At 33.3% G+C, this 106,656-nt stretch overlaps 11 protein-coding genes and 4 non-coding genes across 22 annotated transcripts; 6 read left to right on the forward strand and 9 right to left on the reverse strand.

The window, feature by feature from the left end:
* The first annotated feature begins 5,442 nt into the window (after positions 1–5,442).
* LOC103485231 (protein PXR1-like) lies at positions 5,443–7,186 on the forward strand. Of its 2 annotated transcripts, none has more exons than XM_051089014.1 (4): positions 5,443–5,632; positions 5,940–6,046; positions 6,126–6,207; positions 6,306–7,186. In XM_051089014.1, exons 2-4 carry the CDS (start codon positions 6,035–6,037, stop codon positions 6,944–6,946), a joined length of 735 nt encoding a protein of 244 aa, XP_050944971.1. In that variant the 5' UTR covers positions 5,443–5,632; positions 5,940–6,034; the 3' UTR covers positions 6,947–7,186. The 2 variants fall into 2 exon arrangements, with proteins under 2 accessions (XP_050944971.1, XP_050944970.1); XM_051089013.1 differs by having other exon boundaries at positions 5,619–5,818.
* Positions 7,187–9,671: 2,485 nt separating this feature from the next.
* On the reverse strand, positions 9,672–9,795 carry LOC127150771 (small nucleolar RNA SNORD14). Its single transcript, XR_007823349.1, has one exon. It is a non-coding gene; the product is annotated as a small nucleolar RNA SNORD14 (small nucleolar RNA).
* A 62-nt stretch (positions 9,796–9,857) lies between these two features.
* LOC127150795 (small nucleolar RNA snoR99) lies at positions 9,858–9,959 on the reverse strand. Its single transcript, XR_007823376.1, has one exon. It is a non-coding gene; the product is annotated as a small nucleolar RNA snoR99 (small nucleolar RNA).
* Positions 9,960–10,116: 157 nt separating this feature from the next.
* On the reverse strand, positions 10,117–10,241 carry LOC127150772 (small nucleolar RNA SNORD14). The gene has a single exon (XR_007823351.1). It is a non-coding gene; the product is annotated as a small nucleolar RNA SNORD14 (small nucleolar RNA).
* A 5,994-nt stretch (positions 10,242–16,235) lies between these two features.
* LOC103485232 (ethylene-responsive transcription factor ABR1) lies at positions 16,236–17,906 on the reverse strand. The gene is made up of 2 exons (XM_008442761.3): positions 17,485–17,906; positions 16,236–17,202 (listed from the first exon to the last, which is right to left on the reverse strand). The coding sequence occupies exons 1-2, from the start codon at positions 17,759–17,761 to the stop codon at positions 16,460–16,462; spliced, it is 1,020 nt and encodes a 339-aa protein (XP_008440983.2). The 5' UTR covers positions 17,762–17,906; the 3' UTR covers positions 16,236–16,459.
* Positions 17,907–24,445: 6,539 nt separating this feature from the next.
* Positions 24,446–29,139, reverse strand: LOC103485233 (pentatricopeptide repeat-containing protein At4g13650). Of its 2 annotated transcripts, XM_008442762.3 has the most exons (3): positions 28,865–29,139; positions 28,720–28,793; positions 24,446–28,603 (listed from the first exon to the last, which is right to left on the reverse strand). In XM_008442762.3, exons 1-3 carry the CDS (start codon positions 29,097–29,099, stop codon positions 25,499–25,501), a joined length of 3,414 nt encoding a protein of 1,137 aa, XP_008440984.3. In that variant the 5' UTR covers positions 29,100–29,139; the 3' UTR covers positions 24,446–25,498. The 2 variants fall into 2 exon arrangements, with proteins under 2 accessions (XP_008440984.3, XP_050944972.1); XM_051089015.1 differs by having other exon boundaries at positions 28,720–29,138.
* A 1,221-nt stretch (positions 29,140–30,360) lies between these two features.
* Positions 30,361–36,950, reverse strand: LOC103485236 (serine/threonine-protein kinase/endoribonuclease IRE1a-like). The gene is made up of 7 exons (XM_051089016.1): positions 36,554–36,950; positions 36,196–36,430; positions 34,467–36,010; positions 33,840–34,012; positions 32,967–33,213; positions 32,367–32,670; positions 30,361–30,732 (listed from the first exon to the last, which is right to left on the reverse strand). The coding sequence occupies exons 1-7, from the start codon at positions 36,730–36,732 to the stop codon at positions 30,586–30,588; spliced, it is 2,829 nt and encodes a 942-aa protein (XP_050944973.1). The 5' UTR covers positions 36,733–36,950; the 3' UTR covers positions 30,361–30,585.
* Positions 36,951–37,702: 752 nt separating this feature from the next.
* Positions 37,703–42,623, reverse strand: LOC103485237 (ribonucleoside-diphosphate reductase large subunit). The gene is made up of 17 exons (XM_008442765.3): positions 42,181–42,623; positions 41,826–41,887; positions 41,651–41,738; positions 41,083–41,346; positions 40,724–40,964; positions 40,571–40,647; positions 40,274–40,444; positions 40,070–40,162; positions 39,829–39,978; positions 39,643–39,729; positions 39,371–39,535; positions 39,170–39,289; positions 38,872–39,074; positions 38,620–38,769; positions 38,385–38,532; positions 38,172–38,255; positions 37,703–38,073 (listed from the first exon to the last, which is right to left on the reverse strand). Exons 1-17 carry the CDS (start codon positions 42,406–42,408, stop codon positions 37,981–37,983), a joined length of 2,424 nt encoding a protein of 807 aa, XP_008440987.2. The 5' UTR covers positions 42,409–42,623; the 3' UTR covers positions 37,703–37,980.
* A 4,096-nt stretch (positions 42,624–46,719) lies between these two features.
* Positions 46,720–52,496, forward strand: LOC103485238 (protein LIKE COV 2). Its single transcript, XM_008442767.3, has 8 exons — positions 46,720–46,889; positions 47,017–47,305; positions 48,682–48,734; positions 48,828–48,937; positions 50,233–50,400; positions 50,574–50,671; positions 51,747–51,873; positions 52,207–52,496. The coding sequence occupies exons 2-8, from the start codon at positions 47,189–47,191 to the stop codon at positions 52,305–52,307; spliced, it is 774 nt and encodes a 257-aa protein (XP_008440989.1). The 5' UTR covers positions 46,720–46,889; positions 47,017–47,188; the 3' UTR covers positions 52,308–52,496.
* Positions 52,497–54,020: 1,524 nt separating this feature from the next.
* On the forward strand, positions 54,021–62,972 carry LOC103485239 (uncharacterized). 4 transcript variants are annotated; one of them, XM_008442769.3, is made up of 13 exons: positions 54,021–54,872; positions 56,032–56,110; positions 56,194–56,250; positions 56,716–56,771; positions 57,680–57,902; positions 58,444–58,530; positions 58,630–58,704; positions 58,822–58,911; positions 60,238–60,302; positions 60,463–60,658; positions 60,729–60,817; positions 62,253–62,367; positions 62,543–62,972. In XM_008442769.3, the coding sequence occupies exons 1-13, from the start codon at positions 54,235–54,237 to the stop codon at positions 62,579–62,581; spliced, it is 1,809 nt and encodes a 602-aa protein (XP_008440991.2). In that variant the 5' UTR covers positions 54,021–54,234; the 3' UTR covers positions 62,582–62,972. The 4 variants fall into 4 exon arrangements, with proteins under 4 accessions (XP_008440991.2, XP_008440993.2, XP_008440990.2 ...); XM_008442771.3 differs by having other exon boundaries at positions 58,822–58,905; XM_008442768.3 differs by lacking the exon at positions 62,543–62,972 and having other exon boundaries at positions 61,147–62,257.
* An 812-nt stretch (positions 62,973–63,784) lies between these two features.
* LOC103485240 (uncharacterized) lies at positions 63,785–67,759 on the forward strand. Of its 2 annotated transcripts, none has more exons than XM_008442772.3 (9): positions 63,785–64,166; positions 64,278–64,403; positions 64,979–65,059; positions 65,143–65,231; positions 65,319–65,393; positions 65,805–65,866; positions 65,962–66,018; positions 66,663–66,845; positions 67,324–67,759. In XM_008442772.3, exons 2-9 carry the CDS (start codon positions 64,278–64,280, stop codon positions 67,413–67,415), a joined length of 765 nt encoding a protein of 254 aa, XP_008440994.1. In that variant the 5' UTR covers positions 63,785–64,166; the 3' UTR covers positions 67,416–67,759. The 2 variants fall into 2 exon arrangements, with proteins under 2 accessions (XP_008440994.1, XP_050944979.1); XM_051089022.1 differs by having other exon boundaries at positions 63,847–64,166; positions 67,333–67,759.
* A 7,919-nt stretch (positions 67,760–75,678) lies between these two features.
* On the reverse strand, positions 75,679–82,555 carry LOC103485241 (cellulose synthase A catalytic subunit 2 [UDP-forming]-like). Its single transcript, XM_008442773.3, has 14 exons — positions 81,453–82,555; positions 80,603–80,798; positions 80,292–80,527; positions 80,097–80,196; positions 79,837–80,011; positions 79,320–79,586; positions 78,871–79,216; positions 78,577–78,714; positions 78,279–78,404; positions 77,925–78,137; positions 77,565–77,835; positions 77,269–77,462; positions 76,816–77,166; positions 75,679–76,576 (listed from the first exon to the last, which is right to left on the reverse strand). Exons 1-14 carry the CDS (start codon positions 81,531–81,533, stop codon positions 75,995–75,997), a joined length of 3,276 nt encoding a protein of 1,091 aa, XP_008440995.2. The 5' UTR covers positions 81,534–82,555; the 3' UTR covers positions 75,679–75,994.
* A 9,428-nt stretch (positions 82,556–91,983) lies between these two features.
* Positions 91,984–98,826, reverse strand: LOC103485242 (uncharacterized). Its single transcript, XM_008442774.3, has 9 exons — positions 98,307–98,826; positions 98,095–98,197; positions 97,864–97,971; positions 97,662–97,771; positions 97,195–97,302; positions 97,057–97,102; positions 96,653–96,784; positions 93,042–93,182; positions 91,984–92,426 (listed from the first exon to the last, which is right to left on the reverse strand). Exons 1-8 carry the CDS (start codon positions 98,513–98,515, stop codon positions 93,099–93,101), a joined length of 900 nt encoding a protein of 299 aa, XP_008440996.2. The 5' UTR covers positions 98,516–98,826; the 3' UTR covers positions 91,984–92,426; positions 93,042–93,098.
* A 600-nt stretch (positions 98,827–99,426) lies between these two features.
* Positions 99,427–99,500, forward strand: TRNAI-AAU (transfer RNA isoleucine (anticodon AAU)). Its single transcript has one exon. It is a non-coding gene; the product is annotated as a tRNA-Ile (tRNA).
* A 2,329-nt stretch (positions 99,501–101,829) lies between these two features.
* LOC103485244 (probable mediator of RNA polymerase II transcription subunit 26c) lies at positions 101,830–105,123 on the forward strand. Of its 2 annotated transcripts, XM_051089021.1 has the most exons (10): positions 101,895–102,264; positions 102,793–103,259; positions 103,357–103,425; positions 103,524–103,606; positions 103,729–103,799; positions 103,907–103,956; positions 104,095–104,128; positions 104,228–104,352; positions 104,646–104,742; positions 104,840–105,123. In XM_051089021.1, the coding sequence occupies exons 2-10, from the start codon at positions 102,867–102,869 to the stop codon at positions 104,953–104,955; spliced, it is 1,038 nt and encodes a 345-aa protein (XP_050944978.1). In that variant the 5' UTR covers positions 101,895–102,264; positions 102,793–102,866; the 3' UTR covers positions 104,956–105,123. The 2 variants fall into 2 exon arrangements, with proteins under 2 accessions (XP_008440997.1, XP_050944978.1); XM_008442775.2 differs by having other exon boundaries at positions 101,830–103,259.
* The last annotated feature ends 1,533 nt before the right edge of the window (positions 105,124–106,656 follow it).

Consider the following 106,656-nt stretch of genomic DNA (forward strand, 5'->3'; position numbering starts at 1 on the left):
TCAACATATTTAAGAACGGCAATCTTCTGAGCTGCAACATATTTTAGGGGACGACCTTCTCGACGATAATATATTTGAGACGACGACATCCTCGGCTGCAACATATATGAGACGACGACCTTTTTGGCTGCAACATATTTGAGACGACGATCTTCTCGGTTGTAATATATTTGAGAAGATGATCTTCTCTGCTACAACATATTTAAGAACGATAATCTTCTCAGCTGCAACATATTTGAGACGATGATCTTCTTGGTTGTAACATATTTGAGACGACGATCTTCTCAGCTGCAACATATTTAAGAACGACAATCTTCTTAGCTGCAACATATTTGAGGGGACAACCTCCTCGGCGACAACATATTTGAGACAACGACATCCTCGGCTGCAATATATATGAGATGACGACTTTCTGGGTTGCACGAGACAACGAAATTCTCAGCTACAATATACTTGAGATAAAAATCTTTTTGGCTGCAACATATTTGAGATGATGAAGATGAAGATCCTCTCGGCTGCAACACATGGGAGAAGATGAAGATGAAGATCCTCTTGGGCACAACACATGGAAAGATCCTTGTCTGCAACATATCAAAGAGGAGTAGAGTTCGCTGGTCAACATTTTGGAGAAGAGGCGAAACCGCACCTTACGAAGGTAAACAATTAAACATCTCTGTTGTCACAAAAGAGGCCACAGAGGCGCTAGCTACGGTTCAAAAGAGCCTGAACGCTACACGCGAAGAATTTAAGAACTTCAAGTGGAGGCTTTAACTTTGCCCCCTTTGCCCCCATTCTTTTTTTTTTTCTTTAGTTGTATTCTTGTAAATACAAGAATTTGTTGAATGGTGATGAGAATGTTCTTATTCTGGTGTGACTGCTCCTAAATTTCATTTTATACTGTTTACGCATCATTTACTATGCGCTTACATCATCACAATGAAGAATAATATTTTTTTTTTTACGTGCGACTGAACTTAAAGTGAATTTTAAGCTGCCTACGTACCCTTTTTATAACATAGGGATCAAGTCATAACGTAGTTCAATTTTTTTTTTCTCCGCCATTCACCTTTTAAGCTATTGTGGGCTAGAAGCACCATGCAGTTTAAGCTCTTGCGATAAGGAGCTTTGCATATTTAACAGTTTTTATTTTCAACAAGAATTTGCTCATCTCCTTCGTTCGTAGGATTGGTGAAGATAATAAATCTTGGTTTCACAGTCAAGGAACATTCTTATTTATGTCAACAAACAACTTCCTCTTCATGCGTGACGGGGCACAACTGTGAATCTTATCGTCATCATTTTCTTCACGAAATGGTTTTGCCTTCGAAGATTTCATCTCTCTTTGTTGTTGATCATTTGTCATCTTTAGACGATCAAAAGCAGATGTTGAAGGTCGATCTTTCTTCGATGTGGAGATACTCAGCCTTTTGAAAGTTGAAGTTCGAGTGTAAATAAATGTTGGACATTGGTTTTCCTCTTCTTTCGTGGCCATACTTAATCTTTGAAAGACTGAAGATCGAGTAGTTGAAGGCTTGATACGATCAAAGACAGAGGTCCTTTGATTAATTTCATTTGAATTGTTGACTTCTTTAGAAGATCCATAATTGTTGTCGACTTCTACTATGCTGGCAGCATGACATGCAGTGACTTCAAGTATTTCTTCTGGATGATCCTCAAGGAAACTTCTTGGGAGGAATTCTGCCAAAGTTATCGATCGTCGAAGTTGGAGGAAGTCCTCATCTTTTCCTTTTATGGGCTTAGGATTCCACATCTTCTTGTTCCTTCTTCCTTCCTTTTTATAGGAGATGCTTCCTTTTGCATACTTTTGATGGAATCGCGACTGCTTTTGAATGGAATTTGGTTGTCTCCCTTTTTGACGAGTGACTGTTATCCATCCTTCGCCATCATCTTTACCATGCGCTTCTTTATTTTGGGAGTTTATCGCCACGATCCTTTGTTGGAATAGAACAAGTATAGGTGCAGAAGTCCCAAATTAAATCAAGCTTTTTCTTTGATCATCAAGTTGTGTTAATGGCGGAACATTTGAAGTCATCTCGATCGCAACATGATTCGTCTAAGCTACTTCATCAATATCTAGCTCGATCTTCTTTTCACGAGCCAACTTTAGAATTAGCTCTTTCAACACAAAACACTTTTCAACAGGGTGACTAATGATCCGATGATACTTGCAGTAGTTAGGATCATCTACTTTTCCTGCTTGTTCTGGTCGTTTGCATTCTGGCAGTTGAATAAGTTGGTTCTCTAGCAACTGCTCTAACATGTCTGCAACATCAGAGTCAGGAAATGGATAAACTTTTTCCTGTCTTTCTTTAAGAGTTGACTGTCGCTTTTCATCGCCATCATGCTTTCTTTCAATTTTTGTTTCTTTTCTTTTAGAGAAAGATTTCAAAGGAGTTGCATGAACAACCATTGACTCTTTTATGATACTATTTGCAATCTTTTTAGTGTCATCAAGTTCATTCTTGTCACTCCTCGATTTTGGAATCAAGAAATCTTTTGCTCCTCTATTGGCGATACTCAATTCCATATCATGGGCACGAGTCGCCAACTCTTCAAATGTGCGAGGTTTTATTCCCTGTAAAATATAAAGAAGTCCCCAATGCATGCCTTGGGTGCACATCTCCACTGCAGACAGTTCGGTGAGTCGATCCTTACAGTCAAGACTCAGAGCTCTCCATCGGTTGATGTAGTCGATGACTAGTTCTCCCTTTTGTTGTCTTGTGTTTGTCAACTCCATCATGCTGACGATACGTCGGGTGCTATAGAAACGGTTGAGAAAGTCCCTCTCAAGTTGCTCCCAATTATCGATGGATTCGGGCTCCAGATCGATGTACCAGTCGAAGGCATTTCCTTTGAGAGTTCGAACGAACTGTTTGACCAATAAATCTCCTCGCGTACCAGCAGTTTCACATGTTTCGATGAAGTGAGCAACATGTTGTTTTGGGTTGCCTTTTCCATCAAACTGTTGGAACTTGGGAGGTTGGTATCCATTCGGCATTCTGAGATTGTCGATCCTCTTCGTATATGGTTTGGAGTACAAGGAGAAAGTTTGAGCAGGTCCACCATATCGCGTTTTGATGGAGCTTGCAATCATCTCTTGCAGCTGTTGGACAGACAACGATGCGATTGAGGTCGAATTTTGTGGTTGACTTTCTTGCATAACTGCCTTCCCTTTGTCAGTATTCTTGACAGTATGTTTATGACTTGATTCAGCAGCATCACAACTTTCAATGTGATTCTTTAGAAATGCAATCTCATAATCCCTTTCTTCCACCACCTTCATGAGCATGTTCACCTTCTTTTCAAGCTCTGCCATTCTATTTTCACTTGTATCCACGTTAGTTACCATAACTGACATTATATTTGGCTGTGGAACCTCCTCGTTTGCGCACTCAGACAACGAGTTGTGTTCATCAACCGCAGGATTCTCTTTGATTACAATTCCACCTTTTGGTGGCTTAGAGATTTGCTCCCAAATATTCTTTGCAACTTCAAAAGGAGGCATATCTTCAGATGACTGAATCTCCCTTGAGCGGCTACGGGTGTTTGGCCGTTTGCCGATGTCACTGAGAGCTTTGGAAGTGTTGCCTTGAGATGTCATGATTTTCTTTGGATGTTCTTCGAAAAGAGAAAGAGATGAAAGGTAGAGATGGTCCCACTGGGCGTGCCAAATTGTTCACACGAGATTTTCAGGAGAAATTTAATTCGTGGAATCGAACTTTGTATTGATTTATGTATTGCGGATACAATCTCTAATATTTACTCCTTTGATTCTTTCTCTCGGATACAAAAAGTAAAATTTAAAACTTCGTGGTCTTCGATCTTCAAGAAGTTGTAACTACAAGTCAGTTCGAGCTTCAATCTTCTGGAATTCAAGGAAAGTTTGATCTTCCAAGTCTTCGATCTTTCAGAAGGTTGATTTTGAGGTTGATGATAACTTGCACGTCTTGAGAGTCTTCAGAAGTTTTTGTCTTCAATTCTTCAGAGCTTCGATTCTTCTCTTCCATCCAAGGTCCTCCCAAGATGAATGAGAAGGTCTCTATTTATAGAGAATCTCGATGGGCTTTAGGTGGGCTTGGGCCCATTTGCTTGTTGGGCGGGCTTAGGCCTGGGCCCATCTGCTTGTTGGGTTTGGGCTTGGACCCATCTGCTTGTTGGGCTTGAGCTTGGACCTGTTTTCTTGACAGGCTTAGGCTCGGACCCATTTGCTCGATCGGTTTGGGCTTGGATCCATTTGCTTGGTGGGCTCGAACTCGACCCACTTATTTGCGCAAGCTCGGGTCCATTATTTCTTTGGCCCAATTTTTTTTAAGGCCTTGAACTAGGTTGAGTATGAGAAAACTTGACTACCTAAATCCAATCAAATTATAATTATCTCAATTTTGCTGTGATGACGTGGCGTGATTTAATTGGTCAAAATTTCCTGTTCAACAGAGTGATTTAGTATCCAAATATTTGCGTAGATTTGATCATTTTTTGATGCACAAATTGTTTAGAATTGTACTTAAATTTGGTTATCCAAATGTAAGATTTTTTTTAAAAAAAAATGTTTGATATAATATCGTCTAGATTTGGTTATCCAATATACAATGATGTTTTACATGATTTTGAACCAAAAAAGAAAATAAAAAAAAAATTGTAGAAGAAGAGAAAAAGACAATGGAAAGAACTAGAAAAATTGTAGAAGAAAGAAGATGGAAAAGAAGGACAGATAAAAATAATTTTAAAAATTGCAATAGAAAAATTATCGAAGAAAGAGATGGAAATAAAGGACTAACGGAAATATTTAAAATAGTTGCCGAATAAGAGAAGAAGACAGTGAAAAGAAAAAAAAATTACAGAAAAGAAGAAAAAAGAAAATATACAAAGGGAGAGAAAACCTGAAATATTTAAGAGAATGACCGTTTGTTGTATCCGAATATTTATGAAAATCATACAAAATGTTCTCTAAATATATGAAACGAAGATATATATATATATATAATGGTGAAATGAGATGCATTAGATGCTACCACGACAATACATTTGTGGTTTTCATGTTCGAGATATATGAATTCACAATGTACATGATTGTTCGTTTTTAGTTCTGTTTTCTTACTTGTGAAAGCAAAAAGGCTATTAACTGTAGGTGTAGGCTGTAGCTTTACCCAATCTGTTTTTCTTTTTTAATCTTTTTATTGACAATTTAAACACAACCAAACTAAGGAAGACATTAAAACATGAACTAAAAAACTGAATTTAATTTATGTGGTAGAATAGTAAGTGTGTGTTCAGTAGATTATCACATCACCCAAACCAAAACTATTTACTTTTTTTGAATACTTGTAAAAAAAAAAAAAAAAAAAAAAAAGAAATTGCGATTAGTTTATTATTAAGATAATAAGATATTAATTAATTAATTAATTAAATGGTCGAGCTGAGGATTTAGTTTCAATAAATCAAACGCCAGCAGATCACATGGGAACAAGAATCAATATTAGAAAAAGGAGAGGAAAAATAAACACACACAATTTGTCAAACTAACGCTGGAGCGGACTTCAACACCCAACTCCTGCAATCTTATTCCCCACCTCGCTCTATCAATTTACAAAAACCCTAACTTAATATTAGGGTAAATTGCTAATTGTGTTAATCAAAATTAAAAATTTTAACTTTCAAATCCTTACATTTTTTATTATCTTTTGTTTGGAAAGAGGATAATTTCTTGCCATTTACTAATTTACCTAATACCAATATATATACACGAGCAATCTTTGCCTAGCATCGAAATATAAACATATGCATCTAACTAAGCATGGTAACTTTGAGATTTACCAAATACACAATCTATTCATTTTTTATTTATTTTTAAAGTAACTATTATTATTATTATTATTATTATTTAAGGAACCTTTTTTTGGGCTGTGTTCTGTTTCTAGGTCTCTTCCTTCATAATCATCACAATTGACCAAACTTCTTTGGGTCTCCATTTTAGCTGAGTTTCAGATCGGAGCAGCTTCTCTGAGCTTCAGCCATGGAGGAAAAGGTATGTTCTTCCTATTCCTTACGATCTCCTTTCCCATACCCATTGCCCAGTTTTTTTTATTCTCAATTCTTTCTTGCAGGTAGTGCTTATGGTGTTGAAAGTTGACCTCGAATGCCATCGCTGCTACAAGAAAGTTAAGAAAGTTCTTGCCAAATTCCCTCGTACGTCTTCTCATTTCTTTTCCAATCCCTTGTTTTTCTTTTTTTCTTTTCTTCTAACGTTTATTAATTTAAGAATTCTTCCATTTTTTTTTTTATAGAAATTCGGGACCAGGTTTATAATGAGAAACAGGGGTTCGTGATGATCAAAGTTGTGTGCTGTACTCCTGAAAAAATCATGAAGAAAATTTGTTCTAAAGGCGATGGATCCATTAAAAGCATCGAAATCAAAGAACCCGAGAAAAAGAAAGAAGAGAAAAAAGAAGAAAAGAAAGAGGAGAAGAAAGAAGAGAAGAAAGAAGAGAAGAAGAAAGAAGAGAAGAAGAAAGAAGAGAAGAAAGAAGAGAAGAAGAAAGAAGAGAAGAAAGAAGAAGAGAAAAAGGAAGAGAAGAAAAAGGAAGAGAAAAAGGAAGAAAAAAAGGAAGAGAAGAAGGAAGAGAAGAAGAAGGAAGAGAAGAAAGAACCGGAGAAACCAAAAGTGGCGGTGCAACCGGTTCAAGGCTATCCACCGCCGCCATACTCTGTTCACGGCGGTTCATTTTACGAGGGTCAGCCTTGTTACCAATACCACGGCTATGGAATACCGGCGGCGGCGCCACCACCCTACTACGTGGGTAGGCCGATTTACGACAGCTATGGTGGTGGTTACGGCGGTGGATACGGCGGCGGAAGGGGATATTATGCGGGGCCTTCATCTGATTATTACAACCCAGAAAATCCAAACACATGTTCTGTAATGTGAATCAAATCCGATATAAGATGAGACCCATGTTCGTAATTGTGATCCTCACGGTAAATTATGAACAATGTTGAAAATCTGTGTCATTTCTGTTTCTTTTTCTTCTTTTTTTTTTCTTTTGTGTTGAAAATTAGAAGCGTTTCTTTTAAGAAAAAATAAAAACAGGGGAGAAATGAAATAGAATGAAAGGGTTACTTTTGTTTGTTTGATTACGTGTATAAATTATAAAGTTTGTCTTTTTTATAGATTCTCTCAACCAACAAATTATCAATCCTTTTTTATAACATTTGTATACAAAAAATATGGTTCAACTAATTGAAATATGTTTGTATCAATCATCTTATTTAATTCAGAACTTAGAACATATAATGTATTAGTTAGACGAAAAAGGTAGCATTTTTAAGAATTTTAAAGACAAAAAGATAGGATTAGCAGTCGTCACTAAAGTCAAGTAAATGTAGGACCTAATGTGATTAGGATATTATAACATCTACGTCTAACAAAAGATGCTTTTTATTTATTTTTTCTTTAATTTTTAGTATAAAATGATAATATTCTACTTATTTGAGGCCTGTAATTTTTATGGGAATTACAACTACAAGTGTAGTCAATTTTAAATAACAAATTATTTAATACATATATGGACTTTTGATAACAAGAAAACAAAAAGGTCAATAACTTAGTTTAGAAAATTTTAGATACTTTTTGCATAAACAGAATGACAGGTTCCTAAAACCCTATATTTTATATCTAAAAAAAAATCCACCACCAAAAGAAACACAAGCATTACACATCACACATTCGCTATGAGGACATAGGAAGAGGTGCCACCCTCATTTTCCAACAATAAAACAGTGGAAATTTGGAATGAGATGTTTTGTTTGGGACTACAACCCAATCTTAGTGAAAATGCTAGAGCAATCAAGTATGGAATCTTGAACCTTAGGTGTGACAAACCTTCTCGTTCAATAATTTCTCATTTAGCCTTTGGGCTCATATACATGTTCTTATACTAAATGTCCACTACAAGACAAGAATGAACAAAAAGTCCACTGTTTAGAATTCTAATCAAGTGATGGTTTGCACGTTGAAGAAACTCAAAGCCAATGACACACTAAATAAAGTCGAAAGCCACAATCATTCACTCTGTTTCATTTTACAAGAGAAAATGGGAAATTGCATCAACACACACCATTTCCCACCTCTGCAAAAGATCAAAGGTTTCATATGCTGTGAAGTAGAAGGTTTAAACTTGGGATTGCCAATTGGAAACATAGCTGCTTATGGAGCTTGTAAAAGCCAAGCTTTTACAACTTCAAGTGCAGTGGCTGAAGTTGAGCATAGCCCTCCTCCACTTCCTGTTCGTATTGATCATTCAATTGTCAAGCCTGCAGATAAAAGCAAACTTCCCAAGGCCACCATTGTAGTAAGCAAACAACAACTAGAGTTGATTTTGAGAAAATCCAGAAACTTTGGCTCTAAAGGTATTGCTGTTCAGTTCTCTGATAGTTTCAAGGTCGACGATGGCTGCCCCAGATGGCACCCTGCCTTGCCCACCATTCCTGAGGTTCGCAATTACTAATTTTGCCTTTTATATTGGAGAAAATTTTATCCATGATGTATTAAATCTGCGTCTAAAGAAAAGGGACTTTTTAGAAACTTTTTTTCAACTAGACAAGGACTAAATAGACTTGTAATTCGTTTGGGAAATTTTGTATAGTTCTTTTTACTGATCGGCTGCTAGAGACGTTTGCTCGGTATCATCATCCCGAATTGATTTTCAACAAGGACTTTTTTTATGGAGAAAGAAGGCATTTTATACATATAAAATGAAATTGTTTGTTAACTAAGAAAAGCTAGAGCAGATGGCATTAATATGGGTACATAATAGAGAATATAGCTAAAACAAACTTATTACAGAGCAGCTGGTCATACTTTAGAGATTGTAACTGTGTAAGGAGAGAAACTGCACACTTTTCTGGTCTAAGAGCAGCTTCTCGCTCCTCAACTTCCCTGCCGCCAGCCACTTCCTCATCATTCCATACTCAATCTGATGAATGTCACAAGGCGAGCTTACTCTTTTCGTTCTGCTGACTAGGTCCCCTGCTTTTCCTTCCTTTTCCAGGCAGGCATACGGATCTCCTTCTCCTACATTATTTATCAAAGGGAATCGAGAAACTAGAAAGATAAATAGTTAGAGAAACCTATTATTAAAAAATTTGAACTATTTTTCAAAAGAAAATTTGTGAAGTAAAAAAGTGATTTATGATGTCCTATTCGATGATTGTACATAGAAAAAGTGATCCTCAAAAATAAATTTGGTGAATACATCGAGTTTTGACTGGTCCAGACCACCATTAATACCATCAGTAAGATGAATTTGATATCGATTCCATCTGCAGCTTCATTCTGGCAAGAATACCAATCCAATTAAGAGAAATTAAGATCCCAAAGGAACAGGCAACTTCAATGCTGTAAAAGCCCACATATTCAGTAAGGTTATATGAGAATTCAAGCATTTTAAATCCAAAGAATGAACTAAAGAAACAAGAAACAACCATAAATGTTTTTTGGTGGATGTTCTTTTGATGATAGGAACTTCCATCAACACATTAACAAAAAAAACAGCCTTAGAAATTTGGCATGACACTGAATTCCAAATAACATAAAAACAACATCGTGAATGTGAATGTATAAAGAAATCAAATGGGGTTTTATTTTACATAAGAAACTCAGACATCCAAGGAAGGAAAAAAAGCAGCAATAGCTCTCAAGCCTGGCGAAGGCGAAAGCTCTCAGGCGGCCACTGCGAATGTTCTGAGAAACAAGCCTTAAGGATATCATCATTGTTAAGAGTTCTCCAAAGGGTAAAAGTCATAAAAATCAAGCATGTAAAATTGATTATCAAAAGTGAAGATCTTCCATCCAACAATGATCAGCAAGACATAAAAGAAAGAGCTGACAAAGTGAAAAGGATGGATATGAATATGTGGGACTTTGTTCATCCCTAAAGCACTCAAAACACTACTAAAGAGACAGACGCAAAGTCCCAACTAGAGAATTTCAGGGGAAATTTCAAAACCCAAATCCAAAATTCATAGAAAACAGAAAATTTAAAATCCAGGCATTTAGATTAAATAGACAAAAAAAATAGAACGCATATTGTTCGTTAGAGTCTCAGACATCCAAGGAAGGATAAAAACAGCAGAAGCTCTCAAGCCCGGCGAAGGCGAAAGCTCTCAGGCGGCCACTGCGAATGTTTTGAGAAACAAGCCTCATAATTTTATCCTCACAGACCCATTACCACATTATCTACAGCACAAGTGACATGAATCAAGATTTCCTAAAATTTCAAAAAAAAAATGATACAAAATCAAGAACAATCGCGCAAAGGATAGTAAAATTTCTAAAAAGAAGAATCTGATCTAAAAGAAAGACGGCGAGGAGATTGCGAGTACTGAAGCAAGAGAGGAAGGGAGGGAGGGAGGGAGGGAGGATGGATTTATAGTGTAAATTAGGGTTTCGAGCGATAACTTATTGTGAATTTTATTTGCTCCCTAATCCCTCATTTTCTCATTATTCTAAGCTCACCCTAAAACTAAAACTTTTCAAAACAAAATTTTAATTGTTGTTTTCTTTTAGTTTAAACTTAGAAACTATGCAAATCACATCCAACAAACATTTCTATTTTTATTTTAATGTTTTCAATTTTAATTGAAACCTAACATGTTTTTTTTTTAATGTAATAGAAAATAATTTATTTTTTATTTATATTAAATCCTTGAAATCTTTTCGAAAATATAACAAAGTGGTTAACTATTTTCTAACAATTCCAAACAATGGAAAATCAACGTGGCCGTCAACAACTTTCAAATCTAAACTATTTGTTTTTTCAATTCTATCCTTTAAAAAGAGTCGGATAGATTTTGTTTTATTACGTAAATAGATTCAATATTTTGTTATTTTTGAAAATGTATCCGTTTATAAATTTTTGAAAACGAAATTTAAAATTTTTATGAAATTAAAAATATCATAAAAGGATGCCAAATTTAGTCATGAAATATTAATAATTTCAATTGAAAAAAATGGAGGGAGAAACCACCCAAAAATCAGTAAATCTACTTTTTTTTTTATAGAAAATAATCAGTGCATAATCATTCTTAGGTTTCACCACTATCTATTATTTCATTACCAATTATATAAATAGCTTCTAATTATTGATTTTCTTCTTTAAAGCCATACTTTATTACTTAAATAAGTTTGTTCTAAAATTTTACTAAAAAATTAACAGAGTGAAGTTCGTAAATTCCATTCATTTAGAGAAACACACCATGTCTAAAATTCTGAAAGAGAGATAAAAAAAAAAAATATTACATTCAGCCGTAGATCAGGATGGTACGGTTCACATCATAAAACACATTTAGCTATTAATATACAATTTTTCTTCATATTTCAACAAAATTGTAAGGCTCTACACGCTTTATCTACATGTCTTGAATCCTAAAATAAAAGGTTCCCCCAGATATATATAGACCTCTTAGTTTCCTCAATACTTGGATGATAGAGTTTTAAACTTTTGCAGCCAACTGGAGCTGTTAACTTTTTGTTCTTTTTAGAAGACAATCTGATGAAAAATTATGTGGCTATAACACAGATTGTTATGGTGCTATTTCAGCCATTGAAGTTGGATTACCTGGTTTGAATGCATATTTTTCTTCTGTTTCTTCATAAATATTATTGTCAACCAAGATGGTTTATACCCAACTCTTATATTGCAGGCTTGCATAACGACAGCTCCACAGTCGGTTCATGCCTAGCTGGTAAAGCTCAGCTCGTTGTTGTCATTGGTGCTGGTGGAGTTGGCAAAGCTCTTGCTTGTGGTGCAAAACAGAAGGGATCAGCCAGGATTGTAATTGCTAACCACTCGTTTGGTAAGAATTTGATGTTTTAAAAAATAAATAAATAAATCTCTATCTTGTGAAACTAGTTCGTGAATAAAAAACTTACAATGTCAGCTGTTCCTAAGTATAGTAAATAACTTGTGTTACTGTGCCGTGTCTTTAATCGTTACCTACTAGGAAATGGTAATGTCAACCATAAAAAACATAGAACTTTGCATGAACTCATGAGAGTACTCCCTTTTAGTTTCATCAGCGTAACTTTAACACACACCCTTCCATTTTCTTATAGTTGTTGCAAGAATATTCTCCATTGAGTTGAGTAATTCTTTTCTTACCCTTCAGATTTTCTTGCTCTGATTACTTTCTTATATACCAGCTTTTCAGCATTTTTCTGTTACCCATCCCTTATTAGGTAAATCAATAACTCTATTTTAAAGGAATTGGTTTTTTTTTTCTTTCTTTTTTTTTGTCAAACAAAAGAACAAAAGCAAAGCTAAAAAAAATACCATCATAAAAAAGCCCTCTTTCGTTGAAGAAGATAGCTGAATAACAAGTAAGACTGGTTAGAAATACTCAAACACAGTAGGCGTTGAATGGAATCCAGTCATAATCCAACCCAACTCAAGACATTATCTATGTGACTCTAATTCTATTTTATTAATGTAGTAATTAAGTTCCTCATTTTTTTAATAATGCAACACCTAAGCGGGAATATTTTTCTACAATAACCTTTTTCTTATCCAGAAACGATCTCTTTCCTATATGTGCTCGGTTTAAAATTCTTCCCTGCTTATGCATGATGTGTTATACCTTGCAAGCCTTCCCTACCTTCTCCTTTTTGTGAAAGAGAATAGATTAACCCCCAATTTCTTTCTCCTCCAACCCCTGACTGTTGATTATTAACTATATCTATTGATTGAGTAGGATTTGACAATTTTCTGCATGAAGATGGGGCTAGAGAACTTGCAGACCATGTTGGGGGACAATCTGAGTCTCCTGGTGACTTAGAAAATTTTCTCCCAGAGAATGGCATGATTCTTACCAATGCGACTCGGATTGGAATGCACCCCAAAGTCGATGAAACTCCCATTCCAAAGTTTTTTCATTTTATAATGCTCACACAACATGCAAGTGCAAGTGCAAACATTTGGTGGTGTATTTGAAAGAGTAGTCTCAACCAATGTGAAAAAATCATATGCATGGATATATCTTGTTGGTCACATGCAATTCGATCTGGCAAATTGAGATTAAGTTGAACTAAATTCCATATATAAGAGCCTTACATGCTTTTAACAATTTACACATTCTCATACTTCAATACCTGTGGTGTTTTGATCATTTTGTGGAGGAAGGGTTTGAGGCTCAGGAACCCGCCATGGAAGCAAGCTCGAGGAAACACAACTCTTCGATCTCAAGAAGGAGACAGAAATTTTAATCTGATACCCCTGTTAAGACTCTTTAGGCTATAACTTTTGTAACCCAAAGTGTTCATTTTGTGTGAATGGCAAGAAAATTAAACTTTTCTGATGCATTTATTTAGTAACTATTCACAAATATATGGTATAAATGAAAAATTATATATTGCACACAACTTTGATAATCCACACAAAATAACAAAAATGAACTTTGGGCATACCATTTGACAATTCACTCCAACTCTTTGACCACTTAATTACTAAAATGGTCGGTTTGAAGTCAACCCCTCTCCCCAAATAAAAGTCAGCACTCTTATTTTAGGTATTTTTTGTATTTGACAAATTATGGTTAATGTCAACTCCTTCCCCCTTCTATCTTTTTTTTTTTTCGGTAAATTGCATCTCGAATTTTGAAGTCAACGGCGTAAGTTCATGAAATTTTTTCAATAAAACTTTCGTTAAGAAAAAAAGTTGGAACAAATATTTAACAAATATTTTTTCTAAAGTACAACGAGTGGAGTATTTTCTTTTTCGTATCAATCAACATTTTGCCGTATTCGACCTAGTTTAGAATGAATGATGGTATTAATACGAGATTTTCATCAATACATGCTTACTTTTGATGTCGATATTTTCATCAATACGTACTCACTTTTTTGTTGATTTGAAATTAACGTAAGAAGCAACTTTACTTTACTATCATGTCGTAAAAAATTCTTGAAATGTATAAATACAAACCACTAAATGTTAGTGATTCGAATACAATTTATTTATAAAAAAAAAAAAGTAAAGAAAAAACACAAAGGCTGCATTTCTGAAATTTTCTCCCTTATTGGATGTTTTCTTTTTACCGTTCTTCCAAAATATCTCACCATCAATAAGTAACTTTGAAGGCTCATAAGTTTGGAATGAGAAGCTCGGCTTATAACATAAATAAGTAGTTTTGAGGGAGTTTCATCCGTTTTAGCGGAAGGATTGATTCAAACAAAGGGACTAAATCGAGACCAATCGACAACTCTATTGACATTTACTTCATCATACATATTGGTATCAACCTTAATCAAAACATTCATATGATACGTATTAGACTTAAATTATTCTTTTAATGTTTGCAGTTCGACCATTCACTACTGTAATTACGTATTAAAATATGATACTTTTCTATGCAGAAAATTTGTAGGGAATTCGTGAATATGGAAAACCAAGTAAAGTATAAATAATACAAACAAAAACCCACTTGACGGATCCAAACAAAAATTGTCTTTTCATTATGTTCTCCACTGTACTTTCTTACGAAACCCTATGTTTTGGTTTTTCTTTGATGTCAGTAATTGTCTTTGACCAATTTATTTGAAAGGTCGGTTTGATTTTCTAATTAAATTATATATTAGACATCAAACTGAATTTTTGTATTAAAAATAAAAAACTAGTCCCTATGTTCACTTGTTGAATTTTTCTTTCAGTATATTCTTAATCTCTTTAAATGAAAACAATCATCATCTATGACATTTTTACTATAGAGTTTAAAAATGGTTCATTGTTTAAAGGATGTTTTAGTCAAAATAATAAAATATATAGCACTATTATAAAATAACTGCATATACCATATAAGAACGGGTAAAAAAAAACCGACAAACTGGTAACTATTATCGATGAATGTTATTGTAAGTTGTTGTTAGTGTAATAACTTTCTATTTGAAAAATATGTTATCAATTACTACGACACTCGTTCATTGAAGAGTAAATTTGAAATTCTAAAAAATCTTACAAATTGAGTAGTCTATTTATTATAGATTTGTAAATATTTTAAAAATATGTTGCATTTTTCTTTTAGACAACATGTTCACATATTTTATTTTGACGTGGAAATCAATTAATTATAATATCAAATAATTTTCAAAGCATACATAACTTCACTATCTCTAAGTATTTGTGTAGACGACCAAGAGGTTTTATGAATCAAATCTCTTTGCCTCTATCGTACTATCGTAATAAAAGAAATAAGAGATAAGAGCAAATATGGTTTAAACCTAAAACGAAACTTTTAGGGTTAATGAAAATCGAAAACACAATAATTTACCTCTAATTGAGGCCTATTTTATAATTTGATACTAGAGATATTTTCTTTTAAAGGAAAAAAAAAAAAAAAGCAAGTCAATTTGGTATATTTTTTAACTTATGATTCAATACTCTTATTATAAAATTGGTCACAAATTTTGTATCTCAGCTTAGTTATTAACTAACTTAAGTGGATTGGTCATAAAGTATTACATATTATTTCATTTTAGGCTCACACACTTTTTAATTGTAGTTGCTAAATTTAATGGTATACGACATTTTATTTATATACTAATTGAAGTTATAAATAGGTGGACAAAATCTTTATTCAAATGGCACATGTAACATCTAGAAGTTTCAAGTTTTAAATCCTTCCATCTTCAATACATATATTTCCTTAAATAGACATATACCCATAAACTACTAATAATGTTTACTAATATATTTGTGTAAACCGAGAAGGTTGTCAAAAATATTTGAATAGATAATTGAGTGCTTGCTCTTATCTAAATGAAGTTATATAGATATTGTTACCTGTAATAAAATTATTACACTACTCTTTTTATGTTTCACAAGTATTCATACAGAAGATAATAGATGTAATATTAATATTAATGTTTTTCAAGAAGTTTTAAATGTCTTTTCTTTCGATTTACGTATTTTTACTAACTTTTAAAAGACGTATTCGAGATTATTGAAAGTCAGACGAAGGTTACGTAACAAAAATCAGGATAGTAAAGCGTAAAAACAATATCGTATATTACAAATTATACCAAAAAAAAATGTTCAATCTGAACATTATTTATGGATTGCATTACAATTACAAGCACATCTTATTATACGCAACCAAACTTACTCTTGCAAAATTGGTTTTGATATTATTCGATAAGTAGTAATAAGTGTGATGGCAAGTAAGAATGTTGAAAAGACTAATGCTTTCTCATATTGAAAAAAAAAATTATCAAAATTGAAATTAAAACCAAGTGACTAAATCCCATTAAAAAAGAAAAAAGAAAAAAGAAAAAAGAAAAAAAAAACTCAATTTTCCACACCCTAAAAAAGGAAGAGGAAAAAAGTCTCAACCTCAACTCTACTAATTCAATTACCTAACTCGACCGGAAATCCCAAAACAAATAACGTAATCATCCCGACGAGGTAGCATGATTGAAAAATTCAGACCAACCGGCAGTTGAATATTGTTCATTATCGCCGGCGCTGTCTCGACGACCGGGGAATGACAAAGGTTGGAAAGAAAGAGAAACCACCGGCGAAGAAGATGACGATGACGACGAAGAAAATTGAGGATTAGACTGTCCGGCGGAAGAAGAATAAAAAGAGGAAGCCATTGATGATGAAGACGAGAAGTTAATTTCACTGTACATGTCGATCGGCGTCTGTAACTGACCGTCGGAGAAGTTGAGGAAGTTCCCCGGCGAAGCATCGGAAGAGCTCTGCAGGTTAAAAGTTGGCCGATAACTAACAATCGGTTCGGAATGTGTCGGAATAGCCAAAACGGTGTTTGTAGGACTCGAATTGGTAAAATGGGTAATCGGATATTCGGTGGTCGGAAGCTGCCGGAGACGGACATTTTCCGGGAAGTTGAGCTTGGCTTTACTGCCTCGAAACCGGAGAGCGGCTTCGTCGTAAGCCCGTGCGGCGGATTCTGCCGTGTCAAAAGTACCTAACCAAACTCTCGCCGCCTTGTACGGGTCTCGTATCTCTGCTGCCCATTTCCCCCATGGCCTCTGCCGTACGCCCCTGTATTTTCTTCTCGCCGGAGGTTCCTCCGCCGCGGTTGTAATCTCTCCGCCGTATTCGTAAACGGAATTTTCCACCGTTGCCGACCCTGTTTGTGGCCTTACAATTACTACATTGCTTGAATCTCCTGCAAAACAATGCCAATTTGTTCATCAACAACGAACAATTCGTTGTTTTTCTTTCTGACAGAAACGAAAGAAATTAAAAGTCCTCTGTTTTTCATTCTTGAAATTAAAAGGATTCCTATTTCCAACGGTTGGATTATCGCCAAAGTTCATTTCTGTATAATTCAAATTACTATTACTAGTTAAGCAGGACAGAAGCAATATTTTTCAATCAAGTTCATTGTTTTTTATAAAAAAAATGAATTAGCATTTCATATAAGCTCAACATCAATCTAAAACTTTACCTGAAATAGCAGCGGATGATGGCCAAGTCGAAACAGAGCCACCGTCTTCCAGCGCCAATGTTCGGCCTCTCTTATATCCACCGCCACCATGAAGGTTGGAAGGTTCGGCGGGAGCAGAAACAGAGGAAGAGGTCCATGTGGAATCATAACAAGCATCTCTGTCCGGGACGTCGCCGGCGACGACATGGGTCAGAGCGGAAACCATAGCTGACATCTCCATCTCTCTACTGAAATTCAAAAACATTTCTGAAGCTTTGTTGTCTTCTGGATCTGCCATGCAGTACTTTTCATCAAAAGCTTCAACCTTAGATTGGTTTTATTTATAGAAATTTGATTTGGGTTTTTTTTTCTTCTTTTAATTCTTTTGGAGAGGAAGAAATATATATAAAAAAAATTTAGAAAGGATATTTGTGATTTTAATTTTCAAAGGCATTTCCATTGGAATGAACGCGCCGCCATTGGAACGAAGTCGGTTGTTTGGAGTTTTGAGAATTCTTCTTGTTGAAGTATTCCTTTGGATTTTGTAAACTAAAAAAGAATTTGATTTTAATGTTAATTCAACTTGAAAACTCATACTTCTCTTCCTTCTTCCTTTTTAATTTTTTTTTACCATTATTTGACATATGGTTGAAATCAAATCTATATTATTTATAAATGTAGCTAATACTATAAATAATATTATTTTCAACAATGAAAAAAAAGAATAACGTGAGATGTACATTCTTCGATCGGATATTTAAAATATACAACTTTTCATAATAATATGAATAAGAGTTATGTATTTTGACTTATGATGATGATCTTTAGGAGAGATTGTATTTCTATCTCAACTAAAAAGATTTGAGAAAAAACACTCCTTCACAAAGTAAAAAGATCAAACCCTAAGAATTAACATGTTTTACTCAATTGAATCAATAGTAAAAAATAATGCGTAATTAAATTTGAATTAAACCTAACAAGTAGTGCGAAGAAAAATGCCAGAAAAAAGACTATAAATTTTTGTAAGTATTTATACTTAAAACTTTGTAAATAAACAACTGTGCGTTTCAATAATTGTGTAAGGTAAGAATGAAATGATGGAGATGAAAAAAAAAGTAATAATGTGATGATATTTAATGAAGGAGAATAGGATTGTAATTTGAATTGTTGATGTAATAATATAAGAGAGAGTAGGAGTATGAAAGCAGTTTGAATAGTGGAACCGAAGGTGATAATAATGAAGTTGGTGGTGATGAATTGGAGAAGTGAAATTAAAAAAAAAAAATGGTGGACGTGGAAGAGAAGAGTTGAGAAAGTCAAATTAGTAGAATTATAATAGAAAGAAATGTGAAAGTGGATAATGTGGTTCCCCACGGCATACACTCGCAATGCCGACTTGGCTTCTCCAACCCTTCTTCTTTTCTAATCATATCTTCTTATATTCTAATTTTTCTCAATTCTTACTTCTTAATCTTTTTTTTCTTATTCACAGTTAATTAAATTGAGTTCATATTGATCATACTAAAATATATTAGAAAATCAGATGATATTGAGTTGAATTCACTAAAATATTATTAAAAGATAAGCAAGAGAAATGAGTTTTACCATATATTTATAGGTTATTTATAGTTTTAACGATTTAATTATTACGGTAAATTTCTCTCTCTCTTTTTTTTTTTGTTTTTTTAAATTGGATATCACTTTTTAATATTTAATGATTTAGACTTTTTAGTTCATAAAGATATATTAGGTCCAAAGTTAGTTTAATAATTGATCTACGTAGGTAAATGAAACTTTATTAATCTCAACACCTATTTTAAATGCAGTGACTATATTGCTACATATGAAAGTTGTTGAGAATATCCCGTTGTGAAAAAAACTAAGAAATATATGGAACCACGTGTTATTAAACACAATATTAGAACCCGTATCAAATCACAGAGTTTGAGAACTAAAACTAGAATTAACAATACTAACTTGTTAAATTGTATATAATTTAGGATGTTAAAACTTATAAAATCAACCCAAACAAGTTATTTGGTCGAACTAAATTAAATCAAAATAAATTATTTTAAATTTACGTAAATGATTTCTATTAGTTTAGAGTATAACTTTGATGATCAAATCTTAATATTAAAAAGAAAAACCATACTTAAGGAATTGACTTCCTCCAAAAAAAATTGAAAAAGAAAATATGAATTTGAGTAAATAAAATGGAAGATTTATAATAATAATGATGATGATGTTTATGGGGAAATAAGGATTAAGAAAAAGAAATAAAGAAAAGGGAGAATGGTGAGGAGAAATGAAATGAGTGGCAAAGGAGCGCACCGACCAAGAAGGGAAAGGGGTGTGTCACTCACCTTTTCTCTATATTATTATTTCTCTTCTCCACTTTCTAAACGTGATTTAAATTAACTTTATTATTTACTATATATATATATATATATATATATATATATATATATATATATATTAACATTTGCTTCGTAATTAATTAAATGAAAGTTTAGGTAGGGATTTACTTTCTAAATTTTAAAAACACATTCTAATTATTCTCTTTACTAAAACTTTACTTAAAAACCTTGTTTTTATTTTTGGTTCTATTAAACGTTTATATTTTATTCATATGTATGTTGGATTTTTCTATTTATAAATTTTTAGATGCATTCATGAATAAAAATAAAGTTGAAATATTATTTTGGTTATCGTATTTTTAAATTTTATTTATTTATTTATATTTTATATCTTTAAATTGGTTATATTTTGAAAGAAATTTTAAATTTAATCTTTATTTGTTAATGATATTTATTTTCTTCGAAATAATAGTATTTATTTGTCTTCTATAAGACTCTTTCAAAGCTTCTATTCTTAGATGGGAATTTTTTTTTACCAAAATTCACTAAAAAAAATTAATTTCTAACCAACAATAAAAACTTCTTCAAAAACTCTTATTTTCCTGAAAAAAAAAATTATGAAAACTTAAAAACTAAATTTAGAAATGGGAAGGAACATAAACTAAAATAAAATGGAAATGATTATTTTGTATTTGAATTCAACCCATTCAACCCATTAACATAAAATTAACTCTTCCACTAATTGAACTTATTGTATTTTCAAGTTAATTTAAAAAATAATTTATTTTTTAATAAAATTAGAATATTTGAAAGTTATTCAAAATAGTTTTTTAAGTGTATTTAAATAATTTTTACAAAAGTGAGTTTAAACAAAAATGAGTTTCTTAATAAATATTTTTTCCTTAAGTTAATCTAAATGGATTCTTAAATTTGTTAGAGTAGAAAGAATCTTAAAAATTTAAAGTTTATGTCTATTTGACTAATGTGCTTTTAAGAGCATATCTAATAAGTTCATAAACTACCAATTTTGTATTTAATAGATAAGAAGAAATTCTAAGCAAATGCATATTTGGATCTTAGGTCTACTAAAATCATAAATTATTTGTTTTTGCATCAAGTAAACTTGTAAATTTAAAAAACAACTAAAAGCTCGAGAACTAAATTTGTAATACAACCTAAACGACCCATAAGAAAAATAAAAGATCCAACAAAAAGCTCGACCTTCCTATTCTTACAACATGAACAACTAGATCATGAGCAACAAATCCACATCAACTATCTCATAACAAACAAGTTTCTTAAGTTTCCGTTGGTAATTTTTTTATTTTTAATTTAAAACTTTTTAAAAATTAAAGTATTCAAACAACTTCTCTCCATAAACATCTTTGCTCCATATTTTGTGTATATATATTACCAACACTTTAAAAATTCAAGTCAATTTCAAAAACTAAAAAAAAAAAAAAAAAAAAAAAAGTAACTTAAGAATACAATTATTATTTTAGTGTATAACAAAATCTTAAGTAAAATTTAACTAAAAAGCCTAAAAGTCAAATAGTTATCTGTCAAAGTTAGAATCTTACTTACTTCAATATCATATAATATAAACATACTATACTATAAGAAAATCCTTGTGAGTCACCTTTTTTCTTAAGGAAAGAAAAGTATATATATATAGTCCAAAAATTGAAATAGTAATTTGTGGAAAGCCAAAAAAAGGAGAAGTGGGGGATGACAAACATTATATTATATAAATCAATTAAATTGTAATGAAAGTGATTGGAGGAGAAAGAGTTAAAAAGCGCACACACAATTTGTACATAACAAATACTAATCTTCTTTTACCACTAATTCATTACAAACTCTTTCCATTATGTCATATAAATCTCTTGGTCTTCTAAGCTTAGGTAGAAGATAAAAGTTTTTCGCTTTTTATGTTCTTATGATGTATCGATTAAAACCCAAATCAAATTGAGACTTATATGTATCATAATTAAAAACATGCATGAATGGATGGTGAATAATTACTCATCTTCTTAACCAACAAATTAATTAAAGTTGTATTAAGGATTGCTAATTTTGAGTACATCTTAAAATGAATGAATTAAAAACCGAACTCTTTTGTTTTAGTTTTCTTTTTCATAAAACCAATCGGTTCATTATTTATTATTGGCTTTAGTTGACTCTCTAAGATCAAGAAAATGGAAGGAATAATTTTGAGATATCCTATTTACTTTTTCTCGGTTCAATTTCGGAGACTCCCATTCAACATCTACTTCTTGTGTAATTAAAAGCCCCCATGTGAGAAAGCTTTTTCAACTCCTTCATAAAGTACTTAAATCCTTTTCTACTGCACCACATTTTTTATCCAATCCATTTCTTTCTTTAATAACAAAAAAAAAAAAAAAAAAAAACAAAAAAAAAACAAATTCTAATACTTTTCTAATAGTATAGGGTATGTATGTTGGTACGTTAAATTTATAAATTTTATTAAATTACAGTTTTAGTTTCTAAATTTCAAAATATGTTTGAGATAGATTAAAAAATATGTAACAAATTTTAAAGGATATTGAAATTTTAAGCCTATATCTTATTATACCTTTTCAAAGTTTGTATATAATCAAACATAATTCAACTCATAAATTAGTCTACAAATTTCCTATTCAAGCCTCCATATGTCTTTTATTTTATATCAAATTGGCATTGTTGATTGACTAAATACATCCTCTTTTTATTATTATAATTATTATGATCATTATTTTGGTTATTATTAGTGCCATAATTTTAAAATTTAAACCTCTGACTTCAATTTAAAAAATATATATATATATATAGATGATTTGAGATGTTTTTGACGATTTCTTTTAAGACAACTACTAAAATAAAATTGAAAAAGTCGTTATTGTTTTATTAAGCTAAGTAAAATAAAACTGTTTTCATTAGTTTTAAAAAATGAATAGTGGAGAGGATTAAAGGGAAATAAGTTTATATATTATTATAGTTCTAGAATGGGAAGGAAGAGTAGAAGAAATCAATTTGGGATGGCCACAACCACATGGTACCAAAAACTAAAAAGGAATGGTACTCGTACGGTCGTACCCTACCAAATGGTCACTAAATTTGAATCATTTTTTCCTTTTTAGGATACTCCAATTCCATCCAAACTATCATATTCATTACTCCATACCATTCCACAAAATTTGTCTAACCGTCTCCATCATATATTCTTCTTACTTTGATTTTTCCTTAAATACTTACTTTCAATCTTTAGCATTAATATTTGAAAGGTATTTTAAAAAATATAACAAAACAACAAAATAGTTACTGTTTAGAACAATTCTAAAAATGAAAAATGTCTACAGGCCCACGAAAAATAGTTTAGATTTGGTTACACGATCGTTTAAAATTTGATATTTTTGTTGTACAAGATTATTTAGATTTGATTCGTCAAAACATCATAAAAGAAAAGAAAAAAGACGATGGTAAGAAATCACATATAGAATGACAAACCTAGAATACTTTAAAAAAATGGCTAACTTCATCTCAAAAATATTTTAGTTGTTTGTTATATTTATGAAAATTTTCCTAATATTTATCATCCATGTAACAAAATAAAAAAAGAAGTTGGCCGTTTCTTTTTTAATATTTCAAATTTGTCCTTCTTTTCTATCTTCTTTTGCAAATTTTATTTTCCTTTTCATAGTGTTTTGGAGTGCTTAAGATCAAGATCGTGTACCAAATCTAGATATTTGATAGACGATCATTTATATTTGGTTAACTAAATCTAAATCCAAATGACCAATCGTTTTTAAAAATCAATTCTAAATGACCAATCATTTTTGAAAAATCAATTCTAAACGAACAATCATTTTTGGCATTTTTCATCGTGGGTCGGTGGCTTTTCCCATTTTCGAAATTGTAATAGTGTAAATATTTTAATTGTTTCTTATATTTTTTTAAAAAAACTCCAATTTTAAAATTAATTTTAATAGTGATAAAGATGGGTGAAATTTAATTAGTTTTATTTTTTAAAAATTAATTATTAGACACTGATGCCGTTTTACAAGAAAAATGGATATTTAATAAAAATTGAGATTAAAAGTATAAATCTCGAAATTATAACATTTTGAAATCTAAGAATCAAATAAAAAATAGATTTTGTCCTAAAAAATATTCTTGTGTTGATCGTAAAGAAATGAGAGATATGATATTTTTGACCTCTTGGTCGATGGTTCATACTTTGTGTGAACCGAATTATAAGTAGATTTTTTTCCGTACAGTAGGCTGTCCAAATTAGGGATCGAAGAAACGAAATCAAAGGAGGAAGATTCAGCATCGTCTGAACCAAGTGGAACTCTTAAAATAAATCCTAACTTTTCATTAGTCTGTGTTGTACTTAATGCACTTTGACCTTAGAATTATGCGAGTGAGGTAGGCTATACTTCAAATTTAAGCGTTTATATGTTTGCCTCATTGGACTAAAACCAAAATCAGTCCAATTTGGTTCAATCCCAAAAGTACGACTATTAAGTGACAAAATTAATCGGTTCAGCTGATTTAATATAAAACTGGTCTAATAGAACCAAATTATACTACTAAGAGAATGTTTAGCCCATCGACTTCATAAATTGATGTTAAATAACTCAAGTTTACTAATTCCAATAGTGTTCACTATTAAAGTTTGCATATTAATTGAGGAACAAAATGTTTGCAACTCTACCCTCAAACATAGACTTCTTAACTCTAACGTATTGACTCTTAACTTTATAACTCAATTCAGCCTCCCAAAACCAGGAAAAAAATTTATACAAAATTTACATTAGTCAAGGTCAATAATTTATTGTAGAAAAATCTTTGAACACTATGCTCTTCATAGCTTATTAGGCAGGTGATGAGAGATCAGAAGTGTGTTTATGGATCAACTTCCCTGCAGCAGGATTAAGCTAAACAGTAAACACAATAGTTTTCCTAGAACCAGTCATCACTGAACCATCCTCAAGCATGCATGGTGTGCTTCTAAGTTCGAACAAATGAACAAGTTTACCTCATTGGAAAATCTGAAGTGTTGATGACTGGAAAACATGGGATTCCTCTTCATCACTGGAAAATCTGAAGCGTTGATCTCATCGACTACCATTGGAGTGAAACAAAGTTTACCCCATTGAAGAAGTTCGATGGTCTTGATTGAATTGATTTGGTTAAGATGATGTGATTGAAGGAAAGGCTTGCAGAATACCGAAGAGGAAGCATATGTTGAAATCAAATTGAAAATATAGAGCATTTGCTGATTGTTTGGAACAAAACAATCCCCGAGTGCATACTGGGTGATCCTAGTACTGCAGCCAAAAGAATTTTTGAAGACTTGTAATCCGCCTCCCTATGGCAGCTCTTAAGCAATTAAACGGAGCATATTACCAACTGCCACAAGATTTTCCTGTCCAAAATGAATCGATAAGATCCAACTTTTCATCTTCTCAGCCTTTACCAATCCATTTCTGTAAAAGCCGAAAACATTTCCAATCTGTCTTAGAAAATGCGATACAAACAAGCATTTTCCCCAAGACATTCTTCCAAGGTATGCCCAATGGGTATGTGTTCGTTGACATCAGGAAGCTTGAGGGTCGTACAAACACCCAACCATGGAAGTAGAGAATCAAACAGATGAGTATTCTTACTAGCAGTCACCAAAAATCTTTACATGAGCAGACACCACCATCAAAATGATGAAAACGATGTGCATCCCTCACTATAATCAAGCGGTTTGAAATCTTCGATACATATTTTATCCAATTATGACAATCATTACAGACACGAAGATTCTTCATTACTCGTATGGGAATATTATTATCCAAGCTCAGAAGTCCAAAAGCAATTGCTAATTTCTCACTGTGAACATGCATTATTGGATCCTTCTGGCCTTGCTCTGACTCATTCAAAAGACTAAAACTATCTTGCACATATCCAATTTCAGATGTTCGTCTATTTAAATGCCCTAGATACTCGTATATCTGATTCGTCAGTGGATGGAGCTTATCCCCAGCATAGAATGCATGAACTGCATTCTTAACTTCTATCCAACTACGACCAGGCTCTTTCTTTACACCCCGATCTTTCATCAATTTCCTCGACCAATCCCTGTGAATCCATTTTCTAGAAACAGCATAGATATTTGATATTAGCACATAGGTTGCTGAGTCTTCAGGTTCCAATTCTAGGAGATGATGTGCAGCACGCTCTCCTATTTCAATATTCTTGTGGATAATACAAGCACTTAAAAGCGTTCTCCATATCGTCGCATCTGCAGGGATAGGCATCTCTTCTATGTATTCCACTGCACGGTCCAACTGACCAGCCCGACCAAGGAGATCCACTACACACACATAATGTTCAGATTTAGGAACCAAATCATGCATTTTATACATGGATTCGAAATAATCAAGCCCTTCTTTTACAAGACCGATATGGCTACATGCCGACAAAACTCCTACAAAAGTAACATGATTTGGCATGATTCCGCACACCTTCATCTCTTCAAAAAGACGAAGTGCTTCCATACCGCATCCATGCTGGGAATAGCCAGTAATCATGGCATTCCAAGAAATCACATCTTTTTCTGACATATCATTGAATTCTCTCCAGGCATCAATTATGCTACCAGATTTTGCATACAATGTAATTAAGGAATTGGAAACTTCCCTTTCAGAATCGTATCCGGTTTTCAAAACCATGGCATGGATTTGCTGCCCTTGCTTTATATTTGCAAGACTAGCTGCAGCACTAATTGCAGATCCATATGTGAACATATTAACTTCTGCTTCGGTCCTTAACATTCGAACAAATACCTGCAATGCTTCTTCAAAATACCCACTCTGCGCCAATCCTGAAACCAACGAATTCCAAGAAATATTATTTTTATCACCAATTTTCTCAAATGCTAAATAGGCTTCCTGAATTCTACCGCATCGGGCATATAGACTGATTAGAGCATTGTTGATTGAAAGATCGGCTCCAAATCCATACACATATGACTGGGCATGAATTTGTTGGCCTTGACGGAGTGCCCGGATACCTGCACATGCACTAATAGCACTGGAAAATCCAATATTGTCGGATTGAATTCCTCGATATTCCATTTCTTCAAAAAGTTGAAGTGCTTCAGAAAACATATCATGTTGCACATAACCAGCAATCATAGCTGTCCAGGAGACAACATCGTCCTCTGGCAGCCGTCTCAGGATTCTAAGAGCAAGCGCTAATTGTCCATGTTTAGCATACATATCTATAAGCACACTACAAACATAGACATTCAACTGAAACCCAGTCTTGATAACATGGGTATGGATTTGCTCTCCTAAATACAAGGCTCCCAAAGAAGTACAAGTTCTCAAGATACTTGGGTAGGTGAACTGATTGGGTATCATGCCCTCAATTTTCATCTGTCTAAATATTTCAAATGAATCACTAAGATTATCCAATTGTCCATAAGCAACTAGCATCACATTCCACAACACTATGTTTTCTGTCTCTGTAGTAAGAAAAAATTTATGGGCCGTCTCTACATCAGCGCACTTTGAATAAAGATCAAGTAGAGAACCTTCAACTATAATATCTGCAGACATTCCAGCTTTTATCGCATGTGAGTGTAATTGCATTCCCTTGTGAAGAGCCCCAACTGACGCACAAGCACTCAACAGACTAGCAACCGTAATACAGTCTGGTTTGAAACAATCTCGTTGCATTTTAGTGAACAACTCCAGTGCCCTATCGGTAAATCCTTGCTGAACTAGGCCAGATATTAGTGAATTATATGAAACCCCATCCCTAGAATTCATTGTGCTGAATATCCGCTCAGCAGAAATCAATTTCCTGGAACGGGAGTACAATGCCACAAGAGCATTACATACATATGTTTCAGAATGAAATCCCCACTTAATAACTAGACAGTGAAGCTGCTCTCCCAATTCAAATAATTGTATCTTGGTTGAAGCACTTAACACACTTGACAGGACATAAGGAGTAGGAAAGATTTCTGATGCACGCATGTCACAGAAAAGGAGAATGGCCTCTTCTTCAAGTCCATTTTGAGACAAACCTGAGATCATAGCTACCCAAGTAACAATATCCTTCATATATAGACAATTGAATACTTTTTTAGCTGACTCGATGTACCCATTCTTCGAATACAAATCAATCAAAAGATTAGCAACAAGTGGACTACTATCAAAACCATAATAGATTGTCCTAGAATGTACCTGTTTTACATAGTTGAACGCAACGTTGCCACCAGCACAAGCCTTTAAAACCCCAGCAAAAGTGTATTCATTGGGAGTAACTCCTTCTGCTAACATTCGTCGGAAGAGACCAAACACCTGGAAATTCAACTTCTGTGCAACAAAGACATGAATAATTTTATTCCAAGAGAATACACTTCTGTTGGAATTTTCATCAAACACCTTCACTGCCTCATGTTTATCCCCATGTCGAAAATAATTATCAACAAGACTATCGATTAGTAACGGTTCCCCATCAAAACCCGATTTCAAAATCCTGCAGTGGAGCCTCATAGTTTCAAACAATGACCCAGAAGTCAAGCACCCTTCTAATAACCAAAGATAGGTTTGATAGTTGGCACGAATTCCACGCCCTTCCATGAAATTCATTAACTGAATCCTCTTTGATTTACCTTGCTCCATATGGAGTGAAGTCTCATCAAATGAATGAGAATTTGTGGCACCAACACCACTGACTCGAACTACATTATTGGTTTTATCAATCCAATCAATACACTGCGCCAAGAGTTCCAAATATTGTAAATGAAACAGAATAAGCTAAATATCTCGTTTCTTGTAGAAAAAGAAACATAATCGGCAGCAACAAAGCGAGAGTGAGAGTGAGAACTTACTTTCGTTGTTGTGAAGGATAGTCGAAAATTGGAGGTGGGTTTAATCCAAACTCTTGCTGCGGCCATAGATGAAGCTATCGTAAAAGAGGATCGATGAGCACCATCTCGTTAGACAGAAAGAGGAAGAGGAATGAAGTAACTATACCCGCCTGCGAGGCAGAGGGAGAGACTGGAACGACTGGATAACATATTTCATGAAAATGGCGGGGAGTGATGACCCTGCCTGAGATAGGGTTCTGGGGAGATAAGAGGAAGAAAACTAACTGCAGAGGCGCGCCGTCGACCAACAATGGCAGCCGTGGCAGCGTGTGGCCACCGTAGGGAGTAGAAAAATACTTACCGTTGGTGGTGGTGATGTGCGGCTGCCATGAGAAATACATAGGGACAAAAAAAGTGAAGGATAGTGTTAGTTAAAAGTTTAGAAAAAAAAAAACTACTTCAGAGGGTTCATAAAAAAGTATTTAGAACAATTTCGAAAATAGAGAAATGAGACTCCTCGTAATATAAATATAATTGGGTATAAAAAAAATTCAAAATTGATTTGGCTACACATCACATTTTGCTATATTAGGCTACACCATCGTGGTGTTCCAATTTTTTTTTTTCAAAATTTGGTATATGGCACGATCCTTTAGATTTGGTATAAAGGATTTTTTTGTATAGACGTTTTTTTTTTTCAGTATTCTTTAATCTTTAAATTTTGGTCAAGATCCTTTATATCCCATAAAAAAGAAGAAAGAACAATTTTTTTCAATATTCTTTATATACAATCTTTTAATTTTTGGTTTCTCGAAATGAATTTTTATACACCATCTGTTTAAAAAAAAATAAAAGAAAGAAGAAACAGCGATAAAAAAAAATAGATTTAGTGAGGGAAAGTTTCCCTCTTATAAAATGGACGTCATTTTGTAAAAAAATAGTTATAATGATAAAACTAATAACTTTAGAATTATTTTTAAAATAGCTAAATGAATTAAAATATTTACGAAATATAACAATATATCTAATATTGATTGTAATAGATTAAGATAAAAACATACAATTCATAGAACTCTTATTGTATTTTATGATCAATTCAAAGTAGTCTTGTTTTTTCATTTAATTCAATTGTGTTTTTAGAACCTGTAAAATCCTAAACTTGTTATCAAATATTAACAGCAACTTAGATTGAAAAAAAATAAGTGTTAGTAGTAACACAAATTATCTATCTCTTCTTTGGTGATACAGGTAAAAATGGTATATCATGTTTCTTAAAATAATATATATGCATATGTTAATAATACATCAAAATAGATTCTGCTGGTTAGCCTAAATATAGTTTAATTAGTCTAAACGTATATTTGTTTAAGGTGCAATGATTGTAAAATAAATTGACACATTTAACAAAATATTTATTAACATATTTTCAAATTCTATTAGTGATAGACATTGATATGATTCTATCAATAATGTGATAGACAATAATAAAAATCTATCGATATTATATTTAAAAACATTCAGTATAACATGTCCTGTGAAAAGCCAATATGATTTAGGTAAATCATAAAAATCCAATTGAAAGAATCAATTACTACAAGAAAATTTAATGTTTTATTAGGTTAGATTCGCGGTTCTTTGTCAAGTAAGAAGAGAAAGTGAACATTTGAGGGCCAAAAGCTATGCTTCTGTAAACTTGAGGATGCTTTAATGTTACAAGGCTTTACAAATATTTGTGTTTTGTCCCAACAATATTTACAATTGTGTGTATGCACTCTATGTGATAGATACATCAACATTGTATTCTAAATACGTCAGACGAATTAAATATTGCATCATTTATCTGGATTCCTAATAATAATACACTGATGAATTAGTATCCAAGCTAGTCTACTCGACATGGCTTTTGAAGTACTTCCGAAACCCTTCCTCTTCCCTGCAATATTGGCTAATAACTCTGTATACTTCGGTCAAGAGCCTTGGAAACCGACTAGCAAAGTAGTTATCAAAACCCTCAGGAACAGATCCAATGAGCTCCTGAAATATACAGCAAACACATCAAAATGACAATAAATCAATAAATCGTTAAGCTCCTTAAAATATTAAAAAGAAAAAAAAGGTACATGGCATGTTCTTTCTAAGGAAATTCTGCAATGAAGAACATGGATTTGTTTTTTTTCCCTTTTTCTGAATGCAAAAAACTGCTTCCATTGAGAAGAAAAAATGAAAGAATACAAGAGCATATAACAAACAACCAGCCCAACAGAACACCCACACTGAAGGAAGGGATCCAATGAATGGAAATGTTTCCTAAAGAATAATTACAAAAAAAACTTTGAAACCGAAGCCAAAAGAGACAAATAGAATCTCGCCAAAGATCAAACCTCCCAAGGGTCCATTACCCTCCCTCTAAACACTCTATCCCTTCTCTCCCCCCAAATATCCCAAACCACCAAACACACCCTAGCAAGCCACAAGAAACGACCTTTCCCTCTAAAAGGTGGATGGAGAACTTCTCAATCGTTGCACAAACATTTCTCTACCCAACAAAGCTAACGTCGAACTCCTGCAAAAAAAGATTCCACACCATTCTCACATACTGGCGATCTCTTAGATGACCAATTCTTCCAGACAACATAAAGGCCCCACACGCGAAGTTCTTCTCTTAACTGGTTGATTCTCTGATAGCATTTATGATTCTATTTAGGAAAATGTAATATGGGCAACCTTTGCACCACGATGGTTAGAATGAGATGAACAATGTGTTACTTATGTGGCTTGGCTCACTTAGCTATTGAGGTGTAGTTCTCCAAGGTGTTTAACAGATTAAGTACCTAATACACTACCTCATGAAACTTCTGTCATGTTGCTACAATAAGTGGCTTGGCTCTCTTGGCTGTTGAGGTGTAGTTCTCCAAGGTGTTTAACAGCTTAAGTACCTAATACAATACCCCATGAGACTACGGTTGTGTTGCAACAATAGTTTACTTCCAATTAGCAAGGTAGATTTCCTCAGTTTGAAAGTGAGCCAACAACAGTTCACTTAGATCTGGGGATAGTAAAACAAGAACAATGATATAAAGTTGCTCGTTTCCATTGCTGAAAATCTGACATGTCCACCTACAAAGCTAGGCTTGCTATTAGTTTTGGGAGCCCAAAGAAACAACAAATCGTTCTGATTTTTTCTGAAGAAATTGATGGTTGAGGGAGATGATGAGCAATGTCCATTAGGAGTCTGATTTTGTTGCAGCCTCTACGAATATCCACAGTATGTGTTTCGAATTAATATTGCATTTACCCTTCCAAGAGGGTCCACAAAATTATGTGAAAAAGGGTGACAAAAGGAAATCAGAAGGAAGGAGGAGGGACGATCGCCAGCTAGGGAAGCAGTGTAAGGTTGGCACAGCAGGTCAAAAGAGAAAGGAGAAGGTTCGGGTAGACCATGGTAATTGGGTTTCCCGTAAGATAGTAGAGAAAGCCATGTAATTAAATTCCAAGAAATTCTGATTCAAGATATACAATCATTGAAGTTGAAACTAAATTTTGCAATCTATTTTCCAAAATAACTATATAGTAATTTACCAATTCTAGGCCCCACAGACAATCTTTCTCATGAGCCATAAAATAGAGAAAAAAGAAGAAAGGAACGGCATCGTGTAAATAGAAATAACCTGAATTTCTTTGGGTAGTTCTCTGTAATGATTCAACTTGTTGCGCATAACTCGTAATAAGTCTCGAACACTATCATACTTGTAACGTCTATACTGGCCAATATTTGTGATGAAAGCTGGATCCAACTTTTCATCCCACTTACCACCTAAAGCTAATGGTGCAGTACTCTCTAGTGCTTCCAAGAGATCAGAGTGGTTCTCTCTATCTTCCAATTCCACACGGTCACTAGTATCACGTAGAAAAGAAAGTCGAACCTCAGAACTCCAAAACAAAGGATGTTGCAATACCTCTGATGCTCTTGGCCTGACAATAGAATGGAGAGTAATTAAAATACATATTTACTTATATGATGTACAAATCTTCCAAAATACAAAAATAACACATAATGTTCCAAAAAAGTTTACCGTCAGAAGAAACTAACAGTGTTGTCAGTAACAGAATGTATGAGCGAACTATAAAGCATTTTATATAGTTCAGCTTTGGTATATGTGAATGAAACTAATGTTTCAGGATTTTTTTTCTTTTTTCTTTTTTCTTTTTTTTTTTTTTGGGGGGGGGGGGGGGGGGGGGGGGGGGGTTCTAGAACCATCATTTCTTACCTCAAGTCAGGATTTGGATTTAACAATTGAGAAATAAGATCCACAGCTTCTGGGATGCCCTCCACCAAGAATAGATCCATTTGATTCCTCACTATATTGACATCACGCTCAAAACGATCACCAAATGGATGCCTACCACCAGTGAGGCAAAAGAAGATGACACAACCCAAGCTAAACAAATCAATTGCACGTGTTTGTCGTCCATGAAGAAGCTGTTCGGGGGCTTGCCAGCCAGAACTCCCACAACCTGCAGTACGGTGATAGGCCTAAGTCTCAATTTTAGTTATCAACAATGGGGGGAAGTATTTAAGAGCTAATCTCTCTCAAGTTCTCAATAGAATCAATTACAAGATAATACTAAAAGATACCCCCCCCCCCCCTCTCTCTCTCTCTCATACTCACTCTATATTTATAACAGTCACCCCTCCTCAATACAAACAATATTCTCAGGCCCACTTGCTAACTAACTACCTCATGTATTTCTCCCCTTCTTATGCCTACGTGTATTCACTTTTATCCCTGGTGGTATATCATAAGGTTCACGAGTTTCCAAATGTAATCATACCTCATGCACATTATTTGTTGAAATTTGAAACATTAAACTCAAGGCATACACAACTCTATCATTCAACACATACACATTTAAATCAGTGTTAATTTTAAGTTTTTAAAAAAACTTAATAAATTATTGTATATCATTTCCCATGCAAAATTGTTTGCACTTAAAAAATGTATATAAAAATTCTAAACAATATTTATTTATAAAGTGTTTAAAAAAAATTCTTATCTGTAGAATCAAGATTCAATTGTAAAAACTTCTACAAGATAATGTGTTGATAAATCAGCACAAGTTAGTACACTAAGAACGTTTACCCGTAGCATGATGTCCCAAAGAGGACATATCTTTTAGAAGGCGCTTGCTAATACCCATGTCAGAGAGCTTTGCACGTACAGATTTTTGCTTAGTTATCAACACATTTTGTGGCTTTAAGTCCCTGTGAATTATCCCCAACTCATGCAAATGCTCGAGCCCGGCAACCATATCCCTACAATATACACAGTAGGAAATAAGAAAAACTGACATGAAACTTATCTGATCAAATAAAGTTCATATGTCATGGTAAAGTAACTTAAATATCTAAATTATAGAAAGGTAGGTGAAGGTCAAGGAATTAAATCTTTTGGCATATATTTTCACACAAGTATGTCAAAGAACAACAGAGTGATTATTATTTGAGGACTCTATTACGTACCAACAAAAAGATAACAAATGATCTTAGATATATTAACAAAATGTGAAACAACCACACTTGGATGAATGTGACTTGATTTCATCAAAACAAGGATATGGTCCTACCAAAAGCTGAACTAAATTTAGTCTATTACTATGCGCAAGTTAATAAGGAAACAATAGACCCCAGGAATTTCTATAAGGGTTAGTTCCATAAGTACGGAACTTTAATTTATTGAACAAAAACTTGTGACTGATCAAGTACATACCTCATGAGTCCTAGAAGAAGTGGTGATGGACGGCTATTTTTTTTCCATAGATTAAGATCTGATATTACATTCTTGAGAGACTCCAAACGCAATTTGTAATCAATCATAGGTCCTGCATCTTCATCTAGGCTAAGCAAAGTGTTCAGCGATGGATCAGAGCATATCTGAATCAGATCATCTAGACTGCATGTACATCGTTCTAGCGAAAGATATACAAAGTCTTGATCATACTCCACCCCATACCATCGAACAATATTTTGGTGACGATCAGAAGCAATTAGATTTTGAACTTCTTTAAAAGCAACATCATGGTGAGTCTTAACAAGACGTTTCACAGCTACTAGTCGACCTTCATAGACCCCCTCTAGAACAATAGTGCCATTGCTACCCTTAGCTATCTCTGTATTGGTTACCATTAATTTACCAATTTGACGTCCATTACCAGTTGTATCAATAAGGTTATTAGGAGGAAACCAGTTGTTAAAATCACCCTCACTTCGAACCATATCTTCATTTTCAGATGAAACAGATGCATCCTTTTTATCAAAATTTCCATTTTTTCCTAACTTTCGAGCTTTCTTTTTCTTGGATGATACAATTTTTGAACTAACAGTACTGGGTTGCTTCTCCTTGAAGAGAAATTGTTTCAGCTTGGCAACTAGTGCCCCGCCATGGTTGATTAATCCCAAAAACATGGTTATAAACAAAGCGATAAATAACCCCAGTGGTCCATTAAGAACCATGGCTATGAAGTCAACATTAGCGGTTCCAATATTATGTCCCTGAACTGCACTTGAATCATTAATCTTCATCAGAGGCAATGGAACTAGTGCCTGACTATCATCGTTTAGCTGACTAATTGTATTAGGTTCCAGAAGGGAGGCTATGTTCGCTGCAGGTCCAGGAAGCATCAATCTTTCAGGATGAATATTTGAATGCTTAACACTTGGCTGCGAAGGAAGCATTAGACTTGAAGCAGACGCCGGAAGCACAATATCAGTATTATGAGAATCAGAGAGCATTTTATGCCCAAATGATTCTGTCAACACATGACTGCGTTCACGATATACAAGTACTTCTGATTGACAAGACAAGGGCGGAGTAAAATCAAACTCAAAACTACCATTATTTTGAGAATCCAAGGGAACGCTATTTGTTGGATTCTCACCATCTGGACAGACTAAGGTAGCTCCAATGTCAGCAACATTCAAACTCCAAGAAACTTCTTCCGACCCAGCGAAAGATGATTTCAGGAAATAATCTGTTCTTGTTATGTACAATCGTTGCTCAATAGGTTTCATCAAACCAGGTTGTATCAGATCTCTATTTGCCAGATTATTCTTGGAACTATTGCCATTTAAAACACTAAAATCCTCATTGCTTAGCCCAGATGGTGAGAGTTCAGACGAGTGATTGCGAATCAACTTTCCTGTAACAGGATTAACCTCATACACAGTGGTTTTCCTTGAACCAGTCATCACTGAACCGTCCTCAAATATATATGGTGTACTTCTAACAACCTCATCAATGGTGCGCGGTAGTTTCTGCAGTGTCAAATGACCAAAAAACACTTTACATAAGGAGAAAAAACACAAGTATACGCATATGGGCCAACCCAGAAATCCTTCACGACTAGGCTAGTGAGGTTAACAAAAACAATAGAATCAAAAAGAAAACTTTTTCTTCAAATCATTAACGTGGTAATCGTAATTAGTTCACAAAAGTATACCGTTCTACCATGCTCTGTGTGGATGTAGAGCTCCCAATCATCTCCACAATCAAAAAAGAAGGGGCTGCGGGTTGAACCAGAAGCATTTTCTTTATTATAATTAGTAGGAGACTGATATGACGAGTAAATTGGTGTCCCAGAAGAAAAAGACCAAATAATCTTCTTCGAATCACTATCTACCAAATAGATATCACCGCCAGAAGCAGCAATAAGAGCAGTATTACCTTTACTTTTTCTGCAACAGAAATAATGTAATTAGGCAAAACTCCAAGGCAGCATCATGTGATCGTAGAGTAGTAAATAAAAAAATTTAAAAAAAAATTGTGCATATTAATAAGGGGGGAAAAAAGCGACTTACAGAGAAAGGGGAAGAAGGGATTTGCCACCAATCTGAGCTAATTCATCAGAATTCTCCCCGTAGGAACCCAATTGGGAGAATTTCAAATTGTCGTATGTTCTTGATTCGGCAGTCAAGCTCCGAAATCTTGATATCAAGAGTAGAAACAGCCATAGACGGCGAAAAAAACGGCACCTCATTTCGGAGCCGAGAGAAGTGGATTGACGACAAAAATCTGATTTGATTTTTTTGAAGCAAAACGAAAAGAAGAATTAGAAGAAGGAAGGTGATGGAATCCGAATCTTTCCCCTAAATCGTCTTCTCTTCAGCCGATCCAGCCGGGTGCTTCCGATCCACACCCATCTGCCATTTCTTTTATTTTTAATCGATGTAACATTTACATATATATTACAATAGCCATTGTGAGCCCGCTCGTATTTCCGATGTTACCTTTCTCAAAAATAAAATTACGATATTACCGCAACACTAAACTTAGACTAACGTATTAATTTAGACCCTCAATTTTTACTAGTCCAACGTTTTAGATCACAAAGTTGTTGGTAAGAAGATTTAAATTCATACGTCTATTCATTTTAATTTAATAGTAGGGTCTAAATTATAGCTTTAAATTGATAAATACCACAGTCGATGAATATAATTGATATTTATTCCATTTTTGTATTCTTTTCCATATTTTCTACCAGTAACTTAGAGACTTATTTCACGGATTAATCAGTGTCACATGGTAGTTTTTGGATAATGTTTTGTTTTTAAGTTAAGTTCATCCCTTCTTTTTTAAATTTATTTAAATTACTTTGATAAATATTCATTAATAATCTTAACTTTAAATTTTGAGTGGTTATCAATTTAAACTTTCAATTTAATTTTAAACTTTAAACCCTCGTTTTTATTTCAATTTAAACCATAACTTTCAAAATTATATATAAATGAAGTATAATGAGAAGCTTAAATTAATATATTTATGAGTCTAAATTCAAACAATTATAAGTTTAGAGTTTAAATTAATACAATTATTAATTTAAATTTTAAATTAATACAAGATCGAGATCACACTGTAAATTGAAATTTTACTTATTGTTTTTCAGTCTCAAAGGCCAATACATCTAATTTACTCTTATAACAACTTTCCAAACCTTAAACTTCCACAAATTAAACTCAAAGCTTAAATGAGTTGCTCAACTTATATTTACTTCTTCTCCAGGACTGAGATACAAATAGGTTGACAATTCAAAAATATTCATCTCCAATATCAAACCCAAGGTAAATGGATTATCCAATTTAAAACTTTTTTTAAAAAAAGAAAAACTGTACAGAAATTTTACTTCATACTAGAGCTACTTAGACATTTTATGAAGTGAAAGAAATACAGCCATCCCTTTGGAGCAAGACCTTTTTTTTCCACAAGGAAGAAACGTATAAAGCCATGTCTAACTTCCACAGGCCATGCAGTCCTCGCGATTTGTAAGAGAACATACCATCTGTGCCATTTTCGTACTTTCATCTTCGTTATTAGATTTTTCCTATAAAGACCATCAATTAAAATTTGATTATATAGTGAACCTGTGGTAGCTAAGGCAATATGTTAAACAAACACTCAATCATGACACACTATTAATACCTTTAGCAATGAAGTATCAACTGTAAATTTGATTGCATCAGCCGCAGCTTGGGATCGTAGATAGTACATTCCTGTTTTTAAACCCTGATGTAGGAAAAAAGTAAAACAAATGGAATCAAAGGGCAGTTCTAAAACAGAAATAAATACTAACAAATCCTATGAAAATGAATTTCTGAAGCATAAAAAATCAGAGTGCAATGACAAATACTATACCCTAGACCACGCATAGAAATGCAAGGAAGTAAGTTTTCCAAAATTTGGTTGGTCCATGTGGATGTTGAGACTCTGACTTTGGTCAATGTAGCATCCCCGATCAGCAGCCATATCAACTAAAGTCTTTTGCTTGATTTCCCAAACAGTTCTGAGTTCAATATATAAAGAACAAGTTAGAGGCAAATTAATATGAAGGGCAAGAGAAATGAAAGGGAAAAAAACTCTGATATCATACTTATATATAGCTCTTAGATCATCAGGAATTTCTGCAATGTTTTGAACAGAACCATTCGCATAAATGATCTCATTTTTCAGTGCAGGACACCATAAACCCATCTCTGTTAAGTCGTGCAAGAGATGCTTGTTCACAACAACAAATTCACCACTGGAGGATGGAAAGATATTTTAGAATACAAGTAAAGAAAACATATATTATATAATTTAATAAAAAAACTTTAGTTTAGAATCTCAAATTGAAAACACATACCTTAAAACTCTACGACTGTAGATGTTAGAAGTGTATGGCTCAAAGCACTCGTTATTACCAAGAATCTGACTGGTTGAAGCCGTTGGCATTGGAGCCACAAGAAGTGAATTTCTAACGCCATGTTGAGCTATTTGTGCCCTAAGACCATCCCAATCCCATCGCTTGGAAGGAGTTACCCCCCACATGTCAAATTGAAGAATTCCCTGAAGACAAATAGGTAAATAAACTTGGCATCTTATTAAAATTAAATCAAACCCTTCTCTTTCTTTAAGGAAAATAACCTTATCACATTACATACCTTACTAACAGGACTGCCAGCATATGTTTCATAGGGGCCCTCCACCGCAGCAAGCTCACAAGAAGCCTTAAGAGCATGGTAGTAAATGGCCTCAAATATATCTTTGTTCAATTGTTGGGCCTGGCATTTGTTACAATATGGACAACTTTAGTTGAGAGTAAAAGGCTAAGAGCATAAGGTGAAGCTAAAAGCTTGAGTTACCTCAGGTGAATCAAACGACATGCCCAGTAAAATGAATGTATCTGCAAGACCCTGAACCCCAATACCAATAGGTCTGTGTCTTAGATTTGACCTTTTGGCAGTCTCAACAGGATAGTAGTTGACATCAATTATTTTGTTCAAATTTGTTGTCACCAAAGCCGTTATCTGATTAGACAAAGAACAAGCAAACAAATCGATTAATTAAACAAAAAGTGAACATCTTTATTATAGGAAGTAAAACAAACTACAGTCATGAATCTCATAATTAATACCTCAGCTAATTTGTCAAAGTCAAAATATCGATTCTTGGAATCTCTACTACCAACAAGCTTAGATGGGTGAGACTCAATTGAAACACCCTGCAGTTTAAAAATAAAGTAAAGCAAAGTAAGGTAATGGATCCCAAAGAACAGACAGCAAGGTTATGGTGCAAAACACAGGTATTTGGTATAGCTCACCTTCTCTCTAACAAAACGAGGTAGAGCAATTGAGGAAAGATTACACACAGCTGTCTCTGTTGGACTTGAATATTCAATAATCTCTGTGCATAAATTAGAGGATTTAATTGTCCCAAGATTTTGCTGGTTGCTTTTCCGGTTACAAGTATCCTATAAAATGCCAAAAAGAGAGAAATAAATCTCACGGCAAACAAGTGTGAAGACTACTCAAAAATCTGGTAGTTTTTTTTTTATTTTTTACCTTAAATAGCATGTAAGGGGTTCCAGTCTCAATCTGTGATTTCAAGATTTCGAACCAAAGATTCTGTGCCTTGACAACCTTCTTAGCTTTTCCCTACATGTTCGATAAAATCAGTCAACACAAGAAAATATTGATTGTGTAGAGCAGATCAAAGTTCCCCACGTAGTTGCAAGATCAACTTCATGACAATTAAATTGTGTTTACCTGCTGTTCATATCCAATATACAGCTTTTCAAATTCCTCACCCCAACAATCAGCCAAACCTGGGGCCTCATTGGGACAAAATAATGACCATTCTCCATTACTTTGGACTCTTTGCATGAACAGATCAGGAACCCAAAGTGCATAGAAAAGATCTCGAGCACGATGCTCCTCCTATGAGAAAGAAACAGCTGAACAATTAGCACTTAAAAATGAAACTGTATAATTACTACCCATTGTAGAATCAACTCAATAAACTGTAGTGTAATTTTCAAAAATAAATAAGCAAATAGTAATTACTTTTCCATGGTTCTTTCTGAGATCCAAAAACTCAAATATATCAGCATGCCATGGCTCTAAGTATACAGCAAAAGCACCTGCAAATGGCAGGTATAATGTGAGAATGCAAATATTGATCAATAAAATCTTCATGAGAGTCAATCAGTAAATTACCTTTCCTCTTGCCTCCTCCTTGATCAACATATCGAGCAGTATCATTGAATACCCGCAGCATAGGCAAAATACCATTAGATGTTCCATTTGTTCCACGAATATAACTACCCATGGCACGAATATTGTGGATGGAAACACCAATACCACCAGCGGACTTGCTAATGACAGCACACTCTTTTAAGGTATCATATATTCCTTCTATACTATCCTCCTTCATGCATACAAGGAAACAGCTGCTAAGCTGTCACATAGAGCAGACCCATGAATATCATACGGAAAATGCCAAGTTCTAGTTAAAGAAAACAAAACTTTGATTGGCGTTCTTTGAAAATAAATATTAATGAACTCAAAAAACATACTTGAGGCCTTGGTGTTCCAGAGTTAAAAAGGGTGGGAGAAGCATGAGTAAACCAACGTTGTGACATTGTGTGATAAGTTCTAATAGCAGAATCAATATCATCTTTGTGAATACCAACAGCAACCCTCATCAACATGTGTTGGGGCCTCTCCACAACCTTCCCCTGAACCTTCAAGAGGTATGACCTTTCCAGAGTTTTGAAACCAAAGAAATCGTAATCGAAATCACGATCATATATGATCTCACTATCCAAACGAGCAGCATTCTGAAGAAAAACAGAGCAAAACAAAATCCATAAACTAAGTAGTCTGGCAAGTTAAACAATCTCCTAACATAAAATACCAAAATCCCAGTGCACTCAAAGGCAACTTAAGATTTGACAATTAAAATCTACAAAATCAAGATAGCACAAACTAAAGCCAGTAGTTTTCTCACCATAGTAGTAAGTCTAACCTCTTAGAGAAATCTAAGAATCAAATATAAACAAAATCAAGGACATGTCTAGCAACAAACCCACACGAATTTCATCATAAAACTAAAGATCATCAAAAGCACATATAAAATATCACCTTCATGATTACTTCATAAACATCATCAGCTATGAGGGCAGCCTTCTGTCCTGATCTTTCACTGACATGGTAGTACATGTCTCTGATACTGATCACCATTACAGCCCAAATATTAGTTTTAAGTCAACAACTGAAATACATAATCAAGTGAACTAGGAGCATATACAAAACTTACGTATCTGAGAATGACTTTTTAGTGTTCTTGTGCAGATTCGAAACAGCAATTCTTGCAGCCAACTGGTTTAAACAAACAAAAAAGTTAGCCAAACAAAACAGTCCCTTCTCAAATTATCAGTAACATATAATTATGAAGAAAATCACTAAGGTCAGCTATGTGAAAAAGTATGGATCTACAACTACAGATTATTTGTAACACATATACCCAAACCCCTAAAGAATATCATAAATACTTCAAAAAGAAAACATGAAAGTGACTCGAAACGGAATCATAAAAACAAAATAACCCCATAGCGGAGTACAAAATTAGAAGACCCAAATTGAAATAGACTGAGATAAGATTGAGAACTCACAGAGGCATAATCAGGATGATTAGCAGTCATAGCAGCAGCCGTTTCAGCGGCCAATTCATCAAGCTGGCTAGTGGTAACGCCCTTGTAAACGCCGGCACAGACTTTTTGAGAGACCAAAACTGGATCACAGTGATCGATACTGAGGCCATAACTCAGTTTCTTCAGACGGGCAGTGATCTTGTCGAAATGCACTGCTTCTTGACGGCCATCTCGTTTCACCACATACATCGTTGGAAGAAGAATCTGACTGGGGAATTCCGTCGAACAGGTTGTGTGCAGCCCAAGAGTCGAGAGAATTCAGTTTATATAGGAAGAGGAACCGGGAATCGAAGGAACAAATAGAAATTTAGTGAATTTCAAAAAGTTCAAAATTTTTCCCACGCAAAAGAGTGGGAGAAGAGTGGAGGGCGCGCCTTAGGGTTAGAGAATCCGGTAGATATTATGTTTGAATTTTTGTTTTTCTTATATTTTATTCATTTTGAAAGGGACCTTTCCAACTAAGTTTACTATAGGCTCGAAATTGTATACCTTATATTAAAATTAACCTAAGTGATCAAATATTATTTTTATTTAAAAAGAAAATAGTAAATATTTTTTCAAATAAAGTAAATATTTTTATCTCGAAAAATCTAATTTTATTTTTTAAAATAATAGTTTTTTAATTATTTTTTCTAATTTTCATTTTAGTTTATATTATATTTTCTCATTTTATATTTTGATTTGTATTATTTGATTATTAATATTTTTTATAAAATATATATGAGCCCATTTAATAATCTTTAATTGTTCACGTTTTTCTACACCAACCGAGAGATTCAAACTTTATAGTATACCAATTTCTTTAGTTATATCAATTCAGTTAGGTTGATTTTGATGATAATTTAATTACTTATATAGTTCTTTTAATTGAAAAACAATTTTTTGCATTATTACATTTGTATCTTTTATTTCAAAAAAAAAAAAAACAAAAACACAGTAAATTTTAGATGACGTCCAATTTCCTAGTTACTGTATTTGTGAAGTTATTAAATTATAAATACACGTCATTCATAATTTCCCCCCAAAAAATATAGATTCTATTTTTGGGTTTTTCTTAAAAAAAAAAAAAGAAAAAAAAGAAAAATTTTACCTTCTATAAAAAACCACTAAAAAACAAATTTTCTATTTTTGATGATTTATCTTTTATTTTTATGCTAATAGAAGAAAGAAAACATTGTTTTAAAAATTTTAATATAGTTTTTCCTAGTAGTAGTTGTTTGGATCTTAGTTCAAAAAAATTATCTTCTAACATTATAATATCAATCTCCAGGTCAAAAATTAAATATATATATATATATATTTAAAATTATGAATTGGAATTTTAATTAAATTTAGAAGGAAAAATGAAACTTGGTGTGGAAGCCGCGTGCGGAAAATTGTTGGGGAAGCTTTGTTTTGGTGGGCGACGTGCTAGAGAAGGCAGCGCCAAAATTTAATTAGCGCGCATTTTGGGAGTTTGGGCTTTGGCGGGGGTTTTGTATTTGTGCCCCACCACTTCCCCCCCTCTTTGTCTTCTATGCTTTCTATATCTGCCCCTTTATTTTTGCATCCTTTTAAATTGACGTCTTTGATTGTTATTATTTGATCATATGGGTCACAACACGTCATTAAATGAGGTTCTATCGTCCGAAACCAAACAAACCTAAACTTCTAGCCTCTAACTAAGCTTTTAAGTAAAAATTTTATATTATTTTAAATTGACCTCTCAACTTTTATTATTTTACTCCAATACGAGTGCATGTGATTAATGTGGTTTTATCATCGGAAACCAAACAAACCTAAAATTCTAGCCTCTACATGAACTTTAAGTAAAATTTAGTTATTGTTGTTTATTATTGACCTGTAGCATTGATTATTTAGAATGTGTATAGTAAAAATTAAAAATAATGATAGAGCATGCATTTTTGTTTATAACTAAGAAGGTGTTTGAATTGAGGAATTAATTGTTATAGCCACAAATTATTATTGTAGTTTGTGTTTGAGTTGTAGATTGTTTTAGTTTGTGACGTAGTAATATGTGTTTTTTGTGTAGATTGTTTTTGTTTGATAGGATAATAGTAAACATTGTAACGAATAATAAAAAATGATAAATGTCAAATAATAAAAACTATAGTATATAATAAATGGTAAATATTGTACCAAATTATAAAATTTGAAATAGTGTTTACAATAGTTAATCGAATATATTATTTATTGTAGCAAGAGGTAGTTATTGTAGTTTTGTATAATCCTCATCTCAAACAGCCAACGAGAAAATTGGTGGGAACAAGGGTCAATTTATACTTTTTTAAAATTAAATTTTATTTGGGAAAAACACTTTTCCCTATAGTCTATTTATCTTAAAATGTGATGCATTTGGTTTTAAAATTTGATTATTGTTTCAATTTAGTTTCTAAGTATAAAAAAAGTTATTATTATATTAAAATCTACCAAGTTAAATTTTATTATGGACATTTATTGTCGACGAAGATGTGATTTATTACAATAAGTTTCAATAACTAAATCTAAATTTTGTCGTTTTTTTTTATTGCGTTATATCTAAATCCACGCAATTATCCCATTCTTCTACAATTGTTTGTATGCTTTTTTAAGTAACGAGTTTAACTCTTTGTATTTACATGTTCATTGTATGACAACCACAACTAGTTACATGTAATGTGGTCGTAGTTGTTTATGATGCCCAAGTTTGTATTATGTCGTCATGGAGCAATTTTATTGGGTTTTTATAGGAATATATCTACTGATTTTAGTGGTTAGCCCAAACACCAATGTGTTGTCCTATTTATTTTAAGGGTGTGTTCCCTTATAAAGACACAACATCTCAAAGGCTATTGTCTTGTTTATTTCTTATTTGATTTTTTTGGCAACCAACTTAATTTACAATGTCGTGGATTAATATATGTACGTGGAGTCACTAGGTATGCGTCTAGGATGTATGGTTGTTTAGCACAAGTTTGAGAAGTTTATATATCTTTCGTGCAAAGATTAATTATTGAATAAACTTAGTTGATACTTTTTTAACATAAACATATGTTAGAAGTATATGTGTCTAGGTATGTCTCGTGAAATGTGAAACATGAAATGTTGCACTTTTTGTACATGTCGTGTGGTGATATATATATATATATATATATATATATATATTAAAATCTACCAAGTTAAATTTTATTATCGACGAAGATGTGATTTATTACGATAAGTTTCAATAACTAAATCTAAATTTTGTCATATATATATATGTATATGTATATGTATATTTTTTGCATTGCATTATATATAAATCTACGCAATTATCCCATTTTTATACAATTGTTTGTATGGTTTTGTAGGTAATGAGTTAAACTGTTGTATTTACATGTTTATTGTATAACAACTGCAACCAGTTACGTGCAGTGTCGTTGTAATTATTTATGATGCCCAAGTTTGTATCGCATCATGGAGCAGTTTTATTGGTTTTTATAGGAATATATCTACCAACTTGAGTGGTTAGCCCGAACATGGACATGTTGACCTATTTCTTTGAAGGGTGTGTTCCCCTATAAAGATACAACATCTCACAAGCTATTGTTTTGATTATTTATTATTTGAATATTTTTGGTAACCAACTTAATTTACAATGTTGTTGATTAATATGTACGTGGAGCCACTAGGTATGTATTTAAGATGTATGGTCATTTAGCATGAGATTGAGAAGTTTATATATCTTTCATGCAAAGTTTTATCATTGAATAAATGTAGTTCGTACTTTTTTAACGTAAACATGTCAAAAGTATATGTGTCTAGGTATGTATCGTGAAATATGAAACATGAAATGTTGCATTTTTTGTACATGCATGTCGTGTGGTGATAATTTAAGGAATACAAATGTTATTTTTCATCACATTGTTTGATCTTATCTGCATGAAATACATATTTGGATAATGACATACTTTAATTGTCTAGCTACCAAAAGAAACACTGTCCAACCGAACTTTCTTTCACTCAAACACATTTACGTGTTGTTTGTTTAGTTTGATCATAATCCATGAGCGATGGAATGAATAACCATAGCAATTTTACGTGATGATTATTGCTAAGCGAGGTGGTGATTAGCTAGTTGCTAGAACTTGGTATCAGATATGGTTGTATTCATTGAAGGTAGTTGTTGTTGAAGGTGGTTGAAATACATGTAACCGTCGAGGGCGAGAGTGATATAGACAATAGTTGATATCGAAACTATTAATTGATGTTGACAATGGGTGGAGTCATCACAAATACTAGATGGTGGGTATGTGACAAAGAGAATAATACATACTTTATCAATAAATATGCATTATTCAACATGTAAATATTTGACACCCGTATCTTAGTTTAACCCTATTATACTTCAATTTTCATTTTTCTCCTACACCCATTTTTTTTCCTCACTTGAATATCATAGACAAGGATAAATTGAAATGCCTAAAAATGCACAAATCAGACATGAGCAAAAGAACAATTAAGCCACAGATTTAGACTAAATTAAAATTAAAAGATAAGGTTTTTATATACTAAGATAGAATTATCCGGCATTGATCTTCATCGTTGATTCTCTGACCATATCTGTATGTGTAAGCGTACAGTAATGGCAGGCAGAGAGTTTTGGAGTGATCGAGACGCCATTAACGGCAAGCGATTATTACGAGGATAAGGTTTTTTTCTCTCTACTCACCTCCACTCCATCTTGTCCAATAACCTTCCCTAATCACGTGTTTACTCGCCTGGCATTTGCTTGCGGTTTCAACTAACCCCATTTTTGTGCTAATGTCTTTTTCATAGTGCAACTGCTTGCCAGTTTCCTTCCTTCTTTATCAAGCGGCGACGACCTTTGCAGTGGCTACTATGAAGTTAGATTGCTCGATTTTGCTTTAGGTGGTGTTTGGTTGTTTGCCATGTTTGGGGTCTGATTCGTCGGAGATTCGAGTAGATTTTAACTGATTTTAAGAAGGGTATGGCGGAAGAAAAGGAGTCGACCTCGGTTCCCCTTAGTCAAGTTGACAATGGCGGCCAGGATCCCGAGGATCCCGTTAAATCTCCTCCGAGTTCTCCTAATTCGTCTACTCGTAAGGTCCGGATCTTCTTCATGCTCTTCAACATCTGCCGTTTATTTTTGTTTTTCTATTATTTGACTGTCGCATTCATTGCTCCGATCCATTTGGCCGGATTTTTTGGATCCTGGTACTTGGAGGCTTCCCTTTTTCCGTTGACGATTTTCTTCTAATTTTTGCCCTATTATGGTCAAAGGGATGCTAAATTGTTGAGACTCGGTCCGGTGGCGATCCAGTTCTGATTGGAATGTCTACTCGACTGTTACTGGAACAATCTGAATTGACTTTGGTAGGGATCGCTGCCCACCCGATAATCGGAAAAAGTCGAGTCAATATTTGTGATAATATAATTGCATGACTGAAAGTCGGCAAAGAAAATGCAGAAGTATTCACGTCTGGTGGCACTCAAAAGAACTTTGGACTCAACTAGGTTGAATAATTTGTTTTTTCATTAAAATGATAGCCGGGTTATATCTTTTTCGATCTTAAATAATAAGCTTAAAGGTTAACTTATTATTTAACATATCTGGGTCGTGATATAAAGTAGACTGTAATTGCGAAATCTATCATCGAAAGAAACAGCACCACGCAGTAATTAGTAGAACAATGGCTGGCATGTCATTCGTGATGTGGGTGAACTTTGACTGATTTAGGGTTCTGATTTGCTAGGTCAAAATATAAAAACTGGTATATTGTTATGCTGAGTCCACAAACTTGATGTTGTAAGCAAATCGGAGAAGAAATGGGTTAGTTTATTGCCGACTGCCGAGAACTTTTATCAAAGTCCTAAAAGTGTTGAGAAGTGTTCACTCTACAATCTGGAGGATTGGTTTCCTTCAGAATGAAGGACAAATATTGCCTGGTTTCATTTCTAATGGTAGCATTTGTGGTAGTTGTTATGAGAAGCTTTCACAAGTTGTTCATATTCAGCTCAAGTGTTGGATATTTGAAGTACTGCCATTCTAAATACCTTCTTTTAGGCCGAACTATTGATCGCACTCTTCTCTAATATTTTACCAGCTATTTCGGGTGACCAGTTTCATACAACACTCATAAGTGGGAATTTCAGGAAAATCATGTCAAGGATTGTATGTTGAAAGTGTCTCTCTCAATGGATATCTCATACTTGAATACCTGAAGTCATAGAATAGGGTTTAGAGATATACTTGTTTGGTGGATACGTAGGAAACATGGTGTTTCATGGTGAAATTCATCCTATTCCTTATTTCTTCTGGTCGTATATTGATTGTTTTTAACATATTCTGTCTTCTCTTCACGTTCTTGCTTCTTCCTCTTCTCTTTGTAATTGTAGTCATTATTTTTGTTGTTGTGTGAATACCCTGGTTTTATTCCCTTCTTTCATTTAAGTCTGACTTTAATTCTCTCTTTTCTGCAGGCTTGCTGTTATGTTCTCCAAAGTTGGGTGTCAAAGAAGTTTATGACTGGATGGTAATTTAGCTGGGCGCTGTCTTCCATTTCTTTGTGTTGTGGCTCTTGTTCGCTCATAATTTCTGACATTTTGTTCAATTGTTTATCTTGCAGCGTGGTTCTTTTCCCTGTTGCTGTTACCTTTTTTGTTACTTGGTGGTTCATTCAGTTTGTTGATGGTTTCTTCAGCCCACTATATGAGAGGCTTGGAGTTGACATATTTGGTAAGGCTTAACTTCTAAGTATGCTAGAAGTAAAATTGTTTATTCATGTATAAAATGCATATGGACATAAATGATTGAAAACTTCATGTTGGCCTTGGTGCAAATCACGTGAGAATGTTGTTGCATTCTGAAGAGAAATGAACGACTATTTTCAGATTACGGTTTAAAAGATGATCCTCAATTGCATGTGTGGAATGATCCTTGACAGTTGTGCTTGAAGCATAAGAATGTCCGGGCATTCATTCTCTATCTCCAATAGAGTTTAGAATATTTCTTCTAATTTGCTGAACCTCTACCGTCAATGGAGTTATTTTCATCCAAAAAAAAATAAAAAAGGAGTTGTAAGCTATTTCTTCTGTTGCTGTGCATCACACTTTGGTAAAACTCTTCCACAGATTTGGGTGTCAAAAATAGGAATTAATTTTTTAAAAATCCTAGAAATACATACACCCTCAAGAAATACACTTTGATAATTGTTTCTTATATATATATATATATATATAAAAGATAATTGCAGAATCATTTCCCCTATCTTTTATTTTCTTTCGTACATTTCCTGCTTTGCTTGGGTTACAACTTCGAGAGTAGGTCACTTTGTTCTTATGTCCTCTCGTGTATAGGAACTGAAAAAGAAAATTGAGGATATGATGCTCGCCATTTCAACTGAGATATGAGTAGTTCTGGTATTTGCTAGCTTCCAAAAAACGTCTTAGCTTGATTGTGTCTGTTAAATTCTGCCTTCTCATGAATTTCTCTGTTCGGTTTAAATATGATGCAACTCTTTTTTATTTTAAAGGGTAAGTTTATAGAGAGAAGGCAGTAGTAAGGGTGTTTCCATATTTCAGCTTTAGATTGTAGATGTCCCTATTCTTATAAACAAAAAAGATTGTGGATGTCCATAACCTGTACTCTACTGTTAACTGTGCAAGGAAAATACACTGGATTTTACTCATGTTCCATTTCTTTCGTAACTTGAATATTCTACAATTGTTGGGCCTAAAATGATTTTTTTTTTTTTTTACAAGTAGGATCTGATTTGATCATGTGATCACACAAAAGATACTATATGCATCACCCATTTCATTACGGTAATATAAAATATTATATATATTTCTTTTGAAACAGAATTGGATATAACAAAAAAAAGCTAATGCTCAAAATACAAAAAAACCAAATTATTAAATAAACTTCCAACATAACAAAAGAGATGCATAAGGGTTAGTAGGTACACCAAGTAGATGCATATAGGTTCTTCATTTTCTTGAAAATTCTCATAAAGCAGGTTTTTGATGCAGGACTTGGGTTCATAACATCTTTACTCTTTGTATTCTTCGTTGGTATATTTGTCTCATCATGGTTGGGTGCTACACTCTTCTGGCTCGGGGAATGGTTCATCCAGCGAATGCCCTTTGTCAGGCATCTATATTCTGCTTCCAAACAAATTAGTGCTGCAATTTCTCCCGGTAATTTTTTATAAGCACTCATTCTGGTTTCAATTTAATGTTGAATGGCAATTTGTGGTCTCATGAGTAATTTATATTGTATGATCTTCTCAAATTCAAATATGAGTTGATATTATTATGCACAAAAAAAAAAAAAAAAGAGAGTTAATTTGTTAGGTCTCCTTTCCATGCAGATCAAAATACTACAGCTTTCAAAGAAGTTGCAATTATCCGCCATCCACGTGTTGGTGAATATGCATTTGGCTTTATTACTTCAACTGTTACCCTCCAGGTAATAATCCTTCATGCACTAGACAATATTCGCTAAGTTCACAACCTTTGATAAATACACTTCATTTCTTTTGTAAAAAACTAGCCATGTAATAGAATGCGTAAATTATCTCTGTTGAATGTTGGCCTTGACTCATTTTAATTGGAAGGAGGAAAAATGTTTTTTTTTTTTAATCTAAAAAGAAAAAAACACTGGGTCATTGAAAACGGTAATCACTTGCAACATTGGAAGAGAGTGATCATCACAAAGTTGCGGGAGGTTTAGGAGTTTGCAAAAGCAGAGAAGAAGCCAATTGCTATAGATTTTGAGATTTCCGTTTGAAAAATGATTCTCTTCAGAACTCTGTCATTTGAATAAACTTGGACGGTACGACTTTGGTTGGTTTACTGGTGAAATCATGAGATTTGGGAATGAGAACAAATTTTCCTGGGGGACGTGAATTCGGGCAGAAATTTTTTGTACCAACCTTCTTTCCATAAAGATTGTAGTGGGGGGAGTACTCTTTTACTAGGTTTGGGATTTGTATTTGGTTGGGAGATACAACACAAATACTATTTTAATACGACACGGTTAGCACCAAGGAGAAATGAAGCGTGGGATGGAGAGTAGTCATTTGAATCTAGTAGACCCTGATTCACTGAGGTCTACAGTGTTTTGTTGTAATCTTTTGGGTGTATCCTGGCATTGATTTTGTGGCTGCGCCCATATGCTTATGCAATGCGGAAACAGAGGCTTGGCTCAGGACCATATTTTTCGGAATTGCTTCTTTTCTGGAAATCTCCGGAACTCTCTTTGAAGTGTTTAACCTTGGGTAGGGTAGTACTTTTTTCACTCCATCACTTTAGCAATTAAACAAAGCCTAGTGGGTTTCAAGGAGAAAGCTCGAGTCATTTGTGAAAAATGAAAATGCCACCAAAGGAATTCTGAGGAAAAGTTTTATCTTTGTTGACTGAATTTTTTATACTTTAGTCGTAACGAACATTGACTGAATCCTTTCTTCCATAAATTTGGGAAGTTTGCTTTATGCATGATTGACGGATTTTGGTGATCTTATAATTATTGATTTTCCTTGCAGAGAGAGAGCGAAGATGAAGAGCTATGTAGCGTTTTCGTGCCAACAAATCACCTATATATTGGAGATATATTTCTTGTTAGTTCTAAGGACATCATAAGACCAAACCTATCTATTCGGGAAGGAATAGGTATGCCATCTCTCTTTATTGCTCTCATTGTTTTAGATATAACGCTGCACTATAAAAGGTTTGATCATATTCATCCGTCTTTACAAAAAAAAATACTATCAGCTATCTTTCTGTGGGTAAGATAATGCTGTAAATAAGTTCCTCAAAGTAGTTAGGTTGATCCATTGACCATCTTGTTCATACCTTCAGATAAGTTGTGCTATATTTTCAAACCAAACACCAATCTAATCCGACACATAACTTGGCTCTTGCTTCTACCCCTAAGCCTTTAAAACTGAACAAAAACTTCATTCCACTCATCTTATTCATCTCATATTACTGGGAATTGTGCAGAGATAATCGTTTCTGGAGGTATGACAATGCCACAAATCATTACTCCTTTGGAGAGAGTTGATAGACAGGGTGATAGAATAACTTTGAACAGAATAAAGTAGTGTGACAAGCGGAGGAGGACATATCCCTGGTTTGTTTGAGGAGTTTATTGTCATATAAATAGTGTGGAAGTAGTAGACTAGTAATCTAATACTACAGGGCCATGTGGCTTTGCGAAGTGAACCATTTTATTACCATCTTGAATTATTGTATTCAAGTGCGAGTTATCAATGGTGGTTCGTTCTTGTTTAGTTGTTTCTACTTTTATTTGATGTGTTTGCAGTGTTATCACAGCAATGATAGAAATCTTTTGATAGTGTTACACATAAATATATCTCCTTAAGGTATCTTGAACTAAATAGGTTGAATGGAATTTAATTGCCCATGGAAAAAAAAAAACCAAATTATAATGAACAGCAGAATATACCATATTTTATTACCACCCGTTGAATAAATGTATTTATTTGTGTGTGATTGGACTTTAGATTAATCCAAAAATTAACTTTCTGTTTTATTGGTGAGATTAGATTTGAGATTGTCTCAAAAATAACTTTCCAACTTATCATTGTTGTTCCCATCATATTTGATTAACGACCGTGCAAGTAAATCTGAAAAAAATACAAACATGCTGATTTCAATGAAATAGAGTTTTACACAACCTTAAATTTGATCCACGACTCACACGGTTTGATTAAATGCCAGTTTATAATAAAGTCTTGTTTAATTTTGTACCATACTGAGTGCTCATACTTCATTGGGTGTACATAGTCATATTACATGTTATATTTTACGTACAATTTTATACAACGCATCTAACAAGTATGGCTTTGAAAGTTGAGGATGTATATTCACCGTGAGTTTATGTTATGTAGTGAAACTTAATAATAATGATTTCAATTTACTTTTTTATTATTAGTTTTTAAGAGGGTCAGCTAAGCTTATGCTACAAGATAAATAAATTGTATTGAATCTAAAGACACTAGTTGCTTATGGCTTCTAGAGGAAATTGACACGATAACTATTAGTTTTTTGTCCACGACTAAGTCATTGTATAGATTTGATGCGACTCTATTTCTCAAAGTACATTCAATGTGACCATATTTTCTGAAGCACATCATACCTTTGGTCGAAACATAGTTGTACGTCTATTTAATGCTATTGTCTATTGCTTTTATCGATATTTAACCACGAAATCTTAAAACTTTGCTTCAAAAATGATTTTTTTTAATTGAATTGGATAAATAGTCACGTAAAATTTGATTATTTGAATCCTTCGAGGTTTATTACTTCTTAACAACGTATATTTACACTTACTCATATTTATTCTCATTTTATTATTTATATACAATCAATCAACTATATTGATAAATTAGTCTAAAGAAATTAATCATTTGGACTCCAATTAGTAATACTAAATTCATGTATTTCATTGAGCGTTTTGAGTCATTTAGATATGAATTTATAATGTAATCTAAAATGATGTGTTTGATTGAACGCTTAAGCCTCATGTTGTAATACTAGTACTAAATTTATTCGGTAGTCTTGAATTGTTTTCACTTTTAACAACTTCTACCCTTTGATTTCGGGCACATTTCAATTAATGATTTAATTTTCAGTAATACTCATTATATTTCGGCTCATCAAGCCATGGAATTAGTAATTAGTAAATATTAATGATAATTAGTCCCGCGTATGTATGCATTCGAAGACACCGCAAGTGAATACTAATTTTTCAATTTTACATTGGCAAAATCTGATCTGTTTTCATCCATATAAAAACAACTCCGACTCTTCACTCGCGGATTATTGTGAAACTTAAAGCCAAGCCAACCAAATACTTCCTCTCCCAGAAACCCCTTCAAAAAACCCTAGAATTCTCAATTCCTCGAAATTTCATCCCCAGCTTAGCTTCCCTGATTTTCTTCCAACACGAATTCCGGCGAGATCTCAAGCTTTTCGTTTCGCGGGGAACTAATTTCTGAAGGTTCGATGGACTTCGACGAGTACGATTATTTGGAGAAAGCCGTGGAGGAGCAGGATGATAGGGAGACGAAGAAACCAAAGAGGAGCGAGAGTGAGAGGAACGAGAAAAGCACCAGGAAGAGAGAGGTAGACGAGGAAGCTGGATCCGGTGGTCGCGAGGACGAGGAGGTGAAGGTCAAGCGGTCAAGAAGCGAGCATGAAAATGGGAAGGAGGATAGGGATCACTCGGGGCGAGCGAGGGATCGGCATCGAAGAGACAGAGAGGAGGAAACAGACGGGGGAAAAGAGAGGGATAAAGAAAGGAATCGCACGAGAGAGAGGGGTAGCAGTGAGAAGGAAAGGGATAGAGACAGGGATAGAGAGGAGAGAGATAGAGATAGACATAAGGAGAAGGAGAGGGAGAGAGACAAGGATAGAAAGGATAAGGAAAGAGATAGAGAGAGGCATAAGGAGAAGGACAGAGAGAGGGACAAGGATAGGAGGGACAAGGAGAAGGAGAGGGAGAGGGAGAGGGAGAAGGAGAAAGAAAGAGAGAGGAGAGACAGGGAGAGGAGGGAGCGGGAGAGGGAAGAGGAGAGATCGAGGCGAAGCAGAAGCCGGTCCGTTCGGGAGCGAGAACGTGAAGTTGATGTGAGGGAAAGCAGGTAACTGTTCATTTATTTCCCCTATGTTAAACCGGGATCTTGAAAGCTTACAGTTGACTGTTGGCTGTTGCTTCTATACGTTTATTGTCCGCCTTTTTCTTATTATTCTTGAAAATTTTAGGGCAGTGTGTTTGATCAAGAAACAAACTTCTCATGGAAAATGTTCAAAGGATAGAGACTCCCCAGTGGATTAAAAATAACCACTCCAGCGATAAAATAAAGAAAAGATCCCAGACATTACAAGAGCCAAAAGATAAATAAAACATTTGAGAACGCGAGGGAAAATACTTAACTTTGAACTTCCTTTGCTTTGAACTTCCAAGTCCTAAACCTCTTGGAATCCATAAGGTGATCTTCATACCGTTACACACCAGCCCACCTCCACAGTTGAGATGAAGTGTTCGAGGCATAATAAGTTTTTTATGCCTATAAGAAAATTACTTGCCATGTATGAAATTTGTTTCATAAATAAATAGCCGTATTAAACTACTTGGCATTGTATTATTAAGTTCAAAACTTTGATTAGAATCCATTTATGTTTTGGATAGAGAAGCTTGTAAATATTAAAACCAGGCTATTGGGTTGTCATTATCGATAAACCAGATATTCCATGGAAGTTGGACCTCTTTCTAAACCAGTAACAGCAGTAGATTTTATTTTGTGCTATTTTTACTTTTTTGAATAGAATAAACACCAGTGTTTCATTGACAAGTGCGAAGGCTTTCTAGACAGTTACCAAATTGGTATTTTGCAGCAAATAGATTAAGAGGTTGATAAACAACCAATGATAACCAGCACCATGGTGTGGACATCCTAGAAACCCATAATTTATTTATTTGTTTTTAATTTGCTCAGGGTTTCCAGTAATGAAGGCGCCAAAATGGAATCATAAAAGTTTAGACATGTTCTCTAAGTTGTTTTTATATGTTTACTATTCGTGCTCTCTTCTTAGTGCAGTGCATCGGCTAAATTGCTGATATACTGTGCTGAAGGTCTTGGTGAGAAAAAGTTTCAAATTTATTCAATAACTATCCCCTTGAAATATAGAGTGGAAAGAAGAAACTCCGAGTCATTCTAAATCTTTTGAATATTTGTTTTTAATTTAAATAACTGTATTTTCCTTCAATTTTACCTGATATTTTGGGTGTGTGAATGGCAGGAGAATGAAGGAAAAGAAAGACACGGCAGAGCCTGAAGCGGATCCAGAGAGGGATCAAAGAACTGTATTTGCTTATCAGGTTAGTGGCTTCCCTTATTTTCCTTACATTTCAGGTTTATATTTTGCTTATCATTTTTGTTATCCTATATATTCTTTGTACAGATGCCTTTGAAGGCCACGGAGAGAGATGTTTATGAATTCTTTTCAAAAGCGGGAAAGGTATTTGAAACTTATTACTCAAGCGAAACATTTGTCTACTGATTTTTTCTTTTGCTATAATTGAAGAACTAAAGGTGTTAGTAGTCATACAGTCATCTATATAATTTTATGTGTCATATGCATGCCTCTTGGGCCTTGTACTTGTTCATCTCTGTGGCATGTATTCTATGTGTGCACTTCTGTTGCAATATTACTGCTAGAAATGTTATGATTGCATAGATATTGAGATAGATTTGCTTCATATTGCAGTTACTGTTCCTCTGCCTTCAGTTTCGAAACTATAATCAATTTCTTCTATCTCAACATTCTATTTATATGGGGTGAGTGAAAATGTATGAGTTCTGTTGTCATCTCACTGATGGCTGAATGGCTCTTTGGCTCGAGTGTAAAGAATAGAAACCTTCTTTGCTTCTTTATTGCTGGCTTCCTAAATCAACCCGTTCTCATGGTTCTTTCAATTTTCAGGTGAGAGATGTCCGGCTGATCATGGACAGAAATTCTAGACGGTCAAAAGGAGTTGGGTATGTGGTCTTGAGCGAGCAATTATTGTATTGTATGCTTGTGATCTTGTTAATATGGTTATTAACATAGTAGTTTTCAAGTATCAAATTTAACTGTATTTTTAAATGAACTAGCAATGCGATAATGATGAGGGATGGTGGGAATACAATGCAGTCATGTTTAATCAATTCATGCTGCTTGTTCAAGGTAGATAACATAAACCTGAGGTTTCCTTTGTTGTTTTCCCCATCGTACTCCTAATTTTGCTCCTCTATGTTTTTGTGCAGATAAGAAACAGTCCTAACTCCTATGACTCTGTTATCTCTGGTCTTGGTTTTAGAATCATTTCTTTCTATTATGAAATTTTCTTGGTTCGAATTAACTTTTAGAGATTGTTTTGTTACTCTGTTTTAAAATGAACATGCTTGGCTGGGTATCATTTGCTCTCATTGTTTCTTTTTCCTGAAAATTGCATAAAGGCCCTAGCCTGGGGTTGTTATTTCAGTCTATTATCAAAATAATAAAGGTTTAAGAGAAACTGAGAAAGTTGGTTTTCTGTGGCATCTTGACTTCCCCATTGTGCTTACTGTGGACTAATATATATTAAAATTATTACTATAAAAGACTGTCCAGTTTTTAATAATGGCTTTTGGGGATTAATTTGTACATGGAAATATGCTCATTGAAAAAATTAGAAAGGGTGATGAATAGTCACTATAGGATCCTCCTCCTTCTCGTCTAAGCTGGTCATCTGCTATTTGGTTTTGTGTTGCTTCTCTATATGATGAACTGACCTGACCATTAAATCAGTCAGAAGAAACTAAGAGGTCTCCGCTATTTATTTATCTTATGCTTTGTCAATTTTGCTTCTTATTTTTGCCGTCTCATATTCTAATAAGTTTACTTTGAGGCATTTGTTAAACTGCAGGTATGTTGAATTTTATGATGCGATGTCTGTGCCTATGGCTATTGCTCTCTCTGGTCAACTACTTCTTGGGCAACCTGTAATGGTTAAACCTTCGGAGGCTGAAAAGAATCTTGTTCAATCAAATACGTCGGGGGCCTCTGGTGCTGGTCCATATGGAGCAGTAGACAGGAAACTATATGTTGGAAATCTACATTTTAATATGACAGAGACTCACCTTCGAGAGGTACTAAGATCAATTAATCTATGGAATTTTGTTTCAAGAAATTCATATTTGATTTCATCTCATATGCTGTTATTTTCTATACAAGTGGCAACTATAGCGTACCATGAATAATAGGCCTAACGAGGATTTAGAATTATTTTCTACGGCTTTTAAGTAATTGTAGCATAATAACCTTTGGCTACGGTAGTTATTCCCTTTCTTTCAGATAGGTGAAGGAAATGGCAGCCAAACTTGCCAAGGACTAACTTGTGAGGGCCATCCTTCTCTCCACAGAATCTGTTAATTACACAGAAAATGCACCTGTATCTTAGTTTTCAAAAAACACAGCATTCACTTCATGTAAACGAAGATTCAGAACCAACTTAACTTCTCTATTTAAAATGTAGGAAATTAACTTCCCATTACAAATATTCAAACAAGGAAACCTAAGACTGACTTCTAAATACAGAAACAGGAACACAGCTACATTACAGTGTTTTCATTGATCGAATAAATCTTCTGGATTGTAAGTCTAACAGATCACCACTTCTTTTCTGATTAGATTTTTGAAGCATTTGGTCCTGTGGAGCTTGTGCAGTTACCTCTTGACCTTGAGTCCGGTCACTGTAAGGGTTTTGGATTTGTTCAAGTGGGTAATCATTTATTATCAACTTTTGCAAGTTTTTGATGATGTATCGTAGTCCATAGATTCATAAGGCTCTGTCTTAATTTTTTGAATTATTTCCAGTTTGCCCATCTAGAGCATGCAAAGGCTGCACAAAGCTTGAATGGGAAATTAGAAATTGCTGGCCGAACCATCAAGGTAGTGTTCTACTAGAACCTTTCAGATTTAACTGATATTTTTGTTTGTTATTAGTGCCTCTAAGGAATGATGACGTCCTTGGTTTTGTGTGTTCTAATCAATGCTCTGTTTGTGCAGGTTTCATCTGTAACAGATCACATTGGAGCACAAGAGAGCGTTGCAAAATCAAACGACCTTGATGATGATGAAGGGGGCGGTCTGGTTGGTGTATAGTTTTCTTTTACGATTAAATAAATGTCTTTTTATAATTCTTTTAGCATGTTTCCTTTTTAGCACACGAATTTGGTTTTTACTATAGTTGATGTTTGAAATTATTTAATGTGGCTGTCCCATAAGGGATCATCTCGTGTTTAAAGTATATTGTCCTTGTACTAATGGTATAAAATTTGTAGAGATATTTTTGCTTTCAATTATGTTATGGGTGAGACTAGGTGATTTTCCTTTGTGTGAGCACCTAACCATGAGTGTGTGCTCATAGCAACATTGCAATGGCCTGTTATTGGCTCCTCTCCATCTTCCTATCATAATATGATTGCGCTGGGTGTAGGTGATCCTTGTTTTAAAGTTCAGGGATAAAAGCACGAGAAAAAACAGCGTGAACTGTGAAGTATGATTGTGATACACGTGGCCAATTGATTAGAGTCTTCTCATGTAGATGACTTTTATTTATATATACTTTTGGAAATAATATTATCAGGAACCTAAGCCATTGTTGAGAAAAATGAAGGAATACAATAAGGTCAAGAGAAAAATAAAGGAAAAAGATGGGCTCATAGGCCATAGTTTTGAGACTATACATAGCGAGTCCAGAGTGAGCCAAGTATTGAATAAACTTATTTGTAGGGTGTGAGAATGTGCCAAATATTGATTGAATGTTGTTGAGCATTCACTGGAATGCACTTTGAAAAATATTTGCTTTCTGTAGAATTCTTACTCGGGGATTTTTACTGCGTCACAGGCTGCCCATGAAAAGAAACTAGTAGGATGGTGTTATACATACAAAAAAACTGGATCTAATCAAAACTATTCACATGTGAAGGAATTGATAATATTGAAATAGCACCTCAAAGTTCTAGATATAGTCACGATATATTGATTGTTATCTGAGTTTTTCTTGTATTGGATGACAACTTATGGAGGGCACATGCTATGCCAATTCTTGATATTATTGGCATCATTAAGGGAGAATAATCCTTTCCTGGCGGTTGAGACCCTGAGTTTTCTAGACATGTTGGTTTCTAATGTCTGCCACCTTTTGCTTAAGATTTTCTATTCCTCTCGCATGCTTAAAGGAAATAGGAGAAAAGAAGAAATGAAAATTGAGACTATTGACATCCGATTATGATCATGTGTCATACGATATATTTGAGGACTGATGAACTGTGTGACTGAACTTTTTCTCTTTATTCTCTTCCAACTAGAGTGCTTTGTGGTTACTCCTTGGCGGTATCATTTGTACATTTCATTACATTCATTAACATATTTATTAATTATCAGAAAAAATTGCTTGCTAATTGTAATATCTAATTGCAGGCATTGAATGCTCAATCAAGAGCTCTGCTTATGCAGAAGCTTGACCGCACTGGCATCGCTACTAGGTTTGTCTCCCTTTTGGCATGATTAAGTAGAAGGATGTTCTTTCCTCTGTAGTCGTTAGTGTGCTTATGTATCTTCTTTGGATGTATTTGTATTCTGCAAGAAAGAAAGATTGGATCAATGGAAGTTAACTTCTTCATGGTTATTGCTTCGTGGTTTCAGTATTGCAGGATCTCTTGGAGCTCCAGTGTTGAATGGGTCAGCCCCAAATCAGAGATCTACGAGTTTGCCTCTAAATGGTCAAGCTGCAGTTGCTGCACCAGTACTTCCAGCGAATTTTACTCCACCTGTTTTACAATCTGTTGGCAGTCCTAGTGAATGTTTACTACTGAAAAACATGTTTGATCCTTCGACGGAGGTACTGAATACTTGTATTTTCTGTTTTCATTTTTCAAGCTGGATTATTTATTAGATGAATCATCGCGCAGACGGCACCAGATTTTGACATGGAGATCAAAGAAGATGTTGAAGAGGAGTGTTCTAAATACGGTCACGTTAAACATATATATGTGGATAAGTGAGTATTTTTCTTGTCCCCATAATCATATTAACTATATCTGGTCGTATTATTGAAGAGAGGAGTGTTCTAAATACGGTCATGTTAAACATGTATATGTGGATAATTGAGTATCTTTCTTGTCCCCGTAATCATATTAACTATTTCTGGTCATATTAACAAGTGAAACTTTTTTTTTTCTTTTGGTTCAAACTTCTATTTCTGTTTCTTTTTAAGTCGCTCATATATTTCTACAATGCTTAAACAGGATGTCTCCTGTTCACATCTTTCTTGAATTTGTTCTGTTACGTGTTGGGGCATTGACTTGGATCTTTGATCCTCATTTGCAGATACTTCCGGAATAGGGATGGAAAAAAATTACTAATGCCTTCATGGATGGGAGAATCTTATTTTCCCTATTTAATTTTAGGCTGGTTATGGAAAGGGCTATCTTATGCTGAAATTAGCCTTGCTCATGCATTATCACAAATTTATAAATATACTTGACTGACAACATTTCCATTTAGTATATACACAGGCAAATTAGTTGTTTAACAAGAATTAAATCTCGAGTTTTTTTTGGTTTGTGGGGGGGGGGGGGGGAGGGTTGATTTGGTTATTTTTTGTTTTATGCTGCCCTTATTGATCTTTTACCCTTTTTGAATATTCAAGCTCTTGTTTGTTTATTCTTCTGAGATTTGAATTAGGATGTTTTTTTATTCTTCTTGGACGGTTGTAGTAATGATTGAATATTTAGATGGTACTAGCAAAATTATTTGGACTTTTACATGGTTAGCTAAGGATGGTTCGGGAAACATACTTGAGTTTGCTTGATTATCTCACTGCAGCATCGTTAGCAGGGCTGCATATTACTGTCGATATATCTAGAAGTTAATTAAGTTTGGAAAGTTAAATAACATGCTGTTATTGCTTCCATAAAAAGAAAGCAATTGTTGTTAGGTTCATCATTTTATATTGATGGTACTTGAATTAACGGAGAAGAGAGAGGGCAGGTAAAGGTAGGGAGGATAGTGTAGGGAACTGCTCTTACACTTCATGTATTTGCTAACGTATTAAGACTTCATTTGATAACTGTTGGGTTAAAAATTTAAGTTTTTGAAATGCACCCCAATATTATGTTGTCCACTTTTTACTAATGTTTTCGAAAACTAAAAGGGTAGCTTTTTAAAAAATAGTTTTTACAAATTTTGACTGAGCATCCAAATTTTCTTTCTAACAGTAATTAAATTGGGAGAAAACAAATCTAAATTTGAAAAACTAGAAGCTAAACACAAATGTCCTATCTTTTTTGTGTTTCTTCTGAACCTTTGTATCAAAAGTGATGCTCTCTCCACCTTTATATCAGAAGAGAACATACCTCTCGATTATATGATCAAATAGATGTTTGTTCTATTTTTTCATCGTCTTTCTTCTTTTATTATTTTTCAATGTGCAGAAATAGCGCGGGATGTGTGTATCTGCAGTATGATACCGTGGAAGCGGCCGTAAATGCTCAACGTGCGATGCACCTGAGATGGTTCGCAGGCAGACAGATATCAGTTTTATTCATGGTTTGTTATTAAACTCACTAGCTCCATTAACTTGACAATATATTTCTCAAGTCTATTAGACCGGTGGTATTATGAAGAAATTGTGCTCTCTTGATTTATTTCTTTTGGAACTCATTTCCTTTACTTGGTCCTCAGTTTCTTCTGCTTCTCAATATCATCTTATTCCGTCTTGCAGCAACCACAGGTGTATGAAGCTAAGTTTATAGGAGCTTGAATGCCGTCTGTGGTTCTTATCAGGAGATTCCTCTAAGCAAATCCATGCTCTATATTTTCTTGGGTGACATCCCGTCCTGTTCGGTCAATGTCTAATGTCTAATGTCTTGTCCTTTCTGTAATAGGTGGGTGGTTATAGAAGTACTGGTTAAAATTGCGTCAATTGTCTTGATAGAAAAGTAAAACGTTCGGTTCTTTTTACATGGGGGTGGATATTGGTAACTATTCTTAATTTCTGCTTTGTAAACACCCAGTGTCAAGCGAATACTTTTTGTTGGCTTGGATGCATTTAGTGTTGACTTTTCATGAACATTCCTCTTGTAATGCATTTTGCATTTTGTACAAGTCTTCCAGAAATTAGCAACATTTATTTGGAGTTGGGTTTTCTTGCATCTACAAGACTCATTTCTACCGGCAAATCATTCTGATGCCTTTAGTTTACACAATATTTTTCCATGTTTGTAAACTTAAAAGTAAGGATTATTAAGCCAATTTAAAAGGCATATGTATGTATCCGATCAACCGAAGTCTCGATTTCAAAACATGTAACCGTGATTTATCTAGATAAAAGAAAAATCTAATTTTAACAGCTTTTGATAAATGATAACCCAACATAATCCATTACGGATAACTTTTCTTATGTATTATTTGGGTTTGTGAGTATTTGATTTCTCTTTAGCTCCACTTATTGATATGCAATCTCTTTAGTTGTTCCACACTATTGTGTTCCCTTAATTAAAGATATGATGATATTACGATGATATTACAAAGTTGGAACATAACTCAACCTAGTGCTATTATTATGTCCGAGTAGAAATTCACATCTCCATTTTTCCCTATTCAATAATAAGAACGTATGATGCTAACTGATTTTGAATTTGGAAGTGCTTTTGAAAGTCCGTATAATATATTCTAAACTTCTTAAAAAAAAAATAGAAATATAATTTCAAGAGTTCCAACATTTTTTAAACGTCGGTGTAGGATTGAATTTAATATTTGAACTAGGAATAAGAATCATTATCCTTAAAACAAGGGCAATAATAAAAAAAGTCTTTTCTTTTGAATATATTTACCTTTTATAACAGTACTTGAAAAGTTCTTTTGAGGGAGATAGAAGCATTATCCACACAGCAATGCCCGAACTTTAGGGTTGTAAACATTCCAAGTTTACATATATTCAAATGGGCCAAATGGGCCGAAGAGGTGGATGTAAATTGGGCCGAAGAAAGAGACTGAGATAGTGAAGGTGGCGGAGGTAGGTGGCAGTGATCCAAGAGGATTACGTGCGGTCACGGCGGCGATAAGACCGGGACCTCAAAGCCCTACTCTCACTGGTTCATACTCGGCCACCCCTTTTCTTCTCCTTCTCCTTCTCTTTCTATATATTCTTCCTTCTTTCTCTTTACCCACCGGGGCCTTCGGAAAGGCGCTTCATTTTTTTAAAAAAACCACCCAATACCCAATCATCAACGCACACACACACACACACACGGACGGAGTGCTGTAGATTCTTCTACCTCTTTCCAAGCTTCTCTTGACATTCTCTTCTTTCTTTCTTCTTCTACTACTGACCTCACCCACTCACGGTAACCAATCAACTGGGCTGTCCATATTTTTGAGCTTCGATTCCTTTCTTTCTTAATCTTTCTGATGTGGGGTTCGGCTAATTTGTGTTTTGTTCTTTCTGGTGTCATCAGATGGATAGGTACCAGAGAGTGGAGAAGCCCAAGTCAGAGAATACTCCTATAAACGAGAATGAGATTCGCATTACTACTCAAGGAAGGATGAGAAACTACATTACTTATGCCACCACTATTCTTCAGGTTCATTTCTTCTGGGGCTTTGTGTGTGTGGGTGTTTTTATGTTGCTGATGTAGAAGAATGATGGGTAATTGTTAATTATTTGAGTGAAGATGGTATAACCTCCAATGGGTACTTCCTAATTTTGTAGTGCTATTGCTTTTAATACTTGAAATGCCAATTCTTTAGATACAGTACTCAAATGTCTATCTTCTTTTTCATTCTGTTATTTTTATTTGTTAGTGCTCTTTTTGCCATTTAAAGATCTGGGAAACCTTGCTTTTGATATCGGTAACAGATATGGGTTGATACACATTTTCATTTATTTATTTTTGTTCTCATTTCTGGTAATTTCTAACAGTTGTTTCCTCCTAATGCATGTCCCTCTTTCTCCTACAGACTCTCATAGCTGTTTATCCCTATCCGTATTGAACTTGATACTTTTCTTCGCCCTATAATAAAGTTGTTGCGACATGCTATAGCTTTTTCTCTCTCGTTTGCTGTTTTGTTTGTTGCATCAAGAGCTTTTCTTGTATGTTTAGTCCTGCAACAATCTTTTGAGATTTATTTTGATTATGATTTCTGGTGTCTTTCACAGGAGAAAGGGTCAAACGAGATTGTTGTCAAGGGAATGGGCAGAGCTATCAATAAGACTGTTATGATTGCTGAGCTAATTAAGGTGGGGTTATTCTGTTTACTGTGCATGTTTTTTCTCGGTGTTCTTGTGATATCATCTGTATTATCTACCTTTTCTTTGTTCAGAGAAGGATTGTCGGTCTCCATCAGAACACAGCAATTGGATCCACTGATATAACTGACATGTGGGAGCCACTTGAAGAAGGACTTCTTCCGTATGAATTCCTACTCTCTCATATGCTTTTAAAAATTTACCGTTAGTTTTGTAGTATGGTAAAGCTCATTTTCCTTACTGTTGACAGTCTCGAGACTACAAGACATGTTTCAATGGTGTCAATTACCTTGTCCAAGAAGGAGCTAGATACATCTTCTACAGGGTAAACATTTGTCATATTCCCTTTCGGAATGTATATTTTCTAATTTAATTTATATTAATTTTGGGAATAATTGCACTTATGTGGTTTAGCTGATTTGTAAACTCTACCTCTATATTTAAAAATGGATTCAAATCTAAGGATTGTGTCCTTTTGTTGAATAATACTATTAAATTTAGTAAAATTTGGCACATGTGGTTTTGTTTAAACGTGCTGTGATGAACATTAAATGGTCATCGATAATCATATCACGTTTAGAATCACATATACTTGAGACCTTTTAATATAATGTGAAGTATGTTTATATGGTGTAACTATTTTATGTTTTGGATTATTATAACGTCCCAGGCTCATGAATATTTAAATAGATTTAGTTTTTGACCACCATTCTCATTTGTTTTACTTTTTATGAAGATACCAATCACCTCTTCCCGTTGACCAAGTGAAACCATGGAATGAATTTGAAGATGAAGGAGGTAAATTATATAAAATGATCTTTTTTGTATTTTAATTCATATAGGTTAGTGATGAACTGATTTTAATTAATTTGCACCAATTTACTTTGATTTAGATGGATCACCTAGAATAAGAGGTAGGGGACGTGGTAGAGGAAGAGGCAGGGGTAGAGGTAATATTTTTCTTTTTATTCTCTTAGATTGCCGTTATATCTTATACGTGTATGCATGTTTGTTGGTTTGGATTTATTTAGTGCAAGTGTATGCTGGCATCACTTTTCCTGTGTATGGTATAGTAAATTTGGTACTTGCATTTTAGTAGTACAGAATTAATCCAAAAAAGATGGCGTAGATGAGTTTCATTTTAAAGAAAAATTACGTTATAGTACAGAAAATAAGAAGACAAATGCTTGCATGTAAAGCACCTCGGTCATACGAAATACCAAGTTGTAAATAGAGATTATGACCTTTAAATGTACTTCATGCATTTTTTTTTTTTGTTAATTTATTTTGGGGCAATTGCAAATATAGCAATTAGATTCGAAGTATCAGGATATATTGCAATTTTTTAAAAAAATTGCACATTCAGCGAAATTTATCAATAATAAAAGTCTATATTCTCTAACTAAGAGGTCATGGGTTCAATATATGGTGGCTACATACCTAGGAATTAATTTTCATATATTTGCAATTTTTTAAAAATGTTGTACACTTGATTATTAACCCTAAAATTGCTACCTATTGTAATTACTCACTTATCTTTTCATGGTGTTTAATTGAAATTTACAATTCGTGCCACTCTTTTTCTTTTGTCTAGGGAACTACAACGGTCCATCTGAGTATCAGGGAGATGGTTGGGATGGAGGGCGAGGTTTTGGACCTCGAGGTCGAGGACGTGGAAGAGGTCGTGCATTTCGTGGAAGGGGACGTGGTTATGGTCGCCAATCAGGGGGATATTATGATTATGGTGAACCTATGGCACCACCAGTACCGGGTCGGGGTAAGTTATGGAATTTATGATACATTTAAACCTGAAAGTAAGTTGCTTGTGACATAGAAAAAAGAGGCTTAAGTTGCATAAGTAGACACTTTTAGGGAAGAAAAGCAGAGGGGTAGGGGAAGAGAGAAGGGGGATAAAAATAGTAGATGAGATCAAGTTTTCGCCTTCCAACGGCGGTTCTGGTCTTTTCGTCCCCCTCCCCATATGTTTTCTTGTGAAATTTTATCTTTTGATGCGGCTGCTCCATGGGTCATCTTTTTCTGCTGTTTATGTTGTACTCTTTCATTTGCCAATGAAATTGTTTCTTATAAAAAGGAAAGATTAAAATCAAGTATTGCTTAATTTTCATGTCAAGCAGTAATTCAAAAGACTAATAACGTTTCATACCTGCACATGCTATCCGTTTATTTCCATTGTTAGGATAGGATATGTTGGCTGTTGAAGTGCACATTCTGTTGACTATATATATTATCTGAAGGTTTCGCAGGACGAGGTCGTGGCAGGGGTCGGGCTCGTGGTCGTGGTGGTTATTATCGATCCGATGGTCCAGTGCAAGCAGCTGCTGCTTGAGAGGCAAACGTGATCAACGTGGTTGCTGGTTGCATTTTGCCAATGGCCTCGATATTTTATAGTTCTGTCTTCTATTTTTTTTGTTTGTTTTCTTTTCAAGTTCGTAAATTGCTGCCATGGAGGTAGGAGTTGTAGTTTCTGTAGTTTTGTTGAGATAGGAAGGTTTTCATAGTTCGAAATTAACTTCAAGTACATCCGAGGCAAATGGCTGTAAATTATTATTAATATTTTTTTCATATTCGTATTCAATAGGAGAGAGTGGTAGTGTAGCAGCAGCGCAGTACATTCTTTCATTCTTACGTGAATTTGCATGCTGATCTATCTATATATTTTTTTCTTCATTATTTATTGGAATACTTTCATTTTCTTATTGCAGATTTATATAGTAAATGAATAATATGATTCTATTGCATTCATTTATACATTAAATTTTGTATCTCTTTCTTTTGGTTTTTGAGTTTGTATCAATTGAATTTAAAATTTAATGTCATCCAGAATAAGATAACGAATTAATATAGCAAAAATTTACAAAGAAAGTTTTTTAATGGTTAATTTATATAAACGTAATAAAACTAGAAATATTTAACAAGCATTGTTATAAATTCTAAATTCGTTGTTTTTAATATTACATGAATATTCTTTACTTCTTTTTCCTTGCAATTTAATCTCTTCGTATTTTTAATTTTTTAATAGTAGTATTTTTCATTTTTTGTTTGCTATTTATTCATTTCCTCTTTCAGATTTTCTTCATTTCATCTTCTTTTTTTGATCTAAGCGATCGTGTACTAGATTCGAGATCGTTCAAGAGTATTTGGTAAAAAATCATTTTTATTCGTTTTTTCACTATTGTGTGACTGAAAGGGTATCTTTATTATTTTAGATATAATTTTTTTTTAAATTGTTTTATACGATGTAAATATTTTTGTGTTTTGTTATATTTTTATAAAAAACTATTTATTAATTTTGAATTTTAAAGTTAAATGTTGGATTTATACACATTAAAATGCCAAAACTACATAAATAGGAGGTAAACGAGGTCAAATCTTAAAATGAAATTAATTAATGGATGATGATATATAATAGGGCCATATTACCTTTAACCTAACTCATTTGAAATGGAATTAAAAAGTTCTACACAAAAAGAAAGAGAACAAAAAAGCTATATCCAAAAACATGTGGACAATGTGCAAATCATGGACTTTGCTATTTGAAAAATGAAAAAGGTTTGTTTCTCTTAAGTCTACATAAAGCATTTAAAGCCCTAATTTGCACTATTAACTCAATAGTGAAGTTATTTATGAGACACATGCACACCATGCTTCATTTTATTTCCTATTAAACAAAACACCATAAGGTCAACAATTACTGCTTTTTAACATGCTTTCACTCACCTCTTGTTCTAAAAGAAATCATTATATTCTTCCAAAATATTTATTATAAACTCTTTTTATCATTTTCAAAGATTTAAACTTCTAACATCTTAATTGATTTAATTGATGGACTATATACATTTATTAGTATGAATGTTATAATCATTGTCTAAGAAATTTTCTCTTTTTGGACTAATTTGAAGAATACTGTTTTTTTTTTTCAAACTAACGACAAAAGTAACGTAAGCATAAAAAAAAACAAGTAAAAGAAGGATTTAAGCTAAAAGTATAATCTAATGTAGGGAGAAATGTTGTAGAGGAAAGTCGGTTTTCTTCGACTTGCTTGCCATGGTTTAATTTATATTAAATTTTCAGTAAAAGAGTTACAATTTTAGTCGAATTTCAAATTCCAAACATGTCTAAAAAGTAGATATCAAGAAATTTATAGGTACTAGCTTATAAGTTTAATTTAAAAAAACAAAACAAAACAACATCGAAACGAGATGAAGATGAGTCTACGAGATAATATATATATGTATGTTTGTGTGTGAAGGCATAATAAAATCCAATGAGTTCTAATAAAAATTCGTCAAAATGGAAAAATACAAGTTCTTCCCATTTTCTAACTCAATCTCAAGCAAGATTAATCGAAATGAACTAGTTGAACGAATGGTGCTAGTTTGATAATATGAGAAACGTCACAAACTCGCAAGCCTATTTTGGACAAATTTCCAACAAGTTTCAATAAAAGTTCAAAAAAGTATGTCAAGAAAACCTAGTGAATATGGTCAGTTAAAAATTTGAGAATGATGTATGGAAATTGATTTCTTTAATATGTGTAACATAATTTGGTATTAATATTATTTGAATATGAATAGTATTGGTAATTTAGTATAGTATAGTTAATTTAATATATAGTTTTTCTTTTTATTTAAAGTAATACACCAATTTAAGTTAATACAATTCCACTTTTAAAGATATATAGAAACTTTTGGAAATAATCATTACCTCACACTTATAGTTCGTTTTTCTATATATAATTAACAATTAATAATTTTATTTAGGAAAATTAACGTAGATGCAAAATGGTCAAAATATTAACAAATTAAAATTTTAAGATCTATAAACTATGTTTCGTAAATATTTTGATTCAACTTACTACTTTTGAAAATAACCCATTTATTTATTTATATACTTATACGAGTTAAGTAGTGAGATGAGATTGAACTTCTTTCTAAAATGATAATTAATAATTTTATCTCATAAATTATGCTCCAAGTGAGCAAAAATTTTGTTATTTTCAGATTGAATCTTATACTATTATTGCCTGCACTTAATTTAACGATTTTTTATACATTGGATCTTCTATAACTTTACAAACATAGCAGTGCGATGAAATTGTGAAGTATTCATATCTATATAAGTATATACTTATGTTTTTTTAAAATTACACTATCTCAGATATACTTTTATCGTTTAAAATTAATTTAATATTTAACTGTACACTTTGAAGTACAATAATTTTCAAATCATGTTTCAAAATGATTTTAAAACATCAAAAAGTGATTTATCTTTCATTTTTAACCATAGTGCTAATGTAATCTACAATGTATATATTAATTTAATGTTGGTAGTTAAAGCGAATATAGCTTAATCGACATTTTGAAGCATATGGTTTGCTGTTTAAACCTTTGTACCCACAATTTTATTTGCTCTCCAATTACTGACATCGAAAGGGCCGAATCCACTGATGAAGAAAAATGTCTTCAAGCTAGATTTCTGAATGGCAAGGCCTTCTAGCAGGGGTACAGGTAACACATGTAGGAGTAAAGTTACAAAGAAAGGGTGCATCTTATTATTCACATGTTGTCTACATGGGAAATAAAATAGGACTAAGCTTTATGATTTAAACCCATAAACGAAAAACAAAACTAGCAGTAGGGATCTAAAATTATCTGGTATTGTAAAAGGTGGCAGAGTTGTATACGAAAAGCTTACCAAAGTTTCAACAGAAAATAGATAAAAGTCCTACACAAACAAAACAAAAGAAAATTCCCCACAGAGACACGGCTTGAGCAGATCAGATGGGGATGGGGAATGGGGATTCCTACCCGCCCTGTGAACATCTCTACTTATAAAAAACTTTCCATTTTTCATTTCTTTAGGTATAAACTTCTCGATCTTAAAAACAGGAACGAATGCTAAGTTAAATTAAGTTAAGTTTTCTTTTTTCTTTTTACCATTAATGTTTTTAAAATGGTCCTTAATATTTTTTATATTTATGGTACACATATATTTCATGCATAAAATAATAATCACATGAATATAAAAACTTAACAATGTAACAAACAAAAATAGATAATTCTGATAATAATATTTAGTTAAATATATTTTGAAATAAAAAATGTCCCATTAATAAGATGATATGAAAATCAAAATAATTACAGAACCAATCCATTATTTTATATATATATATATAACTAAATCATCTCTTTTCCAAAACCATTCAGATAATTTTGAATAAATTAAAAATCATGAACTGGAAAAAAGAAGAAAAACCCAAAGAAGGGTTTTGTAAATTATGACCATATCCCAATTCCAATTCCAATAATAATCATTCAACTAAAAGAAAGTAAATTGTTAAAATGACTAAAAAGATTATTTCACTCTATCATCATCCAAGATTTTCAATTTCATGTGTTCAACTGATCCTAATTAACTAAAATGGAATAGAAGAGAAATGCAAATTAAGATAAAAACTTAATAAACATAAAGATTCATTATTCAATAATTTGCATCACTTTTCTACTTCCAATGGCTTTTACATAGAAAGTAGCAGGAAGGCTAAATGTACAATTCCTATCATTTAATCTCCAAACTTCATATATGCAAAATTGAAATTAACAAAGTTATTTTATCGTATTAAACAGTGAACTTTGATCATAATTCAATTAGTTGCAAAATTCGAAACATACGAGATTATGTATACTTTAATTAATTAACCATAGAATTATGCTCAAAGAAACTCCAAATTAGTCGAACCTACCACCGTCGCCACGGTCACTGCCACCGCGTACGTACGTTGATCAATTCCCGACCATCGTCTTAGTAGAGAATCTACCATTAGTGATCATAGGTTTAGTCTTCATATATATACTTTGAATGGATCGAAATCGTCTCTTCTTAGGACGAGAGTTAATAATAGAAGAATGATGATGATCACAACAACCTCCTTCATCTTTCCCAAAAATCTCTTCAATTTTCAACCAAATCGACGATTCTATTTGACATCTCTTTTGATCAACCTCTTCCTCTCGACCGCCACCACCACAACAATCCTTCTTCTTGTTCTTCTTCGCCGCAACGACTACATCGACATTGCTACTATTGTCGTCGTTGCTTAACTGCATCAACTGCTGCGCCGCACCCAATACCTCCTCCGAATTACGCGAACTCGACGATTCTTCTTCCATTAAAACTAAAACAAAAACAAGCTCTAGAGAGAGAAACAAGAGAGAGAGAGAGAGAGAATGAAGTGTGCAGTGATATCTCTTTTGTTGAATATATTGTGTGTGAATTGTAATGGGTTTCTATTGGTTTTGCGAAATAGCGCGTAATTGTTGAATTTGGCGGAAGCTATTAGAGAGAGAGAGAGAGAGAGAGAGAGAGAGAGAGAGAGAGAGAGAGAGAGAGAGAGAGAGAGAGAGAGAGAGAGAGAGAGAGAGAGAGAGAGAGAGAGAGAGAGAGAGAGAGAGAGAGGGAGAGAAGCAACAAAATGAGGAGAGAAAAAATGGATACGGAAAAGAAAGAAATTGCGACGTTGGTGCCAAGAAGATAGGTGGAAAATAGTGGAAATTATATCTTTTATACACACACACATAAAGTTCTTCCAAGTGATTTGCTACATCCAATTTTATTATAAACAATTTCTTTGTTGCCCTCCAAATTAATTAAAATATTATTTGTCCATATATCAGTATATATATATATATATATACTGTAAATTAGTGGATTCGATAAAGGGTGAGTCAAAGTTATCGATAATTTTATAAATGCTCTAATTACATCGCCAAAAAAATGACTTAGTACATAATTATTATTTCGATCTACTATAGATAGAAAGTAACTTTAGTATTATATATAGCTAAAATGATTTATTCTTTTGGCTTGCAAAAGTGTTAGGTTTAGTTGATGTTAATATAGATTATGGATCGCAGTATTGACAATAATACTCATTCAAACTATTTAATATTTTAGATTTTAATAATGCATCATTGACTTTGTTGACCTATATGTCATTCCAAGATCTAACGTATCTAATATTGTTGTTGTTGTTTTTTTCTTTTTCTTTTTTAAAAAATAATCATGTTGTTCCCATTTTTTTTATTATTATTTGAACAAATACTATTATTTAGTTCTAAAAGGTAGAGTTACATTTTTATAATATTATTACGAGTGAATTACGTTACTACAATAACTTTTATTTTTAAAATATGACTTGACTTTTCTTTTCTAAATCGATTTATTAGAATAAATCGATTTATTGATTTTCTTTTTTTAAATTGTGGAGTTATTAATAACTATATTTCCAAAGATCTTAATTTGATAAAATTTTCATCGGGAATAATATAAACTTTTAGTCTATGTTATGTAAAATCAATTCAAAATATTAATTATATTATATATCAACCATGGACCATAACATAACATGCATTGTGTCTTTTCAACTTAAAACATTATTATTCTAGTACCAACTCGAAACTCAAAATGTCCTATACACCGACTTGACTATAGTATAATTGATTTAAGTATATACTTTCATTTATGGTTGCACGAAGATATAAAAATAAAAATTAGAATAAGAGTGTTACTTTTGAATTTTGAGTTTAATACTAGCTAGAGTTTGGTTCCTAGATTGCCGAATGACTTTTCATTGTAATTTCTATGTTTTGACATTTTAAATCTTTACTCTCAAATCAACTGCATTAATTTTTGTTTAATGAATTTCGAAATTGTAACATGATAACTTTTAATTAATTTATTTCTGTTGTATTTGTAAATTTAAAGACTCTGATGAAAATTAAAGACTTAAAACTTGAATTTCAAAGATAAAAAAGTAATATCTGTAAAATTAAACTAAGAATGATGAAAATTAAACTAAGAACTCAAGTTTAAAGTCTGAAAGCTAAATAAACTAAACTCAAAATATGTGGGAAAAAAAAGAAACAATTAGTCTTAAAATGGGGTCTATAATTTACCGAAAAAGGCATGACTTAATCACTATTATAAAATGGTCTTTCAAGGAAAAAGAAGGCATCTCTGCATGGAATCACATGGTAGGATCATTCTCCACCAACTATATGAGAGCTATCACACACACAACATTTGAAATCAAATGTAAATAAAAGGAGAGATGAATTTATTTATTATCAAGGAGATACAAAGAATGGAGAAGGCCCTTTAGGGTTAGGGTTAGAAGAAGGTTTGTAAATAGTGTATAACGTATGGTGAGATCTCGGAGCTCGATCATTCAAAACATCAAATATTAGATGTAAGGCATTTCATCAAATCTATGTTGATGTTGAAGTGTAGTCGAAGTCTCGATATAAAATGAAAATTATTATGTTTTGTCAATTTTTTACTGTACCGTTGATTCATTTTTCGTGACGTTATTAAATTCATAAAAATGTGAATTTATCGACGATAATTTAATAGGATGGTCGAGAGAAAAATAATTGGAAATTGTCAAATTCGTGTGTATGATGTTTTTCCTGTTAAGGATGAATTTGGAAGAAAAGAATAGAAGGATGGTGACTTTTGACTTTTGACGTTTTCTTTTTGGGGGGGTTAGGCTTTGAGAGATGATAATTAAGCGTGTAGAACACTAATTGCTTTTGCGGGAAGAAAATGGTTACTTTCTTTTTATTTTTTTTATTTTCTTTTTCCTTGTTCTTATAATATATAATTTGTTTTTAGAATATTCCTATAATGAAAACTGCTATTTCAATTTCCTAAATTGTTATTTTTCACTTTTGTGGTTATTCAAATTGATGCTTCAAAGTCTATCTACATGGACCATGGTTGATTTTTGTCTCTTTCGATATCAATTCTGTTTATGTTTCATGAATTTTAGGAAGTTTCGAATTTAGTCATTTTCAGCCAATTAAAAAAAGAATTAAGTTAATCGTTTACTTTCAAAAGAAAAAAGAAAAGAAAAGAAAAGAAAAGAAAAGAAAAGAAAAGACGTTTGTAACTAAAATTAGTTGATCAAACAATTTAAACTTGATTTATAGTGTTAATTCAAAAAAAAATAACTACAATCTTTATTATTGGTTATGTAATATTAGTAATGTTAAAATAATATTTAAAATAACTAATTAAACATTTTGTTACTATTTCCAAAGGATTTTTGGACGCACCCATCTTCGTGCAATCCATCCATCTTCTCCTCCGCTTATGTTATCAATGAGAACATAGACTTAGCTTGCATTAATTTTCTTTGGATATATTGTTTTTAACATTTGTTGGTCATAGATGTCAATGAAGAAAAACCAGTATGAGTTAGAGAGACTGTAATGTCAGCTTAGAAGGATAATATGTATAGTCCTAATGCTAGCAACTTAATGTTACTTTGGAAAGTTTCTTCATTTTCACACCGATCAAAACATGTCATGTAAAACTTCCACTTCGATCGATATCAAGACAGATGCGAGGATAAGCCATATTGTGGAAAAACACAAGGAACATTTGATTGAGGGCTAATAAATTTGAAAGTTGAAATTCAAATGGAAAGTCAATAGAGTGGAATTCAATTCATTGTTGAGAAGAGGGAAAGATGAAGAATGTCAAGGGTTTTACATCGAAGGAAACAACAGGGCAAAAATGAGAGAGTATGAGACAAATTTTACATATCCCCAAGAGTTTGACAAGGGAATAAATTATATTAAGTTCATGTTTTTTCATGGGACAAAAATAAGGAGCAATTTAGTAAAAGGCTATAATTAAGCACCCAGAGACCAGAGTAATTTTAATAAAAGAATCAAAGAAATCTATAGAACAAATAACAATTACTCACCTTCAACCAACAAACTAACCCAACCCCTCTCTATCTACAACATACTGCATTAACTTTCTTCCAACAAAAATTAGTCAAATTTCCTGCAAAAGCCATAATCGTCCCGTCCGGTCTCGTTCCGACCAACGTGTTTCCTAGTCGCAATTCAACCCGCAAACTTCTAAAACAGGACCGTCTTTGGATACAAATGGGTTGATTCTTACCCAGAGTAAAGTTAAGATTGAGGCTAAAAGAATTGACCAAACAACAATGATCGTCGGTAACCGGTCTTGTTTCCCTAACAACCCCTTCAAGAAAGGGTAGAGGTGGATAATCACCCAAAGAGCGAAAAATAGCCTTCCGAAAAGAGGACCCCAGGAATCATACCCATTATTGATGGCATCTGAGACCCCAACGATCACACCAACAATGTTTATGATCAATAAGGTCGTGGGAGGTATTAACAACGATGTCCACTTGAAGATATAGAGCTCTGAGAATTCACCATCATCGGCTGCTTTGGATGTAACTGTGAAGTTTGTACTAACACCAGCTAAAACCTTGAGTAGACCTTGGAAGAGAGCAAAAAGATGTGACGAAACACCTCCAATAACCCAGAATTGTTCGTTTCTCCACCAGTCGTCAATCCCAACACCTCCCCACTGCATCTCAAGAATACCGGTCGCAGCAATAGAAATGAAGAGTGCCATGAAAATAAGACTAGCATAGTTGCTAATCTGCACATGTTCACAAATATGTTGGTAATTAGAACAGATATTCACGAAGTTCTGATAATGGTAGTTAATGAAATGAGCAACCAAAACAGAAGTAATTAACAAGGATCCTTTCCTTGAACACAACGTAGGAAATACATGAAATAATTTACATTTAATCATACAGTTCCATTTCGTTGCATGTGATAATTTTTTGTTCAAGAATAATCAAACCAACCAAAGTATAGGAGAAAGAGATTTACCTCAGGAACAATAAATTTTCCAGTGAGAAGACAGATAGCTGGCAGACTACAGTAAACAAGCAATGGGATTGAGGTCCACGGGTAGACCACTGAGTTTATGTACGAAAATCGTTCCAGACATTTCAACCCTCCTCCATAGCCATACCAGATAGGACAGTGTCTGCTCAAGAATATCTCAACGGATCCTAGAGCCCACCGCAAAACTTGGTGTAGACGATCTGAGAGATTGATTGGAGCCGATCCTTTAAATGCGGGCCTCTTGGGAATACAATACACAGACCGCCAGCCATGACAGTGCATTTTAAATCCAGTCAAGATATCTTCAGTCACAGAACCATAAATCCAGCCAACCTGAAATCAATCAAATGGAAATATTTTAGAGACGAGATCTTATAGAAGCAAAATCGGACTTATATTGCTTTAGAAAAGTTAAAATTTTCAGTTATTAATAACCTCTTTCCCCCATTCTGTTTTATCTTCATAACCACAACTGATGACTTGAATGGCTTCTCTTAGGAGAGATGCAGCACTCACATCATGAGGAACTCCACCATTTTCCAACAGGGTTGAGGCAACAAACACTGGAGACTGCCCGAATTTTTTCGCCAATTTTATTTCAGATGCATTCAATTTCTCTATACTTAGGTCTGCAGTAAATATATGGGAAGTCATGTTGGATTTCTACAAATCTCCTTAAATCACAAAAATATTATACAATGCAACATTCCAAAATCAAATTAATTTGTTACCTTCGATTCCCTCCTCGATATTCTCAAGTGCATGGATCTGCTTTGATGCTTCTCTGTGCTTTGTCTTCTTCTTTTTTGAATTATTGGCCTTTCCTTTCTTGCTCCTAGACCCACAACAGAGACAACACCATTTTGGCAAACAGTTGCATGTTTTGCTTGGGGGTTTTTTCTTGGTAGGAGCATCATATCCATAGAGGGCAACCCTCCGGAAAACACATCCTGTACCAACATATATAGGTCCTTGTAGTCCATCTAATCCTTTCATGTTAATCTGCATAAATTTTTTACATTAGGCTTTCAACTAGGCATTGGTACAAAAAGTTTGAAGTACACCGTCCAACCAATGAAGCAAATACATACATCAAAGAATACTACGTTACGGTTTGAATATCTATCATGTCGATCGATCCCATCAAATCTTTGAGGAAACTGCACATAACAAACTTTCTTTCCAGATGTAGGATCCATCATGAAACACATAGCTTCTCTAAGTGCCTTGCTATTATTAATGTAGTGATCACAGTCAACATTGAGAAGATAAGGAGCATTAGAAAGAACTGCCGAGACTCGAACCTTCAATGAAAAGAGTGAAATAAGAAAAAAGTTTAAGGGCAGCAAACGTAATCAAAAGTGTACAGAAGATGCACATAAGAGCACTGCTCAATTGCAGATCATCTAAGAATTAGGGGATGAAGACTCTAGCTTAATACATACCAGTGAATTCATGGCACCAGCCTTTTTGTGATGTTCGAACCCTGGCCGCTTTTCACGAGAAACATAAACCAAACGTGGTAGCTCATTTCCTTCAACATCACAAACTCCATTTTGGCCAAGGAAGACCTGTGAAGGCACAAATGCGAAGTACCTTTAGCTTGTACAAACAGTACATGATTTAGCTTGTTTCACACAATTACAACCAGAAAAAGACTTCGTTCATAGGCTTCAGAGCCTCAAAATCACCAAGCCATTCTTATTCACAAAATGTTGACAAATTTTAAGACATGTCTATTACCTGAATCATGCCAGGGTGGTCTCGAACATTGTTCCCAGGCCACGGAGTACCATCTTGCATTGTCCAGCCATCCTCGGGAACCTTTTGAGCCATGGAGACCAAAGCATTCACCCTAACCTTAAACTCTTCATATTCTCTCTGTTGAAAAGCAAAGTAGATGAACATAACGTCACCAATATTGGTGCAGCAAACCATAAGAATAAAAGATCAGCATCCTAACTTCAACCAAGGTTGTAAATGAGGTTATATAAATCACATCAACTAAAAGAGAGAAAAGCAGCAACTGTTACAAACCTTCATTGCTCGCCTTTCCCTGACAAATGCTGGGTGGACCTTGTTCTTCAAATAATCAATCTTCTGAGAGAAATAAAACTCTGGGGCACGAGGCTCAATATTGAATTTCTTACAGAAAGGAACCCATTTCCTTGCAAATTCAGATGTCTCAGAGAGTGCTTCAAATGTTAACATGGCTGCACCATCATCTGAGACATAGCATGCAACTTTATCAACTGGATAGTCGACTGCAAGGATGGAAAGAACTGTATTTGCAGTGATCAAAGGAGGTTCTTTCATTGGATCGACAGTACTAACAAATATGTCCACACTGGCTAATTCAGAAGGTTTGCCTTCTTTTTCATACCTAAAAATGTGAGAACCAAATTATCAGGGAAAGCTGCAAAGTAAATGGAAAATTTTACAAACTACCAAATGAGCAGTAAGAAGAAGATTTGTGTCTATATTACCTTAGTGAGAGCCGATCAAGATAAGTTTCTCTTTCAATTGGATACCATTTTGGGAACTGATCGAGAATCCACGATACAGCAAACCATATTTCACATATTACTGAAGTCAGCCACAGGCCATAGGCATCTTCAACTGGATGAAGAATTCTGTAATGGAAAAACAGGCCAAGAATAACAAGACGAAGCAAGATGATTAATCTGTACGGATTTATCCTGCTTGAAGAGATAGGCAGTTTCCTTGATAGAGGCTGCCTAGCTTCATCCATCCTGTAGAATGGTACAGGAATAAATGGTTAGTTATTACATGGCATAAAGAAAAAAATGTGAAATATGGATACAGGAAGAGAGAGAAGCTGTGAAATAAGTTGAATTGCATGCCAATTTTTTCGCATGAAACTACACGGGAATGCTAAAATGTAGAGTTTAACAACAGACCACAAAAGTTCAAATTTAGACAGTAAAAAAAATGTACGTAAACGAGCCTACAACACACAAAACACTTCGAACAGTGGCTTACATGGGCAAATCAGGATCGTCAATATCATTTCCATCATCATCAACCCCTGGGTGTTTCACCACTTGAAGTTTATCATTTTGCTTCTTCTTCCAATCTTCCATTCTGTCCTTCCATGCCACGCTCCCATAACCATATAATGCAAAATCTTTGTGGGGAACCATTGGTCTACCTTGTGCTATGGAATGGCAATCAAGATGTCAACCATAATGTATATAACCATGCGTATTAGAAATAAACATCTCTCTGCCTCAATGACTTACAAGGACTTGATCGATCAGGGGAAGGCATTGGATGGACTCTATTTCCATTACCCATAAAATGGGGTACAAGAGCATGTTGATCGGCAGAAATTTCATAATCCTAGCACATGAAAAGAAACCATTACACGGGTTTGGTTTGAATATCAACAATTTCATAACCAAGAGAACCGGAGGGTGTTGAAGAACTCCACTTACCTCCTCACCATATGTCAGGAGGGGAATCTCAGAACCAAGGGGAGAAGGTTCGTGCTCTGACTGTCCAGGGATATGAGATGCATTAGGGTGGGAACCGCGGCCAGAGTTGAGGTGCGATACATATGATCCTTCAGCAGCATGGTGAGGGCCAAAATCATCGAGGTTTCCATAATCGAACTCATTGTCCAAATCATCAATATCATCTTCATCCTCGTCACCTTCAACCCTAGGACTGCCTGCAATTTCCACCACTGATTAATATGGCAACCAAAAAAGCCATAATAATAGACTGACAATACTAAAAGCCCTACCTTTAATGCGCTTGTATCTAGTTTTACACTGCGGACAAGCTTGATTTCCCTCTCTTCTCTCGTACTCATAGCAAGGTCTACAAACTGGGAAAGCACATTCGTTACAGGCAACAAAGAGCTCTCCCTCGGCAGTTAACTCTACTTCATCTCCACAAATCTGACATGTTTGCCCACTCAATTCTTTCACAGACTTGATCTGGAAACACCAAATAAAAATGGTAACAGTAGAGTAAGTACCTAAACTAGAGTGGTGGCTAAAATGAGTCCAGCACTGATCATCTTAAAATCAAATTGCTTCTGATTCATAAACAGAACAAACATAGTACAGTCAAAATATAGCTGAGAGGCGACAATATGTTCTAGCCCTATACAGGGTAGATTTAAAAGACCATACGAACATGTCAAATAAAGAAAACTTAACAACACAAAGCAGAAAGCGCATAGATTTACAGAAAGCATCTGAAGAAAATTTGAAGTATCAAAAGAAAAGACGTTATATAAGAACAGACACTAAATTTCTTCGATTCAATCAACTCCTCCCCAAACCAAAACAACAGAAGCAACCCGACATGCACACGAATCCGTGAAAGACTAGGTATTATGCTTTCTTTATCTTTAGCTTTCCTATGAGTGGAGTGATAATGGGAGGAAAAGAAAAGGGGTGATAGAAAACAGTATCTCTTCGTCGGTTGAAGGAAAGACCTACAGAAGAAATTCCTTGCAAGAATAAAAAATCGAAGCCCCAGATTGTCCATTTCCAAGAAACCCCAAGTTAAAACGAAAAACAAACTCGGAAAATTCCTCAAACGAGCCAATGCTTTATCGAAGTGTCAATGAGTCTTAATCTTACCCGAGCAGTCTCATCTGCATTGATCAGAACAAACTCATTTCTATTATGAGACCCAGCAATGAGTCTACCAGCGGTGTCCATCGTTTACAAAAGCACTGCAAATTTTCAGCTCCCGAACTGAAACAAAACCCAGATTGTAGAAAGAGGGGAATCCCAATTAGAAGCCGATCTCAAAGTAAATGAGTCCTCCCCTCACAAATCACCCCAAAAAGATTTCATCTTTGCCTTCCAAAAACTTCAATCTTCAGTACCACCATTGAAAAATCGACTAGAAACGCTTATCTTCGAGGATTCCCGCATACGGTAAAGTGAGTCCCCTTAGAAAAAACTAGCTAGCCCCCGTCATACTCAACGCCAGTGCTAAAGGGATATACAAGAAAAAGGAAGAGAAAGAAAGAGAGAGAGAGAGGGGGGGGGGGGAGGAGGAGGAGGAGGAGGAGATTGTATTTTTGTGTGGAAATGAGAAGGCGTAGAAGAGAAGGAGATAATAAGAGATGGACAGACAGAGAGAGAAAGGGATAAAGGGGTTCGTATGTGTGAGTGAAAAGAAAGGTGGGCCCAGAAGTGTGGTGGTGGCGCTGGGCAGTGCCCACCACCGGAGTTGGTGGCGAAAGGGAAGAAGAGAGAAGGGGGAAGAAAATTAAAACGAAAATCGAAAAACCCACAACAAAAAACAGTGTGTTTGTTTTGTTTTTAATTAAACAAAGGGAATCAAATGAAAAGAAACAATTGATGGGTTTGGTTCGCGTTTGGTGATAGTTACTTTATTTGTGGTAGTGGGTTGAGTCCAGTGCGAAAGATGGGATTGAACATTCCAGATTCCACAGTTGCGTTGAGTGAGAGAAGACGAAACAGAGAGAGAATCTGAGGAGAGAAGAATTTCAGAAACAAAAAACCCAAATGAAATTGGATTAAGAATTAAGAAGGGAAGATTAGATAGAGAGAGAAAAAGGATGAAGTGATGAAGTAGGATCTGCTCACGCGGCGAAGATTATGTCCTTTTGCTTTGATCTCTATCTCTCGCATCTTAGAACAGGGGGCTTGCTGGCAAACGCGTTTTTAACCTTTTTGGGGGGTTTGGGTGTAAATGTCGTAAATCTAGAATGTCTTTTCATTACAAAATTTACAAATTCTTGTTTGGATTAGAGAATGTAATTAGGGTTTGGGTTAGGGTTAAAAAGGAAGGGAGCGTTACGAAGAAGACGGAGTTGACCATTAAATAATAGCTTTTGACTATACGCTTCACTTCTTCTTCTTACCTTGCAAGTTTCCTTTTAGCTCTTCCTTCCATGTTCTCATCGCCCCGTTTTTCTTTTTTCTTTTTTTTACTTTTCCTTCTTTATTACATTCTTTATGTTTATATATCAATTTTTCTTTTGTTTGGTTAAAATTAAAAACATATTAATAAATGATAACTGAAAAAAAAAAAAAAAAAAAAAAAACCAACTTCTTTTTGTTAATTGAATAAGGTGATTTATTTAAATTATGTGGTGTATTTTCGGTGGTTAAGTGTCTTATTACATCCCAAACATTCAGTGGTTTCTTAGGCTAGTCTCCCTTAGTTTAAAGTTAAAATTTCTTAGACAATCCATTTATTTTTAGACTTATTGTTCGTAATCTATTATAAACCTGAGATTGTATTTGTAGATGGTACTCAAATATACCAAATTATTGCGTTCTATGCACGAAGTAGTTTTGAGTATAGAGATCGTTTTTTCATACATGTATAATATCCTTTCAGTAAGACTCTTTGTTGGAGGGAGAATATTTTTGCCAGGAATGTGTTCTTATAAAATCTCACGTTGGGATGTAGGGTTCAATTTGATTTGATACTTTAGAGCAAATAGTTTATTAAGGCTTAAATTTTCGGTAGTTGATTGGTGTGCTTTTATTCATCGTGTTTGGCAAGAGCACAATAAACGCACTCCGATGCTACATTTAGTCATCTCCAAACGATTAGTTCGATTGTTTGGTCTAAGATTGTTATTTTTCGTTCTAAGTGGCTTGAGACTTTTCTTGTGGGGACCCAAGTGGCCTACACTCTATGAATCATTTTCTTTCGAGTTGTGTGTGAGTGTTGTTCTTTTATTTCATTGGTTTTTGTCGGTAATCGTTCTCTGTGATAACTTGTTTGTGTCTTAACCTTGATTCATGAAGTCCTATGAATAAATAAATAAAGTTTACTAAGTAGTTTCTATTCGAAGGTGGTTGGTTTTTTTTGTTAAGACATTAAAAGTGGTTTTCTTTTTAAGTAAAAGACTTGTTAGAAGTGCAGATATAGTAAATACACATGACCATATAATTTAAAATTTGGTAAAGCTACTTTTATCACGTTCAAAATCTATGTATTTGATTATTAAAAGCCAATTTTGGTTCAAATTCAAGGAAAGATAAAAAAGGACGGGGAAAATAGAAAAAACAAACAAATATATTTCACGAATCAATGCGTTTTGCTCATCTTTTGTTTGGGTGTTCACCAAAATTTATCGTTTTTTCTTTTCATTTTTTACTTTCAAAGTTCTATTGTATGTATATAATATTATATATTCTAAAGTTCAAATTCTGTTTCTAAGCATATCTTTTCTTGTTGTTCTTTAATCTTTGTTATCGATTTTCATGTTTGGTTCTTACACATGCAATTATTGGAATACATAAATCACATTTTTTACGTCGCAAATATAATGATTTTACTTAATGAATTAAGCATAACTTTACTAAAGAAAATAAGGAAAATAAATAAATAAATGCAGCATGACTGTGGGATTGAAATCATGTTAATTATCGTTGATGTTAATTTGAACAACACTTTTGACGTTATTTAATGTAGAGATATATTTCGTTAGACTTATTATGGATCTATGCATCTAGCCACGATAAAAGAATTTGTCTAAAGAATCTACGAGTCTTGCTATTAAAAATATGAATTCATGGTATCTTATTAACTTCTTAACGTTGTGGGTTTTAGGAATGTTCACATCTTCCCATTCTTATAACTCTACTATTGACCTCAAATATTAGATATAAAATTAATATTGTTATTAAGCTAAGCTCACACTTTAGTAAATTACGATTAATTTATCACTTGAAAATTTGTGTGAAGGGATAATACCTTAATTAAAAAAAAAAACATAGTCATAAGTTTAATGATTTAGGGCACTTTGTTGAGTAAATTGAAAATTGAGTATACATATGTTTGGTCTGCTAAGAAATAACTCCTTCCACCTAAGTTGTATTAACTTTCCTAATCATCCATTATTATCCCCACCAATAATTTCCTTTGACCCAAAACATTTTTAGTATTGCACATCCAATTTTTCTATACCATAAGATTTCATTTTAGTTTAAAAATTCAAAAAATTCCTTTTTGATTCTATATTTGTATTCTTCCTTTAGATGATTTTGTCACTGCACTATCTAAAATTTTAACATTTTAATATTTGATAGAAAAAATGAAAAAGAGAAAGAATAATCTCAAGATTCGTTATTTGACTTGTATATATTATACATTTAATTAATGTATTTATTATTAAATTTTGACATACACGACAAATGAGCGATATATATTCATATCAATGAATCAAAGCAAGTATAAATGTATAGACACGATATTTTGTACTATCAATTTTGAAGGAAAAAATTTTGGTCAATCATCTCATGTATTTAATTCAATATTATGTCTATATATTTAACATAAATGAATTCAAACAAACAAAGCTTTAACTATAAAACACGGTTCGAAACGAAAATAAGTATAATTCAATTAATATATATGTGTGAGGTTTAAGAGGTTGAGGTGTATTAAAGATTTTGAAGGGAGAGATGGGATATTTTACATTAAAATAGAAATGCAAATAAGTAATAAGAAAAAAGAAAAGAAAATGATATTAAATAGGAAAATCATATATATTGTCATATTTGCACATGCGTCACACCATAGAAAATTAATTGGCAAAAGTGGCAACATTTTTTAATTTTGTGCACGTAAATTTAGACCTTTTTTTTTAACCTAATCGATACATATAAATAAACAATACATACTGCATTTATATTTGGTTCCATAGTTTTCATATATATATATATTATGTTGACGATCTTATTTTCTTCATTTTACAATTTATTTATTTATTCGACTAAAAATTTTTGTTTCATAATCATGTGAATTTCTTTCTCTCGATGATTATAATTTCTATTACCATTTTGAGTTAGTTTTCATTTTCAATTATTTTACTTCACCTTTTTCCTTTTCAAATTCAAAAAATACGTAAAAATTAAATCTTAATCTCGTACGTATCAGATAAAACAGAAAATTTGAGTTGTATAATCATACGAATATTATAATTAGATTATAACATAATTTGTATTATTTAAATTATAATAAAAAGTGTTTGAAATTTAAACAATTTTACTTTAAAAACAAAATAATAAAAATTATAACAAATACTAATAAAAAATAATTAATGTAAAATAATAAATATCATAGCGAAACATTGTTAATTATAGTTAATAAAAAATTTTAAAAAATAATATTTAATTATATCTTATATAGTTCCTTAATTTATATAGAAATAATTCTAGAAAAATTTAAACAAACCAAAATCGACGGAATTGATTTCTCACATAATCTTTTATCTATTCGAATTTTTTTTAAAATTGAAATAATTTGGTATTATAGCTTAACAACAAATGTTTTTATGATACAACAAACATCGACGTTATATGACAAAAGTTAATTTAGATGGAATATGGCATGTTTTGAACATCCCTCAAATGAAGGTTAAAACATGAGTAACTTTGTCTCAATATTGTCTATGATAGGGAAAAAAAGAAAAGTTACCCGAAAGTAAATCAGAATGGTAGCGCGGAAATTTACGTAGGTGTGGAAAAACGTAATTTCATGTATAAAATAAAACGATAAAAAGCAAAGAGTCAATAAATGAAATTGACCGAAAGACGAGGGGGGAAGTCACGGAGTCGACCAAATATCACAGAATGGGTGTCAGATTATTACTATATCAAGAGGGCCCATCTCCCTTTATTATTATTATTATTATTATTTGTTAGCAAAAAGAAAAATAAAAGTGTTTCTATTTGGTTGTGGAATTTAATAAATAAATAAATAAATTGTTTTATCTTTTTTCCCACCAATTTTATTTTCAGAAATAAAAATGAAGGCAATGATTTTAAATTGAAGAAATGCCACGTGGTACCAACCGGTGTCGGTGGATCAAATGAACGAAACGTACAAACAATTAATTTGGAAAGAAAGAACGTAGTTACCTTTTTGCTTATTTATATATAATATCCTATAATTTATTATTATTATTATTATTATTTTAAAACAATTTACATTGAAAAGTTTTTCCTTTTTATGTAAAGTTATGGGCTCCCTCTTTGTAACCTGAATGATTACTGTATCAATCTTGCATTTTCTATATTCTCATTTTCACCCTTCCCTTTCTCTAAATTTCTACTTATTGGGTATAAAACAGAAGCAGCAGTGCTTGAAAGACTAAAAAAAGTAATTTTAGGTGGAAAATAAAAGGTTAATAATAGGATGGATAGGTGAAGGTGGGAAATGTGTAAAATGATTACGGGTTGCACACGTGTAAGGAAGAAGGAAGGGTAAAAGGGTTGGGGGTTGGAAAATGGAAATGAGAGATGGAGATCTCAATTTTGCTTGCTTTTTTAGGGAGGGCGTGACCTCAAAGGAAGCATAAAACCAAACCAAACCAAACCAAACCAAACCAAACCAAACCAACCAAACCCTCCCCCTTCTCCACTACAACTATACATTAATAATAAATTTATACATCGCCGGCCTCCATGTGAATTTCTTCCCTCATCACTTTTTATTTTCACTTTTCTTCAACATTCAGTTACTTCCAATTCAAATATAATGTTCTTCTCTTTGTACTTTCCCACATACTCCTTTCTTTTCCCACCTTCAATTACTTTTCTCTATTCCCAAAGGTTGTGTCTAGCTTTGAGATTGTTTGAGCAAAAACCACAGAGATTTCATCTCTACAATTCAATTGGACCCTAACAAATTCCAATATTTGTTTCTAAAGTATTTTGTTTGAGATGTTTATTTAATTACATACTTTTCCATATTACATTTCGTTGATTATTATGCAATAAGTTTCTAGATTGGTTTGTATTGACTTTTATTTTAACATGATATGTAATAAGTCATGATCATACTTAATTAACTTCGTTGGTATGAGCCTTTTAGGTGGTTTCCAAAAGTAAAAAGACACATAAATTTATGTTCAACATTGGCAATACCAATATAATTTTGTGAGACACGAGGAGTTCCATTGTCTTTGCCAATAATATTTTAGTTTAGAGTAAGACAACTTTAATTCGCTTATGAGATATATATTGATAGCAAACCATATAAAATCGATAAATGAAAATTATGTTTGAAAATGAATAAAAATATGTTAGTTTTTCGTGGTTATAATATCTATAAATATAACTTATTTCTCACTAGGAGTACTTCGTACACTTTTTTGTACAATGGTTAACCCAACTAAATTAAAGTGCAGTGATTTACAATCAACTAGAAAAGAAAAAAAAAATACCATAAATACATATATGACCTATGAGTGGATAAGATAATAAGGTCACGTGAATTAACTTAAAGTTTGCAAAATTAATGTACATAACCCTAGATGGTAAAAGTAATTAACCTTTTTGTTTTAATGGTAAATAAATTTTAATACAATTTAAGGAATATATATATATATATAAAGTTAATAATTGAAAAGGTACAAATATATAAAGTAGTTTTGGAGAAATTGATGCATGATTTAATTAGGAAATTGCAATGAAACTCTAATCTATTAGAAGAGGAAAAAGGAGAGGTTAAAGGGGGGGGGGGGGGGGGGGAATGGAGTACAATCAGAAGGGTTAATTTAGTTTTTTAACCAATCACCATCATTACCCATACAAATAATAATCAAAATGATAATTAATTATCATACTTTGACAAATTAAATACATTATTTTTATTTTAATTAAGTAAGCCACCATGGATTAGACCTAAAGGTACCAATTGCACAATGCCACGTTGATGAGTCAGACAAAACCATGAATAGTAACGAACAATATAATATTTGGTAAAAAAAAAAAAGAGTTAAAGAACAATATAACATTTGGTAATCGACAATAGAGTTTAGTTTATCATCGATAAAGTTTATTATTAATAGATTTGACTTAGATAATAAAATCTCAAAAGTTTATGGTTTTGGTATGAGTTTTGAATTTGTTTTCTGAAAAATGAAAGTATGTCTATGAATACTAAAAACACTATCAATTTGTTTATCTTCTTTATCTATTTTTAATCATATGTTATAGAAAACTCAGTAGTTTTAACCATTAAAAGAAGAAGTTTTTTAAAGCTTGTTTTTGTTTTAGGAATTTGACTTAGAGTTCATCTATTTTATTTATAAAATATGCTAACAATTATATAAAATTCAATAGATATCAGAGAGTGGTTAACCATTTGATTTTTAGTTTTTGAAAATTAAACTTTAGATAAATTTTTTACCTTTGAACTTTTTTCATATACCCAAACATCTTCATAGACCCACGGATTTCAATAATAATAACTTTCTTTAAAAAAATATATAAGTTTGACTTGAGCAGTCGAATAACTTTGATAAAATTCACAAATGTCAACTAAAAATGATGTAGAACATATTTTGTCTAGCTATAATTCAACTATTGTCATATCACACATCTGTTTTTAACTTTTATTTATCAACACTATGTGACCGAGGTAGAAGATTTGAACCTTTTACCTAAAGTCAACGGAACAAATTAAACTTTATGTCACGCTTTTATCCAACTTTACGTAAGTTAAATTATACTTGTATTACATAAGAATTTTCTCTTTTTTTTTTTTTTTTTTTTTTTTTTTAAAAAATAATAATTAAAGTAAGGACTCAAAATGTTTTTTGGTTAAAGAAAATGAAGAAGAAATATATGTATATTAAATATTAAAGAAAAATGGTGTGGTTGGTTCTTCATTTAGTGTGGAGCATATAGAATCTTAAATAGAAAGAGTGTTGATGTTTAGCATTAATACTATAGACAGACAGCTGTGAGGGTAGAGTTGTTTTGTTTTTGCTTTGGTGGAAAGTGAAGTTGAAAACAATTGGAATTTGCTTTGGGTTAGAGAGAGAGAGAGAGAGAGAGAAGAAAGTCCTAAGTAAGGGTTTGAGACACAAAAGAGGACTCTGCCCCATCTCTTACATTACATTCAGGAATCCACCCAACCACTACCACCAAACTCTCTCTCTCTCTCTACAATCTTATGTATCTTAATCCAATTATTTAATTATAAAAATTGCCAAAATCTCAACCCTTTAGCTTGGGGTTGCACAAACATGAATCAACTCTAAATTGTGTGTATTAATCCAATATTTTTTCTCATGTTATGAAGTTTGTAATATAAAATTGAATTCAGTTCTAGTTTCTAATACAAATAGGGAGCAAAGGATTTGAATTATGGATCTATCAACCTATAATCTTTTGTTAATAAATTTAAAATTTAGTTAGTTGTTGACAAGTATTATATAGATTAAATAATAACAAAAACGACATCCGTTTTCTTTGTTTAAGATATGCAAGTAGATATTAGGAAAATCAAATATTAATTTTATGTCGTAAATATTTTAGTTTATTTTACTATTTTAAATAAGAGAACAATCGAAAATATTTAAAATAAAGTAAAATATCAAAATTATTATCCATAAACTACAATAAATAGTTTTATATTTTACTATATTTTAAAGACAAAAAAGCTATATTTACTTTTAGGAGTTGTGGCCAAACAAGACACAACACAAGATATGTAAATCTCATGGATTGTATGCTTCTTTCTTACAATTTTTCTTTTCTTAGCCATGAATTTCTTGGTTTGTAACCACACACTACTAAATTTCTTAAATAAAAATATATTTTTAAAATCAATTTCTTTTATTAGTTAAAAAAAAAGTAGGTTTTGATTTTCTAAAAAACAGATAGCAAAACAATTAGGTGAAAAATAGCATAAGTAAAGCTTAGCAAAAATTAAATGGTTATCCAATTAAGTTAAATAGTTATTATACGATTTATTGATTTTTAGTTTTTTATTTTGAAAATAAAGTTTATAAACATTATTTTTAACCTTCAAGTTTTTATATTTTATCATTAAACAAAAATGATTTTAAAAAAAGATATAGTTAAAAATAGCAAAACATCAAAACTATTTTCAATATAGTAAAATTTATCGAAATTCTTTCTAATTTATTTTATATTTGTTTACCATATTTTATAAATATTTTTATTTCTTTTATCATCCATAATAATTTTCATTTTAATAAAATACTTGTTTTTTATATATGAGAAATGGTCAAAAATAGAATATTTAATAAAATGAAATAACCAGCTTTTCTTTTTTGGATTTTGAAACTTAGTATAGATTTTGAAAACACTAAGAAAAAAATACCATACTAGTAAAATACATTAGCAGCAAGTACTAAACTTGATATTTCAAAACATTAAAAAAAAAACACAAGGCCTTTTTAAAGTTCACAAGCGAAATAATTTTTTATATGTAAAATAAAAGTTATGATTGTTGAAGAGAGAATAATTTTGTAGACTAAAGAAATAATTGTTCTGATCAAGTGAAGTTAATTTAAGAAATAAAAACATCAACATTCTAAATAAATACTTAATTTAACAAATATAATTTTCATAAAATTTGTTGTTATGCAAAAAAAAAAACAAAAGGGTTATTTTAGAGATGAGATCATAGGCTCATTGACTTCCGTGCAGAAGCCTTACATGTCGCATTTATGTACCTTTCAACTTTACGTTTCAAATACACTGATTTTCAATTTCATCCAAATATTATTTCTTCATTTCCCTCCATGTATGTGTCTGTGTAATGTTTTTCTAATTCCTTATTTTATATGTAGAATTTATGCTGAAATTAAAGCAATTTCTTTGAAGAACACAATGAATCGGCCAAACCAGTTTTTGTTTAGAACATTTAATCAATAATTCCCAATGAATTGGTCTAATGGTTCATAAATTGAATAAAGATGTTAGAGATAATATGTTGGGAATATATAACTTATGAAAGTTTAGCATCAAAATGAATGTTTTTCTTAAAGGTTGAAATAGGTCAACGAACATAACATACAAATTGTAAATTTAAAGATCCATTAGACGCATTAATACTTTAAAAGAGTAAAGGATTCATTAAACATAGTTAGTTATGACTAACTGACATGAACTTCAAAATGTAAAGTGATTAAGATAATGTTTGAAATTATAATTTCTTATGTTTAATTCTCTCTAGTTCTCATTTTCCAATAGATAAATAAAAGGTTGAGTGAGTATAACTACCACATTAAGCTGTTTAGAGATGAAGTTAAGTGAGAGAGAGTATACTTGATAATAATAATGATGATGATGAGTTGGTGAAACCTGAAAGCCATAAGAAGACATAGGAAATGATATCAAATGAAGAAAGAAATTACAAAGTGAAATTATGATGGAAATTTATTGAATTTGGAAGGCAGGTCCAACTACTGACTTGTGTTTCAATACAATCTTCATTTACTTTTGTCAGTGTAAGCCATGCCACTTCATCCTTCTAAAATTTGGTACACCAAAGTTAAGGTATCAACCTTGTTTTTTGCTTTGTAATCAATATGTTTCTCAGGGGAAACAAATTTTCTTTAACATACCTTTATACCTCTTTCTCAGTTCCTTACCAAATCATCTGAAAACTTCAATTCTAAGAGTCAATGAATGAGATTGAAATTCAGCAGTCGTAAAACGTCGTTTAAATTACAAATTATGGTTTCATAGTCGGAGTTTGGAATTGGAATGGTCGATAAACAACTTTATGAGATTAGTTGAAACTCAAGGACAAAGTTAGAGAGGCTTTGGCTTATGATTGGCATTCTGCAGAACCTGAAATAAAGCATATAAGAAAACAATGTAAATGCCCCGAGCTATATAATTTGCATTGATTTGTTTTAAATCAAGAAATCCGTGCATGAAACTTTCGAGAATAGAGAAACAGATTTTCAACTAATTCACTTGAAATTATCAGTCTTGAGATTGAACTTTCAGTGGTTCGAAACAATTTGTAATATACCAAGGGAAAACTCTATACGATGTGACATGACTATGTCGGTAAAGGGTAGAACAATAAATTAGGGGGTTGAAGTTGATATCAAAACCTAAAATATCTTGATAACAAAACCTAGCTGATCTCGTACACTTTAAAGACTTGTAGGCCAAACAATTCAAGTTTGAGACCCAAAGGGGAAAAACATATTTTTCAACCAAGTTGTTACTTTATTAAGTAACTTCATTAAGTTAAAGATACAAAATGATGAATTATTGGACTAGTAAGGATTCTTATTGTTGGACCAGGATCAAACAGTCCATGTCAACTTGATATTGATTGATAAAATAAATACCACCAGCATTATCACGATTCTTAAACGCCACAAGTTTAATTTCAAACTCTAATAATTGAAGATTGGAATCACTGGATTAAATGTATCAAGAAGTAAATACCTCAGATCATAATGTGCATTATTAAGCTGAGGAAATTCATGTTCTTCCTCTTGGCTCTTATGTCTTCCAAACCCGAATCGTCCCATCAACCGAGGCAGTTATCATACATTTATCTTTTGGATGGTAACTCACACTTGTCACCTGTGAAAAGGAAAGAAGCATCGAACATGTGTATTTTAGAACCATCACCTCGCCTCAATTTACATCTTGTCGTACTTGTACTGTCGTACATGAGTATTTAGACAACGATGTTTAACATATATATTATTTTAAAATAAAAGAACTTTCTGTCCAATAATGTATTATGATTACATAAAATTTCATAAATATTTTTTTGGGAACAAAGATGCCCTGAATGTACTACAGTATACTCTAAGTTCAGTTTATTTTCTATGCTATTGCCTATTAATTCATACTAACTTGATATTTCCTTCTAAATTACATATTTAATTATAAAGAAAACAACACGTTGAATTTGAAATCAAAAAGTAAAACAAAGTTTCCATTTTTGAATTAATTTAGTAAAACAAAAGAAAATCTTTGTACAATCAAGTTAATTTAATTTTAGTGCAACTATAGTTTAGTTAGTGTGGGATGTGTATGGCATTAATTTATTCATAATTATTTTAACAAAACATTCATTTTTTAGTACAATTACGGATAAGGGAAACAAACCTTTAAACTCTAAATTGGAAGGTTTTGCCATATACCATTGAGTTAAGTTTACTCTAGATAATTTTAAGATAACAAAGAAAATGAGAATGTGCATGCATACAGGGGCTGGTTGATAAAGAACACAACAGTTTCATTCAATACTCTATTAACTCGAAGGAAACTACTCGTGTAAAACCACCCTCAATGTCGGGGAATTTTTTACTTCCTTGCAGCTTCTCATCCCATGGTTCAAACTTCTTAGAGAAATACCCATCCATCGACCGCACTACATTTTTAACTAAAAACTGAGCAAATCTTAATTAGAACACAGATAGTGCAGAAAATCCAACATAGGACATTTCGGAATTGGATTTTTCTTTCATACCCAAAGGAGTTGGCAGACGATCATCCAATCTACCCTTTCTAATATGTCCATGTATTATCTATCCTTTAGTCAAAACGCTACCTAGATTGCAAAAAAGATCGAAAGGTCATTAGGAATTTTCTTTAGAATGAGATACTGAGGAAGATGACAGAATGCACAATGTGAATTGAGCAAAAATTCAACTTCCTCTTCAATTGGGTGGATTAGTTATTGGCAATCTCGAGCATTGGAGTGAAGCTCTTTGATCTAAATAGATATGGAGATTCCTCCGTGAAAATGGTGCTTTTAGATGGAATATCCTTAATGCAAAGTACTACCCCACGGCAGCTAACCAACATTGGCAATATCTTCCAATTTAGGAACTTCAAAAGCTCCATGGAGATCCATTTCAATGTTGAACGGTATGGTTATGGTCCATTAGAAGACGTTTGGGCAATCGTATTCACACTTCTTTTTGTCATGATGTTTGGTCCAATGATACAGAATTGCTACATTGTATCCGAAAAGCTGCATACTCTACAATCGAGCTAATACTACTTTGGCTAATATGTGGCATGCTTAAAACAAAGTTTGGGAGATGGGCTTCTAGGTAATCTTAAAGATGATGAAATTGTTGAGTGGGTCCTCTTTCCTATCTTCAAACATCTATTTCTTTGACTGGTTCTGAATGGTTCCTGGAATTGGATTCTTCACCCATCTAAAAAGTTAAGCTTTGTTCTTTGAGGGAATCTTTAAAGAAGCCGAGAGGCCATGTCACTAAAACATTGCAAGAGTTGACCTAACAAATCTGTCCTTATATGGTAACAATATGAATAACTTATAAAGTGCATAAGAATGAGGTCTTTTGAAGTGTCACAAAGCCAACTGCCAAGCTATTAAAAAATAGAGACGAAGAAAGAACACAAGGTCTACGTAGAAACTCTAGTACAGGGAGGAAAACCACGGTATAGATGTTTTTTATTATTTTCTGATAATGATAAAGATACGAAAGAGAAATATTTATAGACAACACGAGCCTAATTAAAATAATAAAAAATAGGGCAAAGTAAATCTCAACACGAGCCTATTAACAAGACCCAAGCCCACTATTTCTAACACAAGCAATGGCCTTCGACTCCACCAATAACTCAACTGATTAGGAAAAGATACAAAAAAGGGAGGGACACCCCGTAATTCTAGGCCCATCTACATTACTCGTAGGAATGCAATTAAATGTAAAATGAAATCGCTCAACTGAGCAGGAGATGAATGTCCAGCCCAATTCTACTCATCCAAAGTATTCAAAATGCTAAATAGAGCTAGTGACCTACTTTTTTTATATCCATGATTTACATACAGATCATAGCACTCTCAACAAAGATCATCCGATACGAGTTTCTCATCTCTGTCATAGATTCATAGACGACTGCTTGATGAACTAAGCAGAAACACAATTACTTAAAGCAGGCTTTGGAGTCCAAGACATCAGTAAATCTGGGTTGAGCTAGCAAATGTTTTCAAGACAGCATTTTGCATGCACAAAGGAAATTACGAGTTCATACACCTTTGTACTTAACCAATGCCCCAATCTTTCTTACGACTTACAACTATAATAGTTTAACCTTGAGCGAACATACTATGGACTTGGCTACATAGAGAGAATATTTACATGGTGATGCCTTCAATCAATCCAAAGTCAAGTTTTCTACCGAGTGTTTTCAATCTTCTCAGGTTCTTATACTTGTGTGTTCAAGTAAATTTTATCCAGCTTCTCGAATGTGCAGATGGCAGGTTGATTGGAGATCTTGGTGCCAGTACCAAGTAGAAAATGTGTTTGCCCAATGACAATTTTGTTGTTATACCAATGTGCAAGCGAAAGTTTAGGCTGTGCCCAACAGTTTGTCAGCACATCCCTAAGTTGAAAGGGTATTTCCATACAGACCTCACCTTACAAACAATACAAGGCGACAAAACAATTTGCACTTTTTTTTTTTTTTTTATAAGAAAAATTTGCACTCTTCAGATAGACACATGAAATCTAATGAGTAACCACATCTCATCCCAATGATTTTTGTAATTGTTTGATAGTACTTATTATCTTAAAAAGGAGGCCTTTATGTAAAACTACTTGTTTAACTTATCTTGGAGAGCTATCTTTTTATATGCCGATTTGAATCCTTTGTATTATTTCACTCTAACTCGATGAAGGCTTGAATTTACATCTACTAGATGGTGGTAACAAGCGTAGTTAGAGCTAAACTAAACACAAGTATGTAGAGTTGCAGTTTGTGAGATTTGCAGATCTATGTGGTGTAAATATCAACTACCTATTATTTATGCAAAAAAGATGTTTCGGCGTCAAAAAACACTCACAACATTATAAAGTTTATCTAATTCCTATAAGAACATTGTAGCTCATTTAGAAGGTCCAGAAGTACAACTAATGAATATGCATATTCTTCCTTTTCTTTTCTTTTTCAAATTATTATTATTCTAAACACTTTATCTTAAACACTTAAAAAACTGATAGAGAGGAAGAAATGCATTACACCAGATTACATAAAACTGAAAAGGTTAAGGAATAAAGGCTTACGACGGAGGAATGAGCTCGAAACTTGGAGACAACAGATGCATCTACTAAATCCCAAAAGTAAACAAATCCATCCTCAGATCCGCCAGTTACATGTGCATCCGTATTGGTAAGGCAGCAATCCAGCTTGTAAGACTGTATTGAAAATACCAGAGATGTGCTGAGTTATAAAGAACGAAAGTGATGATTCAAAAGTAATCGACGCTGCCAATTTGATTTTTTTTTATTGAAGATGATGAAAGTGCACATAAAAAATTACTTTAAAGATCTACATCAGTACAAATAGAGTACGATATTATGAGGATAAAGAAAATAACGAAGGCCCATTCATTTTTGTTAAAGATCTGATGATTAAACAATCCAAAATAAACGGACTATGACATTGCCAAGATTCAGATCATGCTAACCTTACAAGTATGGCCCTTGTATTCTTGTAATAGCTCACCTGAAGACCTTATATGAAAAAAAGGACCAGTTTAGTAGTTTAGGAAATTAAAAAAACACATGTGAAGGACCCTTGAAATTATTACAAACGTTAAACATACCTGTCCAATAGACGGAGAGTTGAATCTAAGCAACTAGCTAAGATGCAATTAGCATCGTTGGACATGGAGATACAGTTTACAGGCTGCCCCAAGTTGTCTGATATTTCTCTATTTGTAGGGGAACAAAATTCAAGTTGTCATTAGCGAATGCAAGGGGCTTCTCATCTTTGCATAGTTTAATAACTCATCTTCAAAACCAATTTATCTTTTTTTTTTTATAAGAGAAACCAATTTATCATTTTTTTATAAGAAAAAACAATTTATCATTTTTTTATAAGAAAAACCAATTTATCTTTTGGACAAGAAACAAGTATAAAACCTAAAACTCCCTGCGGCACACAGAGCCAAATTATTAAAGAAAAATCCTTTGTGAGTGAATCAAAAAGAACAAACTATCTTAATTTAGCAAATCATTTGGCTGGAATTTTGGTTTGTAAGAGAAGTAGAAAAAACTGAACTGAACTTACCTGCCAATTCGCATATCAAATGACCGAACAGTACCATCAACACTTCCTCCAATAATTTCACTCTTTGTTAAGCAAACAGACATTACACTATCTGAAAATGTATCGATGATCTGAAGAACAACCAAATCAAATAAACACTCAGCTAAAACTGACAGCTAACAGAACTATTTTGACGAGTAAATTAAGAAGTAAAAAATAAAACCTGAATTGGCTCAGTGCTATGAGATCTGCAGTCCCAAGCACGCAATGATTGATCATAGCCTGCTGATACTACAACAGAAGCATACTCATTAAATTTCACAGCATTCACCTAAACCAAAAAAAAATGTCGATTACCATAAGATTACAATAATGCACTTCGATTCATCCAAATAAAAAATTACGAATAACCCAACTCGAAATTTCCAATAAAAAGTCAACTGGTTCGACAAACCTCGCCATCATGGCCACGAAATTTTCGAATGACGCGACCTGTAGAAACATCCCAATAGAAGACTTGGCGATCACCGCCGCAAGAACATAACTTTGAGTTGTCTCTAAAGCAAACAAAGGAGCATACATATACAAAGATCAGTAGCAGTGCAAAAGAACCCTAAAATTGAAATGTGAGGAAAATGGGGGAATCCCAGAAGATAGAGGAATTACGGGGTGACATGGACGTCGCGGACTTCACGGCCATGTGATTTGTAGGTCTTAATGTGAATGCCACGGTGAGGATTCCAGAGACGAATTGTGCGGTCCTTGCCACAGCTGAGGCAGTAATTACCATCGCTATTGAACCTTGCAGCTAGAACTCCACCTTCATGACCTTTCAGGACATTACTCTCCTTCGTCGGCAATTCTGAGACACTCATGTTGCATCTTCACCGGCTTCAGGGATAAGCATTATCAGATGGCGGGAGATTACTGAGATTCAAATGCCCATAAGAAATAAGGAAGACAAGAAATATATAAATGACCTAAGAGAAACTAACATTTTAAGACCATTGATATCACTCCCATATGGGTCGTTTGGGGGAGTAATTAGAACCAACCCTAAAATATTTCTATATTTCATGATTAATGTCCTATCGATGTCCTAGTTTTTCTCTATTATTTTTGTTGAGATTGATTCGGTTGAGCTCAGTTTTAAGATGGAATAAATGATCGTATCATGTTTTAGTGTTTGTTCAAAAATGTGTTTGTTTTTATTCTCAATAATAATATTGATTATGCAATGTTATACAGTACACTATGTCTAGACAAACTTTGTTTTCAATCCCAAGAGAGGAGATTCAATTTAATATGGGAGACTATAGTTCTTTTTTTTTCTTCCAAATAATCCAATACAAGTTCAAATCATAACCATAACCTCAACAAAAAAAAAAAAAAAAAACAACTTAGTAGTATGTGAAAGCATCATAGAGTCCCAAAGTTAAAAGAAACAATTCAACCTTAAACAATGTCATTATAACAAATTGGATATTCAAAGGATTTTAGAATTCAAAGAATGTTGAAAATAACAAGTTTCCTTAAAAGAAAGAGAGTTGAAATACTAACAAACTGGAATGGAGATGGTTGTGACAACCTAAAGCAATTGAAGGACTGGATTTTAACTAAGATCAATAAACAATTGAAGCTGAACGAAGACTAACATATAACACTTATTTTCATAGATCCCACAAAGTTGTCTGTTTTACGTCTATCAATTCTTGCTTGTCTCTTCCCGATAATGTTTGTTTCAATGAATAAACTAAAATATTGGAACATAAAATTAATAATATACGGCCTATTAGCTCAGTTGGTTAGAGCGTCGTGCTAATAACGCGAAGGTCGCAGGTTCGAAACCTGCATGGGCCACTTTTTTTTTGGTTTGTTTTTATTTCTTCCTTTTCATCATTCCATGTGTACGCTATTGTTCTTCTCAGCCTATACAAAAGTAACACGTGGAAAAGCAGGTTGGGCCATTTCTTGGACTTCCGAACTCCGCCGATCCGAATTCTCTTTTCATTCTTATTAAAAACTCATTTGAATTATAAGCCAAACTCATTTGGATTATAAGTCTAATTTTAGAAACAATAAATATAGTTTAAACAATCGTCTTTGTCTTTAGAATTTGATTAATATCTTAACTCTTTGTAATTAAAAATTATGTAAAAGCAAACAAATAAAAACCTAAATGAAAATAGTGGAAATAATTATAAAAACCACTTTTTTTTTTTTTTTTTTTTTTTTTTTTAATATTGGGTACATTATTTCAAATATACAGCTTTTTATAAACATTTTTCCCAATGATTTTGGTTTTTACTTTTTTTGTACTCCTTTTCTCCTTCCTTTGGCCATTTTTATTTGGCATGATTTTGATTTTGATTTTGATTTTGATTTCTCAGCAAAATTTTGGTAGTTTGTTTTTTCCTTCATCTTCATTCTTTCTTCTACTCCTCTGGTAAACAAATGATTGCAATAATACGAGAGAAAAAAGCCAACAAATGTCAAATTTTTAAAATCCCAATTAAAATGCCCAACTTTCAACTATCATTAATTAAACATCTCTTTTCAATCAGAATGTCATAAATCGACAAAATTTTAAATCCCCATCATTGTAATAAGAAAATGTTGGTTAGTGCTAGTTACTTGAATCTAAACTAGTATCTGAATTTGTGTTTAACATCCTCTGTCAAAAGATAGTCCTAACACCAAACATAGGGTTATACATTTACATTATATAAAAAAAGATATTCTAACAACATGCATGTTAACGTTGAAGGGTCGAACCTCAAGAAGATAGATTATCAATCAAAATAATTAAGATCGAATTAAACTCTATTAACTCATTTTCTTTCTTTCTTTATTTATTTTTTTTGGTTCTAAGAGTTTTTATGTACGTTTGTTTTTGTTTTTCATTTGGGTAATGCTCTTGATACTGCAACTACTCTTATATTTAATGTTATCCAAAAATCAACTATTTATTTATTTATTAAAAATTTGACTACGGTTACAGATTTTTGTTTCCGTTGGGTTACATTACATTACACCAAATTATATACTAAAAGGCTTACCTTATTTTAATATTTATTTCTTACTTTTTTTATTTCCTTTTAAATCATACCCTAATAATGACTAAAATTTAACTATATATTGATGACCATATATAATTGTAACCAACAATAAAGTTTCTTACATGGTTAACATTTAAGCAGTTTCTTGATTTGAGGTTTGGTGAAATCGACGAATTAGATATAATATTTGCAAAGAATATCATATGAACATAGATTTAATGGTCCCTGGGCCTTGTGTATAACATAGGGAAGATCATATGCAATCAATTAAGCTGATATACCATGAAAAAGAGAGAAACAATAACATTGAAGAATACCATGTATATACGATCAATATGTCTTTTAGATTGTTTAGTTCATTCACATGTAGGTCAATCTCAACTTTTTTTACTTTCTTGAATAAGCATTCGTTTATAAAGTTTTACCGTATAAATAATTGCGATAGACAAATAAATGTTACATTTTTACTCTTTTACATTCTCTCAAAAGTCCAACCCGTAAAAGAAATACGATTAGAAGTTGCAAATCAACTAATTTTGTTTTTGTTGCAAATCAACTATATTATGCTACAGTATAATTATTGCATATACTTTTAAAATATGGATACAATTCAAAATTTAAGAAAATTTGACTTTCTTTTAAAAGTAGTCTTATCATTATTATTTTTAATTAATTGTATCTCATACTCACAATAATATAACACTAAAAAAAAGGAACAAAGACGATTAAACTTAATATAGAAAGCAAAAAGAACAAATTTGATTTATAAGCATATATTATTATAGATTAAGTTAGAAAACGACATTATAATTTATTATAATGGTCGTATGTAATATGTTTTAGAGTAAAGTAGTAAACTCTAAATAACGGTTATGGTCTTAAATTGAGTTAGTTTAGGTTATTGGATGAATAATGGAAAAAGAAAATGACAAAAAAGTACCCGAAAGTATGGTAAGTAAATACAATGAAGAAGATGGAATTAAAAAGGGATTTGGAAAAGAAAGAAAGAAATTAATTAAAACAAAAAATTAGGTAAAAATGGGAAAAAAGAGAGAAGCTTCTAATCCTTGATTAGATGAATAAATGGGCCTGGATTTGAAGATTGAAAAATAGGATTTGGGCCATTAATTAATGAGGAATTAATTTTAATTAAACACGCGCCAATGAATGCGAATGGGAAAAGAAGAATTCATAGGGTCAGAGCTGCGAAAGGAAGGAAAAATCCTATCTGGATATAGGAACAAATTTCAACCCAACACGCTTCAATATTCTCTCTTTTTTTGTTCTTCATTCTCTTAATTCTTTGCTCAGATCAAATTTCCCGGCCGTCGTTTCATTTCAGAAACTTCGGTTTTCGTTTTCATGGTGATGTTTTCTTTCAGTTTCAATATTGATTGATTCTGTGAGCATCATGATATGATGATGATGATGATGATGATGATGATGATGATGATGATGGATGGATGAGACTATTAACTAAACCACAAACTCCAAAAGGAAAACAAAATTTCTCGACTTGGGTTTTGATTTTGGAACATTCTTCTTCTCTTCTTGTTCTACCTAATGTAAATTGACCCACTTCCAAAATTTTCCCTTTTTATTCTTTGAGGACGAAATTCCGGTTGTTCTTCGTTTTCTCAAGGAATATTCCGTAGTTTTTGATTTGGGTTCTTTTTAATTTATTGTTTCAGTTGCTTTTTGTGTCCTTAATTTTGTTTCGTGACTTGGGTTTCTGTAATTTTGACGGGTTGTCTTCTTCTCCTCCTCCTCCTCCTTCTTCCTTCCAGACGGCCACTGAGAGTTTGGATTCTGAAAACGATCGGTTAAACTTTTCTTTAGGATCGAATCAGATCTATTCTATGTCATTTGGGTTTCTTTTCTTTTTTGTTTCTTTCAAAAAAATTTCGTTAACGGATTATGACGATTTTGCTTTTCCATCACTGGGGTTTCTGTGCAATTTCTAGCGTTTTTCCTTCTCTTTTGTTTATTGTCAGAGTTTGGAAGTAGAATAATAAACTTCCTTCTTAGATCCGTTTCTGTTTCCAGAGTCCATTACTGAAAACAAGAACTACAAACGTTTTTTTCTTTTTCAGATTGTTTATCGGGAAGATAACCTTTCTCTTCTCTCAATCAATCTCCGATTCTTCCAATCGGACTCCTAAAAAAAATGGTTCGGTTGGATTTAGATGATTTCCGAACTATATTAGATACGGCCGGCGTCGATGTTTGGACTTTCATCGATACAGCTATGGAAGTCGCTTCATTAGATTACGGTAACCAATTGAAGAATCGGAGAGATGGAATCGTTGAGAGGCTCTACGCGTTGACTTCGCCGCCGTCTCGATGTCGGAACTGTGATACGGATCGCAACCATGACGGTCGCTCTAATGGCTGTGAAATCAAACAGGGTTCAGGTGAGGTTAAGGGAGCTTCCCCTTCAACGCCGCAGTTCGTTGTAGTGGAAGGGGATGACGATGGAGCAGACCCATATGCAGGATTGTTTGATGATGAACAGAAGAAGGTTCTGGAAATAAAGGAACAGCTCGAAATTCCTCACCAGGTCTTCTTCTTTTGATTCTGATTGTATAGAATGTTCTGATTGTTTTGATGGATTTTTTCTCTTAACTGTACCAATTTGTTGTTTTGGACTGTTTTAGCCTGAAGATGCTTTGGTTGAACTGCTTCAAAACTTAGCAGACATGGATATAACATTCCAAGCTCTTAAGGTAAATGTTTATGGGGTTTTTTTTTCTTGTTCTTTGTGTATGTAAATTCTTCTTCTTTTTCTTCTTCTCTGTTTCTTCATTCTTCTTGTTCTTGTTAGGAAACTGATATTGGAAGGCATGTGAATCGGTTGAGGAAGCATTCATCTAATGATGTTCGTAGATTGGTGAAACATCTTGTCAGGTGCATAATTTTTTACATATTTCATTGAATGGTTGATGCTTGTAAATTTCGGAAGAGTATAGTTGGTGAATTATCAGTTCAATTCAACTGTTTGTTAACTGTTTCAATTTGTTCTTCATCAGAAAATGGAAGGAGATTGTTGATGAATGGGTCAGGTTGAATCAACCTGGGGAGCAAACAGCTACACTCTTAGGTAGAGACCAGTTTGAACTTCATAATTCAATTCCTTCGTAAGGTTAAATCTTAGTCACTCTGTTGTAGAAAGATTTAGCTAAGAATGATTTCTACTGTCAACGACAGCTGATGGCGACTCACCCCAGCAAAAAGCTCCTCAAAATGGTTATCATCAGGTGAACTGAAATCATTCATCTTATTCGGTTTTAATGTTTGTTTTCTATATGCGAAGAGATCGAGAAGTTTATCCTTTTCATAGTTTCTTTGCCTCCATGTTTCTAATGTTTTTTTTTGTTGTTGTTGTTGTTATGCAGGTTCCTGATTTTGCATACTCTCCGAATCCACACAGTGAGTATTGAATTAGAGCTCTTATTGTTTCACTTGTCATCATGTACCACGGATTGATTTGGTTTCTCATGATCTCTCCCTTTTTCTTTGTTTTGTTAGATGGAGGTTCTGGGTCCGATAGAAATAACTCAGAACCGGAACCGAAGGGGAAATCCGTTCCAAGAAGAGATGCCCCGCCGAAACCAACACAACAAGCTCCAACGTCGTCTTTAACTCCACAAAATGTATGGTAACCAAATTAGAGTCTTTTAACTCTATGTTTGGTTGCCAAAAATGGAGGAAGAAAATTGAAACTTTCGATTCTTATGCTTCCGAAAACATAACAAACTTAACTCAAACTGGGATCAATTGTGTTGAAATTTGACAAAATTTGAGTGGTAGGTCTAAATTTTCTCAGGTCCCAGATGATATGCATGGTCTTACCTTACTTACAGTCAGCCAAATTTTGTCTTCAACAACTTAGCTGTTTTAGGAAAGTTTTTCTTATTATGTCAATTGAATTGATGGCCATTTGCAGAGGCAGAAAGAACAACAGAAAGAAGCAAATTTTGATTCCCAAAAGCTTGCATCAGCTCGAAAAAGGCTTCAAGAGAATTACAAAGAAGCTGAAAATGGTTTGGCCTACATCTAATTTCTTCTCTTTGATTTCGTTTCTGGCTCTTTTTAGAACAAACAAAACATACTAATTTCTGTTTGTTTCTTTTTTTGAAGCTAAAAGGCAAAGAACAATTCAAGTCATGGACATCCATGAGATTCCAAAGCCAAAGAATGCCTTCTTCTCAAAGAACAAAGGCAGCGGTGGTGGTTCTCAAGGCAGACACTGGTGATAGATAATTTGGCAAATGCAAACCACATCTTCTAAATTAGGGTTCTCCGTTATCATCGAATGAATCGGTTTATCATCATCCTTTCTATTTGTTACATCTTTTGATCATTAAATTCTTAACTTCTCTATCAAGTTTAAAAAGAGAATCAAAAACTACTTTTCGCGTAAATCTTCTCTTAATAAGCAATGCTATTACTGATATATTGTTAATCTACTGAGTCTTGAAACCTCACTGCCTGTTCTATATCATGTAAAACTCAAATAGGAAGGCCATATCTCTCTCTCTAGTCTCTGTCTTATGTCACAATTGTGCCTTTTCTGGTTTGGATGAATTCAAGGGGCAGGGGAGAGGTGGTTTATTAGTCATCTTTGACCTTAGAAAAAATTATTTATTATAGAGGGGCCAGCACATGGGGGGATGTGAATGTGGATATGGGGTTTGGTTTGTTGGCTTTGCAAGTGGTTTTTCTTTACTTATTATATAATATATATTATATATTTTGGAACATGGGGGCTTGGCCTAACATAAAGAAGGGTTGTTTTTTCTACATGGAAAGAGCTTTTTACGTTTCTAGGGTGTGGGGTAGAGGATGAGAGACTTGATGCTCATTCAAAGATCTTGAAGATCTTTGACAAAGGATACATTTTTTTTCACAAAAGATGGATACTTTCATTTGTGTTTGGACTTGAAATAATCCCCTACTTTTGTGATATTCTATTTTTGAATTGAATTTTTTTGCTATACAAGTACAACTAATTAGGACATCTTTACTTTTAGAAATCCACAGGTAGAGTATTTCCTTTTTTCTTTTCTGAAAGGGATTAAATCTCATTTGGGACGCAATGAATTACAAAGTGTGCTTGCAATACGAAAGCAACTACGAAGGAAAATCATCACCTAGAGAGAAAAACTCTAAAGAAAGACGTATTCCATGCTTGTTGGACAATCTAAAAGTTAAAACTATTTGTATAAGAGCAAATTAAGTGTCAAATACCCGTAAAAAATGGCTGAACCTCATGAAAAGGATTATTCGTAACATACACAAGAATGCATTGTTAGATGGTGTTTGATGGATACCCTCTAAAATGGCGCACGAGGGGTAAAAACTCTCTAAAACTAAAAGACGTGTCTACCACCTCTGTAACATCAAGTAAAACGCCCCAAAGACATTAACCTCTGCTAGACATCATCATTAAGAGGATGTTTCTACTGTGTGTGTTGTGGAGCAAACTTTTGAGGGACAGTAGTTCTAATCAAGAACAATAGAATAAAGAAAATGATTGAAAAAGAAACACAAGGCCAAGCCGTTATTGTTGACTATTAATTATGTTGTTAATAAGTTGCTTTCATAGTCCGAAATGTTACCAACTTTGATAAATGAAAGAAGAGAACTAGTTAACTAACACAAACAAAGTTTCTCACTCTTTCTCAACATAATCAATTGTGACCCGTTGAAATATGATTTAATGATGTCTTTGAATTCCAAAGAGGTGAAAATTATAGTATGGTAGATGAAACATTTCTTGTGGCTAGAGCGTGATCAATCGTCGTTCAAGACGATCGATAGGTTCGAAACACACAAAAAGGAAAAAAAATAAATAAATGAAGTTAAGGAAAAGGAAACACAAGGTAGGCACATGCTTGTCACTTCATTTTCCAAGCCTAACCAAGCTGGGGATAAAGGGTGGCTGATATTTTAAC

The sequence above is a fragment of the Cucumis melo genome, chromosome 8 (assembly GCF_025177605.1).
Source record: "Cucumis melo cultivar AY chromosome 8, USDA_Cmelo_AY_1.0, whole genome shotgun sequence".
In the NCBI taxonomy this organism is placed as follows: domain Eukaryota; kingdom Viridiplantae; phylum Streptophyta; class Magnoliopsida; order Cucurbitales; family Cucurbitaceae; genus Cucumis; species Cucumis melo.

Coding starts and splice junctions, on each gene's coding strand:
- LOC103485236 (XM_051089016.1), bottom strand. CDS start 36,732: ATGAGGTGCCGTTTTTTTCGCCGTCTATGGCTGTTTCTACTCTTGATA. Junction 32,671..32,966: donor AATCCAAATCCTGACTTGAG/GTAAGAAATGAT, acceptor TTCTATTGTCAG/GCCAAGAGCATCAGAGGTAT. Junction 30,733..32,366: donor AACTACCCAAAGAAATTCAG/GTTATTTCTATT, acceptor TGTATATTTCAG/GAGCTCATTGGATCTGTTCC.
- LOC103485238 (XM_008442767.3), top strand. CDS start 47,189: ATGGCGGAAGAAAAGGAGTCGACCTCGGTTCCCCTTAGTCAAGTTGAC. Junction 48,735..48,827: donor AAGAAGTTTATGACTGGATG/GTAATTTAGCTG, acceptor TTTATCTTGCAG/CGTGGTTCTTTTCCCTGTTG. Junction 48,938..50,232: donor GCTTGGAGTTGACATATTTG/GTAAGGCTTAAC, acceptor TTTTTGATGCAG/GACTTGGGTTCATAACATCT.
- LOC103485232 (XM_008442761.3), bottom strand. CDS start 17,761: ATGGCAGATCCAGAAGACAACAAAGCTTCAGAAATGTTTTTGAATTTC. Junction 17,203..17,484: donor ATCATCCGCTGCTATTTCAG/GTAAAGTTTTAG, acceptor ATTGTTTTGCAG/GAGATTCAAGCAATGTAGTA.
- LOC103485240 (XM_008442772.3), top strand. CDS start 64,278: ATGGATAGGTACCAGAGAGTGGAGAAGCCCAAGTCAGAGAATACTCCT. Junction 65,867..65,961: donor TGAATTTGAAGATGAAGGAG/GTAAATTATATA, acceptor ACTTTGATTTAG/ATGGATCACCTAGAATAAGA. Junction 66,846..67,323: donor ACCACCAGTACCGGGTCGGG/GTAAGTTATGGA, acceptor TATTATCTGAAG/GTTTCGCAGGACGAGGTCGT.
- LOC103485231 (XM_051089014.1), top strand. Junction 6,208..6,305: donor AGTTCTTGCCAAATTCCCTC/GTACGTCTTCTC, acceptor TTTTTTTTATAG/AAATTCGGGACCAGGTTTAT.
- LOC103485233 (XM_008442762.3), bottom strand. CDS start 29,099: ATGTATTTCTCATGGCAGCCGCACATCACCACCACCAACGGTAAGTAT. Junction 28,794..28,864: donor TCCCTCTGCCTCGCAGGCGG/GTATAGTTACTT, acceptor CTTTTACGATAG/CTTCATCTATGGCCGCAGCA. Junction 28,604..28,719: donor TATCCTTCACAACAACGAAA/GTAAGTTCTCAC, acceptor CTCTTGGCGCAG/TGTATTGATTGGATTGATAA.
- LOC103485244 (XM_008442775.2), top strand. CDS start 102,867: ATGGTTCGGTTGGATTTAGATGATTTCCGAACTATATTAGATACGGCC. Junction 103,957..104,094: donor CTCAAAATGGTTATCATCAG/GTGAACTGAAAT, acceptor GTTGTTATGCAG/GTTCCTGATTTTGCATACTC. Junction 104,129..104,227: donor ATACTCTCCGAATCCACACA/GTGAGTATTGAA, acceptor TTGTTTTGTTAG/ATGGAGGTTCTGGGTCCGAT.
- LOC103485239 (XM_008442768.3), top strand. CDS start 54,235: ATGGACTTCGACGAGTACGATTATTTGGAGAAAGCCGTGGAGGAGCAG. Junction 56,772..57,679: donor AGACGGTCAAAAGGAGTTGG/GTATGTGGTCTT, acceptor GTTAAACTGCAG/GTATGTTGAATTTTATGATG. Junction 60,818..61,146: donor AAACATATATATGTGGATAA/GTGAGTATTTTT, acceptor CCTCATTTGCAG/ATACTTCCGGAATAGGGATG.
- LOC103485242 (XM_008442774.3), bottom strand. CDS start 98,515: ATGAGTGTCTCAGAATTGCCGACGAAGGAGAGTAATGTCCTGAAAGGT. Junction 97,303..97,661: donor TTTGATATGCGAATTGGCAG/GTAAGTTCAGTT, acceptor CCCTACAAATAG/AGAAATATCAGACAACTTGG. Junction 97,103..97,194: donor ACTCTCCGTCTATTGGACAG/GTATGTTTAACG, acceptor TTTTCATATAAG/GTCTTCAGGTGAGCTATTAC.
- LOC103485241 (XM_008442773.3), bottom strand. CDS start 81,533: ATGGACACCGCTGGTAGACTCATTGCTGGGTCTCATAATAGAAATGAG. Junction 79,587..79,836: donor GACGATCCTGATTTGCCCAT/GTAAGCCACTGT, acceptor ACCATTCTACAG/GATGGATGAAGCTAGGCAGC. Junction 77,463..77,564: donor TATCGAGGAGGGAATCGAAG/GTAACAAATTAA, acceptor TATTTACTGCAG/ACCTAAGTATAGAGAAATTG.
- LOC103485237 (XM_008442765.3), bottom strand. CDS start 42,408: ATGTATGTGGTGAAACGAGATGGCCGTCAAGAAGCAGTGCATTTCGAC. Junction 40,965..41,082: donor CTGGAACACCAAGGCCTCAA/GTATGTTTTTTG, acceptor TCTATGTGACAG/CTTAGCAGCTGTTTCCTTGT. Junction 40,648..40,723: donor AGGAGGAGGCAAGAGGAAAG/GTAATTTACTGA, acceptor TGCCATTTGCAG/GTGCTTTTGCTGTATACTTA.